General features: G+C 48.1%; 4 protein-coding genes and 1 long non-coding RNA gene across 5 annotated transcripts in view; 2 read left to right on the top strand and 3 right to left on the bottom strand.

The window, feature by feature from the left end:
• LOC140366851 (homeobox protein CHOX-CAD-like) overlaps positions 1–19,044 on the top strand; it is a gene marked incomplete at its 5' end in the record, with an annotated part of 21,556 nt that extends 2,512 nt beyond the window's left edge. The window contains 2 exons of the mRNA XM_072453038.1: positions 8,109–8,257; positions 18,835–19,044. Coding sequence (XP_072309139.1) covers positions 8,109–8,257; positions 18,835–19,020 — 335 coding nt within the window. The remainder of the gene's footprint in view (positions 1–8,108; positions 8,258–18,834) is intronic.
• Positions 19,045–34,504: 15,460 nt separating this feature from the next.
• Positions 34,505–49,460, bottom strand: LOC140366852 (uncharacterized). Its single transcript, XR_011928086.1, has 4 exons — positions 49,401–49,460; positions 42,157–42,222; positions 38,047–38,131; positions 34,505–34,586 (listed from the first exon to the last, which is right to left on the bottom strand). It is a non-coding gene; the product is annotated as an uncharacterized lncRNA (long non-coding RNA).
• Positions 49,461–62,635: 13,175 nt separating this feature from the next.
• Positions 62,636–101,970, bottom strand: apbb3 (amyloid beta (A4) precursor protein-binding, family B, member 3). Its single transcript, XM_072453036.1, has 12 exons — positions 100,810–101,970; positions 90,686–90,852; positions 90,347–90,372; positions 85,263–85,326; positions 79,919–80,125; positions 79,715–79,842; positions 71,809–71,923; positions 71,517–71,595; positions 67,774–67,857; positions 66,472–66,587; positions 66,213–66,395; positions 62,636–63,004 (listed from the first exon to the last, which is right to left on the bottom strand). The coding sequence occupies exons 1-12, from the start codon at positions 100,856–100,858 to the stop codon at positions 62,765–62,767; spliced, it is 1,458 nt and encodes a 485-aa protein (XP_072309137.1). The 5' UTR covers positions 100,859–101,970; the 3' UTR covers positions 62,636–62,764.
• A 2,271-nt stretch (positions 101,971–104,241) lies between these two features.
• Positions 104,242–111,349, top strand: sra1 (steroid receptor RNA activator 1). Its single transcript, XM_072453037.1, has 6 exons — positions 104,242–104,453; positions 107,120–107,224; positions 108,109–108,192; positions 108,336–108,427; positions 109,211–109,319; positions 110,117–111,349. Exons 1-6 carry the CDS (start codon positions 104,417–104,419, stop codon positions 110,308–110,310), a joined length of 621 nt encoding a protein of 206 aa, XP_072309138.1. The 5' UTR covers positions 104,242–104,416; the 3' UTR covers positions 110,311–111,349.
• A 130-nt stretch (positions 111,350–111,479) lies between these two features.
• Positions 111,480–115,507, bottom strand: rps14 (ribosomal protein S14). Its single transcript, XM_072453035.1, has 5 exons — positions 115,416–115,507; positions 114,057–114,207; positions 113,826–113,987; positions 112,210–112,286; positions 111,480–111,582 (listed from the first exon to the last, which is right to left on the bottom strand). Exons 2-5 carry the CDS (start codon positions 114,203–114,205, stop codon positions 111,515–111,517), a joined length of 456 nt encoding a protein of 151 aa, XP_072309136.1. The 5' UTR covers positions 114,206–114,207; positions 115,416–115,507; the 3' UTR covers positions 111,480–111,514.
• Positions 115,508–142,135: the final 26,628 nt, after the last annotated feature.

Raw genomic sequence — 142,135 nt, 5'->3', positions numbered from 1 at the left:
GAGCATGTTTAGAGCATGTTTAGAGCGTTCAGAGCGTGTTCAGAGCGTGTTCAGAGCGTGTTTAGAGCGTGTTTAGAGCGTTCAGAGCGTGTTTAGAGCGACCAGAGCGTGTTTAGAGTGAGTCTAGAGCGTGTTTAGAAAGTGTTTAGAGCATGTTTTAAGCGTGTTTAGAGTGTTCAGAGCGTGTTTAGAGCGCGTTTAGAGTGTGTTTAGAGCGTTCAGAGCGTGTTTAGAGCGTTCACAGCGAGTTTAGAGCGTTCAGAGCAGTTTAAAGCGTGTTCAGAGCGTGTTTAGAGCGTGTTTAGAGCGTTCAGAGCGTGTTTAGAGCGTGTTTAGAGCGTGTTTAGAGCGTTCAGAGCGTGTTTAGAAAGTGTTTAGAGTGTGTTTAGAGCGTTCAGAGCGTGTTTAGAGCGTTCAGAGCGAGTTTAGAGCGTTCAGAGTAGTTTAGAGCGTGTTTAGAGCGTGTTTAGAGCGTTCAGAGCGTGTTTAGAGCGACCAGAGCGTGTTTAGAGTGAGTCTAGAGCGTGTTTAGAAAGTGTTTAGAGCATGTTTAAAGCGTGTTTAGAGCGTTCAGAGCGTGTTTAGAGCGCGTTTAGAGTGTGTTTAGAGCGTTCAGAGCGTGTTTAGAGCGTTCAGAGCGAGTTTAGAGCGTTCAGAGTAGTTTAGAGCGTGTTTAGAGCGTGTTTAGAGCGTTCAGAGCGTGTTTAGAGCGACCAGAGCGTGTTTAGAGTGAGTCTAGAGCGTGTTTAGAAAGTGTTTAGAGCATGTTTAAAGCGTGTTTAGAGCGTTTAGAGCGTGTTTAGAGCGCGTTTAGAGTGTGTTTAGAGCGTTCAGAGCGTGTTTAGAGCGTTCACAGCGAGTTTAGAGCGTTCAGAGCAGTTTTAAGCGTGTTCAAAGCGTGTTTAGAGCGTGTTTAGAGCGTTCAGAGCGTGTTTAGAGCATGTTTAGAGCATGTTTAGAGCGTTCAGAGCGTGTTTAGAGCGTGTTTAGAGCGTGTTTAGAGCTTTCAGAGCGTGTTTAGAGCGTGTTTAGAGCATGTTTAGAGCGTGTTTAGAGCGTGTTTAGAGCGTGTTTAGAGCGTGTTTAGAGCATGTTTAGAGCATGTTTAGAGCGTTCAGAGCGTGTTCAGAGCGTGTTTAGAGCGTGTTTAGAGCGTTCAGAGCGTGTTTAGAGCGTGTTTAGAGCATGTTTAGAGCGTGTTTAGAGCGTGTTTAGAGCGTGTTTAGAGCGTGTTTAGAGCATGTTTAGAGCATGTTTAGAGCGTTCAGAGCGTGTTCAGAGCGTGTTTAGAGCGTGTTTAGAGCGTGTTTAGAGCGTGTTTAGAGCGTGTTTAGAGCGTGTTTAGAGCGTTCAGAGCGTGTTTAGAGCGTGTTTAGAGCGTGTTTAGAGCGTTCAGAGCGTGTTTAGAGCGTGTTTAGAGCGTGTTTATAGCGTTCAGAGCGTGTTTAGAGCGTGTTTAGAGCGTGTTTAGAGCGTTCAGAGCGTGTTTAGAGCGTTCAGAGCGTGTTTAGAGCGTGTTTAGAGCGTGTTTATAGCGTGTTTAGAGCGTGTTTAGAGCATGTTTAGAGCGTGTTTAGAGCGTGTTTAGAGCATGTTTAGAGCGTGTTTAGAGCTTGTTTAGAGCATGTTTAGAGCGTGTTTAGAGCATGTTTAGAGCGTGTTTAGAGCGTGTTTAGAGCTTGTTTAGAGCGTGTTTAGAGCGTGCGCAGCTGGAGTCAGTGGCATGTGAGTGTCTTAAGTGTTCGCGGGTCATTAAAGCCTGAGTTCAGTTCAAACTAAATCACAGCCTTAAAACTGAAGAACTTTAACCTCAAGTTTATGTCAAGCTCTAGTTTAGAGCTGAACACGAAGCTCTAGTTTAGAGCTGAACACGAAGCTCTAGTTTAGAGCTGAACATGAAGCTCTAGTTTAGAGCTGAACATGAAGCTCTAGTTTAGAGCTGAACACGAAGCTCTAGTTTAGAGCTGAACACGAAGCTCTAGTTTAGAGCTGAACACAAAGCTCTAGTTTAGAGCTGAACATGAAGCTCTAGTTTAGAGCTGAACACAAAGCTCTAGTTTAGAGCTGAACATGAAGCTCTAGTTTAGAGCTGAACATGAAGCTCTAGTTTAGAGCTGAACATGAAGCTCTAGTTTAGAGCTGAACATGAAGCTCTAGTTTAGAGCTGAACACGAAGCTCTAGTTTAGAGCTGAACACGAAGCTCTAGTTTAACCTTTTTATTTGTAAAAACTTTCCCCCGGCACCACATGACTCTCAGTATAAGACCTGTACAGGAACCACAGGCACCACATGACTCTCAGTATAAGAACTGTACAGGAACTACAGGCACCACATGACTCTCAGTATAAGAACTGTACAGGAACTACAGGCACCACATGACTCTCAGTATAAGAACTGTACAGGAACTACAGGCACCACATGACTCTCAGTATAAGAACTGTACAGGAACTACAGGCACCACATGACTCTCACTATAAGAACTGTACAGGAACTACAGGCACCACATGACTCTCAGTATAAGAACTGTACAGGAACTACAGGCACCACATGACTCTCAGTATAAGAACTGTACAGGAACTACAGGCACCACATGACTCTCAGTATAAGAACTGTACAGGAACTACAGGCACCACATGACTCTCAGTATAAGAACTGTACAGGAACTACAGGCACCACATGACTCTCAGTATAAGAACTGTACAGGAACTACAGGCACCACATGACTCTCAGTATAAGAACTGTACAGGAACTACAGGCACCACATGACTCTCAGTATAAGAACTGTACAGGAACTACAGGCACCACATGACTCTCAGTATAAGAACTGTACAGGAACTACAGGCACCACATGACTCTCACTATAAGAACTGTACAGGAACTACAGGCACCACATGACTCTCAGTATAAGAACTGTACAGGAACTACAGGCACCACATGACTCTCAGTATAAGAACTGTACAGGAACTACAGGCACCACATGACTCTCACTATAAGAACTGTACAGGAACTACAGGCACCACATGACTCTCAGTATAAGAACTGTACAGGAACTACAGGCACCACATGACTCTCACTATAAGAACTGTACAGGAACTACAGGCACCACATGACTCTCACTATAATAACTGTACAGGAACTACAGGCACCACATGACTCTCAGTATAAGACCTGTACAGGAACTACAGGCACCACATGACTCTCACTATAAGAACTGTACAGGAACTACAGGCACCACATGACTCTCAGTATAAGAACTGTACAGGAACTACAGGCACCACATGACTCTCACTATAAGAACTGTACAGGAGCTACAGGCACCACATGACTCTCAGTATAAGAACTGTACAGGAACTACAGGCACCACATGACTCTCACTATAAGAACTGTACAGGAACTACAGGCACCACATGACTCTCAGTATAAGAACTGTACAGGAACTACAGGCACCACATGACTCTCAGTATAAGACCTGTACAGGAACCTCCGGCACAACATTACTCTCAGTATAAGAACTGTACAGGAACCCCCGGCACCACATGACTCTCAGTATAAGAACTGTACAGGAACTACAGGCACCACATGACTCTCACTATAAGAACTGTACAGGAACTACAGGCACCACATGACTCTCACTATAAGAACTGTACAGGAACTACAGGCACCACATGACTCTCACTATAAGAACTGTACAGGAACTACAGGCACCACATGACTCTCAGTATAAGAACTGTACAGGAACTACAGGCACCACATGACTCTCAGTATAAGAACTGTACAGGAACTACAGGCACCACATGACTCTCACTATAAGAACTGTACAGGAACTACAGGCACCACATGACTCTCACTATAAGAACTGTACAGGAACTACAGGCACCACATGACTCTCACTATAATAACTGTACAGGAACTACAGGCACCACATGACTCTCACTATAAGAACTGTACAGGAACTACAGGCACCACATGACTCTCACTATAAGAACTGTACAGGAACTAAAGGCACCACATGACTCTCAGTATAAGAACTGTACAGGAACTACAGGCACCACATGACTCTCAGTATAAGAACTGTACAGGAACTACAGGCACCACATGACTCTCAGTATAAGAACTGTACAGGAACTACAGGCACCACATGACTCTCACTATAAGAACTGTACAGGAGCTACAGGCACCACATGACTCTCAGTATAAGAACTGTACAGGAACTACAGGCACCACATGACTCTCACTATAAGAACTGTACAGGAACTACAGGCACCACATGACTCTCACTATAAGAACTGTACAGGAACTACAGGCACCACATGACTCTCACTATAAGAACTGTACAGGAACTACAGGCACCACATGACTCTCACTATAAGAACTGTACAGGAACTACAGGCACCACATGACTCTCACTATAAGAACTGTACAGGAACTACAGGCACCACATGACTCTCACTATAAGAACTGTACAGGAACTACAGGCACCACATGACTCTCACTATAAGAACTGTACAGGAACTACAGGCACCACATGACTCTCAGTATAAGAACTGTACAGGAACTACAGGCACCACATGACTCTCAGTATAAGAACTGTACAGGAACTACAGGCACCACATGACTCTCACTATAAGAACTGTACAGGAACTACAGGCACCACATGACTCTCACTATAAGAACTGTACAGGAACTACAGGCACCACATGACTCTCACTATAAGAACTGTACAGGAACTACAGGCACCACATGACTCTCACTATAAGAACTGTACAGGAACTACAGGCACCACATGACTCTCACTATAAGAACTGTACAGGAACTACAGGCACCACATGACTCTCACTATAAGAACTGTACAGGAACTACAGACACCACATGACTCTCACTATAAGAACTGTACAGGAACTACAGGCACCACATGACTCTCACTATAAGAACTGTACAGGAACTACAGGCACCACATGACTCTCACTATAAGAACTGTACAGGAACTACAGGCACCACATGACTCTCACTATAAGAACTGTACAGGAACTACAGGCACCACATGACTCTCACTATAAGAACTGTACAGGAACTACAGGCACCACATGACTCTCACTATAAGAACTGTACAGGAACTACAGGCACCACATGACTCTCACTATAAGAACTGTACAGGAACTACAGGCACCACATGACTCTCAGTATAAGAACTGTACAGGAACTACAGGCACCACATGACTCTCACTATAAGAACTGTACAGGAACTACAGGCACCACATGACTCTCACTATAAGAACTGTACAGGAACTACAGGCACCACATGACTCTCACTATAAGAACTGTACAGGAACCTGAGGCACCACATGACTCTCAGTATAAGACCTGTACAGGAACTACAGGCACCACATGACTCTCAGTATAAGAACTGTACAGGAACTACAGGCACCACATGACTCTCAGAATAAGAACTGTACAGGAACCCCCGGCACCACATGACTCTCACTATAAGAACTGTACAGGAACCTCAGGCACCACATGACTCTCAGTATAAGAACTGTACAGGAACCTCAGGCACCACATGACTCTCAGTATAAGAACTGTACAGGAACCTCAGGCACCACATGACTCTCACTATAAGAACTGTACAGGGACTATAGGCACCACATGACTCTCACTATAAGAACTGTACAGGAACCTCAGGCACCACATGACTCTCACTATAAGAACTGTACAGGAACCTCAGGCACCACATGACTCTCAGTATAAGAACTGTACAGGAACCCCCGGCACCACATGACTCTCAGTATAAGACCTGTACAGGAACCACAGGCACCACATGACTCTCAGTATAAGAACTGTACAGGAACTACAGCCACCACATGACTCTCAGTATAAGAACTGTACAGGAACTACAGGCACCACATGACTCTCAGTATAAGAACTGTACAGGAACTACAGGCACCACATGACTCTCAGTATAAGAACTGTACAGGAACTACAGGCACCACATGACTCTCAGTATAAGAACTGTACAGGAACTACAGGCACCACATGACTCTCAGTATAAGAACTGTACAGGAACTACAGGCACCACATGACTCTCAGTATAAGACCTGTACAGGAACCTCCGGCACAACATTACTCTCAGTATAAGAACTGTACAGGAACCCCCGGCACCACATGACTCTCAGTATAAGAACTGTTCAGGAACCCCCGGCACCACATGACTCTCAGTATAAGAACTGTACAGGAACCTCAGGCACCACATGACTCTCAGTATAAGAACTGTACAGGAACTACAGGCACCACATGACTCTCAGTATAAGAACTGTACAGGAACCTCAGGCACCACATGACACTCAGTATAAGAACTGTACAGGAACCTCAGGCACCACATGACTCTCACTATAAGAACTGTACAGGAACCTGAGGCACCACATGACTCTCAGTATAAGAACTGTACAGGAACTACAGGCACCACATGACTCTCACTATAAGAACTGTACAGGAACTACAGGCACCACATGACTCTCAGTATAAGAACTGTACAGGAACCTCAGGCACCACATGACTCTCACTATAAGAACTGTACAGGAACCTCAGGCACCACATGACTCTCACTATAAGAACTGTTCAGGAACCCCCGGCACCACATGACTCTCAGTATAAGACCTGTACAGGAACCTCCGGCACCACATTACTCTCAGTATAAGAACTGTACAGGAACCCCCGGCACCAAATGACTCTCAGTATAAGAACTGTTCAGGAACCCCCGGCACCACATGACTCTCAGTATAAGAACTGTACAGGAACTACAGGCACCACATGACTCTCAGTATAAGAACTGTACAGGAACTACAGGCACCACATGACTCTCAGTATAAGAACTGTTCAGGAACCCCCGGCACCACATGACTCTCAGTATAAGAACTGTACAGGAACCCCCGGCACCACATGACCCTCCGTATAAGAACTGTACAGGAACCTCAGGCACCACATGACTCTCAGTATAAGAACTGTACAGGAACTACAGGCACCACATGACTCTCAGTATAAGAACTGTACAGGAACCTCAGGCACCACATGACTCTCAGTATAAGAACTGTACAGGAACCTCAGGCACCACATGACTCTCACTATACGAACTGTACAGGAACCTGAGGCACCACATGACTCTCACTATAAGAACTGTACAGGAACCTGAGGCACCACATGACTCTCAGTATAAGAACTGTACAGGAACCCCCGGCACCACATGACCCTCAGTATAAGACCTGTACAGGAACCTCAGGCACCACATGACTCTCAGTATAAGACCTGTACAGGAACCTCAGGCACCACATGACTCTCAGTATAAGACCTGTACAGGAACCCCCGGCACCACATGACTCTCAGTATAAGACCTGTACAGGAACCTCAGGCCCCACATGACTCTCAGTATAAGACCTGTACAGGAACCTCAGGCACCACATGACTCTCAGTATAAGACCTGTACAGGAACCTCAGGCACCACATGACTCTCAGTATAAGACCTGTACAGGAACCTCAGGCACCACATGACTCTCAGTATAAGACCTGTACAGGAACCTCAGGAACCACATGACTCTCACTATAAGAACTGTACAGGAATTACAGGCACCACATGACTCTCAGTATAAGACCTGTACAGGAACCTCAGGCACCACATGACTCTCAGTATGAGACCTGTACAGGAACCTCAGGCATCACATGACTCTCAGTATAAGACCTGTACAGGAACCTCAGGAACCACATGACTCTCAGTATAAGACCTGTACAGGAACCTCAGGCACCACATGACTCTCAGTATAAGACCTGTACAGGAACCTCAGGCACCACATGACTCTCAGTATAAGACCTGTACAGGAACCTCAGGCACCACATGACTCTCAGTATAAGACCTGTACAGGAACCTCAGGCACCACATGACTCTCAGTATAAGACCTGTACAGGAACCCCCGGCACCACATGACTCTCAGTATAAGACCTGTACAGGAACCTCAGGCACCACATGACTCTCAGTATAAGACCTGTACAGGAACCTCAGGCACCACATGACTCTCAGAATAAAGAACTTTGAAGCTGAACTCGACATGTTTGTGTTTGTCAGACGGTAAAACCAGGACCAAAGACAAGTACCGTGTGGTCTACACGGACCATCAGCGCCTGGAGCTGGAGAAGGAGTTTCACTACAGCAAATACATCACCATCAGGAGGAAGGCGGAGCTAGCATCTGCACTCAGCCTATCAGAGAGACAGGTGAGCACGCAGCCAATCACAGCGCAGACACACAGGAAGCTTTTTGTCCCCTTTTTGTCCCTTTCATGTTCGTTTGACTCATGTTTTTGTCTCAGTTTTTTACATGTTCATTGTTTTTTTGTCCAATTGTTTTTTTTGTGTTGTTTCCATATTTTTTCACATGTTTTAACACGATTTAAAGCGTTCGTCCAGGAGAAAACGTGTTTTTAAAGCGTTCGTCCAGGAGAAAACGTGTTTTTAAACCGTTCGTCCAGTGGAAAACGTGTTTTTAAAGCGTTCGTCCAGGAGAAAACGTGTTTTTAAACCGTTCGTCCAGGAGAAAACGTGTTTTCAAAGCGTTCGTCCAGTGGAAAACGTGTTTTTAAAGCGTTCGTCCAGGAGAAAACGTGTTTTTAAAGCGTTCGTCCAGGAGAAAACGTGTTTTTAAAGCGTTCGTCCAGGAGAAAACGTGTTTTTAAAGCGTTCGTCCAGGAGAAAACGTGTTTTTAAAGCGTTCGTCCAGGAGAAAACGTGTTTTTAAAGCGTTCGTCCAGGAGAAAACGTGTTTTTAAACCGTTCGTCCAGTGGAAAACGTGTTTTTAAAGCGTTCGTCCAGGAGAAAACGTGTTTTTAAACCGTTCGTCCAGGAGAAAACGTGTTTTCAAAGCGTTCGTCCAGTGGAAAACGTGTTTTTAAAGCGTTCGTCCAGGAGAAAACGTGTTTTTAAAGCGTTCGTCCAGGAGAAAACGTGTTTTTAAAGCGTTCGTCCAGGAGAAAACGTGTTTTTAAAGCGTTCGTCCAGGAGAAAACGTGTTTTTAAAGCGTTCGTCCAGGAGAAAACGTGTTTTTAAAGCGTTCGTCCAGGAGAAAACGTGTTTTTAAAGCGTTCGTCCAGGAGAAAATGTGTTTTTAAAGCGTTCGTCCAGTGGAAAACGTGTTTTTAAAGCGTTCGTCCAGTGGAAAACGTGTTTTCAAAGCGTTCGTCCAGGAGAAAACGTGTTTTTAAAGCGTTCGTCCAGGAGAAAACGTGTTTTTAAAGCGTTCGTCCAGGAGAAAACGTGTTTTTAAAGCGTTCGTCAAGGAGAAAACGTGTTTTTAAAGCGTTCGTCCAGGAGAAAACGTGTTTTTAAAGCGTTCGCCCAGTGGAAAACGTGTTTTTAAAGCGTTCGTCAAGGAGAAAACGTGTTTTTAAAGCGTTCGTCAAGGAGAAAACGTGTTTTTAAAGAGTTCGTCAAGGAGAAAACGTGTTTTTAAAGAGTTCGTCAAGGAGAAAACGTGTTTTTAAAGCGTTCGTCCAGGAGAAAACGTGTTTTTAAAGAGTTCGTCAAGGAGAAAACGTGTTTTTAAAGCGTTCGTCAAGGAGAAAACGTGTTTTTAAAGCGTTCGTCCAGGAGAAAACGTGTTTTTAAAGCGTTCGTCCAGGAGAAAACGTGTTTTTAAACCGTTCGTCCAGTGGAAAACGTGTTTTTAAAGCGTTCGTCCAGGAGAAAACGTGTTTTTAAAGCGTTCGTCAAGGAGAAAACGTGTTTTTAAAGCGTTCGCCCAGGAGAAAACGTGTTTTTAAACCGTTCGTCCAGGAGAAAACGTGTTTTTAAAGCGTTCGTCCAGGAGAAAACGTGTTTTTAAAGCGTTCGCCCAGGAGAAAACGTGTTTTTAAACCGTTCGTCCAGTGGAAAACGTGTTTTTAAAGCGTTCGTCCAGGAGAAAACGTGTTTTTAAAGCGTTTGTCCAGGAAAAAATGTGTTTTTAAAGCGTTCGTCCAGGAGAAAATGTTTTTTTAAAGCGTTCGTCCAGTGGAAAACGTGTTTTTAAACCGTTCCTCCAGTGGAAAACGTGTTTTTAAAGCGTTCGTCCAGGAGAAAACGTGTTTTTAAAGCGTTCGTCCAGGAGAAAACGTGTTTTTAAAGCGTTCGTCCAGGAGAAAACGTGTTTTTAAAGCGTTCGTCCAGGTGAAAACGTGTTTTTAAAGAGTTCGTCAAGGAGAAAACGTGTTTTTAAAGCGTTCGTCAAGGAGAAAACGTGTTTTTAAAGCGTTCGTCCAGGAGAAAACGTGTTTTAAAACCGTTCGTCCAGTGGAAAACGTGTTTTTAAAGCGTTCGTCCAAGAGAAAACGTGTTTTTAAAGCGTTCGTCCAGGAGAAAACGTGTTTTTAAAGCGTTCGTCAAGGAGAAAACGTGTTTTTAAAGCGTTCGCCCAGGAGAAAACGTGTTTTTAAACCGTTCGTCCAGGAGAAAACGTGTTTTTAAAGCGTTCGTCCAGGAGAAAACGTGTTTTTAAAGCGTTCGCCCAGTGGAAAACGTGTTTTTAAAGCGTTCGTCCAGGAGAAAACGTGTTTTTAAAGCGTTCGTCCAGGAGAAAACTTGTTTTTAAAGCGTTTGTCCAGGAGAAAACGTGTTTTTAAAGCGTTCGTCCAGGAGAAAACTTGTTTTTAAACCGTTCGTCCAGTGGAAAACGTGTTTTTAAAGAGTTCGTCCGGTGGAAAACGTTTTTTTAAAGCGTTCGTCCAGGAGAAAACGTATTTTCAAAGCGTTCGTCCAGGAGAAAACGTGTTTTTAAACCGTTCGTCCAGTGGAAAACGTGTTTTTAAAGCGTTCGTCCAGGAGAAAACGTGTTTTTAAAGCGTTTGTCCAGGAGAAAACGTGTTTTTAAAGCGTTCGTCCAGGAGAAAACTTGTTTTTAAAGCGTTCGTCCAGTGGAAAACGTGTTTTTAAAGCGTTCGTCAAGGGGAAAACGTGTTTTTAAAGCGTTCGTCCAGTGGAAAACGTGTTTTTAAAGAGTTCGTCCGGTGGAAAACGTTTTTTTAAACCGTTCGTCCAGTGGAAAACGTGTTTTTAAAGAGTTCGTCCGGTGGAAAACGTTTTTTTAAAGCGTTCGTCCAGGAGAAAACGTGTTTTCAAAGCGTTCGTCCAGGAGAAAACGTGTTTTTAAACCGTTCGTCCAGGAGAAAACGTGTTTTTAAAGCGTTCGTCCAGGAGAAAACGTGTTTTTAAAGCGTTCGTCCAGGAGAAAACGTGTTTTTAAAGCTTTCGTCCAGGAGAAAACGTGTTTTTAAAGCGTTCGTCCAGTGGAAAACGTGTTTTTAAAGCGTTCGTCCAGTGGAAAACGTGTTTTTAAACCGTTCGTCCAGTGGAAAACGTGTTTTTAAAGCGTTCGTCCAGGAGAAAACGTGTTTTTAAACCGTTCGTCAAGTGGAAAATGTGTTTTTAAACCGTTCGTCCAGGAGAAAACGTGTTTTTAAAGCGTTCGTCCAGGAGAAAATGGTTTTTAAAGCGTTTGTCCAGGAGAAAACGTGTTTTCAAAGCGTTCGTCCAGGAGAAAACGTCTTTTCAAACCGTTCGTCCAGTGGAAAACGTGTTTTTAAAGCGTTCATCCAGGAGAAAACGTGTTTTTAAAGCGTTCGTCCAGTGGAAAACGTGTTTTTAAAGCGTTCGTCCAGGAGAAAACGTGTTTTTAAAGCGTTTGTCCAGGAGAAAACGTGTTTTTAAAGCGTTCGTCCAGTAGAAAACGTGTTTTTAAAGCGTTCGTCCAGTGGAAAACGTGTTTTTAAAGCGTTCGTCCAGGAGAAAACGTGTTTTTAAAGCGTTCGTCAAGGAGAAAACGTGTTTTTAAAGCTTTCGTCCAGGAGAAAACGTGTTTTTAAAGCGTTCGTCAAGGGGAAAACGTGTTTTTAAACCGTTCGTCCAGTGGAAAACGTGTTTTTAAAGCGTTCGTCCAGTGGAAAACGTGTTTTTAAAGCGTTCGTCCAGGAGAAAACGTGTTTTCAAAGCGTTCGTCCAGGAGAAAACGTGTTTTTATAGCGTTCGTCAAGGGGAAAACGTGTTTTTAAACCGTTCGTCCAGTGGAAAACGTGTTTTTAAAGCGTTCGTCCAGTGGAAAACGTGTTTTTAAAGCGTTCGTCCAGGAGAAAACGTGTTTTCAAAGCGTTCGTCCAGGAGAAAACGTGTTTTTAAACCGTTCGTCCAGTGGAAAACGTGTTTTTAAAGCGTTCGTCCAGGAGAAAACGTGTTTTTAAAGCGTTCGTCCAGGAGAAAACGTGTTTTTAAAGCGTTCGTCCAGGAGACAACGTGTTTTTAAAGCGTTCGTCCAGGAGAAAACGTGTTTTTAAAGCGTTCGTCCAGTGGAAAACGTGTTTTTAAAGCGTTCGTCCAGGAGAAAACGTGTTTTTAAAGCGTTCGTCAAGGAGAAAACGTGTTTTTAAAGCTTTCGTCCAGTGGAAAACGTGTTTTTATAGCGTTCGTCCAGGAGAAAACGTGTTTTTAAAGCGTTCGTCAAGGGGAAAACGTGTTTTTAAAGCGTTCGTCCAGTGGAAAACGTGTTTTTAAAGCGTTCGCCCAGGAGAAAACGTGTTTTTAAAGCGTTCGTCCAGTGGAAAACGTCTTTTTAAAGCGTTCGTCCAGGAGAAAACGTGTTTTTAAAGCGTTCGTCCAGTGGAAAACGTGTTTTTAAAGCATTCGTCCAGGAGAAAACGTGTTTTTAAACCGTTCGTCCAGTGGAAAACGTGTTTTTAAAGCGTTCGTCCAGGAGAAAACGTGTTTTTAAAGCGTTCGTCCAGTAGAAAACGTGTTTTTAAAGCGTTCGTCCAGTGGAAAACGTGTTTTTAAAGCGTTCGTCCAGGAGAAAACGTGTTTTTAAAGCGTTCGTCAAGGAGAAAACGTGTTTTTAAAGCTTTCGTCCAGTGGAAAACGTGTTTTTATAGCGTTCGTCCAGGAGAAAACGTGTTTTTAAAGCGTTCGTCAAGGGGAAAACGTGTTTTTAAAGCGTTCGTCCAGTGGAAAACGTGTTTTTATAGCGTTCGTCCAGGAGAAAACGTGTTTTTAAAGCGTTCGTCAAGGGGAAAACGTGTTTTTAAAGCGTTCGTCCAGTGGAAAACGTGTTTTTAAAGCGTTCGTCCAGGAGAAAACGTGTTTTCAAAGCGTTCGTCCAGGAGAAAACGTGTTTTTAAAGCGTTCGTCCAGTGGAAAACGTGTTTTTAAAGCGTTCGTCCAGGAGAAAACGTGTTTTTAAAGCGTTCGTCCAGGAGAAAACGTGTTTTTAAAGCGTTCGTCCAGGAGAAAACGTGTTTTTAAAGCGTTCGTCCAGGAGAAAACGTGTTTTTAAAGCGTTTGTCCAGGAGAAAACGTGTTTTTAAAGCGTTCGTCCAGGAGAAAACTTGTTTTTAAAGCGTTCGTCCAGTGGAAAACGTGTTTTTAAAGAGTTCGTCCGGTGGAAAACGTTTTTTTAAAGCGTTCGTCCAGGAGAAAACGTGTTTTTAAAGCGTTCGTCCAGGAGAAAACGTGTTTTTAAAGCGTTCGTCCAGGAGAAAACGTGTTTTTAAAGCGTTCGTCCAGGAGAAAACGTGTTTTTAAAGCGTTCGTCCAGGAGAAAACGTGTTTTTAAACCGTTCCTCCAGTGGAAAACGTGTTTTTAAAGCGTTCGTCCAGGAGAAAACGTGTTTTTAAAGCGTTCGTCCAGGAGAAAACGTGTTTTTAAAGCGTTCGTCCAGGAGAAAACGTGTTTTTAAAGCGTTCGTCCAGGAGACAACGTGTTTTTAAAGCTTTCGTCCAGTGGAAAACGTGTTTTTAAAGCGTTCGTCCAGGAGAAAACGTGTTTTTAAAGCGTTCGTCAAGGAGAAAACGTGTTTTTAAAGCTTTCGTCCAGTGGAAAACGTGTTTTTATAGCGTTCGTCCAGGAGAAAACGTGTTTTTAAAGCGTTCGTCAAGGGGAAAACGTGTTTTTAAAGCGTTCGTCCAGTGGAAAACGTGTTTTTAAAGCGTTCGCCCAGGAGAAAACGTGTTTTTAAAGCGTTCGTCCAGTGGAAAACGTCTTTTTAAAGCGTTCGTCCAGGAGAAAACGTGTTTTTAAAGCGTTCGTCCAGTGGAAAACGTGTTTTTAAAGCATTCGTCCAGGAGAAAACGTGTTTTTAAACCGTTCGTCCAGTGGAAAACGTGTTTTTAAAGCGTTCGTCCAGGAGAAAACGTGTTTTTAAAGCGTTCGTCCAGTAGAAAACGTGTTTTTAAAGCGTTCGTCCAGTGGAAAACGTGTTTTTAAAGCGTTCGTCCAGGAGAAAACGTGTTTTTAAAGCGTTCGTCAAGGAGAAAACGTGTTTTTAAAGCTTTCGTCCAGTGGAAAACGTGTTTTTATAGCGTTCGTCCAGGAGAAAACGTGTTTTTAAAGCGTTCGTCAAGGGGAAAACGTGTTTTTAAAGCGTTCGTCCAGTGGAAAACGTGTTTTTAAAGCGTTCGTCCAGGAGAAAACGTGTTTTCAAAGCGTTCGTCCAGGAGAAAACGTGTTTTTAAAGCGTTCGTCCAGTGGAAAACGTGTTTTTAAAGCGTTCGTCCAGGAGAAAACGTGTTTTTAAAGCGTTCGTCCAGGAGAAAACGTGTTTTTAAAGCGTTCGTCCAGGAGAAAACGTGTTTTTAAAGCGTTCGTCCAGGAGAAAACGTGTTTTTAAAGCGTTTGTCCAGGAGAAAACGTGTTTTTAAAGCGTTCGTCCAGGAGAAAACTTGTTTTTAAAGCGTTCGTCCAGTGGAAAACGTGTTTTTAAAGAGTTCGTCCGGTGGAAAACGTTTTTTTAAAGCGTTCGTCCAGGAGAAAACGTGTTTTTAAAGCGTTCGTCCAGGAGAAAACGTGTTTTTAAAGCGTTCGTCCAGGAGAAAACGTGTTTTTAAAGCGTTCGTCCAGGAGAAAACGTGTTTTTAAAGCGTTCGTCCAGGAGAAAACGTGTTTTTAAAGCGTTCGTCCAGGAGAAAACGTGTTTTTAAACCGTTCCTCCAGTGGAAAACGTGTTTTTAAAGCGTTCGTCCAGGAGAAAACGTGTTTTTAAAGCGTTCGTCCAGGAGAAAACGTGTTTTTAAAGCGTTCGTCCAGGAGAAAACGTGTTTTTAAAGCGTTCGTCCAGGAGACAACGTGTTTTTAAAGCTTTCGTCCAGTGGAAAACGTGTTTTTAAAGCGTTCGTCAAGGAGAAAACGTGTTTTTAAAGCTTTCGTCCAGGAGAAAACGTGTTTTTAAACCGTTCGTCAAGTGGAAAATGTGTTTTTAAAGCGTTCGTCCAGGAGAAAACGTGTTTTTAAACCGTTCGTCAAGTGGAAAATGTGTTTTTAAACCGTTCGTCCAGGAGAAAACGTGTTTTTAAAGCGTTCGTCCAGGAGAAAACGTGTTTTTAAAGCGTTCGTCCAGGAGAAAATGGTTTTTAAAGCGTTTGTCAAGGGGAAAACGTGTTTTTAAAGAGTTCGTCCGGTGGAAAACGTGTTTTTAAAGCGTTCGTCCAGGAGAAAACGTGTTTTTAAAGCGTTCATCCAGGAGAAAACGTGTTTTTAAAGCGTTCGTCCAGTGGAAAACGTGTTTTTAAAGCGTTCGTCCAGGAGAAAACGTGTTTTTAAAGCGTTTGTCCAGGAGAAAACGTGTTTTTAAAGCGTTCGTCCAGTAGAAAACGTGTTTTTAAAGCGTTCGTCCAGTGGAAAACGTGTTTTTAAAGCGTTCGTCCAGGAGAAAACGTGTTTTTAAAGCGTTCGTCAAGGGGAAAACGTGTTTTTAAAGCGTTCGTCAAGGGGAAAACGTGTTTTTAAAGCGTTCGTCCAGCGTTCGTCCAGGGGAAAACGTGTTTTTAAAGCGTTCGTCAAGGGGAAAACGTGTTTTTAAAGCGTTCGTCCAGTGGAAAACGTGTTTTTATAGCGTTCGTCCAGGAGAAAACGTGTTTTTAAAGCGTTCGTCAAGGGGAAAACGTGTTTTTAAACCGTTCGTCCAGTGGAAAACGTGTTTTTAAAGCGTTCGTCCAGTGGAAAACGTGTTTTTAAAGCGTTCGTCCAGGAGAAAACGTGTTTTCAAAGCGTTCGTCCAGGAGAAAACGTGTTTTTAAACCGTTCGTCCAGTGGAAAACGTGTTTTTAAAGCGTTCGTCCAGGAGAAAACGTGTTTTTAAAGCGTTCGTCCAGGAGAAAACGTGTTTTTAAAGCGTTCGTCCAGGAGAAAACGTGTTTTTAAAGCGTTCGTCCAGGAGACAACGTGTTTTTAAAGCGTTCGTCCAGGAGACAACGTGTTTTTAAAGCGTTCGCCCAGGAGAAAACGTGTTTTTAAAGCGTTCGTCCAGTGGAAAACGTCTTTTTAAAGCGTTCGTCCAGGAGAAAACGTGTTTTTAAAGCGTTCGTCCAGTGGAAAACGTGTTTTTAAAGCATTCGTCCAGGAGAAAACGTGTTTTTAAACCGTTCGTCCAGTGGAAAACGTGTTTTTAAAGCGTTCGTCCAGGAGAAAACGTGTTTTTAAAGCGTTCGTCCAGTAGAAAACGTGTTTTTAAAGCGTTCGTCCAGTGGAAAACGTGTTTTTAAAGCGTTCGTCAAGGAGAAAACGTGTTTTTAAAGCTTTCGTCCAGTGGAAAACGTGTTTTTATAGCGTTCGTCCAGGAGAAAACGTGTTTTTAAAGCGTTCGTCAAGGGGAAAACGTGTTTTTAAACCGTTCGTCCAGTGGAAAACGTGTTTTTAAAGCGTTCGTCCAGTGGAAAACGTGTTTTTAAAGCGTTCGTCCAGGAGAAAACGTGTTTTCAAAGCGTTCGTCCAGGAGAAAACGTGTTTTTAAACCGTTCGTCCAGTGGAAAACGTGTTTTTAAAGCGTTCGTCCAGGAGAAAACGTGTTTTTAAAGCGTTCGTCCAGGAGAAAACGTGTTTTTAAAGCGTTCGTCCAGGAGAAAACGTGTTTTTAAAGCGTTCGTCCAGGAGACAACGTGTTTTTAAAGCGTTCGCCCAGGAGAAAACGTGTTTTTAAAGCGTTCGTCCAGGAGACAACGTGTTTTTAAAGCGTTCGCCCAGGAGAAAACGTGTTTTTAAAGCATTCGTCCAGGAGAAAACGTGTTTTTAAACCGTTCGTCCAGTGGAAAACGTGTTTTTAAAGCGTTCGTCCAGGAGAAAACGTGTTTTTAAAGCGTTCGTCCAGGAGAAAACGTGTTTTTAAACCGTTCGTCCAGTGGAAAACGTCTTTTTAAAGAGTTCGTCCAGTGGAATATGTGTCTTTAAAGAGTTCGTCCAGTGGAAAACGTGTTTTTAAAGCGTTCGTCCAGGAGAAAACGTGTTTTTAAAGCGTTCGTCCAGTGGAAAACGTGTTTTTAAAGCGTTCGTCCAGGAGAAAACGTGTTTTTAAAGCGAGAAAACGTGTTTTTAAAGCGTTCGTCCAGTGGAAAACGTGTTTTTAAAGCGTTCGTCCAGGAGAAAACGTGTTTTCAAAGCGTTCGTCCAGGAGAAAACGTGTTTTTAAACCGTTCGTCCAGTGGAAAACGTGTTTTTAAAGCGTTCGTCCAGGAGAAAACGTGTTTTTAAAGCGTTCGTCCAGGAGAAAACGTGTTTTTAAAGCGTTCGTCCAGGAGAAAACGTGTTTTTAAAGCGTTCGTCCAGGAGACAACGTGTTTTTAAAGCGTTCGCCCAGGAGAAAACGTGTTTTTAAAGCGTTCGTCCAGGAGACAACGTGTTTTTAAAGCGTTCGCCCAGGAGAAAACGTGTTTTTAAAGCATTCGTCCAGGAGAAAACGTGTTTTTAAACCGTTCGTCCAGTGGAAAACGTGTTTTTAAAGCGTTCGTCCAGGAGAAAACGTGTTTTTAAAGCGTTCGTCCAGGAGAAAACGTGTTTTTAAACCGTTCGTCCAGTGGAAAACGTCTTTTTAAAGAGTTCGTCAAGGAGAAAACGTGTTTTTAAAGCGTTCGTCCAGGAGAAAACGTGTTTTTAAAGCGTTCGTCCAGGAGAAAACGTGTTTTTAAAGCGTTCGTCCAGTGGAATATGTGTCTTTAAAGAGTTCGTCCAGTGGAAAACGTGTTTTTAAAGCGTTCGTCCAGGAGAAAACGTGTTTTTAAAGCGTTCGTCCAGTGGAAAACGTGTTTTTAAAGCGTTCGTCCAGGAGAAAACGTGTTTTTAAAGCGAGAAAACGTGTTTTTAAAGCGTTCGTCCAGTGGAAAACGTGTTTTTAAAGCGTTCGTCCAGGAGAAAATGGTTTTTAAAGCGTTTGTCAAGGGGAAAACGTGTTTTTAAAGCTTTCGTCCAGTGGAAAACGTGTTTTTAAAGCGTTCGTCCAGGAGAAAACGTGTTTTTAAAGCGTTCGTCCAGGAGAAAACGTGTTTTTAAAGCGTTCGTCCAGGATAAAACGTATTTTTAAAGCGTTCGTTAAGGAGAAAACGTGTTTTTAAAGCGTTCGTCAGGGAGAAAACGTATTTTTAAAGCGTTCGTTAAGGAGAAAACGTGTTTTTAAAGCGTTCGTCCAGTGGAAAACGTGTTTTTAAAGCGTTCGTCCAGGAGAAAACGTGTTTTTAAAGCGTTCGTCAAGGGGAAAACGTGTTTTTAAAGCGTTCATCCAGGAGAAAACGTGTTTTTAAAGCGTTTGTCCAGTGGAAAACGTGTTTTTGAAGCGTTCGTCCAGGAGAAAACGTGTTTTTGAAGCGTTTGTCCAGGAGAAAACGTGTTTTTGAAGCGTTCGTCCAGGAGAAAACGTGTTTTTAAAGCGTTCGTCAAGGGGAAAACGTGTTTTTAAAGCGTTCATCCAGGAGAAAACGTGTTTTTAAAGCGTTCATCCAGGAGAAAACGTGTTTTTAAAGCGTTCGTCCAGTGGAAAACGTGTCGCTTGTAGCTTTACACTTCTTGTGCTTCAGGTGAAGATCTGGTTCCAGAATCGTCGCGCCAAAGAGCGGAAGATCAACAAGAAGAAGCAGCAGCAGCCGGCGTCGTCCACCACCACGGCCACGCCCCCCGGCAACGCCTCCCACACCCCCGGCAACAGCAGCAGCAGCAGCAGCGCCATGGTAACCAGCAGCATCAGCATCAAGGAGGAGTTCTGAGCCAATTTGACTTCTGAGCAGGGGGGCGGGGCCTCACGCTCCACTCGTCCTCAGAGGTCAGAGGTCAGAACAATCATCTGACCCGAACACTGTTGTTCATGTTAGCTTCTGCAGATGTTAGCTACATTAGCTTAGCGGTTTGTAAGTGCAGCAGAGAGGGACTGTTTCTGCGATGGACCTCTGCTGGACGGACGAGGGATTACACCCACTCGTGCTTCTCAAACTGTGGCCCCGGGGCCTCTGCAGCTGCTTTGACTCTTGAATGTAACTGATCAGAAACATTTGAGGCTGTTTTGGTTGATTTGATTTCCGTGCCATTTGAAACGCAGTTAAAAATGTAAATTTGGACTGGGGGCGGAGCTTAAAATGTTATTGTTTTTAACTCTTTTTATCATCAAATGTTTATGTCGGGGTAAAGTTCAGCTGAGGATTTAGTTTATGTTCGTTTGGTTTGATTAGAGCATTAGCATTAGCATTAGCACTAGCACTAGCACTAGCACTAGCATTAGCATTAGCATTAGCATTAGCATTAGCAATAGCAATAGCAATAGCACTAGCATTAGCACTAGCATCCTTCGTTCTCCTGAGTTCTCTCGTCCTTGCGCCCTCTGCTGGCCAAACCTTAAAGTTTAAAGTCGTTTTTTCTGTGTATGATCGAGTTTGTTTCGTCCAATCAGAGCGCGCCTCAGCGTCATGTGACCAAATGAATGTAAAACGTGATTTTATAAATGTACATTTACTGTGATTTTTTCAAAGATTTATTTAAATTGAAATGATCTGAGTTTGAACGTCATTTTTGTTTCTACATAAAAAACATCTAAATATAAAGAATTCATTTATGAAACGTCTCGAATTATTTCTCACACATTTGATGAATAAAACAAGCCCAGACCCTCAAGAACAGGAGGAGAACCGGTTCTTCTCCTGAAGAACCGGTTCTCCTCCTGAAGAACAGGTTCTTCTCCTGAAGAACCGGTTCTCCTCCTGAAGAACCGGTTCTTCTCCTGAAGAACCGGTTCTCCTCCTGAAGAACCGGTTCTTCTCCTGAGTGTCTCTCTCTCCTTCATGTGCAGCTCCTCCAGGTTTATACTTTTTCCTAAAAAGATTTTGTAGTTTTTCCTGCAGAAGGAGGATTTAAGGACACGGGACGCTGGGACATGTGTCTTAAGGACACGGGACGCTGGGACATGTGTCTTAAGGACACGGGACGCTGGGACATGTGTCTTAAGGACACGGGACGCTGGGACATGTGTCTTAAGGACACGGGACGCTGGGACATGTGTCTTAAGGACACGGGACGCTGGGACATGTGTCTTAAGGACACGGGACGCTGGGACATCTGTCTAAGGGGACACTGGGACATGTGTCCAAGGACACGGGATGCTGGGACATGTGTCTAAGGACACGGGACGCTGGGACATGTGTCTTAAGGACACGGGACGCTGAAACATGTGTCTTAAGGACACGGGACGCTGGGACATTTGTCTAAGGGGACGCTGGGACATGTGTCTTAAGGACACGGGACGCTGGGACATGTGTCTTAAGGACACGGGACGCTGAGACATGTGTCTTAAGGACACGGGACGCTGGGACATTTGTCTAAGGGGACACTGGGACATGTGTCTAAGGACACGGGACGCTGGGACATGGACAGGGGACTCATGTTCTGTCGTCTCTGGATCCGGACGTCTTCAGTTTGTTTCAGGGTCAAATCAGATTCAAGTCAGACTCAGATCTATGTGAGGTCGTCACGGCGACAGCGTTAGCAACATTAGCATCATTAGCACCAGCTTCAGACAGCAGGGGGTGGAGTACAAGAACCATCCCACTGAGGGGAGGGGCCTATTCTATATATTTTTAGTGGGAGGGGCCTCTTGCACGTGTTTTAGTGGGAGGGGCCTCTTGCACATGATATTAGTGGGAGGGGCCTCTGCAAATGATATTAGTGGGAGGGGCCTCTTGCACATGTTATTAGAGGGAGGGGCCTCTTGCACATGATATTAGTGGGAGGGGCCTCTGCACATGATATTAGTGGGAGGGGCCTCTTGCACATGTTTTAGTGGGAGGGGCCTCTTGCACATGATATTAGAGGGAGGGGCCTCTGCACATGTTATTAGTGGGAGGGGCCTCTTGCACATGCTATTAGTGGGAGGGGCCTCTGCACATGATATTAGTGGGAGGGGCCTCTGCTCATGATATTAGTGGGAGGGGCCTCTTGCACATGTTTTAGTGGGAGGGGCCTCTTGCACATGATATTAGTGGGAGGGGCCTCTTGCACATGTTATTAGTGGGAGGGGCCTCTTGCACATGTTATTAGTGGGAGGGGCCTCTTGCACATGATATTAGTGGGAGGGGCCTCTTGCACATGATATTAGTGGGAGGGGCCTCTCTCACATGTTATTAGTGGGAGGGGCCTCTTGCACATGATATTAGTGGGAGGGGCCTCTTGCACATGATATTAGTGGGAGGGGCCTCTCTCACATGTTATTAGTGGGAGGGGCCTCTTGCACATGATATTAGTGGGAGGGGCCTCTTGCACATGATATTAGTGGGAGGGGCCTCTCTCACATGTTATTAGTGGGAGGGGCCTCCTGCATATGATATTTGTGGGAGGGGCCTCTGCACATGATATCAGTGGGAGGGGCCTATTCTACATGTTTTTAGTGGGAGGGGCCTCTGCAAATGATATTAGAGGGAGGGGCCTCTGCACATGATATTAGTGGGAGGGGCCTCTTGCACATGGTATTAGTGGGAGGGGCCTCTTGCACATGTTATTAGAGGGAGGGGCCTCTTGCACATGATATTAGAGGGAGGGGCCTCTGCACATGATATTAGTGGGAGGGGCCTCTGCAAATGATATTAGAGGGAGGGGCCTCTGCACATGATATTAGTGGGAGGGGCCTCTTGCACATGGTATTAGTGGGAGGGGCCTCTTGCACATGTTATTAGAGGGAGGGGCCTCTTGCACATGTTATTAGTGGGAGGGGCCTCTGCACATGATATCAGTGGGAGGGGCCTCTCTCACATGTTATTAGTGGGAGGGGCCTCTTGCACATGTTATTAGTGGGAGGGGCCTATTCTACATGTTTTTAGTGGGAGGGGCCTCTGCAAATGATATTAGAGGGAGGGGCCTCTGCACATGATATTAGTGGGAGGGGCCTCTTGCACATGGTATTAGTGGGAGGGGCCTCTTGCACATGATATTAGTGGGAGGGGCCTCTCTCACATGTTATTAGTGGGAGGGGCCTCCTGCATATGATATTTTTGGGAGGGGCCTCTGCACATGTTATTAGTGGGAGGGGCCTATTCTACATGTTTTTAGTGGGAGGGGCCTCTGCAAATGATATTAGAGGGAGGGGCCTCTGCACATGATATTAGTGGGAGGGGCCTCTTGCACATGTTATTAGTGGGAGGGGCCTCTGCACATGATATTAGTGGGAGGGGCCTCTTGCACATGTTTTATTGGGAGGGGCCTCTGCACATGTTATTAGTGGGAGGGGCCTATTCTACATGTTTTTAGTGGGAGGGGCCTCTGCAAATGATATTAGAGGGAGGGGCCTCTGCACATGATATTAGTGGGAGGGGCCTCTTGCACATGATATTAGAGGGAGGGGCCTCTGCACATGATATTAGTGGGAGGGGCCTCTTGCACATGGTATTAGTGGGAGGGGCCTCTTGCACATGTTATCAGTGGGAGGGGCCTCTGCACATGATATTAGTGGGAGGGGCCTCTGCACATGATATTAGTGGGAGGGGCCTCTTGCACATGTTATTAGTGGGAGGGGCCTCTTGCACATGATATTAGTGGGAGGGGCCTCTCTCACATGTTATTAGTGGGAGGGGCCTCTTGCACATGGTATTAGTGGGAGGGGCCTCTGCACATGATATTAGTGGGAGGGGCCTCTCTCACATGTTATTAGTGGGAGGGTCCTCTGCACATGATATTAGTGGGAGGGGCCTCTGCACATGATATTAGTGGGAGGGGCCTCTGCACATGATATTAGTGGGAGGGGCCTCTCTCACATGTTATTAGTGGGAGGGGCCTCTTGCACATGGTATTAGTGGGAGGGTCCTCTGCACATGATATTAGTGGGAGGGGCCTCTGCACATGATATTAGTGGGAGGGGCCTCTGCACATGATATTAGTGGGAGGGGCCTCTCTCACATGTTATTAGTGGGAGGGGCCTCTCTCACATGTTATTAGTGGGAGGGTCCTCTGCACATGATATTAGTGGGAGGGGCCTCTGCACATGATATTAGTGGGAGGGGCCTCTCTCACATGTTATTAGTGGGAGGGGCCTCTTGCACATGTTATTAGTGGGAGGGGCCTCTTGTACATGATATTAGTGGGAGGGGCCTCTCTCACATGTTATTAGTGGGAGGGTCCTCTGCACATGATATTAGTGGGAGGGGCCTCTGCACATGATATTAGTGGGAGGGGCCTCTCTCACATGTTATTAGTGGGAGGGTCCTCTGCACATGATATTAGTGGGAGGGGCCTCTGCACATGATATTAGTGGGAGGGGCCTCTGCACATGATATTAGTGGGAGGGGCCTCTCTCACATGTTATTAGTGGGAGGGGCCTCTTGCACATGGTATTAGTGGGAGGGTCCTCTGCACATGATATTAGTGGGAGGGGCCTCTGCACATGATATTAGTGGGAGGGGCCTCTGCACATGATATTAGTGGGAGGGGCCTCTCTCACATGTTATTAGTGGGAGGGGCCTCTCTCACATGTTATTAGTGGGAGGGTCCTCTGCACATGATATTAGTGGGAGGGGCCTCTGCACATGTTATTAGTGGGAGGGGCCTCTTGTACATGATATTAGTGGGAGGGGCCTCTCTCACATGTTATTAGTGGGAGGGTCCTCTGCACATGATATTAGTGGGAGGGGCCTCTGCACATGATATTAGTGGGAGGGGCCTCTCTCACATGTTATTAGTGGGAGGGGCCTCTTGCACATGATATTAGTGGGAGGGGCCTCTCTCACATGTTATTAGTGGGAGGGGCCTCTTGCACATGGTATTAGTGGGAGGGGCCTCTTGCACATGGTATTAGTGGGAGGGGCCTCTTGCACATGATATTAGTGGGAGGGGCCTCTCTCACATGTTATTAGTGGGAGGGGCCTCTTGCACATGATATTAGTGGGAGGGGCCTCTCTCACATGTTATTAGTGGGAGGGGCCTCTTGCACATGTTATTAGTCCTGGTCCTGGTGTTGAGTTGTTGAGATTTTGGGCGTTACAAACATAAATCAAATAAAGCCGCGCCACAAGAGGAGGGGGCGGGGCTAATTGTCCTTTCATTCCATCCACTGCAGAATCTGTGATTCACATCTTCACTTTGTTTTACATCAAAAAGACATTTTATTTTGAATTCTTGGCAAAATGTGATTCCGGTCACACGTCAGGTTCATGTGAGAAGCGCCCGAGGAGGAGTTCATGAAAGTCTAAAGTGTGAACATGTGGTGGTTAGAGGAACCTACACAATCACGTGACAAGGAGCATGAGGAACTGAGTTCCCCAGAACTCACTATTGAACCTTCAAAACTCAATGTTTGAAGAAGATTATTAGGAATCTACCTCCAAAACAAAGACCAACTTTTGATGTCAAGTCAAGGCCCGAGAGCGTGAGAGACAATGAAGGTCCACCTGCTGCAGGAGACACCTGCTGCAGGAGACACCTGCTGCAGGAGACACCTGCTGCAGGAGACACCTGCTGCAGGAGACACCTGCTGCAGGAGACACCTGCTGCAGGAGACACCTGCTGCAGGAGACACCTGCTGCAGGAGACACCTGCTGCAGGAGACACACCTGCTGCAGGAGACACACCTGCTGCAGGAGACACCTGAGTAGAAGTAGTAGTAGTAGTAGTAGTAGTAGTAGTAGTAGTAGTAGTAGTAGAAGTAGTAGTAGTAGTAGTAGTAGTATTAGTAGTAGTAGTAGTAGTAGTAGTAGTAGTAGTAGTAGAAGTAGTAGTAGAAGTAGTAGTAGTAGTAGTAGTAGTAGTAGTAGTAGTAGTAGTAGTAGAAGTAGTAGTAGTAGTAGTAGTAGTATTAGTAGTAGTAGTAGTAGTAGTAGTAGTAGTAGTAGTAGAAGTAGTAGTAGTAGTAGTAGTAGTAGTATTAGTAGTAGTAGTAGTAGTAGTAGTAGTAGTAGTAGTAGTAGTAGTAGAAGTAGTAGTAGTAGTAGTAGTAGTAGTAGTAGTATTAGTAGTAGTAGTAGTAGTAGTAGTAGTAGTAGTAGTAGTAGTAGTAGTAGTAGTATTAGTAGTAGTAGTAGTAGTATTAGTAGTAGTAGTAGTAGTAGTAGTAGTAGTAGTAGTAGTAGGTAGTAGTAGTAGTAGTAGTAGTAGTAGTAGTAGTAGTAGTAGTAGTAGTAGTAGTAGTAGAAGTAGTAGTAGTAGGTAGTAGTAGTAGTAGTAGTAGTAGTAGTAGTAGTAGTAGAAGTAGTAGTAGTAGTAGTAGTAGTAGTAGTAGTATTAGTAGTAGTAGTAGTAGTAGTAGTAGTAGTAGTAGTAGTAGTAGAAGTAGTAGTAGTAGTAGTAGTAGTAGTATTAGTAGTAGTAGTAGTAGTAGTAGTAGTAGTAGTAGTAGTAGGTAGTAGTAGTAGTAGTAGTAGTAGTAGTAGTAGTAGTAGTAGTAGTAGTAGTAGTAGTAGAAGTAGTAGTAGTAGGTAGTAGTAGTAGTAGTAGTAGTAGTAGTAGTAGTAGTAGTAGTAGTAGGAGCATTAGTAGTAGTAGCATTAGTAGTAGTAGTAGTAGTAGTAGTAGTATTAGTAGTAGTAGTAGTAGTAGTAGTAGTAGTAGTAGTAGTAGTAGTAGTATTAGTAGTAGTAGTAGTAGTAGTAGTATTAGTAGTAGTAGTAGTAGTAGTAGTAGTAGTAGTAGTAGTAGTAGAAGTAGTAGTAGTAGTAGTAGTAGTAGTATTAGTAGTAGTAGTAGTAGTAGTAGTATTAGTAGTAGTAGTAGTAGAAGTAGTAGTAGTAGTAGTAGTAGTAGTATTAGTAGTAGTAGTAGTAGTAGTAGTAGTAGTAGTAGTAGTAGTAGAAGTAGTAGTAGTAGTAGTAGTAGTAGTATTAGTAGTAGTAGTAGTAGTAGTAGTAGTAGTAGTAGTAGTAGAAGTAGTAGTAGTAGTAGTAGTAGTAGTAGTAGTAGTAGTAGTAGTAGTAGTAGAAGTAGTAGTAGTAGTATTAGTAGTAGTAGTAGTAGTATTAGTAGTAGTAGTAGTATTAGTAGTAGTAGTAGTAGTAGCATTAGTAGTAGTAGCATTAGTAGTAGTAGTAGTAGTAGTAGTAGTAGTAGTAGTAGTAGTACAAGTAGTAGTAGAAGTAGTAGTAGTAGTAGTAGTAGTAGTAGTAGTAGTAGTAGTATTAGTAGTAGTAGTAGTAGTAGTAGTAGTAGTAGTAGTAGTAGTAGTAGTAGTAGTAGTAGTAGTAGTAGTAGTAGCAGTAGTAGTAGTAGTAGTAGTAGTAGTATTAGTAGTAGTAGTAGTAGTAGTAGTATTAGTAGTAGTAGTAGTAGTAGTAGTAGTAGTAGTAGTAGTAGAAGTAGTAGTAGTAGTAGTAGTAGTAGTATTAGTAGTAGTAGTAGTAGTAGTAGTATTAGTAGTAGTAGTAGTAGAAGTAGTAGTAGTAGTAGTAGTAGTAGTATTAGTAGTAGTAGTAGTAGTAGTAGTAGTAGTAGTAGTAGTAGTAGAAGTAGTAGTAGTAGTAGTAGTAGTAGTATTAGTAGTAGTAGTAGTAGTAGTAGTAGTAGTAGTAGTAGTAGAAGTAGTAGTAGTAGTAGTAGTAGTAGTAGTAGTAGTAGTAGTAGTAGTAGTAGAAGTAGTAGTAGTAGTATTAGTAGTAGTAGTAGTAGTATTAGTAGTAGTAGTAGTATTAGTAGTAGTAGTAGTAGTAGCATTAGTAGTAGTAGCATTAGTAGTAGTAGTAGTAGTAGTAGTAGTAGTAGTAGTAGTAGTAGTAGTACAAGTAGTAGTAGAAGTAGTAGTAGTAGTAGTAGTAGTAGTAGTAGTAGTAGTAGTATTAGTAGTAGTAGTAGTAGTAGTAGTAGTAGTAGTAGTAGTAGTAGTAGTAGTAGTAGTAGTAGTAGTAGTAGTAGCAGTAGTAGTAGTAGAAGTAGTAGTAGTAGTAGTAGTAGTATTAGTAGTAGTAGTAGTAGTAGTAGTAGTAGTAGTAGTAGTAGTAGTAGTAGTAGTAGTAGTAGGAGCAGGAAGGGGAGGGGCTGGTGAAGGTGTTCACTTTTCATTTAATTTATTTTTTTTATTTTTTTTCTAATTTTGTGTTTACTCTCCTCCTTGAACCGACACCTTAACGTGGTGGAGGGGTTTGAGTGCCCGAATGATCCCGGGAGCCATGTTGTCGGGGGCTTCAAGCCCCTGGTCGGGTCTCCAGAGCCAAACAGGTCCTAAGTGACGGGTCAGACAAAGATCGGTTCAGAAGCCCCCTATGATGACAATACGAACAAGGCAGTTTACGTCGCCCGGATCGGCGTCACCGGGGCCCCATCCTGGAGCCAGGCCTGGGATGGGTGCTCCATGGCGAGCGCCTGGTGGCCGGGTCTTACCCCACGGGGCCCGGCCGGGCACAGCCCGAAAGAGCGACGTGGGGCCGCCCTCCCGTGGGCCCACCACCCGCAGGAGGATCCATAAGGGGCCGGTGCAGAGAGATCTGGGCGGCAGTCGACGGCAGGGGCCTCGGCGACCAGATCTCCAGACACAGAGACTAACTCTGGGGACATGGAATGTCACCTCGCTGGGGGGGAAAGAGCCTGAGCTTGTGCGGGAGGTTGAGCGATACCGACTAGATATAGTCGGCCTCACCTCCAGCACAGTTTGGGCTCTGGAACCATCTCCTCGAGAGGGGCTGGACGTTCCACTTCTCTGGTGCTGCCCGCGGGGAGAGGCGGGGCTGGTGTGGGCGGGGCTGGTGTGGGCTTATAGCCCCTCAGCTCAGCCGCCACGTGTTGGAGTTTACCCCGGTGAACGAGAGGGTCGCGTCCCTCCGCCTTCGGGTGGGGGACAGGTCTCTCACTGTTGTGGCCTACGGGCCGAGCAGCAGTGCAGAGTACCCGGCCTTCTTGGAGTCCTTAGGAGGGGAACTGGACAGTGCACCGACCGGGGACTCCGTTGTTCTACTGGGGGACTTCAACGCCCACGCGGGCAATGACAGTGACACCTGGAGAGGGGTGATCGGGAAGAACGGCTTCCCCGACCTGAACCCGAGCGGTGTTCAGTTATTGAACTTCAGTGCCACGGTTTGTCCAGAACGAACACCATGTTCAAGCACAAGGTCCATCAGGTCACATGACACCAGGACACAGGAGGTCAATGATCGACTTTGTTGTCGTGTCATCTGACCTCTGACCTCCGGCCGCGTGTCTTGGACACTCGGGTGACGAGAGGGGCGGAGCTGTAGAGCACCACCTGGTGGTGAGTTGGATCCACTGGCGGAGGAGGAAGCCGGACAGACTTGGCAGACCCAAGTGCATTGTGGGAGTCTATTGGGAACGTCTAGTGGAGCCCTCTGTCAGGAGGGTCTTCACCTCGCACCTCCGGGAGAGCTTCTCCCATGTCCCGGGGGACGCTGGGGACATTGAGTCCGAGTGGACCATGTTCTCCGCCTCCATTGTTGATGCGGCTGCTCGGAGCTGTGGTCACATGGTCCGGTGCCTGTCGTGGCGGCCCCCGAACCCGGTGGTGGACACCGGAAGTAAGGGATGACGTCAGACTGAAGAAGGAGGTGAAGTATCTTAAAAGTGCATAGGAATGTGTAGGATAAACAGGAGAGGCTTCCTGGTCGAAAAACAGGAAATGTTGTTGAGTGACTGGGCGATGAAGAATGTGTAGGTTAAGTTTCCAACCTCTCCTGGTATAAGACCATCGCCGTCAAATTGCATCCAGCTGGACCCGTGTGGGGCCCAGGCTCACGAGGGACTTTTCTTTGTCTTTGAAATGCATATAAAACCCTCCTGTTCGAAGGAACGAGCTCCTTTCTCAATTCGGCTACGAGGGACCCAGATCGTCCACATCTGTATTTCACTGCTGTTTATTCATGATTAAAACCATTTTCTAAATCACGAAGCAGTGTCAAGCGAGCTGTCTTTTGTCGACCCAACGCACCTTCCAAACACCACCTCTGGAGAGGCACCACAGAGGCCTATCAGGCCACTCTGGCTTGTAGGTCTCCGGAGGTCATCGACGGGTATCGGCAGGCCAAGCGAGCCGCGGCTCGTGCTGTCGCAGAGGCAAAAACCCGGGCCTGGGAGGAGTTCGGGGAGGCCATGGAGGAGGACTATCGGTCGGCACCAAAGAAATTCTGGCAAACAGTCCGGTGCCTCAGGAAGGGGAAGCAGTGCCTCACCAACACCGTTTACGGTGCGGGTGGAGACCTGCTGACCTCGACTGGGGATGTCGTCGGACGGTGGAAGGAATACTTTGAGGATCTCCTCAATCCCTCAGTCACGTCTTCCGAAAAGAGGAAGTAGAGACCGGGGACTCGGAGGCTGGCTCATCCATCACCCAAGCTGAAGTCACTGAGGTTGTTCGCAAACTCCTCGGTGGCTCCGGGGGTGGATGAGATCCGCCCTGAGGACCTAAAGTATCTGGATGTTGTAGGACTGTCTTGGCTGACACGTCTCTGCAACATCGCGTGGCGGTCGGGGACCGTGCCTCTGGACCGGCAGACCGGGGTGGTGGTCCCTCTGTTCAAGAAGGGGGACCGGAGGGTGTGTTCCAACTACAGAGGGATCACACTCCTCAGCCTCCCATAAGGTCTATTCCAAGGTCCTGGAGAGGAGAATCTGACCGATAGAACCTCGGATTCAGGAGGAGCAGAGTGGTTTTCGTCCCGGTCGTGGAACACTGGACCAGCTCTGTACCCTCCATCGGGTGCTCGAGGGTTCATGGGAGTTTGCCCAACCAGTCCACATGTGCTTTGTGGATCTGGAGAAGGCTTTCGACCGTGTCCCTCTGGGTGTCCTTTGGGGGGTGCTCCAGGAGTACGGGGTCCGGGGCCCTTTGCTCAGGGCTGTCCGGTCCCTGTATGACCGGAGCAGGAACTGTGTTCACTGCAGTAAGTCAGACCTGTTCCCAGTGCATGTTGGACTCGGCCAGGGCTGTGCTTTGTCACAGGTTCTGTTCATAATTTTTATGGACAGAATTTCTAGGCGCAGTCAGGGGTCGGAGGGTGTGGTCAGCTCTAAATCCGAGGCCATGGTTCTCGACCGGAAAAAGGTGGCTTGCCCTCTCCAGGTGGGTGGGGTGTCCTTGCCCCAAGTGGAGGAGTTCAAGTATCTCGGGGTCTTGTTCACGAGTGAGGGAAGGATGGAGCGTGAGATCGACAGGCGGATCGGTGCAGCGGCTGCAGTGATGCAGTCGCTGCATCGGACCGTTGTGGTAAAGAGGGAGCTGAGCCGAAAGGCAAAGCTCTGGATTTACCGGTCGGTCTACGTTCTGACCTCACCTCTGGTCATGAGCTTTGGGTAGTGACCGAAAGAACAAGATCGCGGATACAAGCGGTCGAAATGAGTTTCCTCCGCCGTGTGGCTGGGCGCTCCCTTAGAGATAAGGTGAGGAGCTCGGCCACACGGGGGGAGCTCGGAGTAGAGCCGCTGCTCCTCCAGCTGAGGTGGCTCGGGCATCTGTTCTGGAGCCTCCTGGGCCCCTCCCTCGGGAGGTGTTTCAGGCATGTCCCACCGGGAAGAGGCCCCGGGGAAGACCCAGGACACGCTGGAGAGACTTTGTCTCTCGGCTGGCCTGGGAACGCCTCGGGATCCCCCCGGAGGAGTTAGAGGAAGTGTCTGGGGAGAAGGAAGTCTGGGAGTCCCTGCTCAGACTGCTGCCCCCGCGACCCGGCCCCGGATAAAGCGGCAGAAGATGGATGGATGGATGTGTTTACTCTTTTTTTTAAATATATTTGAATTATTTTAACCTTCTTTATTATTAAAGCAGCGTCCAATGATCGACTGAGCAATTTGTGGAACAAGCTCAGATGTTTTAGAATAACTTCATGGTAAATGTCAAAACAGTCATTACATGTTCTTGGAATATTAAAGGGAGCAATAACTCGACAAAAAGGAATAAAACATGAACATTTATGAAAAAGGAAAGGGAAGACATTGGACTGCTACAAGAGGGACATTTGACAACATGGGAGCATTTCAAACTGACCATCCTGAAGGTCTCATTATGAGGCCAAACTGACCATCCTGAAGGTCTCATTATGAGGACAAACTGACCATCCTGAACGTCTCATTATGAGGACAAACTGACCATCCTGAAGGTCTCATTATGAGGACAAACTGACCATCCTGAAGGTCTCATTATGAGGACAAACTGACCATCCTGAAGGTCTCATTATTAATTGTTAGGGTGTAAGGGTGTAAGGGTGTAAGGGTGTAGGGTGTAAGGGTGTAGGGGTGTAAGGGTGTAAGAGTGTAGGGGTCTAAGGGTGTAAGGGTGTAAGGGTGTAGGGGTGTAAGGGTGTAAGGGTGTAGGGGTGTAAGGGTGTAAGGGTGTAAGGGTGTAAGGGTGTAGGGGTGTAGGGGTGTAGGGGTGTAAGGGTGTAGGGTGTAAGGGTGTAGGGGTGTAAGGGTGTAAGGGTGTAGGGGTCTAAGGGTGTAAGTGTGTAAGGGTGTAAGTGTGTAGGGGTATAGGGGTGTAGGGGTGTAGGGGTGTAAGGGTGTAAGGGTGTAAGTGTGTAAGGGTGTAAGTGTGTAGGGGTATAGGGGTGTAGGGGTGTAGGGGTGTAAGGGTGTAAGGGTGTAAGTGTGTAGGGGTATAGGGGTGTAGGGGTGTAAGGGTGTAAGTGTGTAGGGGTATAGGGGTGTAGGGGTGTAAGGGTGTAGGGGTGTAGGGGTGTAGGGGTGTAAGGGTGTAGGGTGTAAGGGTGTAGGGGTGTAAGGGTGTAAGGGTGTAGGGGTCTAAGGGTGTAAGTGTGTAGGGGTATAGGGGTGTAGGGGTGTAAGGGTATAGGGGTGTAGGGGTGTAGGGGTGTAAGGGTGTAAGTGTGTAAGGGTATAGGGGTGTAAGGGTGTAAGGGTGTAAGTGTGTAGGGGTGTAGGGGTGTAAGGGTGTAGGGGTGTAGGGGTGTAGGGGTGTAGGGTGTAAGGGTGTAGGGGTGTAAGGGTGTAAGGGTGTAGGGGTCTAAGGGTGTAAGGGTGTAAGGGTGTAGGGGTGTAAGGGTGTAAGGGTGTAAGGGTGTAAGGGTGTAAGGGTGTAGGGGTGTAGGGGTGTAAGGGTGTAGGGTGTAAGGGTGTAGGGGTGTAAGGGTGTAAGGGTGCAAGGGTGTAAGGGTGTAAGGGTGTAAGGGTGCAAGGGTGTAGGGGTGTAGGGGTATAGGGGTGTAGGGGTGTAAGGGTGTAAGGGTGTAAGTGTGTAGGGGTATAGGGGTGTAGGGGTGTAAGGGTGTAGGGGTGTAGGGGTGTAGGGGTGTAAGGGTGTAGGGTGTAAGGGTGTAGGGGTGTAAGGGTGTAAGGGTGTAGCGGTCTAAGGGTGTAAGTGTGTAGGGGTATAGGGGTGTAGGGGTGTAAGGGTATAGGGGTGTAGGGGTGTAGGGGTGTAAGGGTGTAAGTGTGTAAGGGTATAGGGGTGTAAGGGTGTAAGGGTGTAAGGGTGTAAGTGTGTAGGGGTATAGGGGTGTAGGGGTGTAAGGGTGTAGGGGTGTAGGGGTGTAGGGGTGTAGGGTGTAAGGGTGTAGGGGTGTAAGGGTGTAAGGGTGTAGGGGTCTAAGGGTGTAAGGGTGTAAGGGTGTAGGGGTGTAAGGGTGTAAGGGTGTAAGGGTGTAAGGGTGTAAGGGTGTAGGGGTGTAGGGGTGTAAGGGTGTAGGGTGTAAGGGTGTAGGGGTGTAAGGGTGTAAGGGTGCAAGGGTGTAAGGGTGTAAGGGTGTAAGGGTGCAAGGGTGTAAGGGTGTAGGGGTGTAGGGGTATAGGGGTGTAAGGGTGTAAGTGTGTAGGGGTATAGGGGTGTAAGGGTGTAAGGGTGTAGGGGTGTAGGGGTGTAAGGGTGTAGGGGTGTAGGGGTGTAAGGGTGTAGGGGTGTAAGGGTTTCCCTGCTTAGACTGCTGCCCCCGCGACACGCCCCCCGCGACCCGGCCCCCGCGACCCGGCCCCCGCGACCCGGCCCCCGCGACCCGGCCCCCGCGACCCGGCCCCCGCGACCTAGCGTAAGTCGCCTTGCGTTTGCCGATCCACAGGACAATTAACACAAACAAACAAACAAACAAACAAACAAACAAACAAACAGAGGCGTATCTGTGTGTAGATGAGCCTTTAAAGGTGACAGGACGTCCCAGAGGTCAGAGAGGTCAGCGCTGTGTAATCTTGACCTTTGACCTCGTTGCCTGTTGTTTCGTTTCATAAAGACTCATGATTCAAGTCTCAACTGAAGGTTCAGAAAGTCATAAAGACATAAAAGGTCAAAGGTCACGGCGGCAGATAAATCCCTGCGCTCTGATTGGATCGTGGAGCGACAGGTGTTTGACAGGTGAGAATCAGGTGGGGGAGGGGCCAGCTCAGATCTGAACGCGGTGCATTCTGGGAAGGTTTGGACCAACAGCTGGAGTCCGGTGTGTCCACCTGACCTTTGACCTCGTGACTTTTAGCTCCGCCTCCATCGATCCATCGGACAAGGCGGAGCTAAACACCACCGTGCCTCATGTCTCTTAAAGCTCCATGGAGATAAACCAGGTCTAAACCAGGTCTAAACCAGGTCTAAACCAGGTCTAAACCAGGACTAAACCAGGTCTAAACCAGGTCTAAACCAGGACTAAACCAGGTCTAAACCAGGTCTAAACCAGGTCAAAACCAGGACTAAACCAGGTCTAAACCAGGTCTAAACCAGGACTAAACCAGGACTAAACCAGGTCTAAACCAGGTCTAAACCAGGTCTAAACCAGGACTAAACCAGGACTAAACCAGGACTAAACCAGGTCTAAACCAGGACTAAACCAGGACTAAACCAGGACTAAACCAGGTCTAAACCAGGACTAAACCAGGACTAAACCAGGTCTAAACTAAACCAGGTCTAAACCAGGTCAAAACCAGGTCTAAACCAGGACTAAACCAGGACTAAACCAGGTCTAAACCAGGTCTAAACCAGGACTAGACCAGGTCTAAACCAGGTCTAAACCAGGACTAAACCAGGTCTAAACCGGGACTAAACCAGGTCAAAACCAGGACTAAACCAGGACTAAACCAGGACTAAAGTTAAAGTCCCTAACCAGTTTAATAGTGTCATATTGTAGCGCCCTCCAGTGGTTGCATGTAATAAACACACTGTCCATGATCATAAACACCACAATGTTTTAATGATTAGAGTTTGAATAAAAAGTGAAGTTTCATCTGTGGAGCAGGTCCCAGAGGCAGCAGCAGCACAGAGCGGCAGAACAGGCCCCCAACAAGGACTTCAGACCCCCGTGACCCCCGTGACCCCCGTGACCCCCGTGACCCCCGTGACCCCCGAGACCCCCGAGACCCCCGAGACCCCCGAGACCAGAGCCCAGACCAGGACTAAAGCCAGAGCCGAACCCAGGGCCAGAAGAACGCTGCTGCTCCTTCATCAGATAAACTGAGGAGACAAGACAGAAAGAACATGAGAAAACCAGGTCTAAACCAGGACTAAATCAGGACTAAACCAGGACTAAACCAGGTCTAAACCAGGACTAAATCAGGACTAAACCAGGTCTAAACCAGGACTAAACCAGGACTAAATCAGGACTTAACCAGGTCTAAACCAGGACTAAACCAGGACTAAACCAGGACTAAATCAGGACTTAACCAGGTCTAAACCAGGTCTAAACCAGGACTAAACCAGGACTAAATCAGGACTTAACCAGGTCTAAACCAGGACTAAACCAGGACTAAACCAGGACTAAATCAGGACTAAACCAGGACTAAACCAGGTCTAAACCAGGACTAAACCAGGACTAAATCAGGACTTAACCAGGTCTAAACCAGGACTAAATCAGGACTAAACCAGGACTAAACCAGGTCTAAACCAGGACTAAACCAGGACTAAATCAGGACTTAACCAGGTCTAAACCAGGTCTAAACCAGGACTAAACCAGGACTAAACCAGGACTAAACCAGGACTAAACCAGGACTAAACCAGGACTAAACCAGGTCTAAACCAGGACTAAACCAGGTCTAAACCAGGACTAAAGCAGGACTAAACCAGGACTAAAGCAGGACTAAAGCAGGTCTAAAGCAGGTCTAAACCAGGTCTAAACCAGGACTAAAGCAGGACTAAACCAGGACTAAACCAGGTCCAAACCAGGACTAAATCAGGACTAAACCAGGACTAAACCAGGACTAAACCAAGACTAAACCAGGTCTAAACCAGGACTAAACCAGGTCTAAACCAGGACTAAACCAGGTCTAAACCAGGACTAAACCAGGACTAAATCAGGACTTAACCAGGTCTAAACCAGGTCTAAACCAGGACTAAACCAGGACTAAACCAGGACTAAACCAGGACTAAACCAGGACTAAATTAGGACTAAACCAGGTCTAAACCAGGACTAAACCAGGTCTAAACCAGGACTAAAGCAGGACTAAACCAGGACTAAAGCAGGACTAAAGCAGGTCTAAAGCAGGTCTAAACCAGGTCTAAACCAGGACTAAACCAGGACTAAACCAGGACTAAAGCAGGACTAAACCAGGACTAAACCAGGTCTAAACCAGGACTAAACCAGGACTAAACCAGGTCTAAACCAGGTCTAAACCAGGACTAAACCAGGACTAAACCAGGACTAAACCAGGACTAAACCAGGTCAAAACCAGGTCTAAACCAGGACTAAACCAGGACTAAACCAGGACTAAACCAGGACTAAACCAGGTCTAAACCAGGTCAAAACCAGGACTAAACCAGGACTAAACCAGGTCTAAACCAGGACTAAACCAGGACTAAACCAGGACTAAACCAGGTCTAAACCAGGACTAAACCAGGACTAAACCAGGTCTAAACCAGGACTAAACCAGGTCTAAACCAGGACTAAACCAGGTCTAAACCAGGACTAAACCAGGACTAAACCAGGTCTAAACCAGGACTAAACCAGGACTAAACCAGGTCTAAACCAGGACTAAACCAGGACTAAACCAGGACTAAACCAGGTCTAAACCAGGACTAAACCAGGACTAAACCAGGTCTAAACCAGGACTAAACCAGGTCTAAACCAGGACTAAACCAGGACTAAACCAGGTCTAAACCAGGACTAAACCAGGACTAAACCAGGACTAAACCAAGACTAAACCAGGACTAAACCAGGACTAAACCAGGATTAAACCAGGTCTAAACCAGGACTAAACCAAGACTAAACCAGGACTAAACCAAGACTAAACCAGGACTAAACCAGGGTTAAACCAGGACTAAACCAGGACTAAACCAGGACTAAACCAGGTCTAAACCAGGACTAAACCAGGACTAAACCAGGACTAAAGCAGGTCTAAAGCAGGTCTAAACCAGGTCTAAACCAGGACTAAAGCAGGACTAAACCAGGACTAAACCAAGACTAAACCAGGACTAAACCAGGACTAAACCAGGATTAAACCAGGTCTAAACCAGGACTAAACCAAGACTAAACCAGGACTAAACCAAGACTAAACCAGGACTAAACCAGGGTTAAACCAGGACTAAACCAGGACTAAACCAGGACTAAACCAGGTCTAAACCAGGACTAAACCAGGTCTAAACCAAGACTAAACCAGGACTAAAGCAGGACTAAACCAGGACTAAACCAGGACTAAACCAGGACTAAACCAGGACTAAACCAGGTCTAAACCAGGACTAAACCAGGACTAAACCAGGACTAAAGCAGGTCTAAAGCAGGTCTAAACCAGGTCTAAACCAGGACTAAAGCAGGACTAAACCAGGACTAAACCAGGTCTAAACCAGGACTAAACCAGGACTAAACCAGGTCTAAACCAGGTCTAAACCAGGACTAAACCAGGATTAAACCAGGTCTAAACCAGGACTAAACCAGGACTAAACCAGGTCAAAACCAGGTCTAAACCAGGACTAAACCAGGACTAAACCAGGACTAAACCAGGACTAAACCAGGTCTAAACCAGGACTAAACCAGGATTTAACCAGGTCTAAACCAGGACTAAACCAGGACTAAACCAGGACTAAAGCAGGACTAAAGCAGGTCTAAAGCAGGTCTAAACCAGGTCTAAACCAGGACTAAACCAGGTCCAAACCAGGTGAGTGTTACTTGTGTTTGCGGGCGTGTCCCAGGCGAGTGTTACCTGTGTTTGCGGGCGTGTCCCAGGTGAGTGTTAACTGTGTTAGTGGGCGTGTCCCAGGTGAGTGTTACCTGTGTTAGTGGGCGTGTCCCAGGTGAGTGTTACCTGTGTTTGCGGGCGTGTCCCAGGCGAGTGTTACTTGTGTTTGCGGGCGTGTCCCAGGCGAGTGTTACCTGTGTTTGCGGGCGTGTCCCAGGTGAGTGTTAACTGTGTTAGTGGGCGTGTCCCAGGTGAGTGTTACCTGTGTTAGTGGGCGTGTCCCAGGTGAGTGTTACCTGTGTTTGCGGGCGTGTCCCAGGTGAGTGTTACCTGTGTTTGCGGGCGTTTCCCAGGTGAGTGTTACCTGTGTTTGCGGGCGTGTCCCAGGTGAGTGTTACCTGTGTTTGCGGACGTGTCCCAGGTGAGTGTTACCTGTGTTAGTGGGCGTGTCCCAGGTGAGTGTTACCTGTGTTTGTGGGCGTGTCCCAGCTGAGTGTTACCTGTGTTTGCGGGCGTGTCCCAGGTGAGTGTTACCTGTGTTAGTGGGCGTGTCCCAGGTGAGTGTTACCTGTGTTTGCGGGCGTGTCCCAGGTGAGTGTTACCTGTGTTAGTGGGCGTGTCCCAGGTGAGTGTTACCTGTGTTTGCGGGCGTGTCCCAGGTGAGTGTTACCTGTGTTTGCGGGCGTGTCCCAGGTGAGTATTACCTGTGTTAGTGGGCGTGTCCCAGGTGAGTGTTACCTGTTTTTGCGGGCGTGTCCCAGGTGAGTGTTACCTGTGTTTGCGGGCGTGTCCCAGGTGAGTGTTACCTGTGTTAGTGGGAGTGTCCCAGGAGCCTGCAGCAGCAGCAGGAGGAGGAGGGGCCTGGTAATAAAAGGGCTGAGGAGGGTAAGGCTGAGAGAGACGGAGAGAGAGAGAGAGAGAGGTAAGAGGGAGAGAACAGGGTTAATATGTGGGGGGGTGTCTTATCCGTGAGTATGTCAATGCAGCTAACAGGGAGCTAACAGGGAGCTAACACTGAGCTAACACGGACCTAACACGGAGCTAACAGGGAGCTAACACTGAGCTAACAGGGAGCTAACACTGAGCTAACACTGAGCTAACAGGGAGCTAACAGGAAGCTAACGGGGTGCTAACAGGGAGCTAACACGGAGATATCAGGGAGCTAACAGGGAGCTAACACTGAGCTAACAGGGAGCTAACACTGAGCTAACATTGAGCTAACAGGGAGCTAACAGGGTGCTAACAAGGAGCTAACACTGAGCTAACACTGAGCTAACACTGAGCTAACAGGGAGCTAAAATTGAGCTAACAGGGAGCTAACAGGGAGCTAACACTGAGCTAACAGGGAGCCAACAGGGAGCTAACACTGAGCTAACAGGGAGATAACAGGGAGCTAACAAGAATCTAACGGGGTGCTAACAGGGAGCTAACACGGACCTAACACGGAACTAACAGGGAGCAAACACTGAGCTAACAGGGAGCTAACACTGAGCTAACACTGAGCTAACAGGGAGCTAACAGGAAGCTAACGGGGCGCTAACAGGGAGCTAACACGGAGCTATCAGGGAGCTAACAGGGAGCTTACACTGAGCTAACAGGGAGCTAACACTGAGCTAACACTGAGCTAACAGGGAGCTAACAGGGTGCTAACAAGGAGCTAACACTGAGCTAACACTGAGCTAACACTGAGCTAACAGGGAGCTAACATTGAGCTAACAGGGAGCTAACAGGGAGCTAACACTGAGCTAACAGGGAGCCAACAGGTAGCTAACACTGAGCTAACAGGGAGATAACAGGGAGCTAACACTGAGCTAACACTGAGCTAACAGGGAGCTAACACTGAGCTAAAAGGGAGCTAACAGGGAGCTAAAAAGGGAGCTAACAGGGAGCTAACGGGGTGCTAACAGGGAGCTAACACGGAGCTATCATGGAGCTAACAGGGAGCTAACACTGAGCTAACACTGAGCTAACAGGGAGCTAACAGGGAGCTAACAGGAAGCTAACAAGGAGCTAACAGGGAGCTAACAGGGAGCTAACAAGGAGCTAACAGGGAGCTAACACTGAGCTAACAGGGAGCTAACACTGAGCTAACAGGGAGATAACACTGAGCTAACACTGAGATAACAGGGAGCTAACAGGGAGCTAACAGGGAGCTAACACTGAGCTAACAGGGAGATAACAGGGAGCTAACACTAAGCTAACACTGAGCTAACAGGGAACTAACACTGAGCTAACAGGGAGCTAACAGGGAGCTAACAGGGAGCTAACAGGGAGCTAACAGGAAGCTAATAAGGAGCTAACAGGGAGCTAACAGGGAGCTAACAAGGAGCTAACAGGGAGCTAACACTGAGCTAACAGGGAGCTAACACTGAGCTAACAGGGAGATAACACTGAGCTAACACTGAGATAACACTGAGCTAACAGGGAGATAACAGGGAGCTAACACTGAGCTAACACTGAGCTAACAGGGAGCTAACACTGAGCTAACAGGGAGCTAAAAAGGAGCTAAAAAGGGAGCTAACAGGGAGCTAACGGGGTGCTAACAGGGAGCTAACACGGAGCTAACACGGAGCTAACAGGGAGCTAACACTGAGCTAACAGGGAGCTAACACTGAGCTTACACTGAGCTAACAGGGAGCAAACAGGAAGCTAACAGGGTGTTAACAGGGAGCTAACACGGAGCTATCAGGGAGCTAACAGGGAGCTAACACTGAGCTAACAGGGAGCTAACACTGAGCTAACACTGAGCAAACAGGAAGCTAACGGGGTGCTAACAGGGAGCTAACACGGAGCTATCATGGAGCTAACAGGGAGCTAACACTGAGCTAACTTTGAGCAAACAGGAAGCTAACGGGGTGCTAACAGGGAGCTAACACGGAGCTATCATGGAGCTAACAGGGAGCTAACACTGAGCTAACACTGAGCTAACACTGAGCTAACAGGGAGCTAACAGGGAGCTAACAGGAAGCTAACAAGGAGCTAACAGGGAGCTAACAGGGAGCTAACATTGAGCTAACAGGGAGCTAACAGGGAGCTAACACTGAGCTAACAGGGAGCCAACAGGTAGCTAACACTGAGCTAACAGGGAGATAACAGGGAGCTAACACTGAGCTAACACTGAGCAAACAGGAAGCTAACGGGGTGCTAACAGGGAGATAACACGGAGCTATCATGGAGCTAACAGGGAGCTAACACTGAGCTAACACTGAGCTAACACTGAGCTAACAGGGAGCTAACAGGGAGCTAACAGGAAGCTAACACTGAGCTAACACTGAGCTATCAGGGAGCTAACATTGAGCTAACAGGGAGCTAACAGGGAGCTAACACTGAGCTAACAGGGAGCCAACAGGTAGCTAACACTGAGCTAACAGGGAGATAACAGGGAGCTAACACTGAGCTAACACTGAGCTAACAGGGAGCTAACACTGAGCTAACAGGGAGCTAACAGGGAGCTAAAAAGGGAGCTAACAGGGAGCTAACGGGGTGCTAACAGGGAGCTAACACGGAGCTAACACGGAGCTAACAGGGAGCTAACACTGAGCTAACAGGGAGCTAACACTGAGCTTACACTGAGCTAACAGGGAGCAAACAGGAAGCTAACAGGGTGCTAACAGGGAGCTAACACGGAGCTATCAGGGAGCTAACAGGGAGCTAACACTGAGCTAACAGGGAGCTAACACTGAGCTAACACTGAGCAAACAGGAAGCTAACGGGGTGCTAACAGGGAGCTAACACGGAGCTATCATGGAGCTAACAGGGAGCTAACACTGAGCTAACACTGAGCTAACACTGAGCTAACAGGGAGCTAACAGGGAGCTAACAGGAAGCTTACAAGGAGCTAACAGGGAGCTAACAGGGAGCTTACAAGGAGCTAACAGGGAGCTAACACTGAGCTAACAGGGAGCTAACACTGAGCTAACAGGGAGATAACACTGAGCTAACACTGAGATAACAGGGAGCTAACAGGGAGCTAACAGGGAGCTAACAGGGATCTAACAGGGATCTAACAGGGAGCTAAAAGGGAGCCAACACTGAGCTAACAGGGAGCTAACACTGAGCTAACAGGGAGCTAACAGGGAGCTAACATTGAGCTAACAGGGAGCTAACAGGAAGCTAACATTGAGCTAACAGGGAGCTAACAGGGAGCTAACACTGAGCTAACATTGAGCTAACAGGGAGCTAACAGGGTGCTAACAGGGAGCTAACACTGAGCTAACACTGAGCTAACAGGGAACTAACAGGGAGCTAACAGGGAGCTAACATTGAGCTAACAGGGAGCTAACAGGGTGCTAAAAGGGAGCTAATACTGTACTAACACTGAGCTAACAGGGAGCTAACAGGGAGCTAACATTGAGCTAACAGGGAGCTAACAGGGAGCTAACAGTGAGCTAACATTGAGCTAACAGGGAGCTAACAGGGAGCTAACAGGGAGCTAACATTGAGCTAACAGGGAGCTAACAGGGAGCTAACAGGGAGCTAACAGGGAGCTAAAAGGGAGCTAACATTGAGCTAACAGGGAGCTAACAGGGAGCTAACAGGGAGCTAACAGGGAGCTAACATTGAGCTAACAGGGAGCTAACATTGAGCTAACAGGGTGCTAACATTGAGCTAACAGGGAGCTAACAGGGAGCTAACAGGGAGCTAACAGGGAGCTAACAGGGAGCTAACAGGGAGCTAACAGCACACACGTGACACAAACTGGTCCATGTACCTGAACATTCTGATTTAGCTCATATTTTAGCTCTGAGACTTTCCTCCTGTTTCAGATTGAAATGATTAAAACCACAAGAGAAGGTCAGGTAAGTCAAAGTGGGCGTGTCAGTAACAGTCGGGTCAAAGTGGGCGTGTCAGTAACAGTCGGGTCAAAGTGGGCGTGTCAGTAACAGTCGGGTCAAAGTGGGCGGGGCCTCCTGTACCTGGAATCCTGGGAAACTCGGAGCAGATCCAAATCCAGGAGCCGGAGCGTATGGAGGCGGATCCATCTGAGAGAGAAGAGGCGGGGCTCAAACAAGGATGAACTCTGACTAATCCCCTCGTCTAAAGGGACCACCCACAACAGAGCCCCAGGACCACCCACAAGAGAGCCCCAGGACCACCCACAAGAGAGCCCCGGGACCACCCACAACAGAGCCCCGGGACCACCCACAACAGAGCCCCGGGACCACCCACAACAGAGCCCCGGGACCACCCACAACAGAGCCCCAGGACCACCCACAAGAGAGCCCCGGGACCACCCACAACAGAGCCCCAGGACCACCCACAAGAGAGCCCCGGGACCACCCACAACAGAGCCCCGGGACCACCCACAAGAGAGCCCCGGGACCACCCACAACAGAGCCCCGGGACCACCCACAAGAGAGCCCCGGGACCACCCACAACAGAGCCCCAGGACCACCCACAAGAGAGCCCCGGGACCACCCACAAGAGAGCCCCGGGACCACCCACAACAGAGCCCCAGGACCACCCACAAGAGAGCCCCGGGACCACCCACAAGAGAGCCCCGGGACCACCCACAAGAGAGCCCCGGGACCACCCACAACAGAGCCCCGGGACCACCCACAAGAGAGCCCCGGGACCACCCACAACAGAGCCCCGGGACCACCCACAAGAGAGCCCCGGGACCACCCACAACAGAGCCCCAGGACCACCCACAAGAGAGCCCCGGGACCACCCACAAGAGAGCCCCGGGACCACCCACAACAGAGCCCCAGGACCACCCACAAGAGAGCCCCGGGACCACCCACAAGAGAGCCCCGGGACCACCCACAAGAGAGCCCCGGGACCACCCACAACAGAGCCCCGGGACCACCCACAACAGAGCCCCGGGACCACCCACAAGAGAGCCCCGGGACCACCCACAAGAGAGCCCCGGGACCACCCACAACAGAGCCCCGGGACCACCCACAACAGAGCCCCGGGACCACCCACAAGAGAGCCCCGGGACCACCCACAACAGAGCCCCAGGACCACCCACAAGAGAGCCCCGGGACCACCCACAACAGAGCCCCGGGACCACCCACAAGAGAGCCCCGGGACCACCCACAACAAAGCCCCGGGACCACCCACAAGAGAGCCCCGGGACCACCCACAACAGAGCCCCGGGACCACCCACAAGAGAGCCCCGGGACCACCCACAACAGAGCCCCGGGACCACCCACAACAGAGCCCCGGGACCACCCACAACAGAGCCCCGGGACCACCCACAACAGAGCCCCGGGACCACCCACAACAGATAGAGACTGTGTCCCTCGTGCAAATAAAGCCAAAAAGTTACAAAAACTAAAACAAATAGGTGTTTAAATATATTAAATGTATTAAATGTATTAAATATATTAAATGTATTAAATGTATTAAATGTATTAAATATATTAAATGTATTAAATGTATTAAATGTATTAAAATGTATTAAATATATTAAATGTATTGAATGTATTAAATGTATTAAATGTATTAAAATGTATTAAATGTATTAAAATGTATTAAATATATTAAAATGTATTAAATGTATTAAATATATTAAATGTATTAAATGTATTAAAATGTATTAAATGTATTTAAATATATTTGAATATATTAAATGAATTAAATATATTAAATGAATTAAATGTATTAAATATATTAAATGTATTAAATGTATTAAATGTATTAAATCTATTAAATGAATTAAATGTATTAAAATGTATTAAATGTATTAAAATGTATTAAATGTATTAAATGTATTAAATGTATTTAAATATATTTGAATATATTAAATGTATTAAATATATTAAATTAATTAAATGTATTAAATGTATTAAATGTATTAAATATATTAAATGTATTAAATGTATTAAAATGTATTGAATGTATTAAATGTATTAAAATGTATTAAATGTATTAAATGTATTTAAATATATTTGAATATATTAAATGTATTAAATATATTAAATGAATTAAATGTATTAAATGTATTTAAATATATTTGAATTAAATGTATTAAATATATTAAATGTATTAAATGTATTAAATATATTAAATGTATTAAATGTATTAAATGTATTAAAATGTATTAAATATATTAAAATGTATTAAATGTATTAAATATATTAAATGTATTAAATGTATTTAAATATATTTGAATTAAATGTATTAAATATATTAAATGTAATAAATGTATTAAAATGTATTCAATGTATTAAATGTATTAAATGTATTAAAATATATTAAATGTATTAAATCTATTAAATGAATTAAATGTATTAAATATATTAAATGTATTAAATGTATTAAAATGTATTAAATATATTAAATGTATTGAATGTATTAAATATATTAAATGTATTAAATGTATTAAAATGTATTAAATGTATTAAATGTATTAAAATGTATTAAATGTATTTAAATATATTTGAATATATTAAATGAATTAAATGTATTAAATATATTAAATGAATTAAATGTATTAAATGTATTAAATGTATTAAATATATTAAATGTATTAAATGTATTAAAATGTATTAAATGTATTAAAATATATTAAATATATTAAAATGTATTAAATGTATTAAATATATTAAATGTATTAAATGTATTAAATCTATTAAATGAATTAAATGTATTAAATGTATTAAAGGTATTAAATGTATTTAAATATATTTGAATATATTAAATGTATTAAATGTATTAAAATGTATTAAATGTATTAAAATGTATTAAATATATTAAAATGTATTAAATGTATTAAATATATTAAATGTATTAAATGTATTAAATGTATTTAAATATATTAAATTAATTAAATGTATTAAATATATTAAATGTATTAAATATATTGAATGTATTAAATGTATTAAATATATTAAATGTATTAAATGTATTAAAATGTATTAAATGTATTAAATGTATTAAATATATTAAATGTATTAAATATATTAAATGTATTGAATGTATTAAATATATTAAATGTATTAAATGTATTAAAATGTATTAAATGTATTAAAATGTATTAAATATATTAAAATGTATTAAATGTATTAAATATATTAAATGTATTAAATGTATTAAATGTATTAAATGTATTTAAATATATTTGAATATATTAAATGTATTAAATATATTAAATGTATTAAATATATTAAAATGTATTAAATGTATTAAATATATTAAATGTATTAAATGTCACTTTTAGTTAATATATTAATTAGTGAAAATAACATAGATCTTCAGCTCCAACTGAAACTTGGCTTTAACAAGAGTTTAGAGTTAAAGTAGTTACTGCTGGAGACTTTAGTATCCACATGTCTAAACCAGGTCTAAACCAGGTCTAAACCAGGTCTAAACCAGGTCTAAACCAGGTCTAAACCAGGTCTAAACCAGGTCTAAACCAGGACTAAACCAGGTCTAAACCAGGACTAAACCAGGACTAAACCAGGACTAAACCAGGACTAAACCAGGACTAAACCAGGTCTAAACCAGGTCTAAACCAGGTCTAAACCAGGTCTAAACCAGGTCTAAACCAGGACTAAACCAGGACTAAACCAGGACTAAACCAGGTCTAAACCAGGACAAAAACCAGGACTAAACCAGGTCTAAACCAGGACTAAACCAGGTCTAAACCAGGTCTAAACCAGGACTAAACCAGGACTAAACCAGGTCTAAACCAGGTCTAAACCAGGTCTAAACCAGGACTAAACCAGGACTAAACCAGGACTAAACCAGGTCTAAACCAGGACTAAACCAGGACTAAACCAGGTCTAAACCAGGACTAAACCAGGACTAAACCAGGTCTAAACCAGGTCTAAACCAGGTCTAAACCAGGTCTAAACCAGGACTAAACCAGGTCTAAACCAGGTCTAAACCAGGACTAAACCAGGTCTAAACCAGGAATAAACCAGGAATAAACCAGGTCTAAACCAGGTCTAAACCAGGACTAAACCAGGACTAAACCAGGACTAAACCAGGTCTAAACCAGGTCTAAACCAGGTCTAAACCAGGACTAAACCAGGACTAAACCAGGACTAAACCAGGACTAAACCAGGGCTAAACCAGGTCTAAACCAGGACTAAACCAGGACTAAACCAGGTCTAAACCAGGTCTAAACCAGGTCTAAACCAGGACTAAACCAGGACTAAACCAGGACTAAACCAGGACTAAACCAGGTCTAAACCAGGTCTAAACCAGGTCTAAACCAGGACTAAACCAGGACTAAACCAGGACTAAACCAGGACTAAACCAGGACTAAACCAGGACTAAACCAGGTCCAAACCAGGTCTAAACCAGGTCTAAACCAGGACTAAACCAGGACTAAACCAGGACTAAACCAGGACTAAACCAGGACTAAACCAGGTCTAAACCAGGACTAAACCAGGACTAAACCAGGTCTAAACCAGGTCTAAACCAGGTCTAAACCAGGACTAAACCAGGACTAAACCAGGACTAAACCAGGACTAAACCAGGTCTAAACCAGGTCTAAACCAGGACTAAACCAGGACTAAACCAGGACTAAACCAGGACTAAACCAGGACTAAACCAGGACTAAACCAGGACTAAACCAGGTCTAAACCAGGACTAAACCAGGTCTAAACCAGGTCTAAACCAGGACTAAACCAGGACTAAACCAGGTCTAAACCAGGTCTAAACCAGGTCTAAACCAGGACTAAACCAGGACTAAACCAGGACTAAACCAGGTCTAAACCAGGACTAAACCAGGACTAAACCAGGTCTAAACCAGGACTAAACCAGGACTAAACCAGGACTAAACCAGGTCTAAACCAGGTCTAAACCAGGACTAAACCAGGTCTAAACCAGGTCTAAACCAGGACTAAACCAGGTCTAAACCAGGAATAAACCAGGAATAAACCAGGTCTAAACCAGGTCTAAACCAGGACTAAACCAGGTCTAAACCAGGAATAAACCAGGAATAAACCAGGTCTAAACCAGGTCTAAACCAGGACTAAACCAGGTCCAAACCAGGACTAAACCAGGTCTAAACCAGGACTAAACCAGGTCTAAACCAGGTCTAAACCAGGACTAAACCAGGACTAAACCAGGACTAAACCAGGTCTAAACCAGGACTAAACCAGGACTAAACCAGGTCTAAACCAGGTCTAAACCAGGTCTAAACCAGGTCTAAACCAGGTCTAAACCAGGACTAAACCAGGACTAAACCAGGTCTAAACCAGGTCTAAACCAGGACTAAACCAGGTCTAAACCAGGACTAAACCAGGACTAAACCAGGACTAAACCAGGTCTAAACCAGGACTAAACCAGGACTAAACCAGGACTAAACCAGGTCTAAACCAGGACTAAACCAGGACTAAACCAGGTCTAAACCAGGACTAAACCAGGACTAAACCAGGTCTAAACCAGGTCTAAACCAGGACTAAACCAGGACTAAACCAGGACTAAACCAGGACTAAACCAGGACTAAAGTAAGTCTAACAAAGGTTCGTTCAGTTCTGCAGTCACACTTTAATTATCCAATCAAAGAGGAATGTGGTGACATCATCAGATGTTGGGTCAGATGCCCTCCCATTCTGCCTACGACGCTTTTTATTCAAATTAACCGTTTCCATGGTAACGTCACAGAAAAACCTTTTGACGACTGGAACAGAGAAACTTTTAAATGAAATTAAAACGTGAAACATGTGACAATGAAACGCCAAAGATGAACGGACCGTGTCCCCTGGAGGACAGTGTCCCCTGGAGGACAGCGTCCCCTGGAGGACAGCGTCCCCTGGAGGACGCTCTCATGTGTCTGAGGACAGCGTCCCCTGGAGGATGCTCACGTGTGTCTGAGGACAGCGTCCCCTGGAGGACAGTGTCCCCAGGAGGACAGTGTCCCCTGGAGGACAGCGTCCCCTGGAGGACGCTCTCATGTGTCTGAGGACAGCGTCCCCTGGAGGACAGCGTCCCCTGGAGGACGCTCTCATGTGTCTGAGGACAGCGTCCCCTGGAGGACAGCGTCCCCTGGAGGACAGCGTCCCCTGGAGGACGCTCACGTGTGTCTGAGGACAGCGCCCCCTGGAGGACGCTCACGTGTGTCTGAGGACAGCGCCCCCTGGAGGACGCTCACGTGTGTCTGAGGACAGTGTCCCCTGGAGGACGCTCACGTGTGTCTGAGGACAGTGTCCCCTGGAGGACGCTCACGTGTGTCTGAGGACAGCGCCCCCTGGAGGATGCTCACGTGTGTCTGAGGACAGCGTCCCCTGGAGGACAGCGTCCCCTGGAGGACAGCGTCCCCTGGAGGACGCTCTCATGTGTCTGAGGACAGCGTCCCCTGGAGGACAGCGCCCCCTGGAGGGCGCTCTCATGTGTCTGAGGACAGCTTCCCCCGGAGGACAGCGCCCCCTGGAGGACAGCGTCCCCTGGAGGACGCTCACGTGTGTCTGAGGACAGCGTCCCCTGGAGGACAGCGTCCCCTGGAGGACAGTGTCCCCTGGAGGACAGCGTCCCCTGGAGGACGCTCACGTGTGTCTGAGGTCAGCGTCCCCTGGAGGACAGCGTCCCCTGGAGGACAGCGCCCCCTGGAGGGCGCTCTCATGTGTCTGAGGACAGCGTCCCCTGGAGGACAGCGTCCCCTGGAGGACAGCGTCCCCTGGAGGACGCTCACGTGTGTCTGAGGACAGCGTCCCCTGGAGGACAGCGTCCCCTGGAAGACAGCGTCCCCTGGAGGACGCTCACGTGTGTCTGAGGACAGCGTCCCCTGGAGGACAGCGTCCCCTGGAGGACAGTGTCCCCTGGAGGACAGCGTCCCCTGGAGGACGCTCACGTGTGTCTGAGGACAGCGTCCCCTGGAGGACAGCGTCCCCTGGAGGACGCTCACGTGTGTCTGAGGACAGCGTCCCCTGGAGGACAGCGTCCCCTGGAGGACAGTGTCCCCTGGAGGACAGCGTCCCCTGGAGGACGCTCACGTGTGTCTGAGGACAGCGTCCCCTGGAGGACAGCGTCCCCTGGAGGACGCTCACGTGTGTCTGAGGACAGCGTCCTCTGGAGGACAGCGTCCCCTGGAGGACGCTCACATGTGTCTGAGGTTCTCACAGTTTCTACATCACATTATGAGACTTTAGAAACACGGAGGAGCCCGACATGTTTCTTTGAGAAACACTTTTCAAACGTGTCAAATAAAAATAAACAACATGTTTATATTGAACATAAAGAGAGAAACTCAAAGTGAACTCACCTCTGTGTCTGAGGAAGAAGAGGATCAGGAGAGAGTGACGAGGAGGACGAGGAGGACGAGGAGGACGAGGAGGACGAGGAGGACGAGGAGGACGAGAGGAGAGAGAGACACAGTCACAGTGTGAGTCACGAGTCTCTGAGCTCAGGCCATTGTCTCCTCTCGTTCCTCGACAGAGTGTCCTGCAGGAGACAGAGTGTCCTGCAGGAGACAGAGTGTCCTGCAGGAGACAGAGTGTCCTGCAGGGGACAGAGTGTCCTGCAGGGGGCGACACTCATGGTCCAGCATAGATGTGAGTTTAGCCAGGACCCTTCTGTCCCCCACCTCCTGCACCGAGTCCAGAGGACAGCCCAGGACGGAGCTTTGTCCAGCTTCTTTCTCTCTGTGATGACCACACCTACAGGAGCTGATGCACCACAGAGGAGGAGAAGGTCTTCAGGAGTGGCCCTGTCAGGAGTGGCCCTGTCAGGAGCGACCCTGTCAGGAGCGACCCTGTCAGGAGCGGCCCTGTCAGGAGTGGCCTTGTCAGGAGTGGTCCTGTCAGGAGCGACCCTGTCACTCTGGCTCTTCCTGTACAGTCTGTGTTATGAGTCCAGTTTGTGGTTCAGATGAACACCCAGGTCCTTGTATGAGTCACTCTCTCAATGTCCCGTCCCTGGATGTCACTGGTGAGGGGGGCGTGGCCTGTCCCGTCCCTGGATGTCACTGGTGAGGGGGGCGTGGCCTGTCCCGTCCCTGGATGTCACTGGTGAGGGGGGCGTGGCCTGTCCCGTCCCTGGATGTCACTGGTGAGGGGGGCGTGGCCTGTCCCGTCCCTGGATGTCACTGGTGAGGGGGGCGTGGCCTGTCCCGTCCCTGGATGTCACTGGTGAGGGGGGCGTGGCCTGTCCCGTCCCTGGATGTCACTGGTGAGGGGGGCGTGGCCTGTCCCGTCCCTGGATGTCACTGGTGAGGGGGGCGTGGCCTGTCCCGTCCCTGGATGTCACTGGTGAGGGGGGCGTGGCCTGTCCCGTCCCTGGATGTTCACTGGTGAGGGGGGCGTGGCCTGTCCCGTCCCTGGATGTCACTGGTGAGGGGGGCGTGGCCTGTCCCGTCCCTGGATGTCACTGGTGAGGGGGGCGTGGCCTGTCCCGTCCCTGGATGTCACTGGTGAGGGGGGCGTGGCCTGTCCCGTCCCTGGATGTCACTGGTGAGGGGGGCGTGGCCTGTCCCGTCCCTGGATGTCACTGGTGAGGGGGGCGTGGCCTGTCCCGTCCCTGGATGTCACTGGTGAGGGGGGCGTGGCCTGTCCCGTCCCTGGATGTCACTGGTGAGGGGGGCGTGGCCTGTCCCGTCCCTGGATGTCACTGGTGAGGGGGGCGTGGCCTGTCCCGTCCCTGGATGTTCACTGGTGAGGGGGGCGTGGCCTGTCCCGTCCCTGGATGTTCACTGGTGAGGGGGCGTGGCCTGTCCCGTCCCTGGATGTTCACTGGTGAGGGGGGCGTGGCCTGTCCCGTCCCTGGATGTCACTGGTGAGGGGGGCGTGGCCTGTCCCGTCCCTGGATGTCACTGGTGAGGGGGGCGTGGCCTGTCCCGTCCCTGGATGTCACTGGTGAGGGGGGCGTGGCCTGTCCCGTCCCTGGATGTCAGGTGAGGGGGGCGTGGCCTGTCCCGTCCCTGGATGTTCACTGGTGAGGGGGGCGTGGCCTGTCCTTGGTCTTCTGCGTTGATGAGGAGGAGGTTCCACAAAGTCCTGCTCCAGTCCTCTGTCCTCTGTCCTCTGTCCTCCGTCCTCTGTCCTCCACATCATCGTCTGTGATGAGTCCCATGATGGCAGAGTGGTCAGAGAACTTTTGCAGGACACAGCTGTCCATGTCTGAGGTCTGCAGTGTAGAGGGTGAAGAGAAAGGGCGCGAGGACAGTGCCCTGGGGCCCCCACACTGCAGGTCCCCCACACTGCAGGTCCCCCACACTGCAGGTCCCCCACACTGCAGGTCCCCCACACTGCAGGGCCCCCTGCAGTGCTGTGTCTGCAACCTGCGGGTGCAGCAGAGCAGTGTTTCACAAGTATTGTCAGCATGAGCAGAGGGGGCCACATACACTAGCAGAGGGGGCCACATAGCAGAGGGGGCCACATACACTAGCAGAGGGGGCCACATACACTAGCAGAGGGGGCCATATAGCAGAGGGGGCCACATACACTAGCAGAGGGGGCCATATAGCAGAGGGGGCCACATAGCAGAGGGGGCCACATACCCTAGCAGAGGGGGCCACATACACTAGCAGAGGGGGCCACATACACTAGCAGAGGGGGCCATATAGCAGAGGGGGCCACATAGCAGAGGGGGCCACATACCCTAGCAGAGGGGGCCACATACACTAGCAGAGGGGGCCACATAGCAGAGGGGGCCACATACACTAGCAGAGGGGGCCACATAGCAGAGGGGGCCACATACACTAACAGAGGGGGCCACATACACCAGCAGAGGGGGCCACATACACTAGCAGAGGGAGCCACATACACTAGCAGAGGGGGCCACATACACTAACAGAGGGGGCCACATAAACTAGCAGAGGGGGCCACATACACTAGCAGAGGGGGCCACATACACTAGCAGAGGGGGCCACATACACTAGCAGAGGGGCCACATAGCATAGGGGGCCACATACACTAACAGAGGGGGCCACATACACTAGCAGAGGGGGCCACATACACTAACAGAGGGGGCCACATACACCAGCAGAGGGGGCCACATACACTGGCAGAGGGAGCCACATACACTAGCAGAGGGGGCCACATACACTAGCAGAGGGGGCCACATACACTAACAGAGGGGGCCACATACACTAGCAGAGGGGGCCATATAGCAGAGGGGGCCACATAGCAGAGGGGGCCACATACCCTAGCAGAGGGGGCCACATAGCAGAGGGGGCCACATACACTAGCAGAGGGGGCCACATAGCAGAGGGGGCCACATACACTAACAGAGGGGGCCACATACACTAGCAGAGGGGGCCACATACACTAACAGAGGGGGCCACATACACTAGCAGAGGGGGCCACATACACTAGCAGAGGGGGCCACATACACTAGCAGAGGGGGCCACATACACTAGCAGAGGGGGCCATATAGCAGAGGGGGCCACATAGCAGAGGGGGCCACATACCCTAGCAGAGGGGGCCACATACACTAGCAGAGGGGGCCACATACACTAGCAGAGGGGGCCATATAGCAGAGGGGGCCACATAGCAGAGGGGGCCACATACCCTAGCAGAGGGGGCCACATACACTAGCAGAGGGGGCCACATAGCAGAGGGGGCCACATACACTAGCAGAGGGGGCCACATAGCAGAGGGGGCCACATACACTAACAGAGGGGGCCACATACACCAGCAGAGGGGGCCACATACACTAGCAGAGGGAGCCACATACACTAGCAGAGGGGGCCACATACACTAGCAGAGGGGGCCACATACACTAGCAGAGGGGGCCACATACACTAGCAGAGGGGGCCACATACACTAGCAGAGGGGGCCATATAGCAGAGGGGGCCACATAGCAGAGGGGGCCACATACCCTAGCAGAGGGGGCCACATACACTAGCAGAGGGGGCCACATACACTAGCAGAGGGGGCCATATAGCAGAGGGGGCCACATAGCAGAGGGGGCCACATACCCTAGCAGAGGGGGCCACATACACTAGCAGAGGGGGCCACATAGCAGAGGGGGCCACATACACTAGCAGAGGGGGCCACATAGCAGAGGGGGCCACATACACTAACAGAGGGGGCCACATACACCAGCAGAGGGGGCCACATACACTAGCAGAGGGAGCCACATACACTAGCAGAGGGGGCCACATACACTAGCAGAGGGGGCCACATACACTAACAGAGGGGGCCACATAAACTAGCAGAGGGGGCCACATACACTAGCAGAGGGGGCCACATACACTAGCAGAGGGGGCCACATACACTAGCAGAGGGGCCACATAGCATAGGGGGCCACATACACTAACAGAGGGGGCCACATACACTAGCAGAGGGGGCCACATACACTAACAGAGGGGGCCACATACACCAGCAGAGGGGGCCACATACACTGGCAGAGGGAGCCACATACACTAGCAGAGGGGGCCACATACACTAGCAGAGGGGGCCACATACACTAACAGAGGGGGCCACATACACTAGCAGAGGGGGCCACATACACTAGCAGAGGGGGCCATATAGCAGAGGGGGCCACATAGCAGAGGGGGCCACATACCCTAGCAGAGGGGGCCACATAGCAGAGGGGGCCACATACACTAGCAGAGGGGGCCACATAGCAGAGGGGGCCACATACACTAACAGAGGGGGCCACATACACTAGCAGAGGGGGCCACATACACTAGCAGAGGGGGCCACATACACTAGCAGAGGGGGCCACATACACTAGCAGAGGGGGCCATATAGCAGAGGGGGCCACATAGCAGAGGGGGCCACATACCCTAGCAGAGGGGGCCACATACACTAGCAGAGGGGGCCACATACACTAGCAGAGGGGGCCACATACACTAGCAGAGGGGGCCACATAGCAGAGGGGGCCACATACACTAGCAGAGGGGGCCACATAGCAGAGGGGGCCACATACACTAACAGAGGGGGCCACATACACCAGCAGAGGGGGCCACATACACTAGCAGAGGGAGCCACATACACTAGCAGAGGGGGCCACATACACTAGCAGAGGGGGCCACATACACTAGCAGAGGGGGCCACATACACTAGCAGAGGGGGCCATATAGCAGAGGGGGCCACATAGCAGAGGGGGCCACATACCCTAGCAGAGGGGGCCACATACACTAGCAGAGGGGGCCACATACACTAGCAGAGGGGGCCATATAGCAGAGGGGGCCACATAGCAGAGGGGGCCACATACCCTAGCAGAGGGGGCCACATACACTAGCAGAGGGGGCCACATAGCAGAGGGGGCCACATACACTAGCAGAGGGGGCCACATAGCAGAGGGGGCCACATACACTAACAGAGGGGGCCACATACACCAGCAGAGGGGGCCACATACACTAGCAGAGGGAGCCACATACACTAGCAGAGGGGGCCACATACACTAGCAGAGGGGGCCACATACACTAACAGAGGGGGCCACATAAACTAGCAGAGGGGGCCACATACACTAGCAGAGGGGGCCACATACACTAGCAGAGGGGGCCACATACACTAGCAGAGGGGCCACATAGCATAGGGGGCCACATACACTAACAGAGGGGGCCACATACACTAGCAGAGGGAGCCACATACACTAGCAGAGGGGGCCACATACACTGGCAGAGGGAGCCACATACACTAGCAGAGGGAGCCACATACACTAGCAGAGGGGGCCACATACACTAGCAGAGGGGGCCATATAGCAGAGGGGGCCACATAGCAGAGGGGGCCACATACACTAGCAGAGGGGGCCACATAGCAGAGGGGGCCACATACACTAACAGAGGGGGCCACATACACTAGCAGAGGGGGCCACATACACTAGCAGAGGGGGCCACATACACTAACAGAGGGGGCCACATACACCAGCAGAGGGGGCCACATACACTAGCAGAGGGGGCCACATACACTAACAGAGGGGGCCACATACACTAGCAGAGGGGGCCACATACACTAGCAGAGGGGGCCATATAGCAGAGGGGGCCACATAGCAGAGGGGGCCACATACCCTAGCAGAGGGGGCCACATACACTAGCAGAGGGGGCCATATAGCAGAGGGGGCCACATAGCAGAGGGGGCCACATACACTAGCAGAGGGGGCCACATAGCAGAGGGGGCCACATACACTAGCAGAGGGGGCCACATAGCAGAGGGGGCCACATACACTAACAGAGGGGGCCACATACACCAGCAGAGGGGGCCACATACACTAGCAGAGGGAGCCACATACACTAGCAGAGGGGGCCACATACACTAGCAGAGGGGGCCACATACACTAACAGAGGGGGCCACATACACTAGCAGAGGGGGCCACATACACTAGCAGAGGGGGCCACATACACTAGCAGAGGGGGCCACATACACTAGCAGAGGGGCCACATAGCAGAGGGGGCCACATACACTAGCAGAGGGAGCCACATACACTAACAGAGGGGGCCACATACACTAGCAGAGGGGGCCACATACACTAGCAGAGGGGACCACATACACTAACAGAGGGGGCCACATACACTAGCAGAGGGGGCCACATACACTAGCAGAGGGGGCCACATACACTAGCAGAGGGGGGCCACATACACTAGCAGAGGGGGCCACATACACTAGCAGAGGGGGCCACATACACTAGCAGAGGGGACCACATACACTAGCAGAGGGGGCCACATACACTAGCAGAGGGGGCCACATACACTAACAGAGGGGGCCACATACACTAGCAGAGGGGGCCACATACACTAGCAGAGGGGCCACATAGCAGAGGGGGCCACATACACTAACAGAGGGGGCCACATACACTAGCAGAGGGAGCCACATACACTAACAGAGGGGGCCACATACACTAGCAGAGGGGGCCACATACACTAGCAGAGGGGACCACATACACTAACAGAGGGGGCCACATACACTAGCAGAGGGGGCCACATACACTAGCAGAGGGGGCCACATACACTAGCAGAGGGGGGCCACATACACTAGCAGAGGGGGCCACATACACTAGCAGAGGGGGCCACATACACTAGCAGAGGGGACCACATACACTAGCAGAGGGGGCCACATACACTAGCAGAGGGGGCCACATACACTAACAGAGGGGGCCACATACACTAGCAGAGGGGGCCACATACACTAGCAGAGGGGGCCACCTACACTAACAGAGGGGGCCACATACACTAGCAGAGGGGGCCACATACACTAACAGAGGGGGCCACATACACTACACTAGCAGAGGGGGCCACATACACTAGCAGAGGGGGCCACATACACTAGCAGAGGGGGCCATATACACTAGCAGAGGGAGCCACATACACTAGCAGAGGGGGCCACATACACTAGCAGAGGGGGCCACATACACTAGCAGAGGGGGGCCACATACACTAGCAGAGGGGGCCATATACACTAGCAGAGGGAGCCACATACACTAGCAGAGGGGGCCACATACACTAGCAGAGGGAGCCACATACACTAGCAGAGGGGGCCACATACACTAACAGAGGGGGCCACATACACTAGCAGAGGGGGCCACATACACTAACAGAGGGGGCCACATACACTAGCAGAGGGGGCCACATACACCAACAGAGGGGGCCACATACACTACACTAGCAGAGGGGGCCACATACACTAGCAGAGGGGGCCATATACACTAGCAGAGGGAGCCACATACACTAGCAGAGGGGGCCACATACACTAGCAGAGGGGGCCACATACACTAGCAGAGGGGGCCACATACACTAGCAAAGGAGGTCTTTGTTGCACAGCTGCTCCTTCACCGGACAATGGTCAGATTTGCACCACTTCTCATTCACAAACACAGCCAGGCCACGCCTCCTCTCTTCTTCCCGCTCTCCCTCGTCCTATCAGCACGCAGCAGATGAAAGTGATCAAAGCGATAATAGAATCCGGTATTTCTGGGGTTAAGCACGTCTCCGTGAAGAGACACGTGCTGTCCCTGTGCTTCCTCTGGGACCGCCTGAGACTCGCCAGCTCCGTCGTCTTGTTCTGGAGCGACCTTACGTTGCCCGTGACGATGGCGAGGAGGGAGAACAGGTCTGAAGGGAGAACAGGTCTGAAGGGAGAACAGGTCTTAAGGGAGAACAGGTCTGAAGGGAGAACAGGTCTTAAGGGAGAACAGGTCTGAAGGGAGAACAGGTCTGAAGGGAGAACAGGTCTGAAGGGAGAACAGGTCTGAAGGGAGAACAGGTCTGAAGGGAGAACAGGTCTGAAGGGAGAACAGGTCTGAAGGGAGAACAGGTCTTAAGGGAGAACAGGTCTGAAGGGAGAACAGGTCTGAAGGGAGAACAGGTCTTAAGGGAGAACAGGTCTGCGTCCTGCTTGCCGGCTTCTCCGCGTCTTGTGTAGAATATTGTCCTGATGTCTCCATCATGCACTGGGACATTTTCCTGTAGCCCCTCCCCTTGCATTATAGCCACTCCTCTTTCCCCATAGTCACACCCCTTTCCCCGTAGCTCCTCCCCTTTCTTTCACATACAATGACACGTCACACATTTGTTTTCTCATTTATTTGTTTTATTTTTGGTTATTTCTGAACATGACATCATAAACACAGCCTGGCCCAAAGCATTCTGGGATATGCAGTTTTCTCAGCGACATTCACAAAAGCCTTTTCTGCCGTAAATACATCTTAGTTTCATTACGTACGTCAGGTTTGTGCGTTTGTGGATCTTTACATTCAAAAGGATTTTAGAGACGTTTGAAAAGAAACGATTCAGGGCCAAAACCTACTTACATTCATCTAAAGTCAAACATAATCATCGCTTTAGTCCTGCTTTAGACCTGGTTTAGACCTGGTTTAGTCCTGGTTTAGACCTGGTTTTGTCCTGGTTTAGTCCTGGTTTAGACCTGGTTTTGTCCTGGTTTAGTCCTGGTTTAGACCTGGTTTAGACCTGGTTTAGACCTGGTTTTGTCCTGGTTTAGTCCTGGTTTAGTCCTGGTTTAGACCTGGTTTAGACCTGGTTTAGTCCTGGTTTAGTCCTGGTTTAGACCTGGTTTTGTCCTGGTTTAGTCCTGGTTTAGACCTGGTTTAGACCTGGTTTAGACCTGGTTTTGTCCTGGTTTAGTCCTGGTTTAGTCCTGGTTTAGTCCTGGTTTAGACCTGGTTTAAACCTGGTTTAGTCCTGGTTTAAACCTGGTTTAGTCCTGGTTTAGACCTGGTTTAGTCCTGGTTTGAACCTGGTTTAGTCCTGGTTTAGACCTGGGTTAGTCCTGGTTTAGTCCTGGTTTAGTCCTGGTTTAGACCTGGTTTAGTCCTGGTTTAGACCTGGTTTAGTCCTGGTTTAGTCCTGGTTTAGTCCTGGTTCAAACCTGGTTTAGTCCTGGTTTAGACCCGGTTTAGTCCTGGTTTAGTCCTGGTTTAGTCCTGGTTTAGTCCTGGTTTAAACCTGGTTTAGTCCTGGTTTAGACCTGGTTTAGTCCTGGTTTAGACCTGGTTTAGTCCTGGTTTAGTCCTGGTTTAGTCCTGGTTTAGTCCTGGTTTAGACCTGCTTTAGTCCTGGTTTAGTCCTGGTTTAGTCCTGGTTTAGTCCTGGTTTAGTCCTGGTTTAGACCTGCTTTAGTCCTGGTTTAGTCCTGGTTTAGTCCTGGTTTAGTCCTGGTTTAGACCTGGTTTAGTCCTGGTTTAGACCTGGTTTAGTCCTGGTTTAGACCTGGTTTAGTCCTGGTTTAGTCCTGGTTTAGTCCTGGTTTAGTCCTGGTTTAGACCTGGTTTAGTCCTGGTTTAGTCCTGGTTTAGTCCTGGTTTAGACCTGGTTTAGTCCTGGTTTAGTCCTGGTTTAGTCCTGGTTTAGTCCTGGTTTAGTCCTGGTTTAGACCTGGTTTAGACCTGGTTTAGACCTGGTTTAGTCCTGGTTTAGTCCTGGTTTAGTCCTGGTTTAGACCTGGTTTAGACCTGGTTTAGACCTGGTTTAGTCCTGGTTTAGACCTGGTTTAGTCCTGGTTTAGTCCTGGTTTAGTCCTGGTTTAGTCCTGGTTTAGTCCTGGTTTAGACCTGCTTTAGTCCTGGTTTAGTCCTGGTTTAGTCCTGGTTTAGTCCTGGTTTAGTCCTGGTTTAGACCTGCTTTAGTCCTGGTTTAGTCCTGGTTTAGTCCTGGTTTAGTCCTGGTTTAGTCCTGGTTTAGTCCTGGTTTAGACCTGCTTTAGTCCTGGTTTAGTCCTGGTTTAGTCCTGGTTTAGACCTGGTTTAGACCTGGTTTAGTCCTGGTTTAGACCTGGTTTAGTCCTGGTTTAGTCCTGGTTTAGTCCTGGTTTAGACCTGGTTTAGTCCTGGTTTAGTCCTGGTTTAGTCCTGGTTTAGTCCTGGTTTAGACCTGGTTTAGACCTGGTTTAGTCCTGGTTTAGACCTGGTTTAGTCCTGGTTTAGTCCTGGTTTAGTCCTGGTTTAGTCCTGGTTTAGTCCTGGTTTAGTCCTGGTTTAGTCCTGGTTTAGACCTGGTTTAGACCTGGTTTAGTCCTGGTTTAGACCTGGTTTAGTCCTGGTTTAGACCTGGTTTAGTCCTGGTTTAGTCCTGGTTTAGTCCTGGTTTAGTCCTGGTTTAGTCCTGGTTTAGTCCTGGTTTAGACCTGCTTTAGTCCTGGTTTAGTCCTGGTTTAGTCCTGGTTTAGACCTGGTTTAGTCCTGGTTTAGTCCTGGTTTAGACCTGGTTTAGTCCTGGTTTAGACCTGGTTTAGTCCTGGTTTAGACCTGGTTTAGTCCTGGTTTAGTCCTGGTTTAGTCCTGGTTTAGTCCTGGTTTAGACCTGGTTTAGTCCTGGTTTAGTCCTGGTTTAGACCTGGTTTAGTCCTGGTTTAGTCCTGGTTTAGACCTGGTTTAGTCCTGGTTTAGACCTGGTTTAGTCCTGGTTTAGTCCTGGTTTAGTGCTGGTTTAGTCCTGGTTTAGTCCTGGTTTAGTCCTGGTTTAGACCTGGTTTAGTCCTGGTTTAGACCTGGTTTAGTCCTGGTTTAGTCCTGGTTTAGTCCTGGTTTAGTCCTGGTTTAGTCCTGGTTTAGTCCTGGTTTAGACCTGGTTTAGTCCTGGTTTAGTCCTGGTTTAGACCTGGTTTAGTCCTGGTTTAGTCCTGGTTTAGACCTGGTTTAGTCCTGGTTTAGTCCTGGTTTAGTCCTGGTTTAGTCCTGGTTTAGACCTGGTTTAGACCTGGTTTAGTCCTGGTTTAGTCCTGGTTTAGACCTGGTTTAGTCCTGGTTTAGTCCTGGTTTAGACCTGGTTTAGTCCTGGTTTAGACCTGGTTTAGTCCTGGTTTAGTCCTGGTTTAGACCTGGTTTAGACCTGGTTTAGTCCTGGTTTAGTCCTGGTTTAGACCTGGTTTAGTCCTGGTTTAGTCCTGGTTTAGTCCTGGTTTAGACCTGGTTTAGTCCTGGTTTAGTCCTGGTTTAGACCTGGTTTAGTCCTGGTTTAGTCCTGGTTTAGTCCTGGTTTAGTCCTGGTTTAGACCTGGTTTAGACCTGGTTTAGTCCTGGTTTAGTCCTGGTTTAGACCTGGTTTAGTCCTGGTTTAGTCCTGGTTTAGACCTGGTTTAGTCCTGGTTTAGACCTGGTTTAGTCCTGGTTTAGTCCTGGTTTAGACCTGGTTTAGACCTGGTTTAGTCCTGGTTTAGTCCTGGTTTAGACCTGGTTTAGTCCTGGTTTAGTCCTGGTTTAGTCCTGGTTCAAGCAGACTTCTTGAAACATTCTAAAAGTCGTTAAAAACATGAAAATAATTGACAGAAAGATGAAAAGTGTGTCAAACGCTTCAGTTTCATAAGAATAATTCAGAATCTGAATCAACCAAAACTGTGAGTTTTGTCTCGTGTTGCAGCAGCTCATGTGTGACACATCAGAGACGCGTTAGCGACACAAAGCTAGCAAAGCACGTTAGCAACACAAAGCTAGCAAAGCACGTTAGCAACACAAAGCTAGCAAAGCACGTTAGCAACACAAAGCTAGCAAAGGAAGTTAGCAACAGCTGTTTCCTGTTTATGGCACTCGCTTTGTCAAGAGCCACAATCTGATGTTTCCAGGTCATAAAGCGTCTGACATTAGCATTAGCATTAGCATTAGCATTAGCGTGACATAAAGAGAGGTTCAAACGCGGCCTAGAGGCTTTGCACAGACCTTTTTGTTGCTTTTGTCCAGGTTTTGTTGCTTTTTGTTATGTTTTTGTTGCTTTAAATAATGTTTTTGCTGTTGCTTTTTGTTGCATCTTTGCTATTTTTTGTTTTGTTTTTGTTGCGTTTTTGTTGTGTTTTTGTTGTGTTTTGTTGCATTTTGTTGTTTTGTTGTGTTTTGTTGTGTTTTTGTTGTGTTTTTGTTGCGTTTTTGTTGCGTTTTGTTGCGTTTTTGTTGTGTTTTGTTGCATTTTGTTGTTTTGTTGTGTTTTTGTTGTGTTTTTGTTGCGTTTTTGTTGCGTTTTGTTGCGTTTTGTTGCGTTTGGTGCATTTTGTTGCGTTTTTGTGAAAACAAAATTGCGTTTTTTTGCGTTTGGTGCATTTTGTTGCGTTTTTGTTACGTTTTGTTGCGTTTTATTGCATTTGTTGCGTTTTTGTTGCGTTTTGTTGCATTTTTGTTGCGTTTTTGTTGCGTTTTGTTGCATTTTTGTTGCGTTTTTGTTGCATTTTGTTGCGTTTTGTTGCGTTTTGTTGTTTTTTGTTGCGTTTTATTGCGTTTTGTTGCGTTTTGTTGTGTTTTGTTGCGTTTTGTTGCGTTTTGTTGCGTTTTGTTGTGTTTTGTTGCGTTCAGCCTTTGGCCTCGTCGCACACAAACCGTTCTGTTTGTGAGGTCACCATGAGAAGAGGGTTAAAGTTCCACTACGGAACATTTATCACATTGAACAGGGTTAAAGAGAGGAAAGCCACCGCCTGCTGGTCACTGGTGAGTATTGCCGCTGTAAATGTGGTCATGAGCAGGTCAAAGGTCATGAGCAGGTCAAAGGTCATGAGCAGGTCAAAGGTCAGGAGAAGTTCAAAGGATCAAGAGCAGGTCAAATGTCATGAGCAGGTCAAAGGTCAGGAGAAGTTCAAAGGATCAGGTTAAAGGTCATGATCAGTTCAAAGGTCATGAGCAGGTCAAAGGTCAGGAGAAGTTCAAAGGATCAGGAGCAGGTCAAAGGATTAGGAGCAGTTCAAAGGTCAGGAGCAGCTCAAAGGTCAGTCTTTTTCCAGGTCAGGTCCACACAGTACAGCTGAAGTTGCCATAGTGACCAGAAGGAGTCGTTGGGTCAGGTTTACGTTGGGTGAACTCTGACCCCGGGTGCGGTTGGGGTCAATTCGCCCTGTTAACCTGACCCTGGTGACCCACAACCCTGACCTGCCCCAGCTCTGAGGTCAGTGAACTCTCTGAATATGACAAATACTCCAAGTCAGTCAAAAGAACCAAAATGAGCTAAAAACATCTCTTTTGTTTCTTCTTCTCACATTTAACTCGTTTTGATCAAACTTTCCTTAAAATGACTCAAACAAGTTCAATAAGAATCAGGTAAAGACACTGTAGTTCTTGTAGTTCTTGTAGTTCTTGTAGTTCTTGTAGTTCTTGTAGTTCTTTAGCAGGTCACTTCCTGTAGTCCTTTGTAGTTTTTCTGTGTACTTCCTGTAGTCCTCGTGGTCCTTTGGAGGAGAAACACGTTTTTAGGAAGAGCATCTTGGGGGCGTGGCCTTAGGATAAGTGGGCGTGGCCTTAGGAGAAGTGGGCGTGGCCTTAGGAGGTAGTGACGGTGGGTTTGTTTCGGAGCGTGTCCAAAAAGGCCATGACTCTCCTGACGCCGCTAACGCTAACGCCGGCGCCACTGATGTTACTGACACTGCTGCTGAGGGCGGAGCCTGAGCCGTTACCATGGAAATGATGCAGAGATGTTGCCGTGGCGTCGACTGAAGCCGCACGCTTCACTTTGGGCCTGAGGCGGGGCGTCTGTGCCACCAGGCAGCGCTGGTACTGCACCTACAGGGGGCGCAACACAACATAATATAAAGTATAATGGTCACTTCTTAAAGGAGTCGTGTAATCCTATTGTCCCCTACCCCCTATCCCCGCCCACATCCTGCACTTACTGTGTTTATTTGAAAACTCGACATTATATTTAAATGTTTTATTTTAATAAGTCATTTCCTGGTTGAGCAGCAAATATGATGCAATAAAGGTCATGTAGGAGGAGCCTTGTCCTAGAGCAGCAGCATGTAGAGAACACAAGAGGTCCCAGGACTGACCCTTGGGGCTCACCACAGGTCAGGGGGGTGTGGTCTGAGACACAGCTGCTACTAACTAACTACTTTGTAGTTCCTTTCTTCCAAATAGGACCGTAACCAATTTAGGGCAGTGCCAGTGATGCCCACTAGTACAATAGTACACTAGTACACTAGTACACTAGTACAATAGTACACTAGTAAAATAGTACACAAGTACAATAGTACACTAGTACACTAGTGCAATAGTACAATAGTACACTAGTACACTAGTACACTAGTACACTAGTACAATAGTACAATAGTACGCTAGTACACTAGTACAATAGTACACTAGTACACTAGTACACTAGTACACTAGTACAATAGTACACTAGTACAATAGTAAACTAGTACACTAGTACACTAGTACAATAGTACAATAGTACGCTAGTACACAAGTACAATAGTACACTAGTACACTAGTACAATAGTACGCTAGTACAATAGTACACTAGTACAATAGTACACTAGTACAATAGTACACTAGTACACTAGTACACTAGTACAATAGTACAATAGTACGCTAGTACACAAGTACAATAGTACACTAGTACAATAGTACACTAGTACACTAGTACACTAGTACAATAGTACACTAGTACAATAGTACAATAGTACGCTAGTACACTAGTACAATAGTACAATAGTACAATAGTACACAAGTACAGTAGTACAATAGTACAATAGTACACTAGTACATTAGTACACTAGTACAATAGTACGCTAGTACACTAGTACACTAGTACAATAGTACAATAGTACACTAGTACAATAGTACACTAGTACACTAGTACACTAGTACAATAGTACACTAGTACAATAGTACACTAGTACACTAGTACAATAGTACAATAGTACGCTAGTACACTAGTACAATAGTACAATAGTACAATAGTACAATAGTACAATAGTACGCTAGTACACTAGTACACTAGTACACTAGTACACTAGTACAATAGTACAATAGTACAATAGTACACTAGTACAATAGTAGAATAGTACACTAGTACACTAGTACAATAGTACAATAGTACAATAGTACACTAGTACAATAGTAGAATAGTACACTAGTACACTAGTACAATAGTACACTAGTACAATAGTACAATAGTACAATAGTACACTAGTACAATAGTAGAATAGTACACTAGTACACTAGTACAATAGTACACTAGTACACTAGTACAATAGTACACTAGTACACTAGTACAATAGTACACTAGTACAATAGTACAATAGTACACTAGTAAACTAGTACAATAGTACGCTAGTACACTGGTAAAATAGTACACTAGTATAATAGTACACTAGTACACTAGTACAATAGTACACTAGTACACTAGTACAATAGTACACTAGTGCACTAGTACACTAGTACACTAGTACAATAGTACACTAGTACACTAGTACAATAGTACAATAGTACACTAGTAAACTAGTACAATAGTACAATAGTACACTAGTACAATAGTACACTAGTACACTAGTACATTAGTACACTAGTACACTAGTACACTAGTACAATAGTACAATAGTACACTAGTACACTAGTACACTAGTACAATAGTATAATAGTACACTAGTACACTAGTACACTAGTACAATAGTACACTAGTACACTAGTACACTAGTACAATAGTACACTAGTACACTAGTACACTAGTACACTAGTACAATAGTACAATAGTACAATAGTACACAAGTACACTAGTACACTAGTACAATAGTACAATAGTACAATAGGTACAATAGTACAATAGTACAATAGTACAATAGTACAATTGTACACTAGTACGCTAGTACAATAGTACAATAGTACGCTAGTACAATAGTACATTAGTACACTAGTACACTAGTACAATAGTACACTAGTACACTAGTACACTAGTACAATAGTACACTAGTACACTAGTACAATAGTACACTAGTACACTAGTACACTAGTACAATAGTACAATAGTACAATAGTACAATAGTACACTAGTACAATAGTACGCTAGTACACTAGTACAATAGCACACTAGTACACTAGAACAATACTACGCTAGTACGCTAGTACAATAGTACAATAGTACACTAGTACAATAATACAATAGTACGCTAGTACAATAGTACGCTAGTACAATAGTAAAATAGTACACTAGTACAATAGTACAATAGTACACTAGTACGCTAGTACAATAGTACACTAGTACGCCAGTACAATAGTACACTAGTACAATAGTACGCGAGTACAATAGTACAATAGTACGCTAGTAAGTTTGTACGCTAGTACGCTTGTACGCTAGTACGCAAGTACACTAGTACACTTGTAGCAGTAGTAGTATTACTCGTAGTACTGGTAGTACTGGTAGTACTGGTAGTACTGGTAGTACTAGTTGTACTGGCAGTACTGGCAGTACTGGTAGTACTGATATTACTGGTAGTACTGGTAGTACTCGTAGTACTCGTAGTACTCGTAGTACTCATAGTACTCGTAGTACTCATAGTACTTGTAGTAATGGCAGTACTGGCAGTACTGGTAGTACTGGTATTACTGGTAGTGCTCGTAGTACTGGTAGTACTGGCAGTACTACTGGTAGTACCGGTAGTACCGGTAGTACTGGCAGCACTGGTAGGACTGGTAGTACTCGTAGTACTGGTAGTACTGGCAGTACTGGTAGTACTGGTAGTACCGGTAGTACCGGTAGTACCGGTAGTACCGGTAGTACTGGTAGTACTGCCAGTACTGGTAGTACCGGTAGTACCGGTAGTACTGGTAGTACTCGTAGTACTGGTAGTACTCGTAGTACTGGTAGTACCAGTAGTACTGGTAGTACTCGTAGTACTCGTAGTACTCGTAGTACTCGTAGTACTGGTAGTACCGGTAGTACTGGTAGTACCGGTAGTACTGGTAGTACTCGTAGTACTCGTAGTACTCGTACCATGCACGCCGCCTGCACGGCTTCGCTCACGTCGCCTGCGTGAGGACGACAGTAGAAGACGTGACATTGGAATTGTTGGTCTCTGTCGACGATCACAGCGAAAGTGTGTGAGTCCTGCCCCACCCCCAGGAAGGTGAGCGAGCGGACCGGCCACGCCCACAGCTCAGCCAGGTGCCCCTCCTCCTGCAACACACACAGAGTCAGATGCCCTGCCTCCTGCCACACAGAGTCAGATGCCCTCCCTCGACAGGTGCAGTACCTCTCCTCTCCACAGGGACAGGCTGCTGTGGGTCACATGGATCTGGGCGTTGTCCCACTCATCAGGGTCAGAGGTCGTCATGAGGCTCTCGATGGCACGATTCAGAACCTCCATCCCTGAACCAAACAGGAGAGGCTGTTATCAGGAGGCTCCACCCCGCTTACTCTGAGTTCTCAGACTAGGTCCACAGATTGAGAATGACCCTTGAGTCTAAAACATTGTCCAGATAACACGGCGATGACCCCTCCTGGACCAATGACCCCTCCTGTACCAATGACCCCTCCTGGACCAGTGACCCCTCCTGGACCAGTGACCCCTCCTGGACCAATGACCCCTCCTGTACCAATGACCCCTCCTGGACCAGTGACCCCTCCTGGACCAGTGACCCCTCCTGGACCAATGACCCCTCCTGTACCAATGACCCCTCCTGGACCAGTGACCCCTCCTGGACCAGTGACCCCTCCTGGACCAATGACCCCTCCTGTACCAATGACCCCTCCTGGACCAGTGACCCCTCCTGGACCAGTGACCCCTCCTGGACCAGTGACCCCTCCTGGACCAATGACCCCTCCTGGACCAGTGACCCCTCCTGGACCAGTGACCCCTCCTGGACCAGTGACCCCTCCTGGACCAATGACCCCTCCTGGACCAGTGACCCCTTCTGGACCAATGACCCCTCCTGTACCAATGACCCCTCCTGGACCAGTGACCCCTTCTGGACCAATGACCCCTCCTGTACCAATGACCCCTCCTGGACCAGTGACCCCTCCTGGGCCAATGAGGGAGCGGGTTATGTTACTAATGTTTAAGAATTACATTCATGTCACTCAGACTCTGATTCACTGTGTGTGAGAATAATTGTCATATTCTTGATATAATAAATATATAATCCATCCATCCATTTTCTGCCGCTTATCCGGTGACTTCAGCTTGGGTGATGGATGAGCCAGCCTCCGAGTCCCCGGTCTCTACTTCCTCTTCGGAAAACGTGACTGATGGATTAAGGAGGTCCTCAAAGTCCTTCCACCGTCCGACGACATCCCCAGTCGAGGTCAGCAGGCCTCCACCCGCACCGTAAACGGTGTTGGTGAGACACTGCTTCCCCCTCCTGAGGCACCGGACTGTTTGCCAGAATTTCTTTGGTGCCGACCGATAGTCCTCCTCCATGGCCTCCCCGAACTCCTCCCAGGCCCGGGTTTTTGCCTCTGCGACAGCACGAGCCGCAGCTCGCTTGGCCTGCCGATACCCGTCGATGACCTCCGGAGAAATATATAATATATAATATATATATATAAATCTGACCCATGGCTCTGGACACTGGCAGGTTCCCCACGTATTTGACAGGAAACTTCTGCACCTGCTGCTGCACCTGCTCCACACGCTGGACTGTGGAAACAAGCACACAGTATTTTTACACATTATTTGTACACAGTATCTGCACACAGTATTTTTACACAGTATTTGTACACAGTATCTGCAAACAGTATTTGTACATAGTATCTGCACACAGTATTTGTACACAGTATTTGTACATAGTATCTGCACACAGTATTTGTACACAGTATTTGTACATAGTATCTGCACACAGTATTTGTACACAGTATCTGCAGACAGTCTCTCCTTGAACCGACACCTTAACGTGGTGGAGGGGTTTGAGTGCCCGAATGATCCCGGGAGCCATGTTGTCGGGGGCTTCAAGCCCCTGGTCGGGTCTCCAGAGGCAAACAGGTCCTAAGTGACGGGTCAGACAAAGATCGGTTCAGAAGCCCCCTATGATGACAATACGAACAAGGCAGTTTACGTCGCCCGGATCGGCGTCACCGGGGCCCCATCCTGGAGCCAGGCCTGGGATGGGGGCTCCATGGCGAGCGCCTGGTGGCCGGGTCTTACCCCACGGGGCCCGGCCAGGCACAGCCCGAAAGAGCGACGTGGGGCCGCCCTCCCGTGGTCCCACCACCCGCAGGAGGATCCATAAGGGGCCGGTGCAGAGAGTTCTGGGCGGCAGTCGACGGCAGGGGCCTCGGCGACTAGATCTCCAGACACAGAGACTAACTCTGGGGACATGGAATGTCACCTCGCTGGGGGGGAAAGAGCCTGAGCTTGTGCGGGAGGTTGAGCGATACCGACTAGATATAGTCGGCCTCACCTCCACGCACAGTTTGGGCTCTGGAACCATCTCCTCGAGAGGGGCTGGACGCTCCACTTCTCTGGTGTTGCCCGCGGGGAGAGGCGGCGGGCTGGTGTGGGCTTGCTGATAGCCCCTCAGCTCAGCCGCCACGTGTTGGAGTTTACCCCGGTGAACGAGAGGGTCGCGTCCCTCCGCCTTCGGGTGGAGGACAGGTCTCTCACTGTTGTGGCGGCCTACGGGCCGAACAGCAGTGCAGAGTACCCGGCCTTCTTGGAGTCCTTGGGAGGGGTACTGGACAGTGCACCGACCGGGGACTCCGTTGTTCTACTGGGGGACTTCAACGCCCACGTGGGCAATGACAGTGACACCTGGAGAGGGGTGATCGGGAAGAACGGCTTCCCCGATCTGAACCCGAGCGGTGTTCAGTTATTGGACTTCTGTGCTAGCCACGGATTGTCCATAACGAACACCATGTTCAAGCACAAGAGTGTCCATCAGTGCACGTGGCACCAGGACACCCTAGGCCGGAGGTCAATGATCGACTTTGTTGTCGTGTCATCAGACCTCCGGCCGCGTGTCTTGGACACTCGGGTGAAGAGAGGGGCAGAGTTGTCAACCGATCACCACCTGGTGGTGAGTTGGATCCGCTGGTGGAGGAGGAAGCCGGACAGACTTGGCAGACCCAAGCGCATTGTGAGGGTCTGTTGGGAACGTCTAGTGGAGCCCTCTGTCAGTAGGGTATTCAACTCGCACCTCCGGGAGAGCTTCTCCCATGTCCCGGGGGAGGCTGGGGACATTGAGTCCGAGTGGACCATGTTCTCCGCCTCCATTGTTGATGCGGCTGCTCGGAGTTGTGGTCGCAAGGTCTCCGGTGCCTGTCGTGGCGGCAACCCCCGAACCCGGTGGTGGACACCGGAAGTAAGGGATGCCGTCAGACTGAAGAAGGAGGCCTATCAGGCCACTCTGGCTTGTAGGTCTCCGGAGGTCATCGACGGGTATCGGCAGGCCAAGCGAGCCGCAGCTCGTGCTGTCGCAGAGGCAAAAACCCGGGCCTGGGAGGAGTTCGGGGAGGCCATGGAGGAGGACTATCGGTCGGCACCAAAGAAATTCTGGCAAACCGTCCGGCGCCTCAGGAGGGGGAAGCAGTGTCTCACCAACACCGTTTACGGTGCGGGTGGAGACCTGCTGACCTCGACTGGGGATGTCGTCGGACGGTGGAAGGAATACTTTGAGGATCTCCTCAATCCCTCAGTCACGTCTTCCGAAGAGGAAGTAGAGACCGGGGACTCGGAGGCTGGCTCATCCATCACCCAAGCTGAAGTCACTGAGGTTGTTCGCAAACTCCTCGGTGGCAGGGCTCCGGGGGTGGATGAAATCCGCCCTGAGTACCTAAAGTATCTGGATGTTGTAGGACTGTCTTGGTTGACACGTCTCTGCAACATCGCGTGGCGGGACCGTGCCTCTGGACTGGCAGACCGGGGTGGTGGTCCCTCTGTTCAAGAAGGGGGACCGGAGGGTGTGTTCCAACTACAGAGGGATCACACTCCTCAGCCTCCCATAAGGTCTATTCCAAGGTCCTGGAGAGGAGAATCTGACCGATAGTCGAACCTCGGATTCAGGAGGAGCAGAGTGGTTTTCGTCCCGGTCGTGGAACACTGGACCAGCTCTATACCCTCCATCGGGTGCTCGAGGGTTCATGGGAGTTTGCCCAACCAGTCCACATGTGCTTTGTGGATCTGGAGAAGGCTTTCGACCGTGTCCCTCGGGGTGTCCTTTGGGGGGTGCTCCGGGGCCCTTTGCTCAGGGCTGTCCGGTCCCTGTATGACCGGAGCAGGAGCTGTGTTCGCATTGCCGGCAGTAAGTCAGACCTGTTCCCAGTGCATGTAGGACTCCGCCAGGGCTGCCCTTTGTCACCGGTTCTGTTCATAATTTTTATGGACAGAATTTCTAGGCGCAGTCAGGGGTCGGAGGGTGTGGTCAGGGGTCGGAGGGTGTCCGGTTTGGGGACCACAGGATCTCATCTCTGCTGTTTGCAGACGATGTTGTCCTGATGGCTCCATCAAACCTGGACCTGCAACATGCACTGGGACGGTTTGCAGCCGAGTGTGAAGCGGCTGGGATGAGAATCAGCACCTCTAAATCCGAGGCCATGGTTCTCGACCGGAAAAAGGTGGCTTGTCCTCTTCAGGTGGGTGGGGTGTCCTTGTCCCAAGTGGAGGAGTTCAAGTATCTCGGGGTCTTGTTCACGAGTGAGGGAAGGATGGAGCGTGAGATTGACAGGCGGATCGGTGCAGCGGCTGCAGTGATGCAGTCGCTGCATCGGACCATTGTGGTAAAGAGGGAGCTGAGCCGAAAGGCAAAGCTCTCTATTTACCGGTCGGTCTACGTTCTGACCTCACCTATGGTCATGAGCTTTGGGTAGTGACCGAAAGAACAAGATCGCGGATACAAGCGGTCGAAATGAGTTTCCTCCGCCGTGTGGCTGGGCGCTCCCTTAGAGATAAGGTGAGGAGCTCGGCCACACGGGGGGAGCTTGGAGTAGAGCCGCTGCTCCTCCACGTCGAGAGGAGCCAGCTGAGGTGGCTCGGGCATCTGTTCCGGATGCCTCCTGGGCGCCTCCCTCGGGAGGTGTTTCAGGCATGTCCCACCGGGAAGAGGCCCCGGGGAAGACCCAGGACACGCTGGAGAGACTATGTCTCTCGGCTGGCCTGGGAACGCCTCGGGATCCCCCCGGAGGAGTTAGAGGAAGTGTCTGGGGAGAAGGAAGTCTGGGAGTCCCTGCTCAGACTGCTGCCCCCGCGACCCGGCCCCGGATAAAGCGGTAGAAGATGGATGGATGGATGGATGGATGGATCTGCACACAGTATTTGTACACAGTATCTGCACAAAGTATTTGTACACAGTATGTAGTACTTGCCGTGGCGGGGGAAGTCCTCTGCAGAGATGGACTCCATGGTGAGCGAGTGAGAAGGACGACAGCGTTTCTCCGACATCATCTGAAACAATAAAGTATTTGTAGTAGAGCTGGCATGGAGAGTAGTAGTAGTAGTAGTAGTAGTAGTAGTAGTAGTAGTAGTAGTAGTAGTATTAGCACAACTACTACTACTACTGTAGTAGTAGTAGTAGTAGTAGCACTACTACTATAACTACTGTAGTAGTAGTAGTAGTTGTAGTAGTAGTAGTAGTAGTAGTAGGTGCAGTATTTGTACCTTGGAGCAGAGCTGGTGCAGTGCAGTGGCGATACTTTTTGCCGGAACGTCGCATCTGAAAACGTGACACTTCAGGACACACGAGTCTTTGTCTCCAGCAACGAACGCAAAGTCTCTGCAACACACATTTAAACACACACATTTAAACACACACATTTAAACACACACATTTAATCACACACATTTAAACACACACATTTAAACACACACATTTAAACACACACATTCAAACACACACATTTGTGTATATGTGTATGTGTGTGAGTGTGTGTGTGTGAGTGTGTGTGTGTGTGTGTGTGAGTGTGTGTGTGAGTGTGTGTGTGTGTGTGTGTGTGTGTGTGTGTGAGTGTGTGTGTGTGAGTGTGTGTGTGTGTGTGTGGGTGTGGGTGTGGGTGTGTGTGAGTGTGTGTGTGTGTGAGTGTGTGTGTGTGTGTGTGTGTGTGTGTGAGTGTGTGTGTGTGAGTGTGTGTGTGTGTGTGTGTGTGAGTGTGTGTGTGAGTGTGTGTGTGTGTGTGTGTGTGTGTGTGAGTGTGTGTGTGTGTGAGTGTGTGTGTGTGTGTGTGTGTGTGTGTGTGAGTGTGTGTGTGTGTGTGTGTGTGTGTGTGTGTGTGTGAGTGTGTGTGTGTGTGTGTGTGTGTGTGAGTGTGTGTGTGTGTGTGTGTGTGTGTGTGTGTGTGTGTGTGAGTGTGTGAGTGTGTGTGTGTGTGTGTGTGTGTGTGAGTGTGTGTGTGTGTGTGTGTGAGTGTGAGTGTGTGTGTGTGTGTGTGTGTGTGTGAGTGTGTGAGTGTGTGTGTGTGTGTGAGTGTGTGTGTGTGTCTGTGTGTGAGTGTGTGTGAGTGTGTGTGTGTGTGTGTGTGTGTGTGTGTGAGTGTGAGTGTGTGTGTGTGTGTGTGTGTGTGTGTGTGTGAGTGTGTGTGTGTGTGTGTGTGTGAGTGTGTGTGTGTGTGTGTGTGTGAGTGTGTGTGTGTGTGTGTGTGAGTGTGAGTGTGTGTGTGTGTGTGTGTGTGTGTGTGTGTGTGTGAGTGTGAGTGTGTGTGTGTGAGTGTGTGTGTGTGTGTGTGTGTGTGTGTAAACTCATCACAGATAAACATTGTGTTTGTTTATCTGTGATGAGTTTACACACACACACACACACACACACACACTCACACACACTCACACACACACACTCACACTCACACACTCACACACACTCACACACACACACACACACACACACACACACTCACACACACACACACACACAGTCCTTGACCACAGAGGAAACTGGGAGGAGCTACAGAGGAGACACAGGCAGAACATGCAAACAGCCAGGACCCTGTCGCTGTGAGGTGTTTGTTCACATGGACATGCAGCAGATGGTCACTATGGTCACTGTGATCACTGTGGTCACTATGGTTACTATGGTCACTATGGTCACTATGGTTACTATGGTCACTATGGTCACTATGGTCACTATGGTCACTATGGTCACTGTGGTCACTATGGTTACTATGGTCACTGTGATCACTGTGGTCACTATGGTTACTATGGTCACTATGGTCACTATGGTCACTATGGTCACTGTGATCACTGTGGTCACTATGGTTACTATGGTCACTATGGTCACTATGGTCACTATGGTCACTGTGATCACTGTGGTCACTATGGTTACTATGGTCACTATGGTTACTATGGTCACTATGGTCACTATGGTCACTATGGTCACTATGGTCACTGTGGTCACTATGGTTACTATGGTCACTATGGTCACTATGGTCACTATGGTCACTATGGTCACTGTGATCACTGTGGTCACTATGGTTACTATGGTCACTATGGTTACTATGGTCACTATGGTCACTATGGTCACTATGGTCACTATGGTCACTGTGATCACTGTGGTCACTATGGTCACTATGGTCACTATGGTTACTATGGTTACTATGGTCACTATGGTTACTATGGTCACTATGGTCACTATGGTTACTATGGTCACTGTGATCACTGTGGTCACTATGGTTACTATGGTCACTATGGTCACTATGGTTACTATGGTCACTATGGTCACTATGGTCACTATGGTCACTATGGTCACTGTGGTCACTATGGTTACTATGGTCACTGTGATCACTGTGGTCACTATGGTTACTATGGTCACTATGGTCACTATGGTTACTATGGTCACTATGGTCACTATGGTCACTATGGTCACTATGGTCACTGTGGTCACTATGGTTACTATGGTCACTGTGATCACTGTGGTCACTATGGTTACTATGGTCACTATGGTCACTATGGTCACTATGGTCACTGTGATCACTGTGGTCACTATGGTTACTATGGTCACTATGGTCACTATGGTCACTATGGTCACTGTGATCACTGTGGTCACTATGGTTACTATGGTCACTATGGTTACTATGGTCACTATGGTCACTATGGTCACTATGGTCACTATGGTCACTGTGGTCACTATGGTTACTATGGTCACTATGGTCACTATGGTCACTATGGTCACTATGGTCACTGTGATCACTGTGGTCACTATGGTTACTATGGTCACTATGGTTACTATGGTCACTATGGTCACTATGGTCACTATGGTCACTATGGTCACTGTGGTCACTATGGTCACTATGGTCACTATGGTCACTATGGTCACTATGGTCACTATGGTCACTGTGATCACTGTGGTCACTATGGTCACTATGGTCACTATGGTTACTATGGTTACTATGGTCACTATGGTTACTATGGTCACTATGGTCACTATGGTCACTGTGATCACTGTGATCACTGTGGTCACTATGGTTACTATGGTCACTATGGTCACTGTGATCACTGTGATCACTGTGGTCACTATGGTTACTATGGTCACTATGGTCACTATGGTCACTATGGTCACTATGATCACTATGATCACTGTGGTCACTATGGTTACTATGGTCACTATGGTCACTATGGTCACTATGGTCACTATGGTCACTGTGATCACTGTGGTCACTATGGTTACTATGGTCACTATGGTTACTATGGTCACTATGGTCACTATGGTCACTATGGTCACTATGGTCACTGTGGTCACTATGGTTACTATGGTCACTGTGATCACTGTGGTCACTATGGTTACTATGGTCACTATGGTCACTATGGTCACTATGGTCACTGTGATCACTGTGGTCACTATGGTTACTATGGTCACTATGGTCACTATGGTCACTATGGTCACTGTGATCACTGTGGTCACTATGGTTACTATGGTCACTATGGTTACTATGGTCACTATGGTCACTATGGTCACTATGGTCACTATGGTTACTATGGTCACTATGGTCACTATGGTCACTATGGTCACTATGGTCACTATGGTCACTGTGATCACTGTGGTCACTATGGTTACTATGGTCACTATGGTTACTATGGTCACTATGGTCACTATGGTCACTATGGTCACTATGGTCACTGTGGTCACTATGGTTACTATGGTCACTATGGTCACTATGGTCACTATGGTCACTATGGTCACTATGGTCACTGTGATCACTGTGGTCACTATGGTCACTATGGTCACTATGGTTACTATGGTTACTATGGTCACTATGGTTACTATGGTCACTATGGTCACTATGGTCACTGTGATCACTGTGATCACTGTGGTCACTATGGTTACTATGGTCACTATGGTCACTGTGATCACTGTGATCACTGTGGTCACTATGGTTACTATGGTCACTATGGTCACTATGGTCACTATGGTCACTATGATCACTATGATCACTGTGGTCACTATGGTTACTATGGTCACTATGGTCACTATGGTCACTATGGTCACTATGGTCACTGTGATCACTGTGGTCACTATGGTTACTATGGTCACTATGGTTACTATGGTCACTATGGTCACTATGGTCACTATGGTCACTATGGTCACTGTGGTCACTATGGTTACTATGGTCACTATGGTCACTATGGTCACTATGGTCACTATGGTCACTATGGTCACTGTGATCACTGTGGTCACTATGGTCACTATGGTCACTATGGTTACTATGGTTACTATGGTCACTATGGTTACTATGGTCACTATGGTCACTATGGTCACTGTGATCACTGTGATCACTGTGGTCACTATGGTTACTATGGTCACTATGGTCACTGTGATCACTGTGATCACTGTGGTCACTATGGTCACTATGGTCACTATGGTCACTGTGATCACTGTGGTCACTATGGTTACTATGGTCACTATGGTCACTATGGTCACTATGGTTACTATGGTCACTATGGTCACTATGGTCACTGCGATCACTGTGGTCACTGTGGTCACTGTGGTCACTATGGTCACTATGGTCACTATGGTCACTATGATCACTATGATCACTGTGGTCACTATGGTTACTATGGTCACTATGGTCACTGTGGTCACTATGGTCACTATGGTCACTATGATCACTGTGGTCACTATGGTTACTATGGTCACTATGGTCACTATGGTCACTGTGGTCAGTATGGTCACTATGGTCACTATGGTCACTATGGTCACTATGATCACTGTGGTCACTATGGTCACTATGGTCACTGTGGTCACTATGGTCACTATGATCACTGTGGTCACTATGGTTACTATGGTCACTTTGGTCACTATGGTCACTATGGTCACTATGGTTACTATGGTCACTATGGTCACTGTGGGCACTGTGGTCACTATGGTCACTATGGTCACTATGGTCACTGTGGTCACTATGGTCACTATGGTCACTATGGTCACTGTGGTCACTATGGTCACTATGGTCACTGTGGTCACTATGGTCACTATGATCACTGTGGTCACTATGGTTACTATGGTCACTTTGGTCACTATGGTCACTATGGTTACTATGGTTACTATGATCACTGTGGTCACTATGGTTACAATGGTCACTATGGTCACTATGGTCACTATGGTTACTATGGTCACTATGGTCACTATGGTCACTGTGATCACTGTGGTCACTGTGGTCACTATGGTTACTATGGTCACTATGGATACTATGGTCACTCTGATCACTGTGGTCACTGTGGTCACTGTGGTCACTATGGTTACTATGGTCACTATGGTCACTATGGAAACATGCAAATAGAGGTGTGTCTCAGACTTTACCTGTCCCTGGAGACGTGAGGGCAGCGTGCAGCAACAGACAGTGTTAGACTCAAATGACCCCCAAAACCTGACCTCAAATGACCTCAAACACCTGACCGCAAATGACCTCAAACACCTGAGCTCAAATGACCTCAAACACCTGACCTCAAATGACCTCAAACACCTGACCTCAAATGACCTCAAACACCTGAGCTCAAATGACCTCAAACACCTGACCTCAAATGACCTCAAACACCTGGCCTCAAATGACCTCAAACACCTGACCTTAAATGACCTCAAATATCTGACCTTAAATGACCTCAAATATCTGACCTTAAATGACCTCAAATATCTGACCTTAAATGACCTCAAACACCTGAGCTCAAATGACCTCAAATATCTGACCTCAAATGACCTCAAACACCTGACCTCAAATGACCTCAAACACCTGACCTTAAATGACCTCAAATATCTGACCTCAAATGACCTCAAACACCTGACCTTAAATTACCTCAAATATCTGACCTCAAATGACCTCAAACACCTGACCTTAAATGACCTCAAATATCTGACCTCAAATGACCTCAATCACCTGACCTTAAATGACCTCAAACACCTGACCTCAAACACCTGACCTCAAATGACCTCAAAAACCTGACCTTAAATTACCTCAAATATCTGACCTCAAATGACCTCAAACACCTGACCTTAAATTACCTCAAATATCTGACCTCAAATGACCTCAAACACCTGACCTTAAATGACCTCAAACACCTGAGCTCAAATGACCTCAAATATCTGACCTCAAATGACCTCAAACACCTGACCTCAAATGACCTCAAACACCTGACCTTAAATGACCTCAAATATCTGACCTTAAATGACCTCAAACACCTGAGCTCAAATGACCTCAAATATCTGACCTCAAATGACCTCAAACACCTGACCTCAAATGACCTCAAACACCTGACCTTAAATGACCTCAAATATCTGACCTCAAATGACCTCAAACACCTGACCTTAAATTACCTCAAATATCTGACCTCAAATGACCTCAAACACCTGACCTTAAATGACCTCAAATATCTGACCTCAAATGACCTCAATCACCTGACCTTAAATGACCTCAAACACCTGACCTCAAACACCTGACCTCAAATGACCTCAAAAACCTGACCTTAAATTACCTCAAATATCTGACCTCAAATGACCTCAAACACCTGACCTTAAATTACCTCAAATATCTGACCTCAAATGACCTCAAACACCTGACCTTAAATGACCTCAAACACCTGACCTCAAATGACCTCAAACACCTGAGCTCAAATGACCTCAAACACCTGACCTTAAATGGCCTCAAACACCTGACCTCTGATGACCTCAAACACCTGACCTCAAATGACCTCAAACACCTGACCTCAAATTACCTCAAACACCTGAGCTCGAATGACCTCAAATATCTGACCTCAAATGACCTCAAACACCTGACCTCAAATGACCTCAACACCTGACCTTAAATGACCTCAAATATCTGACCTCAAATGACCTCAAACACCTGACCTTAAATTACATCAAATATCTGACCTCAAATGACCTCAAACACCTGACCTCAAATGACCTCAACACCTGACCTTAAATGACCTCAAATATCTGACCTTAAATGACCTCAAACACCTGACCTTAAATGACCTCAAACACCTGACCTTAAATGACCTCAAACACCTGACCTCAAATGACCTCAAACACCTGACCTCAAATGACCTCAAACACCTGACCTCAAATGACCTCAAACACCTGACCTTAAATGACCTCAAACACCTGACCTTAAATGACCTCAAACACCTGACCTTAAATGACCTCAAACACCTGACCTTAAATGACCTCAAACACCTGACCTCAAATGACCTCAAACACCTGACCTCAAATGACCTCAAACACCTGACCTTAAATTACCTCAAATATCTGACCTCAAATGACCTCAAACACCTGACCTCAAATGACCTCAAACACCTGACCTCAAATGACCTCAAACACCTGACCTCAAATGACCTCAAACACCTGACCTTAAATGACCTCAAACACCTGACCTCAAATGACCTCAAACACCTGACCTCAAATGACCTCAAACACCTGACCTCAAATGACCTCAAACACCTGACCTTAAATGACCTCAAACACCTGACAAATGTCGGCAAGTTTAACGAGAATCAACAGCCAAATAAACTGCTCTGGTTGGTTAAACCTCTCTGTATCTGTGCTCCAGTTGGTTAAACGTCTCTCTGTATCTGTGCTCTGGTTGGTTAAACCTCTCTGTATCTGTGCTATGATTGGTTAAACGTCTCTCTGTATCTGTGCTCTGGTTGGTTAAACCTCTCTGTATCTGTGCTATGATTGGTTAAACCTCTCTGTATCTGTGCTATGATTGGTTAAACCTCTCTGTATCTGTGCTATGATTGGTTAAACCTCTCTGTATCTGTGCTATGATTGGTTAAACCTCTCTGTATCTGTGCTATGATTGGTTAAACCTCTCTGTATCTGTGCTCTGGTTGGTTAAACCTCTCTGTATCTGTGCTCTGGTTGGTTAAACCTCTCTGTATCTGTGCTATGATTGGTTAAACCTCTCTGTATCTGTGCTATGATTGGTTAAACCTCTCTGTATCTGTGCTATGATTGGTTAAACCTCTCTGTATCTGTGCTATGATTGGTTAAACCTCTCTGTATCTGTGCTCTGGTTGGTTAAACCTCTCTGTATCTGTGCTATGATTGGCTAAACGTCTCTCTGTATCTGTGCTCTGATTGGCCAACCTGCCATTGTTGCAGCCCACGCCCCACACTCGGATGTTGCTGATTGGCTGACAGTGCAGAGGGGTGTGGTCTAAGGGGTCCAATAGGATCAGCGAGTCCTTCTTCAAAACCAACTTCATGTCCCGCCCCTAAGGAAAGGAGACAAGGAGACGGGACAGGAGGTGAGGAGACTTCAGCTGTAGGACGGGAGGGCATCAGGCTCACCTCTCCACAGGCCTCCAGAGGTTCCCCCGGGTCCTGGTCCTGCTGTGGGCTCCTGGCCAGGGCCCGGGTCCGGTCCGGCTGGTTCCGGGTCCGGTCCGGCTGGTTCGAGAGTTGTTGGATCACATGACTCACTGTGAGACTGCTCCGCCCCGGTCCCAAGTCCTCGTCCAGGACCTGCATCCAGCCCAGTGACCGGACCGAGAACACCTGAGCGAGGAGCAGGGAGAGGTCAAAGGTCAAACAGGACCTGCATCCAGCCCAGTGACCGGACCGAGAACACCTGAGCGAGGAGCAGGGAGAGGTCAAAGGTCAAACAGGACCTGCATCCAGCCCAGTGACCGGACCGAGAACACCTGAGCGAGGAGCAGGGAGAGGTCAAAGGTCAAACAGGACCTGCATCCAGCCCAGTGACCGGACCGAGAACACCTGAGCGAGGAGCAGGGAGAGGTCAAAGGTCAAACAGGACCTGCATCCAGCCCAGTGACCGGACCGAGAACACCTGAGCGAGGAGCAGGGAGAGGTCAAAGGTCAAACAGGACCTGCATCCAGCCCAGTGACCGGACCGAGAACACCTGAGCGAGGAGCAGGGAGAGGTCAAAGGTCAAACAGGACCTGCATCCAGCCCAGTGACCGGACCGAGAACACCTGAGCGAGGAGCAGGGAGAGGTCAAAGGTCAAACAGGACCTGCATCCAGCCCAGTGACCGGACCGAGAACACCTGAGCGAGGAGCAGGGAGAGGTCAAAGGTCAAACAGGACCTGCATCCAGCCCAGTGACCGGACCGAGAACACCTGAGCGAGGAGCAGGGAGAGGTCAAAGGTCAAACAGGACCTGCATCCAGCCCAGTGACCGGACCGAGAACACCTGAGCGAGGAGCAGGGAGAGGTCAAAGGTCAAACAGGACCTGCATCCAGCCCAGTGACCGGACCGAGAACACCTGAGCGAGGAGCAGGGAGAGGTCAAAGGTCAAACAGGACCTGCATCCAGCCCAGTGACCGGACCGAGAACACCTGAGCGAGGAGCAGGGAGAGGTCAAAGGTCAAACCCTCCTCTAAATGACCCTGGTCCAAGCGCTAACGTTAGCAACTTTACTGGTAACGGTTACCGTGCAGGTTACCATGGTTAATCCAGGTTACCATGGTGACTACAGGTTACCATGGTGACTACAGGTTACCGTGGTTACTACAGGTTACCACGGTTACAACAGGTTACCACGGTGACTGCAGGTTACCATGGTGACTACAGGTTACCACGGTGACTCCAGGTTACCACGGTGACTGCAGGTTACCACGGTGACTGCAGGTTACCGTGGTTACTACAGGTTACCACGGTTACAACAGGTTACCACGGTGACTGCAGGTTACCATGGTGACTACAGGTTACCATGGTGACAACAGGTTACCATGGTGACAACAGGTTACCGTGGTTACTACAGGTTACCACGGTGACTCCAGGTTACCACGGTGACTGCAGGTTACCGTGGTGACTACAGGTTATCATGGTGACGACAGGTTATCATGGTGACGACAGGTTACCAGGGTGACAACAGGTTACCGTGGTGACTGCAGGTTACCGTGGTGACTACAGGTTACCACGGTGACAACAGGTTACCACGGTGACTACAGGTTACCATGGTTACTCCAGGTTACCGCGGTGACTGCATGTTACCACGGTGACTGCATGTTACCATGGTTACTCCAGGTTACCACGGTGACTGCATGTTACCACGGTGACTGCATGTTACCACGGTGACTGCATGTTACCACGGTGACTGCATGTTACCATGGTTACTCCAGGTTACCACGGTGACTGCATGTTACCACGGTGACTGCATGTTACCATGGTTACTCCAGGTTACCACGGTGACTGCATGTTACCATGGTTACTCCAGGTTACCACGGTGACTGCATGTTACCATGGTTACTCCAGGTTACCACGGTGACTGCATGTTACCATCGTTACTCCAGGTTACCACGGTGACTGCATGTTACCATCGTTACTCCAGGTTACCACGGTGACTGCATGTTACCATCGTTACTCCAGGTTACCACGGTGACTGCATGTTACCACGGTGACTATTATAACTGCTTGTGAGTGGCCAGCGCTGGATGTAGGACAGATGGGGATGAGACTGGGGAAGGACATGCAGCAAACTCAGGCACATGTGCTACACTCTGACCCAGCCTGTTCCACATTGTGACATCATCAGGAGGTGCTCCTCTGTGTTTTTAAAGACTCATGACAGTCGACTACGATAAACTAAAGTGGAATATTTATTTCACATCTTTATTTTACTTTTAATATTTCATATTTGGACAAAGATCGAAACAAATTAAAATTCAGAGAAAGATTCTGACAAAAGCAGAAAAACCAGGACTAAAAAAAGACTAAACCAGGACTAAAGCAGGACTAAAGCAGGTCTAAAGCAGGACTAAAGCAGGACTAAACCAGGACTAAAGCAGGACTAAAGCAGGACTAAAGCAGGACTAAAGCAGGACTAAAGCAGGACTAAAGCAGGACTAAAGCAGGACTAAAGCAGGTCTAAAGCAGGACTAAAGCAGGACTAAAGCAGGACTAAAGCAGGACTAAACCAGGACTAAACCAGAACTAAAGCAGGACTAAAGCAGGTCTAAAGCAGGACTAAAGCAGGACTAAAGCAGGACTAAAGCAGGACTAAAGCAGGACTAAAGCAGGACTAAAGCAGGTCTAAAGCAGGACTAAAGCAGGACTAAACCAGGACTAAACCAGGACTAAACCAGGACTAAAGCAGGACCAAACCAGGACTAAACCAGGACTAAAGCAGGACCAAACCAGGACTAAACCAGGACTAAAGCAGGACTAAAGCAGGACTAAAGCAGGTCTAAAGCAGGACTAAAGCAGGACTAAAGCAGGACTAAAGCAGGTCTAAAGCAGGACTAAAGTAGGACCAAAGCAGGACTAAAGCAGGACTAAAGCAGGACTAAACCAGGACTAAACCAGGACTAAACCAGGACTAAAGCAGGACCAAACCAGGACTAAACCAGGACTAAAGCAGGACTAAAGCAGGACTAAAGCAGGTCTAAAGCAGGACTAAAGCAGGACTAAAGCAGGACTAAAGCAGGACTAAACCAGGACTAAACCAGAACTAAAGCAGGACTAAAGCAGGACTAAAGCAGGACTAAAGCAGGTCTAAAGCAGGACTAAAGCAGGACTAAAGCAGGACTAAACCAGGACTAAACCAGAACTAAAGCAGGACTAAAGCAGGTCTAAAGCAGGACTAAAGCAGGACTAAAGCAGGACTAAAGCAGGACTAAAGCAGGTCTAAACCAGAACTAAAGCAGGACTAAAGCAGGACTAAAGCAGGACTAAAGCAGGACTAAAGCAGGTCTAAAGCAGGACTAAAGCAGGACTAAACCAGAACTAAAGCAGGACTAAAGCAGGTCTAAAGCAGGACTAAAGCAGGACTAAAGCAGGACTAAAGCAGGACTAAAGCAGGTCTAAACCAGAACTAAAGCAGGACTAAAGCAGGACTAAAGCAGGACTAAAGCAGGACTAAAGCAGGACTAAACCAGGACTAAACCAGAACTAAAGCAGGACTAAAGCAGGTCTAAAGCAGGACTAAAGCAGGACTAAAGCAGGACTAAAGCAGGTCTAAAGCAGGACTAAAGCAGGACTAAAGCAGGTCTAAAGCAGGACTAAAGCAGGACCAAAGCAGGACTAAAGCAGGACTAAAGCAGGACTAAAGCAGGACTAAAGCAGGACTAAAGCAGGACTAAACCAGAACTAAGGCAGGACTAAAGCAGGTCTAAAGCAGGACTAAAGCAGGACTAAAACAGGTCTAAAGCAGGACTAAAGCAGGTCTAAAGCAGGACTAAAGTAGGACCAAAGCAGGACTAAAGCAGGACTAAAGCAGGACTAAACCAGGACTAAACCAGGACTAAACCAGGACTAAAGCAGGACCAAACCAGGACTAAACCAGGACTAAAGCAGGACTAAAGCAGGACTAAAGCAGGTCTAAAGCAGGACTAAAGCAGGACTAAAGCAGGACTAAAGCAGGACTAAACCAGGACTAAACCAGAACTAAAGCAGGACTAAAGCAGGTCTAAAGCAGGACTAAAGCAGGACTAAAGCAGGACTAAAGCAGGACTAAAGCAGGTCTAAACCAGAACTAAAGCAGGACTAAAGCAGGTCTAAAGCAGGACTAAAGCAGGACTAAAGCAGGACTAAACCAGGACTAAACCAGAACTAAAGCAGGACTAAAGCAGGTCTAAAGCAGGACTAAAGCAGGACTAAAGCAGGACTAAAGCAGGACTAAAGCAGGTCTAAAGCAGGACTAAAGCAGGACTAAAGCAGGTCTAAAGCAGGACTAAAGCAGGACCAAAGCAGGTCTAAAGCAGGACTAAAGCAGGACTAAAGCAGGTCTAAAGCAGGTCTAAAGCAGGACTAAAGCAGGTCTAAAGCAGGACTAAAGCAGGACCAAAGCAGGACTAAAGCAGGACTAAACAAGGACTAAAGCAGGACTAAAGCAGGACTAAAGCAGGACTAAACCAGGACTAAAGCAGGTCTAAAGCAGGACTAAAGCAGGACTAAAGCAGGTCTAAAGCAGGACTAAAGCAGGACTAAAGCAGGTCTAAAGCAGGACTAAAGCAGGACTAAAGCAGGACTAAAGCAGGACTAAACCAGGACTAAAGCAGGACTAAAGCAGGACTAAAGCAGAACTAAAGCAGGACTAAAGCAGGTCTAAAGCAGGACTAAAGCAGGACTAAAGCAGGTCTAAAGCAGGACTAAAGCAGGACTAAAGCAGGTCTAAAGCAGGACTAAAGCAGGACCAAAGCAGGACTAAAGCAGGACTAAAGCAGGACTAAAGCAGGTCTAAAGCAGGACTAAAGCAGGACTAAACCAGGACTAAACCAGGACTAAAGCAGGACTAAAGCAGGTCTAAAGCAGGACTAAAGCAGGACTAAAGCAGGACTAAAGCAGGACTAAAGCAGGACTAAAGCAGGTCTAAAGCAGGACTAAAGCAGGACTAAAGCAGGACTAAAGCAGGTCTAAAGCAGGACTAAACCAGGACTAAAGCAGGACTAAAGCAGGACTAAAGCAGGACTAAAGCAGGACTAAAGCAGGATTAAAGCAGGTCTAAAGCAGGACTAAACCAGGACTAAAGCAGGTCTAAAGCAGGACTAAAGCAGGACTAAAGCAGGACTAAACCAGGACTAAAGCAGGACTAAACCAGGACTAAAGCAGGACTAAAGCAGGACTAAAGCAGGACCAAAGCAGGTCTAAAGCAGGTCTAAAGCAGGACTAAAGCAGGACTAAACCAGGACTAAAGCAGGACTAAAACAGGAGTAAATAAAAGAAGTCTCACCTTGGAGTCAGAGTCGTGTTGAGGTTGATCTTTGTTCCATGAGGATCTAGAATAAATAATGTTGCTGGATCGATACAGAAACGATCAGGGAAAATGTGACTTCCTCTGAGGGAGTTATTTTTATTGTTGATTTCATATTTCATTCACCTCTGCAGCTCCGCCTCTGTTTTCAGCTCCGCCTCTGTTTTCAGCTCCGCCTCTGTCTGTAGCTCCGCCTCTGTCTGTAGCTCCGCCTCTGTCTGTAGCTCCTCCTGGAACCACAGCTCACGTCAGTCTTTACTTTAGTCACATGTTTGGACAATGCCCTGCATCTGTTCCTCTTCGCTTCTCTGCCCCGGACCATCAGCTCCCCACTTCACCTGGACCCACCCGTCCCCAGCACATAGTCCCCCTGGACCCACCCGTCCCCCCAGCACACAGTCCCCCTGGACTCACCTGTCCCCCCAGCACACAGTCCCCCTGGACTCACCCGTCCCCCCAGCACACAGTCCCCCTGGACTCACCCGTCCCCCCAGCACACGGTCCCCCTGGACTCACCCGTCCCCCCAGCACACAGTCCCCCTGGACCCACCCGTCCCCCCAGCACACAGTCCCCCTGGACTCACCCGTCCCCCCAGCACACGGTCCCCCTGGACTCACCCGTCCCCCCAGAACACGGTCCCCCTGGACCCACCCGTCCCCCCAGCACATAGTCCCCCTGGACCCACCCGTCCCCCCAGCACATAGTCCCCCTGGACCCACCCGTCCCCCCAGCACACAGTCCCCCTGGACCCACCCGTCCCCCCAGCACATAGTCCCCCTGGACCCACCCGTCCCCCCAGCACACAGTCCCCCTGGACTCACCTGTCCCCCCAGCACATAGTCCCCCTGGACCCACCCGTCCCCCCAGCACACAGTCCCCCTGGACTCACCCGTCCCCCCAGCACACAGTCCCCCTGGACTCACCCGTCCCCCCAGCACACAGTCCCCCTGGACTCACCCGTCCCCCCAGCACACAGTCCCCCTGGACCCACCCGTCCCCCCAGCACATAGTCCCCCTGGACCCACCCGTCCCCCCAGCACACAGTCCCCCTGGACTCACCTGTCCCCCCAGCACACAGTCCCCCTGGACTCACCCGTCCCCCCAGCACATAGTCCCCCTGGACCCACCCGTCCCCCCAGCACACAGTCCCCCTGGACTCACCCGTCCCCCCAGCACACAGTCCCCCTGGACTCACCCGTCCCCCCAGCACACAGTCCCCCTGGACTCACCCGTCCCCCCAGCACACAGTCCCCCTGGACTCACCCGTCCCCCCAGCACACAGTCCCGCTGGACTCACCCGTCCCCCCAGCACACAGTCCCCCTGGACTCACCCGTCCCCCCAGCACACAGTCCCCCTGGACTCACCCGTCCCCCCAGCACACGGTCCCCCTGGACCCACCTGTCCCCCCAGCACACAGTCCCCCTGGACCCACCCGTCCCCCCAGCACATAGTCCCCCTGGACCCACCCGTCCCCCCAGCACACAGTCCCCCTGGACCCACCCGTCCCCCCAGCACATAGTCCCCCTGGACCCACCCGTCCCCCCAGCACACAGTCCCCCTGGACTCACCTGTCCCCCCAGCACACAGTCCCCCTGGACTCACCCGTCCCCCCAGCACATAGTCCCCCTGGACCCACCCGTCCCCCCAGCACACAGTCCCCCTGGACTCACCCGTCCCCCCAGCACACAGTCCCCCTGGACTCACCCGTCCCCCCAGCACACAGTCCCCCTGGACTCACCCGTCCCCCCAGCACACAGTCCCCCTGGACCCACCCGTCCCCCCAGCACATAGTCCCCCTGGACCCACCCGTCCCCCCAGCACACAGTCCCCCTGGACTCACCTGTCCCCCCAGCACACAGTCCCCCTGGACTCACCCGTCCCCCCAGCACATAGTCCCCCTGGACCCACCCGTCCCCCCAGCACACAGTCCCCCTGGACTCACCCGTCCCCCCAGCACACAGTCCCCCTGGACTCACCCGTCCCCCCAGCACACAGTCCCCCTGGACCCACCCGTCCCCCCAGCACATAGTCCCCATGGACCCACCCGTCCCCCCAGCACACAGTCCCCCTGGACTCACCTGTCCCCCCAGCACACAGTCCCCCTGGACTCACCCGTCCCCCCAGCACATAGTCCCCCTGGACCCACCCGTCCCCCCAGCACACAGTCCCGCTGGACTCACCCGTCCCCCCAGCACACAGTCCCCCTGGACTCACCCGTCCCCCCAGCACACAGTCCCCCTGGACTCACCCGTCCCCCCAGCACACGGTCCCCCTGGACCCACCTGTCCCCCCAGCACACAGTCCCCCTGGACCCACCCGTCCCCCCAGCACATAGTCCCCCTGGACCCACCCGTCCCCCCAGCACACAGTCCCCCTGGACCCACCCGTCCCCCCAGCACATAGTCCCCCTGGACCCACCCGTCCCCCCAGCACACAGTCCCCCTGGACTCACCTGTCCCCCCAGCACACAGTCCCCCTGGACTCACCCGTCCCCCCAGCACATAGTCCCCCTGGACCCACCCGTCCCCCCAGCACACAGTCCCCCTGGACTCACCCGTCCCCCCAGCACACAGTCCCCCTGGACTCACCCGTCCCCCCAGCACACAGTCCCCCTGGACTCACCCGTCCCCCCAGCACACAGTCCCCCTGGACCCACCCGTCCCCCCAGCACATAGTCCCCCTGGACCCACCCGTCCCCCCAGCACACAGTCCCCCTGGACTCACCTGTCCCCCCAGCACACAGTCCCCCTGGACTCACCCGTCCCCCCAGCACATAGTCCCCCTGGACCCACCCGTCCCCCCAGCACACAGTCCCCCTGGACTCACCCGTCCCCCCAGCACACAGTCCCCCTGGACTCACCCGTCCCCCCAGCACACAGTCCCCCTGGACTCACCCGTCCCCCCAGCACACGGTCCCCCTGCCAACCACTGACTGTCACAGCAGCACAGGTGAGGAGAGAGCTGAAGAGGATTAAAGTGAGGAAGGCAGCAGGACCTGACGGCATCAGCCCCAGGCTCCTTAAGTCCTGCAGATGAACTGTGTGGAGTTGTGGAGCATGTCTTCAACATGAGCCTGAAGCTGAGGGTGGTACCACAGGTCTGAAGACCTCCTGTCTGGTACCTGTGCCTAAGACACCGCGCCCCAAAGACCTCAACAGCTTCAGGCCAGTGTCTCTCACGTCCTGATGAAGACACTGGAGCTGGTCCTGGACCACCTCCGCTCCACCGTGAGCTCAGCCATGGACCCGCTGCAGTTTGCATACCGTCCTGACATCGGAGTGGAGGACGCCGTCATCTCCTGCTGCACCGCTCTCTCTCTCACCTGGAGAAGCCTGGCAGCTCTGTGAGGATCCTGTTCTTCGATCTTTCCAGCGCCTTCAACACCATCAGCTCCTGAGGGACAAGCTGGAGACGGCTCCTGAGGGACAAGCTGGAGACGGCTCCTGAGGGACAAGCTGGAGACGGCTGGTGTGGAGTATGACCTGCAGAGTGGATCCTGGACCACCTCACAGACCGACCCCAGTTTGTGAGAGCCCGGGACTGTGTGTCTGACACTCGGACCTGCAGTGTGAGGGACCTGCAGTGTGAGGGACCTGCAGTGTGGGGGACCTGCAGTGTGAGGGACCTGCAGTGTGGGGGACCTGCAGTGTGAGGGACCTGCAGTGTGGGGGACCTGCAGTGTGGGGGACCTGCAGTGTGGGGGACCTGCAGTGTGGGGGACCTGCAGTGTGAGGGACCTGCAGTGTGGGGGACCTGCAGTGTGGGGGACCTGCAGTGTGAGGGACCTGCAGTGTGGGGGCCCCAGGGCACCGTCCTTTCTCTTCACCCTCTACACTGCAGACCTCAGACATGGACAGCTGTGTCCTGCAAAAGTTCTCTGACCACTCTGCCATCATGGGACTCATCACAGACGATGATGTGGAGGACAGAGGACGGAGGACAGAGGACAGAGGACAGAGGACTGGAGCAGGACTTTGTGGAACCTCCTCCTCATCAACGCAGAAGACCAAGGACAGGCCACGCCCCCCTCACCAGTGAACATCCAGGGACGGGACAGGCCACGCCCCCCTCACCAGTGAACATCCAGGGACGGGACAGGCCACGCCCCCCTCACCAGTGAACATCCAGGGACGGGACAGGCCACGCCCCCCTCACCAGTGAACATCCAGGGACGGGACAGGCCACGCCCCCCTCACCAGTGAACATCCAGGGACGGGACAGGCCACGCCCCCCTCACCAGTGACATCCAGGGACGGGACAGGCCACGCCCCCCTCACCAGTGAACATCCAGGGACGGGACAGGCCACGCCCCCCTCACCAGTGAACATCCAGGGACGGGACAGGCCACGCCCCCCTCACCAGTGACATCCAGGGACGGGACAGGCCACGCCCCCCTCACCAGTGACATCCAGGGACGGGACAGGCCACGCCCCCCTCACCAGTGAACATCCAGGGACGGGACAGGCCACGCCCCCCTCACCAGTGAACATCCAGGGACGGGACAGGCCACTCCCCCCTCACCAGTGAACATCCAGGGACGGGACAGGCCACGCCCCCCTCACCAGTGAACATCCAGGGACGGGACAGGCCACGCCCCCCTCACCAGTGACATCCAGGGACGGGACATTGAGAGAGTGACTCATACAAGGACCTGGTGTTTCATCTGAACCACAAACTGGACTCATAACACAGACTGAACAGGAAGAGCCAGAGTGACAGGGTCGCTCCTGACAGGACCACTCCTGACAAGGCCACTCCTGACAGGGCCGCTCCTGACAGGGTCGCTCCTGACAGGGTCGCTCCTGACAGGGCCACTCCTGAAGACCTTCTCCTCCTCTGTGGTGCATCAGCTCCTGTAGGTGTGGTCATCACAGAGAGAAAGAAGCTGGACAAAGCTCCGTCCTGGGCTGTCCTCTGGACTCGGTGCAGGAGGTGGGGGACAGAAGGGTCCTGGCTAAACTCACATCTATGCTGGACCATGAGTCTCACCCCCTGCAGGACACTCTGTCCCCTGCAGGACACTCTGTCCGCTCTGGAGAGACGCTTCAGTGACTGATCCACCCTCTGTGTGAAGGAGACGTTTCACACTCTGTCCTTCTGCTGCTGTCAGACTTTATGTCAGACTAACCATGGGCAATTACTGTCGTGATTCATCTGCAATGGTATTTATTTATTTATTTATTTATTTATTTATTTATTTATTTATTTATTTATTTATTTATTTATGTGAAAATGGGTTTTTTCATCAAATCCTTAAGTCAAAACGTCTGTGAAACGTTACAATTACAACGTTTCAATATTCAATATAAATAATAATAACTCAAATAAGGTTCAATTGCAGCTGCTTCTCTTGCAGCCGTGTTTGCCCCGGGGCAGACTGGCAGAGCTGTGGCGTCTCACCTGCAGTACCTGTCCTGTACTGCGGGTGGCACTCTCCCTCGGGTGCTCCCACTGTGTGGCTCCTGTCGGCAGGTGCCAGTAGTAAGTCCCTGTCGAGTCAGTGATGGTTCTCCAGCCCGACGGGAGCTCCGGGTCCAACTGGAGGTTCTGGTCCATCCACACGTTATCTAAACACACACAACACTGTGAGGACACAATGTGTCTGCGCTCCTGCTTTGGTCTGGCTAAAGCTAGTGTGTGTGAGGGGCGTGGCCAAAGCTAGTGTGTGTGAGGGGCGTGGCTAAAGCTAGTGTGTGTGAGGGGCGTGGCCAAAGCTAGTGTGTGTGAGGGGCGTGGCTAAAGCTAGTGTGTGTGAGGGGCGTGGCTAAAGCTAGTGTGTGTGAGGGGCGTGGCTAAAGCTAGTGTGTGTGAGGGGCGTGGCCAAAGCTAGTGTGTGTGAGGGGCGTGGCTAAAGCTAGTGTGTGTGAGGGGCGTGGCTAAAGCTAGTGTGTGTGAGGGGCGTGGCTAAAGCTAGTGTGTGCGAGGGGCGTGGCTAAAGCTAGTGTGTGTGAGGGGCGTGGCTAAAGCTAGTGTGTGTGAGGGGCGTGGCTAAAGCTAGTGTGTGTGAGGGGCGTGGCTAAAGCTAGTGTGTGCGAGGGGCGTGGCTAAAGCTAGTGTGTGTGAGGGGCGTGGCTAAAGCTAGTGTGTGCGAGGGGCGTGGCTAAAGCTAGTGTGTGCGAGGGGCGTGGCTAAAGCTAGTGTGTGTGAGGGGCGTGGCTAGAGCTAGTGTGTGCGAGGGGCGTGGCTAAAGCTAGTGTGTGCGAGGGGCGTGGCTAAAGCTAGTGTGTGTGAGGGGCGTGGCTAGAGCTAGTGTGTGCGAGGGGCGTGGCTAAAGCTAGTGTGTGCGAGGGGCGTGGCTAAAGCTAGTGTGTGTGAGGGGCGTGGCCAAAGCTAGTGTGTGTGAGGGGCGTGGCCAAAGCTAGTGTGTTTGAGGGGCGTGGCTAAAGCTAGTGTGTGTGAGGGGCGTGGCTAAAGCTAGTGTGTGTGAGGGGCGTGGCCAAAGCTAGTGTGTGTGAGGGGCGTGGCCAAAGCTAGTGTGTGTGAGGGGCGTGGCTAAAGCTAGTGTGTGCGAGGGGCGTGGCTAAAGCTAGTGTGTGTGAGGGGCGTGGCCAAAGCTAGTGTGTGTGAGGGGCGTGGCCAAAGCTAGTGTGTGTGAGGGGTGTGGCTAAAGCTAGTGTGTGTGAGGGGCGTGGCCAAAGCTAGTGTGTGCGAGGGGTGTGGCTAAAGCTAGTGTGTGCGAGGAGCGTGGCTAAAGCTAGTGTGTGTGAGGGGTGTGGCCAAAGCTAGTGTGTTTGAGGGGCGTGGCTAAAGCTAGTGTGTGTGAGGGGCGTGGCTAAAGCTAGTGTGTGTGAGGGGCGTGGCCAAAGCTAGTGTGTTTGAGGGGCGTGGCTAAAGCTAGTGTGTGTGAGGGGCGTGGCTAAAGCTAGTGTGTGTGAGGGGCGTGGCTAAAGCTAGTGTGTTTGAGGGGCGTGGCTAAAGCTAGTGTGTGCGAGGGGCGTGGCTAAAGCTAGTGTGTGTGAGGGGCGTGGCCAAAGCTAGTGTGTGTGAGGGGCGTGGCTAAAGCTAGTGTGTTTGAGGGGCGTGGCTAAAGCTAGTGTGTGCGAGGGGCGTGGCTAAAGCTAGTGTGTGTGAGGGGCGTGGCCAAAGCTAGTGTGTGTGAGGGGCGTGGCCAAAGCTAGTGTGTGTGAGGGGCGTGGCTAAAGCTAGTGTGTGTGAGGGGCGTGGCTAAAGCTAGTGTGTGTGAGGGGCGTTGCTAAAGCTAGTGTGTGCGAGGGGTGTGGCTAAAGCTAGTGTGTGTGAGGGGCGTGGCTAGAGCTAGTGTGTGCGAGGAGCGTGGCTAAAGCTAGTGTGTGTGAGGGGCGTGGCTAAAGCTAGTGTGTGCGAGTGGCGTGGCTAAAGCTAGTGTGTGTGAGGGGCGTGGCCAAAGCTAGTGTGTGTGAGGGGCGTGGCCAAAGCTAGTGTGTTTGAGGGGCGTGGCTAAAGCTAGTGTGTGTGAGGGGCGTGGCCAAAGCTAGTGTGTTTGAGGGGTGTGGCCAAAGCTAGTGTGTTTGAGGGGCGTGGCTAAAGCTAGTGTGTGTGAGGGGCGTGGCTAAAGCTAGTGTGTGTGTGAGGGGCGTGGCCAAAGCTAGTGTGTTTGAGGGGCGTGGCTAAAGCTAGTGTGTGTGAGGGGCGTGGCTAAAGCTAGTGTGTGTGAGGGGCGTGGCTAAAGCTAGTGTGTTTGAGGGGCGTGGCTAAAGCTAGTGTGTGCGAGGGGCGTGGCTAAAGCTAGTGTGTGTGAGGGGCGTGGCCAAAGCTAGTGTGTGTGAGGGGCGTGGCTAAAGCTAGTGTGTTTGAGGGGCGTGGCTAAAGCTAGTGTGTGCGAGGGGCGTGGCTAAAGCTAGTGTGTGTGAGGGGCGTGGCCAAAGCTAGTGTGTGTGAGGGGCGTGGCCAAAGCTAGTGTGTGTGAGGGGCGTGGCTAAAGCTAGTGTGTGTGAGGGGCGTGGCTAAAGCTAGTGTGTGTGAGGGGCGTGGCTAAAGCTAGTGTGTGCGAGGAGCGTGGCTAAAGCTAGTGTGTGTGAGGGGCGTGGCTAAAGCTAGTGTGTGCGAGTGGCGTGGCTAAAGCTAGTGTGTGTGAGGGGCGTGGCCAAAGCTAGTGTGTGTGAGGGGCGTGGCCAAAGCTAGTGTGTTTGAGGGGCGTGGCTAAAGCTAGTGTGTGTGAGGGGCGTGGCCAAAGCTAGTGTGTGTGAGGGGCGTGGCCAAAGCTAGTGTGTGTGAGGGGCGTGGCTAAAGCTAGTGTGTGTGAGGGGCGTGGCTAAAGCTAGTGTATGCGAGGGGCGTGGCTAAAGCTAGTGTGTGCGAGGGGCGTGGCTAAAGCTAGTGTGTGTGAGGGGCGTGGTTAAAGCTAGTGTGTGCGAGGGGCGTGGCGTTTGAACCTCTCTTTATGTCATGCTAATGCTAATGCTAATGCTAATGTCAGACGCTTTATGACCTGGAGACATCAGATTGTGGCTCTTGACAAAGCGAGTGTATCTACCTCTGTATCTACCTGCGTTGCACCAATGAAATTTCCCCATGTGGGACAATAAAGGAATATCTTATCTTAAACAGGAAACAGCTGTTGCTAACGTGCTACGCTAGCTTTGTGTTGCTCATTTTGGATCTGTTCCACTGACCTCTTCTGACCTCCTCTGACATCCTCTGACATCCTCTGACATCCTCTGACATCCTCTGACCTCCACTGACCTCCTCTGACCTCCTCTGACCTCCTCTGACCTCTGACCTCCTCTGACCTCCACTGACCTCCTCTGACCTCCTCTGACCTCCTCTGACCTCTGACCTCCTCTGACCTCCATTGACCTCCTCTGACATCCTCTGACCTCCTCTGACATCGTCTGACATCCTCTGACCTCCACTGACCTCCTCTGACCTCCTCTGACCTCCTCTGACCTCTGACCTCCTCTGACCTCCATTGACCTCCTCTGACCTCCTCTGACCTCCTCGGACCTCCTCTGACCTCTGACCTCCTCTGACCTCCATTGACCTCCTCTGACCTCCTCTGACCTCCTCTGACCTCCTCTGACCTCCTCGGACCTCCACTGACCTCTGACCTCCTCTGACCTCTGACATCCTCTGACCTGTGACCTCCATTGACCTCCTCTGACCTCCTCTGACCTCCTCTGACCTTCACTGACCTCTGACCTCTTCTGACTCACATGGGGACACTGTCTCACATGGGGACATTGTCTCACATGGGGACACTGTCTCACATGGGGACATTGTCTCACATGGGGACATTGTCTCACATGGGGACACTGTCTCACATGGGGACATTGTCTCACATGGGGACATTGTCTCACATGGGGACACTGTCTCACATGGGGACACTGTCTCACATGGGGACATTGCAACGTAAGTAAATCTAGTCACGTTTTAGAAAGAAAATGTACAAAACAAACACAACTGAACCAGGAGGAGGAGCCTCGCGGGGGCCCCAGAGGGCAGAGCTCACGGGGGCCCCAGAGGGCAGAGCTCACGGGGGCCCCAGAGGGCAGAGCTCACGGGGGCCCCAGAGGACAGAGCCTCGTGGGGGCCCCAGAGGGCAGAGCTCACGGGGGCCCCAGAGGGCAGAGCCCCAGAGAGCACAGCTCGCGGGGGCCCCAGAGGGCAGAGCCCCAGAGAGCACAGCTCGCGGGGGCCCCAGAGGACAGAGCCTCGTGGGGGCCCCAGAGGACAGAGCCTCGTGGGGGCCCCAGAGAGCACAGCTCGCGGGGGCCCCAGAGGGCAGAGCCCCAGAGAGCACAGCTCGCGGGGGCCCCAGAGGGTAGAGCCCCAGAGAGCACAGCTCGCGGGGGCCCCAGAGGGCAGAGCCCCAGAGAGCACAGCTCGCGGGGGCCCCAGAGGGCAGAGCCCCAGAGGGCAGAGGAGACGTCCAGGAAAAAGACAAGAAGGTTTTGAACTGAACAAGACGTAACGTTTAGCCACGAGATGAGGGAGAGAGAGAGGAGAGACATCCAGCAGTTCTTCTGGTAAAAGACATCAGCACAGGCAGAACACAGACCTGAGCAGCCACAGGAGATGGACCCACATGGAGTCATGAACATGGACACATGCACGTGAGTGGTGAACATGGACACATGCACGTGAGTGGTGAACATGGACACATGCACGTGAGTGGTGAACATGGACACATGCACGTGAGTGGTGAACATGGACACATGCACGTGGTGAACATGGACACATGCACGTGAGTGGTGAACATGGACACATGCACGTGAGTGGTGAACATGGACACATGCACGTGACGAACATGGACACATGCACGTGATGAACATGGACACATGCACGTGATGAACATGGACACATGCACGTGATGAACATGGACACATGCACGTGGTGAACATGGACACATGCACGTGGTGAACATGGACACATGCACGTGGTGAACATGGACACATGCACCTGAGTGGTGAACATGGACACATGCACGTGGTGAACATGGACACATGCACATGATGAACATGGACACATGCACGTGATGAACATGGACACATGCACGTGATGAACATGGACACATGCACGTGACGAACATGGACACATGCACGTGATGAACATGGACACATGCACGTGATGAACATGGACACATGCACGTGATGAACATGGACACATGCACGTGGTGAACATGGACACATGCACGTGGTGAACATGGACACATGCACCTGAGTGGTGAACATGGACACATGCACCTGAGTGGTGAACATGGACACATGCACGTGGTGAACATGGACACATGCACATGATGAACATGGACACATGCACGTGATGAACATGGACACATGCACGTGATGAACATGGACACATGCACGTGATGAACATGGACACATGCACGTGATGAACATGGACACATGCACGTGAGTGGTGAACATGGACACATGCACGTGACGAACATGGACACATGCACGTGGTGAACATGGACACATGCACGTGGTGAACATGGACACATGCACCTGAGTGGTGAACATGGACACATGCACCTGAGTGGTGAACATGGACACATGCACCTGAGTGGTGAACATGGACACATGCACCTGAGTGGTGAACATGGACACATGCACCTGAGTGGTGAACATGGACACATGCACCTGAGTGGTGAACATGGACACATGCACCTGAGTGGTGAACATGGACACATGCACGTGATGAACATGGACACATGCACGTGATGAACATGGACACATGCACGTGACGAACATGGACACATGCATGTGATGAACATGGACACATGCACGTGATGAACATGGACACATGCACGTGATGAACATGGACACATGCACGTGATGCACGTGATGAACATGGACACATGCACGTGATGAACATGGACACATGCACGTGATGAACATGGACACATGCACGTGATGAACATGGACACATGCACGTGATGAACATGGACACATGCACGTGATAAACATGGACACATGCACGTGAGTGGTGAACATGGACACATGCACGTGATGAACATGGACACATGCACGTGATGAACATGGACACATGCACGTGATGAACATGGACACATGCACGTGATGAACATGGACACATGCACGTGATGAACATGGACACATGCACGTGAGTGGTGAACATGGACACATGCACGTGATGAACATGGACACATGCACGTGATGAACATGGACACATGCACGTGATGAACATGGACACATGCACGTGATGAACATGGACACATGCACGTGAGTGGTGAACATGGACACATGCACGTGATGAACATGGACACATGCACGTGATGAACATGGACACATGCACGTGGTGAACATGGACACATGCACGTGATGAACATGGACACATGCACGTGAGTGGTGAACATGGACACATGCACGTGATGAACATGGACACATGCACGTGATGAACATGGACACATGCACGTGATGAACATGGACACATGCACGTGAGTGGTGAACATGGACACATGCACGTGATGAACATGGACACATGCACGTGATGAACATGGACACATGCACGTGGTGAACATGGACACATGCACGTGATGAACATGGACACATGCACGTGAGTGGTGAACATGGACACATGCACGTGATGAACATGGACACATGCACGTGATGAACATGGACACATGCACGTGATGAACATGGACACATGCACGTGATGAACATGGACACATGCACGTGACGAACATGGACACATGCACGTGATGAACATGGACACATGCACGTGAGTGGTGAACATGGACACATGCACGTGATGAACATGGACACATGCACGTGATGAACACGCTGATGATGGAATAAAACCTCAATGTGATTTAAACTCTACAATTATCAAATGATAAAGAGGGCGGGGTTTAGCTTGTCTGAAAAAGGGGGCGGGGTTTAGCTTGTCTGAAAAAGGGGGCGGGGTTTAGCTTGTCTGAAAAAGGGGGCGGGGTTTAGCTTGTCTGAAAAAGGGGGCGGGGTTTAGCTTGTGTGAAAATGACTTTATTTCAGGTGAAACAAAGTCGGAGGAAGTGAAGAATCTCTGGCTCAAATCAGTTCTTACGACATGGAAGGAGCTGATCAGAACAAACTAAACACAGACGTTACAAACTTAAACTGGTGAAACTTTATGACCAAAGGTTTTGTACGAATAGAACTGAGCTGAGACTCAAGGTCTGGAGGACAAAAGGTCTGGAGGACAAAAGGTCTGGAGGACAAAAGGTCTGGAGGACAAAAGGTCTGGAGGACAAAAGGTCTGGAGGACAAAAGGTCTGAGTCTGAGCTTCTGTTTCCGCTCAGCGACGTCAGCGTTTTCTCAAACATCATTAATAATTCAGCAGTGTCAAGTTTATCTGTGTCAGATGCCCCTCCCCCTGTGTCAGATGCCCCTCCCCCTGTGTCAGATGCCCCTCCCCCTGTGTCAGATGCCCCTCCCCCTGTGTCAGATGCCCCTCCCCCCAGGTCTCTCCTCATGTTTGCTCTGGACAGAGGGGTCAGACAGGGCTGTGTCTGGTCTCTCCTCATGTTTGCTCTGGACAGAGGGGTCAGACAGGGCTGTGTCTGGTCTCTCCTCATGTTTGCTCTGGACAGAGGGGTCAGACAGGGCTGTGCCTGGTCTCTCCTCATGTTTGCTCTGGACAGAGGGGTCAGACAGGGCTGTGCCTGGTCTCTCCTCATGTTTGCTCTGGACAGAGGGGTCAGACAGGGCTGTGCCTGGTCTCTCCTCATGTTTGCTCTGGACAGAGGGGTCAGACAGGGCTGTGTCTGGTCTCTCCTCATGTTTGCTCTGGACAGAGGGGTCAGACAGGGCTGTGTCTGGTCTCTCCTCATGTTTGCTCTGGACAGAGGGGTCAGACAGGGCTGTGTCTGGTCTCTCCTCATGTTTGCTCTGGACAGAAGGGTCAGACAGGGCTGTGTCTGGTCTCTCCTCATGTTTGCTCTGGACAGAGGGGTCAGACAGGGCTGTGTCTGGTCTCTCCTCATGTTCGCTCTGGACAGAGGGGTCAGACAGGGCTGTGTCTGGTCTCTCCTCATGTTTGCTCTGGACAGAGGGGTCAGACAGGGCTGTGCCTGGTCTCTCCTCATGTTTGCTCTGGACAGAGGGGTCAGACAGGGCTGTGCCTGGTCTCTCCTCATGTTTGCTCTGGACAGAGGGGTCAGACAGGGCTGTGCCTGGTCTCTCCTCATGTTTGCTCTGGACAGAGGGGTCAGACAGGGCTGTGTCTGGTCTCTCCTCATGTTTGCTCTGGACAGAGGGGTCAGACAGGGCTGTGTCTGGTCTCTCCTCATGTTTGCTCTGGACAGAGGGGTCAGACAGGGCTGTGTCTGGTCTCTCCTCATGTTTGCTCTGGACAGAAGGGTCAGACAGGGCTGTGTCTGGTCTCTCCTCATGTTTGCTCTGGACAGAGGGGTCAGACAGGGCTGTGTCTGGTCTCTCCTCATGTTCGCTCTGGACAGAGGGGTCAGACAGGGCTGTGTCTGGTCTCTCCTCATGTTTGCTCTGGACAGAGGGGTCAGACAGGGCTGTGTCTGGTCTCTCCTCATGTTTGCTCTGGACAGAGGAGTCAGACAGGGCTGTGCCTGGTCTCTCCTCATGTTCGCTCTGGACAGAGGGGTCAGACAGGGCTGTGTCTGGTCTCTCCTCATGTTTGCTCTGGACAGAGGAGTCAGACAGGGCTGTGTCTGGTCTCTCCTCATGTTTGCTCTGGACAGAGGGGTCAGACAGGGCTGTGTCTGGTCTCTCCTCATGTTTGCTCTGGACAGAGGAGTCAGACAGGGCTGTGTCTGGTCTCTCCTCATGTTTGCTCTGGACAGAAGGGTCAGACAGGGCTGTGTCTGGTCTCTCCTCATGTTCGCTCTGGACAGAGGGGTCAGACAGGGCTGTGCCTGGTCTCTCCTCATGTTTGCTCTGGACAGAGGGGTCAGACAGGGCTCTGCCTGGTCTCTCCTCATGTTTGCTCTGGACAGAAGGGTCAGACAGGGCTGTGCCTGGTCTCTCCTCATGTTTGCTCTGGACAGAGGGGTCAGACAGGGCTGTGTCTGGTCTCTCCTCATGTTTGCTCTGGACAGAGGGGTCAGACAGGGCTGTGTCTGGTCTCTCCTCATGTTTGCTCTGGACAGAGGGGTCAGACAGGGCTGTGTCTGGTCTCTCCTCATGTTTGCTCTGGACAGAGGGGTCAGACAGGGCTGTGTCTGGTCTCTCCTCATGTTTGCTCTGGACAGAGGGGTCAGACAGGGCTGTGCCTGGTCTCTCCTCATGTTTGCTCTGGACAGAGGGGTCAGACAGGGCTGTGTCTGGTCTCTCCTCATGTTCGCTCTGGACAGAGGGGTCAGACAGGGCTGTGTCTGGTCTCTCCTCATGTTTGCTCTGGACAGAGGGGTCAGACAGGGCTGTGTCTGGTCTCTCCTCATGTTCGCTCTGGACAGAGGGGTCAGACAGGGCTGTGTCTGGTCTCTCCTCATGTTTGCTCTGGACAGAGGAGTCAGACAGGGCTGTGTCTGGTCTCTCCTCATGTTTGCTCTGGACAGAGGGGTCAGACAGGGCTGTGTCTGGTCTCTCCTCATGTTTGCTCTGGACAGAGGAGTCAGACAGGGCTGTGTCTGGTCTCTCCTCATGTTTGCTCTGGACAGAAGGGTCAGACAGGGCTGTGTCTGGTCTCTCCTCATGTTCGCTCTGGACAGAGGAGTCAGACAGGGCTGTGTCTGGTCTCTCCTCATGTTTGCTCTGGACAGAGGGGTCAGACAGGGCTGTGTCTGGTCTCTCCTCATGTTTGCTCTGGACAGAGGAGTCAGACAGGGCTGTGTCTGGTCTCTCCTCATGTTCGCTTGTTAAATATGTGGAACACAAAATGATGTTCTGTCACGTTTGACCAAAGCTTTGATGTGATTGGTCCAATGTCTCGATACAAAGTGAAAGCCTCACGTTTAAAGGGGACAAGGGCGGGGCAGATCTCTTAATGGATTTGTCTACATTTTATATAAGAAAAGACCTGGGACATGGACCCTTGTCCCACACTTAGCTCCAATGATCTAAACTCTCATCTGAAGGTCCCAGAGGTTTTAGTGCGACACATTTACACTTTAGCTCGTTCTGATCAAATGTTTTACCGTCATAATTCACGATGATTATGGCCAAAGTGTAGTCCTTCCCCAGCATGGCACCGACCAATCAGCTGCTCCTGGAGTCTCCAGCGGCCAATCAGAAGCTTTTAAACTTCAGGCAGACCAATCCCAAACTCACGAACCGTCCTTGAACCAATCAGACGCTTCCAAACTCTCCACCAGCCAATGAGAACACTGAACCCAGGGAAGTCTCCTAGTTTGTCCTCTGATGTGTCCTTCGCTGCTTCTGTCCTAGGATCCTCCTCTTCTCCTCTTTCCTTTTATCTTTGTCTCCTGACTCCTAACTCTTCTGTCCTCTTCCCCTTGTTTCTGTCTCCTCCTCTGTCCACTCCTTTGTCCTTATGTCTCTTTTCTCATCTCCTCTTTCTTTGTCCTTACTCCTCTGTCCTCTTGTGTCCTCACCTCTTCTCTGTCCTTATGTCTCCTCTCTCGTCTCCTCTGTTGTCTCCTCACTCGTCTCCTCTCTTGTCTCCTCTCGTCTCCTCTCTTGTCTCCTCTCTTGTCTCCTCACTCGTCTCCTCTCTTGTCTCCTCTCTCGTCTCCTCTCGTCTCCTCTCTCGTCTCCTCTCGTCTCCTCTCTCGTCTCCTCTCTCGTCCCCTTTCTTGTCTCCTCTCTTGTCCCCTCTCTTGTCTCCTCTCTTGTCTCCTCTCTCGTCTCCTCTCGTCTCCTCTCTCGTCTCCTCTCGTCTCCTCTCTCGTCTCCTCTCTCGTCCCCTTTCTTGTCTCCTCTCTTGTCTCCTCTCTTGTCTCCTCACTCGTCTCCTCTCTTGTCTCCTCTCTCGTCTCCTCTCGTCTCCTCTCTCGTCTCCTCTCGTCTCCTCTCTCGTCTCCTCTCTCGTCCCCTTTCTTGTCTCCTCTCTTGTCCCCTCTCTTGTCTCCTCTCTTGTCTCCTCTCTCGTCTCCTCTCGTCTCCTCTCTCGTCTCCTCTCGTCTCCTCTCTTGTCTCCTCTCTTGTCCCCTCTCTCGTCTCCTCTCTTGTCCCCTCTCTTGTCTCCTCTCTTGTCCCCTCTCTCGTCTCCTCTCTTGTCCCCTCTCCCGTCTCCTCTTTCGTTTCCAGATGTAAATCCCAGATAATCCGCTGATGCAGACTCAGAGTGATGATGGAGGCTGTTTATGTCTGCTCTCGCTCTGATGCACCTCCCTCTCTCCCTCCCCGATGAGGTCACATGCACAAACCCCGCCCCTTGCACTCTAAAACACCAACAACTGCGCTGTAAAAAAACTGGACTAATCCACCGGCTGTTCTCACTCACTTTGTCTGATTTTCCCTTGAACTTAGTCCGACTAAAATAATTCAGACTTTTCTCTGAAATTCTTTCTCTTTTTGAAGCTGAAACGCTCTTTTCTTTACAGGAGGGACCAGAGGGCGTGTCCGGTGCAGAGGGCGTGTCCGGTGCAGAGGGCGTGTCCGGTGCAGAGGGCGTGTGTCCGGTGCAGAGGGCGTGTGTCCGGTGCAGAGGGCGTGTCCGGTGCAGAGGGCGTGTGTCCGGTGCAGAGGGCGTGTCCGGTGCAGAGGGCGTGTGTCCGGTGCAGAGGGCGTGTGTCCGGTGCAGAGGGCGTGTCCTGTGCAGAGGGCGTGTCCGGTGCAGAGGGCGTGTCCGGTGCAGAGGGCGTGTCCTGTGCAGAGGGCGTGTCCGGTGCAGAGGGCGTGTGTCCGGTGCAGAGGGCGTGTCCGGTGCAGAGGGCGTGTGTCCGGTGCAGAGGGCGTGTCCTGTGCAGAGGGCGTGTCCTGTGCAGAGGGCGTGTTTGGTGCAGAGGGCGTGTCCGGTGCAGAGGGCGTGTGTCCGGTGCAGAGGGCGTGTCCGGTGCAGAGGGCGTGTGTCCGGTGCAGAGGGCGTGTGTCTGGTGCAGAGGGCGTGTCCGGTGCAGAGGGCGTGTGTCCGGTGCAGAGGGCGTGTCCTGTGCAGAGGGCGTGTCCGGTGCAGAGGGCGTGTCCGGTGCAGAGGGCGTGTCCTGTGCAGAGGGCGTGTCCGGTGCAGAGGGCGTGTGTCCGGTGCAGAGGGCGTGTGTCCGGTGCAGAGGGCGTGTGTCCGGTGCAGAGGGCGTGTCCGGTGCAGAGGGCGTGTGTCCGGTGCAGAGGGCGTGTCCTGTGCAGAGGGCGTGTCCGGTGCAGAGGGCGTGTCCGGTGCAGAGGGCGTGTCCTGTGCAGAGGGCGTGTCCTGTGCAGAGGGCGTGTGTCCGGTGCAGAGGGCGTGTCCGGTGCAGAGGGCGTGTCCTGTGCAGAGGGCGTGTGTCCGGTGCAGAGGGCGTGTCCTGTGCAGAGGGCGTGTCCTGTGCAGAGGGCGTGTTCGGTGCAGAGGGCGTGTCCGGTGCAGAGGGCGTGTCCGGTGCAGAGGGCGTGTGTCCGGTGCAGAGGGCGTGTCCGGTGCAGAGGGCGTGTCCGGTGCAGAGGGCGTGTCCTGTGCAGAGGGCGTGTCCTGTGCAGAGGGCGTGTCCTGTGCAGAGGGCGTGTCCGGTGCAGAGGGCGTGTGTCCGGTGCAGAGGGCGTGTCCGGTGCAAAGGGCGTGTCCGGTGCAGAGGGCGTGTCCTGTGCAGAGGGCGTGTCCTGTGCAGAGGGCGTGTCCTGTGCAGAGGGCGTGTCCGGTGCAGAGGGCGTGTCCAGTGCAGAGGGCGTGTCCTGTGTAGAGGGCGTGTCCGGTGCAGAGGGCGTGTCCGGTGCAGAGGGCGTGTCCTGTGCAGAGGGCGTGTCCTGCGCCCTCTGCACCGGAGGAAGGGGACCCAAGGGTCAGTCTTGGGTCCCCTTCTCTTCAACCTCTACATGCTGCCATTAGGTCACATGACACGCAGTGAAAATGTGTCCAATCACAATGATGCAGACGAGTCAGATCTATGTTTTACTGTCACAGGTGAATAGAATAGTCACTGAATGGAAAAGCTGCTACTGCAGCTTGGGCTCTGCGTAAGACCCGAACCAGAGACTATTCACATCTAAGAGAAGTCAACTAAAGTAAGAATAGATTTATTTTCAGCTTTTCTATTGGTGAACTACAGACCTGTTTCAAATCTTCCCTTTGTCTCTAAAATAAATGATATTATTGTTGACGAGTCCCTCTAAAATGCAGCTTATTTTCCTCTTCTCTTTTAGATAAACTGTTTCTTTAACGTGTTTTGTTTGTATTATTGTCTTGTCACGTGACCTGCGATGCTCCACGTGTCCCGGAAGTGCTGAATCAGGCCGGTGAAAGGAAGTGAAACCAATGCACTGTCACAATAACATCACAATGTGAGAAATGTGTGTATTTTATTAAAATGTCACGTAATACATTGAAACATATAAGACTGTTTGTATATTTTTGTGAATAGTTTTTCATTATGAATCCTAATTTGATTAAAAATTAAAACAGAATCTTGACAAATGAGCTTCAGTGTTTTATTGTGAAACTCCTCCCGGATGTATTCAGTTGTGGTGTTTTGACTGGACTTTACTGGAACTATCAGTGTTTCCTGCTTAACGTGAGACTCCAGTTCTTTATGATTATGAGATTTACTCAAAGCCAAAGCGCGCGTTTCATCTGATCGAGTTTGTGTTCCGTGTCCGTGCGGTAATCCGGTTTCTGTGCGGTAATCCGGTTACTTCAGTCTCGTCTCTGTGATGGAGCCGAACTCTGAGGATTTGTTCGTTAAACCCGGTGAGTTTGGACCAAAATCAACTCCACATAAACATAATTCACGAGGTTATGATCGTCCGACCCGTTTAAAGCGCGTGTTTGACTTGAAATGTGTGTTAAAGATGCGTCAAAGTGAAAGAAACTAGCGTTAAACGGAGTCCGTGCACAAGTCATTCAACTCAAAGTTTACGTTCATTTTCTGACACAATTTAAACACGTTTTAAATCTGAATTTGAAACTATAACACGTAAAAAGATCTTGTCTTTCATTCGGCTTGAAGCAAAAGATGTAAGAACTTTATTTTTTTAACTTTTATGGATCATTATTGAGTTATAAAGTGTCTGACAAACACGGCTGAGGTTCCTCCAGGGGGCGCTGTGACGTCAGAGCGGCTTTAAACACATTTAAAACACTTTGAGCCACATGGTGAGCCTAAAGAGCCACATGGTGAGCCTAAAGAGCCACATGGTGAGCCTAAAGAGCCACATGGTGAGCCTAAAGAGCCACATAGTGAGCCTAAAGAGCCACATGGTGAGCCTAAAGAGCCACATGGTGAGCCTAAAGAGCCACATGGTGAGACTAAAGAGCCACATAGTGAGACTAAAGAGCCACATGGTGAGCCTAAAGAGCCACATAGTGAGCCTAAAGAGCCACATGGTGAGCCTAAAGAGCCACATGGTGAGACTAAAGAGCCACATGGTGAGACTAAAGAGCCACATGGTGAGACTAAAGAGCCACATGGTGAGCCTAAAGAGCCACATGGTGAGCCTAAAGAGCCACATGGTGAGCCTAAAGAGCCACATGGTGAGCCTAAAGAGCCACATGGTGAGACTAAAGAGCCACATGGTGAGACTAAAGAGCCACATGGTGAGACTAAAGAGCCACATGGTGAGACTAAAGAGCCACATGGTGAGCCTAAAGAGCCACATGGTGAGCCTAAAGAGCCACATGGTGAGACTAAAGAGCCACATGGTGAGACTAAAGAGCCACATGGTGAGCCTAAAGAGCCACATGGTGAGCCTAAAGAGCCACATAGTTAGACTAAAGAGCCACATGGTGAGCCTAAAGAGCCACATGGTGAGCCTAAAGAGCCACATGGTGAGCCTAAAGAGCCACATGGTGAGACTAAAGAGCCACTAAAGAGCCAAATGGTGAGACTAAAGAGCCACTAAAGAGCCAAATGGTGAGCCTAAAGAGCCACATGGTGAGCCTAAAGAGCCACATGGTGAGCCTAAAGAGCCACATGGTGAGCCTAAAGAGCCACATGGTGAGACTAAAGAGCCAGATAGTGAGACTAAAGAGCCACATGGTGAGCCTAAAGAGCCACATGGTGAGCCTAAAGAGCCACATGGTGAGACTAAAGAGCCACATGGTGAGACTAAAGAGCCATATGGTGAGACTAAAGAGCCACATGGTGAGACTAAAGAGCCAGATAGTGAGACTAAAGAGCCACATGGTGAGACTAAAGAGCCACATGGTGAGACTAAAGAGCCACATGGTGAGACTAAAGAGCCACATGGTGAGACTAAAGAGCCAGATAGTGAGACTAAAGAGCCACATGGTGAGACTAAAGAGCCACATAGTGAGACTAAAGAGCCACATAGTGAGACTAAAGAGCCACATGGTGAGACTAAAGAGCCACATGGTGAGACTAAAGAGCCACATGGTGAGACTAAAGAGCCACATGGTGAGACTAAAGAGCCACATGGTGAGACTAAAGAGCCACATGGTGAGCCTAAAGAGCCACATGGTGAGACTAAAGAGCCACATAGTGAGACTAAAGAGAGCCACATAGTGAGACTAAAGAGAGCCACATAGTGAGACTAAAGAGAGCCACATAGTGAGACTAAAGAGAGCCACATAGTGAGACTAAAGAGCCACATAGTGAGACTAAAGAGCCACATGGTGAGACTAAAGAGCCACATGGTGAGACTAAAGAGCCACATAGTGAGACTAAAGAGAGCCACATAGTGAGACTAAAGAGAGCCACATAGTGAGACTAAAGAGCCACATAGTGAGACTAAAGAGCCACATAGTGAGACTAAAGAGCCACATAGTGAGACTAAAGAGCCACATAGTGAGACTAAAGAGCCACATAGTGAGACTAAAGAGCCACATAGTGAGACTAAAGAGCCACATGGTGAGACTAAAGAGCCACATAGTGAGACTAAAGAGAGCCACATAGTGAGACTAAAGAGAGCCACATAGTGAGACAAAAGAGCCACAGAGTGAGACTAAAGAGCCACTGCAGCAGAGGCTCTCACACGTCAGACACTAGAGTTCAGGACCACAGAGCGTCGTTCAGCTTCATCTTAAAGACACAAAACACTGGATCAAAGACAAAGGAGAAGATTCTGAGCAGGACAAAAGATGAAGAGAAAGAGTTCCAGAGATGATCTTTGTTCAAAGAGAAAGACCATCATTAAATAAGAACAAGATTCAACCTTCCTGTTGTTTATAATGGAATGTTGAATCCCTGGAGAGGTCGACGCCCAGAGCATTGTGATGTCATCAGGTCCTCAGGGAAGAGAGAGAGAGTGAGACGGGGACAATAGGAGGCTGATGGCCCGGTGGGCGGGGCTTACTCTGAATAGGATAAATATCTGAGTTGGCGGTCTTGATTCTCAGATTGAGAATGACTCTTGGATGAGTCCAGATGAAACGACTGTTTATTCTTGTGTCTTCAGGAAACCAGGAGCGCGGCTGGAACGACCCGCCCCACTTTTCATACGGGCTCCAAACATCACGAGGAGCTCAACGGAACGTCCTGGGCCGCAGAGCGCCCCCTGCAGGTAAGAGCGCCCCCTGCAGGTCAGAGCGCCCCCTGCAGGTCAGAGCGCCCCCTGCAGGTCAGCGGGGCCCCTGCAGGTAAGAGCGCCCCCTGCAGGTAAGAGCGCCCCCTGCAGGTAAGAGCGCCCCCTGCAGGTCAGAGCGCCCCCTGCAGGTCAGAGAGACCCCTGCAGGTCAGCGGGGCCCCTGCAGGTAAGAGCGCCCCCTGCAGGTAAGAGCGCCCCCTGCAGGTCAGAGCGCCCCCTGCAGGTAAGAGCGCCCCCTGCAGGTAAGAGCGCCCCCTGCAGGTCAGAGGGGCCCCTGCAGGTAAGAGCGCCCCCTGCAGGTAAGAGCGCCCCCTGCAGGTAAGAGCGCCCCCTGCAGGTCAGAGGGACCCCTGCAGGTCAGAGGGACCCCTGCAGGTAAGAGCGCCCCCTGCAGGTAAGAGCGCCCCCTGCAGGTAAGAGCGCCCCCTGCAGGTCAGAGCGCCCCCTGCAGGTCAGCGGGGCCCCTGCAGGTAAGAGCGCCCCCTGCAGGTCAGAGCGCCCCCTGCAGGTAAGAGCGCCCCCTGCAGGTCAGAGAGACCCCTGCAGGTCAGAGGGGCCCCTGCAGGTAAGAGCGCCCCCTGCAGGTAAGAGCGCCCCCTGCAGGTAAGAGCGCCCCCTGCAGGTCAGAGGGGCCCCTGCAGGTAAGAGGCGCCCCCTGCAGGTCAGAGGGGCCCCTGCAGGTCAGAGGGACCCCTGCAGGTCAGAGGGGCCCCTGCAGGTCAGAGGGGCCCCTGCAGGTCAGAGGGGCCCCTGCAGGTCAGAGGGGCCCCTGCAGGTCAGAGGGGCCCCTGCAGGTCAGAGGGGCCCCTGCAGGTCAGAGGGGCCTCTGCTCACACCTCTACTCTGTGATTCGTCCACAGGTTCAGGAACCCCACCCATGACACCGCCCACCTCCACTCTGCCTCCGCCCAGGTCTGCTGTAGCTCCGCCCCCCTTCAGTCCAGGTAAAACCCTGTTACCTTTGACCTTTGACGCCCTGAACTTTGGACTGAAGTACAAATGTTCCACACATGTTTTTGTTTCTTTTCGGTTGCTCCTCCCATTGGCTCCTGCGTGGCCCCGCCTCCTGCCTCTGGTCCAATCACAGCTCAGAGTGACCAAACTGAGTGCGAGCCTGATGTGGAGGAAGTGATGTCAGTGTTAAACTCTGCTCTGGAGGCGTGTCACGCAAACGCCAGTGTAAGACACACACACACACACACACACACACACACACACACACACACACTCACACTCACACTCACACTCACACTCACACTCACACTCACACTCACACTCACACTCACACTCACACTCACACTCACACTCACACTCACACTCACACTCACACTCACACTCACACTCACACACTCATGTCTCTCCCTCTCTCTTTGCCTCATGTCTCTCCCTCTCTCTTTGCCTCATGTCTCTCCCTCTCTCTGCCTCATGTCTCTCCCTCTCTCAGCCTCATGTCTCTCTCTCAGCATCATGTCTCTCTCTTTGCCTCATGTCTCTCCCTCTCTCTGCCTCATGTCTCTCCCTCTCTCTGCCTCATGTCTCTCCCTCTCTCAGCCTCATGTCTCTCCCTCTCTCTTTGCCTCATGTCTCTCCCTCTCTTTGCCTCATGTCTCTCCCTCTCTTTGCCTCATGTCTCTCCCTCTCTCAGCCTCATGTCTCTCTCTTTGCCTCATGTCTCTCCCTCTCTCTGCCTCATGTCTCTCCCTCTCTTTGCCTCATGTCTCTCTCTTTGCCTCATGTCTCTCCCTCTCTCAGCCTCATGTCTCTCTCTTTGCCTCATGTCTCTCCCTCTCTCAGCCTCATGTCTCTCTCTTTGCCTCATGTCTCTCCCTCTCTCAGCCTCATGTCTCTCTCTTTGCCTCATGTCTCTCCCTCTCTCAGCCTCATGTCTCTCTCTTTGCCTCATGTCTCTCCCTCTCTCAGCCTCATGTCTCTCTCTTTGCCTCATGTCTCTCCCTCTCTCAGCCTCAGGTTTGCTCAGAGATGCAGAAACGTCTTCAGATCCTTGAGATGTTCTGGAGAAACAAGCGCCTGAGTTCAGCCGTGAAGAGGAGGATGAAGAAGCTCTGCACAGGTACACAATATATACTACACTACACAATATATACTACACACTACACACAATATATACTACACAATATATACTACACAATATATACTACACAATATATACTACACTACACAATATATACTACACAATATATACTACACTACACAATATATACTACACAATATATACTACACAATATATACTACACTACACAATATATACTACACAATATATACTACACTACACAATATATACTACACAATATATACTACACAATATATACTACACTACACAATATATACTACACAATATATACTACACAATATATACTACACAATATATACTACACAATATATACTACACTACACAATATATACTACACAATATATACTACACACTACACAATATATACTACACACTACACACAATATATACTACACAATATATACTACACAATATATACTACACAATATATACTACACTACACAATATATACTACACAATATATACTACACACTACACAATATATACTACACACTACACACAATATATACTACACACTACACACAATATATACTACACACTACACACTACACAATATATACTACACACTACACAATATATACTACACACTACACTACACACACTACACAATATATACTACACACTACACACTACATACTATACTACACAATATATACTACACTATATATACTACACTACACAATATATACTACACTATATATACTACACTACACAATATATACTACACAATATATACTACACACACTACACTCAGTGTTTAAAGCTGGTGTTGTCAGGTCTCAGGTTCAGACTCTGGGACGAGGCAGACGAGGCCCATCGCTCTCTGATGGTGGATCATGTGACCGAGGTCAGCCAATGGATGGTCGGCGTCAAACGGCTCATCGCAGAGACCAGGAAGCTGAGTCCGGACCAGCTCAGGCCTCTGACCGGACCGGCTCAGGCGTCTGACCGGACCAGCTCAGGCGTCTGACCGGACCGGCTCAGGCCTCTGACCGGACCTGCTCAGGTCTCTGACCGGACCGGCTCAGGCTCAGGCCTCTGACCGGACCTGCTCAGGCCTCTGACCGGACCGGCTCAGGCTCAGGGCTCTGACCGGACCAGCTCAGGCCTCTGACCGGACCAGCTCAGGCCTCTGACCGGACCAGCTCAGGCCTCTGACCGGACCAGCTCAGGTCTCTGACCGGACCAGCTCAGGCCTCTGACCGGACCTGCTCAGGCCTCTGACCGGACCGGCTCAGGCTCAGGGCTCTGACCGGACCAGCTCAGGCCTCTGACCGGACCAGGCTCAGGGCTCTGACCGGACCAGCTCAGGCCTCTGACCGGACCAGCTCAGGCCTCTGACCGGACCAGCTCAGGCCTCTGACCGGACCAGCTCAGGCCTCTGACCGGACCAGCTCAGGTCTCTGACCGGACCAGCTCAGGCGTCTGACCGGAACGGCTCAGGTCTCTGACCGGAACGGCTCAGGTCTCTGACCGGACCGGCTCAGGTCTCTGACCGGACCGGCTCAGGCCTCTGACCGGACCGGCTCAGGCCTCTGACCGGACCTGGATTCTCATTTATAAACTTCAGGACAAACACAAAATGACCTTTTCTCTGAAGCTCAGTTTGGACCAGACACGTCAGGTTTTTTTACACAAGGTGAACGTCTCACTCCTGAAGACCAGGACCAGGACCAGGACCAGGACCAGGACCGTGTTCCCCTTTGTGCTCTTTATCAAAGTCTTTTTTTTTATCACGTTTTGAATTCAGCCGAGTGGCTGTAATGGGCCATCGTCCTCCTCTTGTGACCTGCCTCTGGCTCCTCCTCCTCCCCGAGGACCTGATCATCTCTGAAGACACATTCAACCCGTTTCTTTTTGAACAAAGATCTCTAACACTGTCCCATCTTTTGTCCTGCTCAATCTTCTCGTCGTGTTTAAGCTGCACCACGCTCTGTGGTCCTGAACTGTAGTGTCTCTTTGGACACAATAAAGGTCATTGTTCTGTTTGTGCTGAACGTGTTTTACTGCTGACGCCTTCAGAGGATGAACCCGTTTGTCTTTAAGTGTTTCCTGCTTTCAAATAAACAGATTTAGTAAAGAACCGGGGGTCAGGACTAAAGGGCGGGGCAGGGGCCCTTTAAAGAGACTCAGAAACAGTTTGTTGTGAACAGTTTTATTGAAGTCATGGACAGTTACAGACGTCGTCCTCTGCGTCCTCCCTTCCTCCGGGTCGAGTCTGACGGGATCGGAGTCACGTCCTCTGAAACACACAGCTCAGGTCAGCAACTCACCATGAACCCTTGGCAGCTCCAGCATCCCCCTCTCCCGCCCCCTGGCGAGGGCGGCGTCCCTCTCACCCGCCCCCTGGCGAGGGCGGCGTCCCCCTCTCCCGCCCCCTGGCGAGGGCGGCGTCCCCCTCTCCCGCCCCCTGGCGAGGGCGGCGTCCCCCTCTCCCGCCCCCTGGCGAGGGCGGCGTCCCCCTCTCCCGCCCCCTGGCGAGGGCGGCGTCCCCCTCTCCCGCCCCCTGGCGAGGGCGGCGTCCCCCTCTCCCGCCCCCTGGCGAGGGCGGCGTCCCCCTCTCCCGCCCCCTGGCGAGGGCGGCGTCCCCCTCTCCAGTCCCCTGGCGAGGGCGGCGTCCCCCTCTCCAGTCCCCTGGCGAGGGCGGCGTCCCCCTCTCCAGTCCCCTGGCGAGGGGGGCGTCCCCCTCACCCGCCCCCTGGCGAGGGCGGCGTCCCCCTCTCCAGTCCCCTGGCGAGGGGGGCGTCCCCCTCACCCGCCCCCTGGCGAGGGCGGCGTCCCCCTCTCCAGTCCCATGGCGAGGGCGGCGTCCCCTGGCGAGGGCGGCGTCCCCCTCACCCACCCCCTGGCCCGGCGATTTAAGTCTCACCGATGCGTCCGATCTTCATCCCTGAGCGGGCCAGAGCTCTGAGGGCCGATTGGGCTCCGGGGCCCGGGGTCTTTGTCCTGAAAGAGAAAACACTTTGAACACTGCACTCCAGGCGCCTTTGAGACATGTGACCTTTGACCTGTGCCGGTCACACTGACCACGACACCAGTGGCTTTAGTCTGAGGTTCATGTGGTTTGTAATGACACTGAGACAAGTGTCTGCAGCCCAGCCCTTTAAGAGAGAGGGGCATTGTGGGTAACATGAAGTGTGCTGCTCATGGGTCTGACACCTCTAGACGCCCTGCATTCTTTTTCCTGACACGTCCAAACAATCGTGTTGCAACGAGTATTACGCCCCGCCGACCTACGCCCCGCCGCAGCACTTTATCCACTGTTGTTCACATTAGTCTGAAACGAGGCACATCGCCCCCTAGTGTCAGGAGGACCAGCAGTGTTCTGGTGTCTCATGGGGCTTTTGTCTTTACCCTCGGGTTCTGACCCCGACCAGCGGCCCTCACCTGTTGCCCCCGGCGGCCCTCACCTGTTGCCCCCGGCGGCCCTCACCCCAGCGGCCCTCACCCCAGCGGCCCTCACCTGTTGCCCCCGGCGGCCCTCACCCCGGCGGCCCTCACCTGTTGCCCCCGGCGGCCCTGCCCCCGGCGGCCCTCACCTGTTGCCCCCGGCGGCCCTCACCTGTTGCCCCCGGCGGCCCTGCCCCCGGCGGCCCTCACCTGTTGCCCCCGGCGGCCCTGCCCCCGGCGGCCCTCACCTGTTGCCCCCGGCGGCCCTGCCCCCGGCGGCCCTCACCTGTTGCCCCCGGCGGCCCTGCCCCCGGCGGCCCTCACCTGTTGCCCCCGGCGGCCCTCACCTGTTGCCCCCGGCGGCCCTCACCTGTTGCCCCCGGCGGCCCTCACCTGTTGCCCCCGGCGGCCCTCACCTGTTGCCCCCGGCGGCCCTCACCTGTTGCCCCCGGCGTTCCTCGCCCCAGCGGCCCTCACCTGTTGCCCCCGGCGGCCCTCGCCCCCGGGGCCCTCACCTGTTGCCCCCGGCGGCCCTCGCCCCAGCGGCCCTCACCTGTTGCCCCCGGCGTTCCTCGCCCCAGCGGCCCTCACCTGTTGCCCCCGGCGGCCCTCGCCCCCGGCGGCCCTCGCCCCAGCGGCCCTCACCTGTTGCCCCCGGCGGCCCTCGCCCCAGCGGCCCTCACCTGTTGCCCCCGGCGGCCCTCGCCCCAGCGGCCCTCACCTGTTGCCCCCGGCGGCCCTCGCCCCAGCGGCCCTCACCTGTTGCCCCCGGCGGCCCTCGCCCCAGCGGCCCTCACCTGTTGCCCCCGGCGGCCCTCGCCCCGGCGGCCCTCACCTGTTGCCCCCGGCGGCCCTCGCCCCGGCGGCCCTCACCTGTTGCCCCCGGCGGCCCTCGCCCCGGCGGCCCTCACCTGTTGCATCCGGCGGCCCTCACCTGTTGCCCCCGGCGGCCCTCACCTGTTGCCCCCGGCGGCCCTCACCTGTTGCCCCCGGCGGCCCTCACCTGTTGCCCCCGGTGGCCCTCACCTGTTGCCCCCGGTGGCCCTCACCTGTTGCCCCCGGTGGCCCTCACCTGTTGCCCCCGGTGGCCCTCACCTGTTGCCCCCGGTGGCCCTCAGCTTGATGTGCAGGGCCGTGATGCCGAGCTCTTTGCAGCGCTGGGCCACGTCCTGAGCGGCCAACATGGCGGCGTACGGAGAAGACTCGTCCCTGTCGGCCTTGACCTTCATCCCACCGGTCACACGGCAGATGGTCTCCCTGAAACACACAGCAGGGTTAGAGCCACGCCCTGGACACACCCCCCGGCCACGCCCTGGACACACGTACTTCCCGGACAGGTCTGTGACGTGGACAAACGTGTCGTTGAAGGAGGCGAAGATGTGACACACTCCAAAGACGTTCTCTCCCTCGGCGACCTGAGGGCCCAGGCTGATCACCTGCTCCTCCTTCTTTTCCTTCCCTTTACGAGGAGCCATGTCTGAGGTCAAAGGGCACACAAGGGCATTAAGACACTTTCAATCTGAGGAGCCATGTCTGAGGTCAAAGGGCACACAAGGGCATTAAGACACTTTCAATCTGAGGAGCCATGTCTGAGGTCAAAGGGCACACAAGGGCATTAAGACACTTTCAATCTGAGGAGCCATGTCTGAGGTCAAAGGGCACACAAGGGCATTAAGACACTTTCAATCTGAAGACACTCTTCACAGCAGAAAGGTTCAGTGAGTTCCACGTCTCGTTCAGAGCGATGCGTCGTTACTGAACGACATTAAAGGTTGAAATGACACGTTTGAGTCACTTTTATTCCAATGATTCACTAAAGTCACTTTATGCAGTAGAATCTTCATGAAGCACAATTGTGCAAGAAACAAAAAACAGGTTAAACTATATAAGCTTTAGGTTTGAGTCCGCGCAGTGCGGCCGAATCAAGCGGTCACATCAAACACGCGGACTGAAACATCACGTTAGAGAAGCGGCCGCATCAAACACGCGGACTGAAACATCACGTTAGAGAAGCGGCAGCGCGGACTGAAACATCACGTTAGAGAAGCGGCAGCGCGGACTGAAACATCACGTTAGAGAAGCGGCAGCGCGGACTGAAACATCACGTTAGAGAAGCGGCAGCGCGGACTGAAACATCACGTTAGAGAAGCGGCAGCGCGGACTGAAACATCACGTTAGAGAAGCGGCAGCGCGGACTGAAACATCACGTTAGAGAAGCGGCAGCGCGGACTGAAACATCACGTTAGAGAAGCGGCAGCGCGGACTGAAACATCACGTTAGAGAAGCGGCCGCGCGGACTGAAACATCACGTTAGAGAAGCGGCAGCGCGGAATGAAACATCACGGTCCAGGTCCCGCGTGCTTTTGACTGTTTTCTGAAGTGTTTCTGCAGGTTTCAGAAAACATTAAAAGCTCCATCTTTATCGCTTTTGTGCTTTATAAAAAGGCAGAATGTTGATTAAAAACACGGTTTTCGTGTGACGCGTGCGGGTAAAATGGCGGCCCCGGAGACGCGGTCTAAACCGAGACAAATCCGACTCAAACTCGACATGAAGAAAGTAATTTTGGACAATATAAGGTGGGTCAAAGGCGTTAGAAGTGTCAGATTCATCTAAAATACCTGCGCGACGCGGATGGACAGAAAAAGTGAAGATTTGAGGTGGATTTGAGCCTGAGCTGGACGTACCTCTGAGCGTCTCTTTGCGAAGCAGAAACAGAAAAGGACTGACTTCCGCTTCCGGGTCAAAGAAGAGCGCTGCTGCCGCGTGCGGTGGCGGGAGAAAGGACCGCGCTTTTAAACCTTTCATTACATTTAATCTTCTACTGTCTTTTTGTGCAAACGAAATCATTGTTTTATCATTCGGTCTTAAACTATTTATAATTGAACTTTAAAAAAAAACATTTATTCTACTAAACACAGAAATGTAAGAAAGAACGTGGTTTATAGTTTTAAACAATAAATGTTCACTTGTTTTGGTCACAACGACAGAACCATTATTATTATTATTACTATTATTATTATTATTATATTATCTCTACTTTCTATGAACCTTTATTTAACCAGAGAACGAGAGCTCTTTTTCACAAATCATAAAACAAGAGACAAGTGGGACCAGGACCAGGACCAGGACCAGGGCCAGGACCAGGACCAGGACCAGGACCAGGACCAGGACCAGGACCTGGACCTGGACCTGGACCTGGACCAGGACCAGGACCAGGACCAGGACCAGAGCCAGAGCCAGAGCCAGAGCCAGGACCTGGACCTGGACCTGGACCTGGACCAGGACCTGGGCCAGAGCCAGAGCCAGAGCCAGAGCCAGGACCTGGACCTGGACCTGGACCTGGACCTGGACCAGGACCAGGACCAAAGACCAGGACCAGGACCAGGACCAGGACCTCACACAGGGAGCAGCTGTGTGTTTCCTGTACTGACCAGGAGGTGGCGCAGTGGTTTGGTACAAACACTTTTTACATTTCATTGAACACATGATGTTATTTAAGACCGGAGCTCAGGGAGGTTCATGTTCAGAGTCACATTCACACAAACATGTCACACACATTATTTTATTTAAAGTTAAAAAATAATTCCAATTCAGCCTATTTCATGTTTATGCTCTTAACTTTACATTTTGACGAGTCGGATTTAGTCCCTGTTTAGTCCTGTTTAGTCCTGGTTTACTTCCTGTTTAGTCCTTGTTTAGTCCCTGTTTAGTCCTGGTTTAGTTCCTGTTTAGTCCTTGTTTAGTCCTGTTTAGTCCTGGTTTAGTTCCTGTTTAGTCCTGGTTTAGTTTCTGTTTAGTCCTGGTTTAGTCCTGGTTAAGTTCCTGTTTAGTCCTGGTTTTGTCCTGGTTTAGTTCCTGTTTAGTCCTGGTTTAGTTCCTGTTTATTCCTGTTTAGTCCTGGTTTTGTCCTGGTTTAGTTCCTGTTTAGTCCTGGTTTAGACCTGGTTTAGTTCCTGTTTGGTCCTGGTTTAGTTCCTGTTTAGTCCTGGTTAAGTCCTGGTTTAGTTCCTGTTTAGTCCTGGTTTATTCCTGGTTTAAGTCCTGTTTAGTCCTGGTTTAGTTCCTGTTTAGTCCTGGTTTAGTTCCTGTTTAGTCCTGGTTTAGACCTGTTTAGTTCCTGTTTAGTCCTGGTTTAGTCCTGGTTTAGTTCCTGTTTTGTCCTGGTTTAGTTCCTGTTTAGTCCTGGTTTAGACCTGTTTAGTTCCTGTTTAGTCCTGGTTTAGTTCCTGTTTAGTCCTGGTTTAGACCTGTTTAGTCCTGGTTTAGTTCCTGTTTAGTCCTGGTTTAGTCCTGGTTTAGTTCCTGTTTAGTCCTGGTTTAGTTCCTGTTTATTCCTGGTTTAGACTTGTTTAGTTCCTGTTTAGTCCTGGTTTAGTTCCTGTTTAGTCCTGGTTTAGTTCCTGTTTAGTCCTGGTTTAGACCTGTTTAGTTCCTGTTTAGTCCTGGTTTAGTTCCTGTTTAGTCCTGGTTTAGTTCCTGTTTAGTCCTGGTTTAGTCCTGGTTTAGTTCCTGTTTAGTCCTGGTTTAGTTCCTTTTTAGTCCTGGTTTAGACCTGTTTAGTTCCTGTTTAGTCCTGGTTTAGTTCCTGTTTAGTCCTGGTTTAGTTCCTGTTTAGTCCTGGTTTAGACCTGTTTAGTTCCTGTTTAGTCCTGGTTTAGTCCTGGTTAAGTCCTGGTTTAGTTCCTGTTTAGTCCTGGTTTAGTTCCTGTTTAGTCCTGGTTTAGACCTGTTTAGTTCCTGTTTAGTCCTGGTTTAGTCCTGGTTAAGTCCTGGTTTAGTTCCTGTTTAGTCCTGGTTTAGTTCCTGTTTAGTCCTGGTTTAGTTCCTGTTTAGACCTGGTTTAGTCCTGGTTTAGACCTGTTTAGTTCCTGTTTAGTCCTGGTTTAGTCCTGGTTAAGTCCTGGTTTAGTTCCTGTTTAGTCCTGGTTCAGTTTTTGGCTGATGCGCTGTTCTGAGCAGCAGTTGCCATGACGACGTTGCCTTCTGCGTCTTCCTCAGTGCGATTGGCCTTTTGTCCCGCCCGTCTGTGGATCTCTGCGCTGTGATTGGTGGTGTGGGGGCGGAGAGGGCGGGGCCTGGGTTGGTTCCTCTTGGACTCGTTCACTCTTCACACAGTGTCTCCTCGACAGAACGAGCCGCCACAGTCGCCCCGAGACGAGCCCGAGCCCACACCGGAACAACCCCCCGACCACCCCCGACGACCCCTGACCCCAGCCGCCAGCGCCATGGCAACGGTCATCTGCACACGCTTCACCGAGGAGTACCAGCTCTATGAGGAGCTCGGAAAGTGAGTACACGGAATTCCACCACAGACAACTCTCAGGACAGAGGGAACGAGGGAGGAGAGGAGAGAGGGAGGAGAGGAGAGAGGGAAGGAGAGGAGAGAGGGAAGGAGGGAGGAGAGAGGGAAGGAGGGAGGAGAGGAGAGAGGTAGGAGAGGAGAGAGGGAAGGAGAGGAGAGAGGGAAGGAGGGAGGAGAGAGGGAAGGAGGGAGGAGAGAGGGAAGGAGGAGAGGAGAGAGGGAAGGAGAGGAGAGAGGGAAGGAGGGAGGAGAGAGGGAAGGAGGGAGGAGAGGAGAGAGGTAGGAGAGGAGAGAGGGAGGAGAGGAGAGAGGGAAGGAGAGGAGAGAGGGAAGGAGAGGAGAGAGGGAAGGAGGGAGGAGAGAGGGAAGGAGGGAGGAGAGGAGAGAGGGAAGGAGAGGAGAGAGGGAAGGAGAGGAGATAGGGAAGGAGGGAGGAGAGAGGGAAGGAGGGAGGAGAGGAGAGAGGTAGGAGAGGAGAGAGGGAAGGAGAGGAGAGAGGGAAGGAGGGAGGAGAGAGGGAAGGAGGGAGGAGAGAGGGAAGGAGGAGAGGAGAGAGGGAAGGAGAGGAGAGAGGGAAGGAGGGAGGAGAGAGGGAAGGAGGGAGGAGAGGAGAGAGGTAGGAGAGGAGAGAGGGAGGAGAGGAGAGAGGGAGGAGAGGAGAGAGGGAAGGAGAGGAGAGAGGGAAGGAGGGAGGAGAGAGGGAAGGAGGGAGGAGAGGAGAGAGGGAGGAGAGGAGAGAGGGAAGGAGAGGAGAGAGGGAAGGAGGGAGGAGAGAGGGAAGGAGGGAGGAGAGGAGAGAGGTAGGAGAGGAGAGAGGGAAGGAGAGGAGAGAGGGAAGGAGGGAGGAGAGAGGGAAGGAGGGAGGAGAGAGGTAGGAGAGGAGAGAGGGAAGGAGGGAGGAGAGAGGGAAGGAGGGAGGAGAGAGGTAGGAGAGGAGAGGGGGAAGGAGGGAGGAGAGGAGAGAGGGAGGAGAGGGGAGAGGGAGGAGAGGAGAGAGGGAGGAGAGAGGGAAGGAGAGGAGAGAGGGAAGGAGGGAGGAGAGAGGGAAGGAGGGAGGAGAGGAGAGAGGTAGGAGAGGAGAGAGGGAAGGAGGGAGGAGAGAGGAAAGGAGGGAGGAGAGGAGAGAGGGAGGAGAGGAGGAGAGGAGAGAGGGAGGAGAGGAGAGAGGGAGGAGAGGAGAGAGGGAAGGAGGGAGGAGAGAGGGAAGGAGGGAGGAGAGGAGAGAGGTAGGAGAGGAGAGAGGGAAGGAGAGGAGAGAGGGAAGGAGGGAGGAGAGAGGGAAGGAGGGAGGAGAGAGGTAGGAGAGGAGAGAGGGAAGGAGGGAGGAGAGAGGGAAGGAGGGAGGAGAGAGGTAGGAGAGGAGAGAGGGAAGGAGGGAGGAGAGGAGAGAGGGAGGAGAGAGGGAAGGAGAGGAGAGAGGGAAGGAGGGAGGAGAGAGGGAAGGAGGGAGGAGAGGAGAGAGGTAGGAGAGGAGAGAGGGAGGAGAGGAGAGAGGGAAGGAGAGGAGAGAGGGAAGGAGGGAGGAGAGAGGGAAGGAGGGAGGAGAGAGGTAGGAGAGGAGAGAGGGAAGGAGGGAGGAGAGGAGAGAGGGAGGAGAGGAGAGAGGGAAGGAGAGGAGAGAGGGAAGGAGGGAGGAGAGAGGGAAGGAGGGAGGAGAGGAGAGAGGTAGGAGAGGAGAGAGGGAAGGAGGGAGGAGAGAGGGAAGGAGGGAGGAGAGGAGAGAGGTAGGAGAGGAGAGAGGGAAGGAGGGAAGAGAGAGGGAAGGAGGGAGGAGAGGAGAGAGGGAGGAGAGGAGGAGAGAGGGAAGGAGGGAGGAGAGAGGGAAGGAGGGAGGAGAGGAGAGAGGGAGGAGAGGAGAGAGGGAAGGAGGGAGGAGAGAGGGAAGGAGGGAGGAGAGGAGAGAGGGAGGAGAGGAGGAGAGAGGGAAGGAGGGAGGAGAGGAGAGAGGGAGGAGAGGAGAGGAGAGAGGGAGGAGAGGAGAGAGGGAAGGAGGGAGGAGAGGAGAGAGGGAAGGAGGGAGGAGAGAGGGAAGGAGGGAGGAGAGAGGGAAGGAGGGAGGAGAGGAGAGAGGGAACGAGGGAGGAGAGAAGGAGGAGAGGAGAGAGGGAAAAGGAGGAGGAGGAGAGGAGAGAGGGAGGGAAGGAGGCAGGAGAGGAGAGGGAGAAGGAGGAGAGGGAGATGGAGGAGAGAGGGAGAGGAGAGGAGAAAGAGGGGAGAAAACAGGAGCAGAGAGAGGAAAAGTGTGATGGATGGAAGTGGAAGAGGAAATGAAAGAGGAAATGAGTGAGTGAGAGAGCAGAGACTCGGAGGAAAGAGAACGAGAGAGAGAAGGAAGACGAGGAGGAGGAGAGAGAGGGGGAGAGAGAGAGGGGAAGTCAGGGAGGGAGGAAGGGATGAAACAGTGAAGAAGAAGAAGAAGAAGAAGAAGAAGAAGAAGAAGAAGAAGAAGAAGAAGAAGAAGAAGAAGAAGAAGAAGAAGAAGAAGAAGAAGAAGAAGAAGAAGAAGAAGAAGAAGAAGAAGAAGAAGAAGAAGAAGAAGAAGAAGAAGAAGAGAGGAGGAAAGGTGTTTGGATAAAGAGGTGGAGGAGGAAACAAGGTAGGAGGGAAACTAAAGTGTGTGGGAGGATGGAGAGAATTCTGTCAAACACAGTGGAAGGAGAGAGGGAGGGGGCGAGTGAGGACAGGGGAGAGAGAGAGAGGAGGAGGAGAGAGAGAGAGGAGAGAAGAGAAGAGAGGAAGAGAGGGAGAGAGGAGAAAAGAGGAGAGAGGGAGAGAGGTGAGAAGAGAGGGAGAGAGGAGAGAAGAGGAGAGAGGAGAGAGAGGGAGAGGATAGAAGAGAGGGAGAGAGGAGAGAAGAGGAGAGAGGGAGAGAGGAGAGAAGAGGAGAGAGGGAGAGAGGAGAGAGAGAGAAGAGGAGAGGAGAGAGGGAGAGAGGAGAGAGAGAGAAGAGGAGAGAGGGAGAGAGAGAGAGGAGAGAAGAGGAGAGACGGAGAGAGGAGAGAGAGAGACAAGAGGACAGGAGAGAGGGAGAGAGGAGAGAGGGAGAGAGGAGAGAGGGAGGAGAGGAGAGAGGAGAGAGAGAGAAGAGGAGAGAGAGAGGAGAGAGAGAGAGGAGAGGAGAGAGGGAGAGAGGAGAGAGGGAGGAGAGGAGAGAGGAGAGAGAGAGAAGAGGAGAGAGAGAGGAGAGGGAGAGAGGAGAGAGGGAGAGAGGAGAGAGGGAGGAGAGGAGAGAGGAGAGAGAGAGAAGAGGAGAGAGAGAGGAGAGAGGAGAGAGGAGAGAGAGAGAGAAGAGGAGAGGAGAGAGGGAGAGAGGAGAGAGAGAGAAGAGGAGAGAGGGAGAGGAGAGAAGAGGAGAGACGGAGAGAGGAGAGAGAGAGAGAAGAGGAGAGAGAGAGAGAAGAGGAGAGAGGGAGGGAGGAGAGAGAGAGAAGAGGAGAGGAGAGCGGGAGAGAGGAGAGAAGAGGAGAGAGGGAGAGAGGAGAGAGAGAGAGAGGAGGGAAGAGAAGAGAGGAGAGAGGGAGAGAGGAGAGAAGAGAGAGAGGAGAGAATAGAGGGAGAGAGGAGAGAAGAGGTGAGAGGGAGAGAGGAGAGAGAGAGAGGAGAGAAGAGGATAGAGGGAGAGAGGAGAGGAGAGAGGGAGAGAGGGAGAGAGGAGAGAGAGAGAAGAAGAGAGAGGGAGAGAGGAGAGAGAGAGAGGAGAGAAGAGGATAGAGGGAGAGAGGAGAGAGAGAGAGAGGAGGGAAGAGAAGAGAGGAAGAGAGGAGAGAAGAGGAAAGAGGGAGAGAGGAGAGAGAGAGGAGGAGAGAGAAAAGAGGAGAGAGAGAGGTCCAGTGCTGTCTGTCAAAATGTTTTTGTGGAACACCATCACAGCAACGTGCTCGACAGTTTAAAGCCTCTGAGGAGACAAGGAGGCAAGGAAGGAAACGAGGAGACCCACAAGGAAAGAAGGAGACTAGAAAGGAAACAATGAGACAAGGAAGGAAACGAGGAGACCCACAAGGAAACAAGGAGGCCAGGAAGGAAAGAAGGATCCCAGGAAGGAAAGAAGGAGACTAGGAAGGGAAGAAGGAGACTAGGAAGGGAAGAAGGAGACTAGGAAGGGGTCTCCAGGTCTGGGGGTTAAAGCTTCACTGTGGAACATTTCTTGCTGATCTCGTCGTCTAAAATGTCATTTTGACTAAAAATGTGATTTAAACTCTTTTTATTTGTCAAATAAAAATAATAATTTTAACTCTTAATTTAAACACTAGATCATATACTCCTAAGTCACGGAAGTCTTTTAGTTTCAGCCTGAGTTAGTTTCAGGTTGAGTTTGTTTCAGGTTGAGTTTGTTTCAGCCTGAGTTTGTTTCAGGTTGAGTTTGTTTCAGGTTGAGTTTGTTTCAGCCTGAGTTTGTTTCAGGTTGAGTTTGTTTCAGGTTGAGTTTGTTTCAGGTTGAGTTTGTTTCAGGTTGAGTTTGTTTCAGGTTGAGTTTGTTTCAGGTTGAGTTTGTTTCAGCCTGAGATTGTTTCAGGTTGAGTTTGTTTCAGGTTGAGTTTGTTTCAGCCTGAGTTTGTTTCAGGTTGAGTTTGTTTCAGGTTGAGATTGTTTCAGGTTGAGTTTGTTTCAGCCTGAGTTTGTTTCAGGTTGAGTTTGTTTCAGGTTGAGTTTGTTTCAGGTTGAGTTTGTTTCAGGTTGAGTTTGTTTCAGGTTCAGTTTGTTTCAGGTAGAGTTTGTTTCATGTTGAGTTTGTTTCAGCCTGAGATTGTTTCAGGTTGAGTTTGTTTCAGGTTGAGTTTGTTTCAGCCTGAGTTTGTTTCAGGTTGAGTTTGTTTCAGGTTGAGTTTGTTTCAGGTTGAGTTTGTTTCAGGTTGAGTTTGTTTCAGGTTGAGTTTGTTTCAGCCTGAGATTGTTTCAGGTTGAGTTTGTTTCAGGTTGAGTTTGTTTCAGCCTGAGTTTGTTTCAGGTTGAGTTTGTTTCAGGTTGAGATTGTTTCAGGTTGAGTTTGTTTCAGCCTGAGTTTGTTTCAGGTTGAGTTTGTTTCAGGTTGAGTTTGTTTCAGGTTGAGTTTGTTTCAGGTTGAGTTTGTTTCAGCCTGAGTTTGTTTCAGGTTGAGTTTGTTTCAGCCTGAGTTTGTTTCAGGTTGAGTTTGTTTCAGGTTGAGATTGTTTCAGGTTGAGTTTGTTTCAGCCTGAGTTTGTTTCAGGTTGAGTTTGTTTCAGGTTGAGTTTGTTTCAGGTTGAGTTTGTTTCAGGTTGAGTTTGTTTCAGGTTGAGTTTGTTTCAGCCTGAGTTTGTTTCAGGTTGAGTTTGTTTCAGGTTGAGTTTGTTTCAGCCTGAGTTTGTTTCAGGTTGAGTTTGTTTCAGGTTGAGTTTGTTTCAGGTTGAGTTTGTTTCAGGTTGAGTTTGTTTCAGGTTGAGTTTGTTTCAGCCTGAGATTGTTTCAGGTTGAGTTTGTTTCAGCCTGAGTTTGTTTCAGGTTGAGTTTGTTTCAGGTTGAGTTTGTTTCAGGTTGAGTTTGTTTCAGGTTGAGTTTGTTTCAGGTTGAGTTTGTTTCAGCCTGAGATTGTTTCAGGTTGAGTTTGTTTCAGGTTGAGTTTGTTTCAGCCTGAGTTTGTTTCAGGTTGAGTTTGTTTCAGGTTGAGTTTGTTTCAGGTTGAGTTTGTTTCAGGTTGAGTTTGTTTCAGGTTGAGTTTGTTTCAGGTTGAGTTTGTTTCAGCCTGAGATTGTTTCAGGTTGAGTTTGTTTCAGGTTGAGTTTGTTTCAGCCTGAGTTTGTTTCAGGTTGAGTTTGTTTCAGGTTGAGATTGTTTCAGGTTGAGTTTGTTTCAGCCTGAGTTTGTTTCAGGTTGAGTTTGTTTCAGGTTGAGTTTGTTTCAGGTTGAGTTTGTTTCAGGTTGAGTTTGTTTCAGGTTGAGTTTGTTTCAGGTTCAGTTTGTTTCAGGTAGAGTTTGTTTCATGTTGAGTTTGTTTCAGGTTGAGTTTGTTTCAGGTTGAGTTTGTTTCAGGTTGAGTTTGTTTCAGGTTGAGTTTGTTTCAGCCTGAGATTGTTTCAGGTTGAGTTTGTTTCAGGTTGAGTTTGTTTCAGCCTGAGTTTGTTTCAGGTTGAGTTTGTTTCAGGTTGAGTTTGTTTCAGGTTGAGTTTGTTTCAGGTTGAGTTTGTTTCAGGTTGAGTTTGTTTCAGGTTGAGTTTGTTTCAGCCTGAGATTGTTTCAGGTTGAGTTTGTTTCAGGTTGAGTTTGTTTCAGCCTGAGTTTGTTTCAGGTTGAGTTTGTTTCAGGTTGAGATTGTTTCAGGTTGAGTTTGTTTCAGCCTGAGTTTGTTTCAGGTTGAGTTTGTTTCAGGTTGAGTTTGTTTCAGGTTGAGTTTGTTTCAGGTTGAGTTTGTTTCAGGTTCAGTTTGTTTCAGGTAGAGTTTGTTTCATGTTGAGTTTGTTTCAGGTTGAGTTTGTTTCAGGTTGAGTTTGTTTCATGTTGAGTTTGTTTCAGGTTGAGTTTGTTTCAGGTTGAGTTTGTTTCAGGTTGAGTTTGTTTCAGGTTCAGTTTGTTTCAGGTAGAGTTTGTTTCATGTTGAGTTTGTTTCAGCCTGAGTTTGTTTCAGGTTGAGTTTGTTTCAGGTTGAGTTTGTTTCAGGTTGAGTTTGTTTCAGGTTGAGTTTGTTTCAGGTTGAGTTTGTTTCAGGTTGAGTTTGTTTCAGCCTGAGTTTGTTTCAGGTTGAGTTTGTTTCAGGTTGAGTTTGTTTCAGGTTGAGTTTGTTTCAGGTTGAGTTTGTTTCAGGTTGAGTTTGTTTCAGGTTGAGTTTGTTTCAGGTTGAGTTTGTTTCAGGTTGAGTTTGTTTCAGCCTGAGATTGTTTCAGGTTGAGTTTGTTTCAGGTTGAGTTTGTTTCAGCCTGAGTTTGTTTCAGGTTGAGTTTGTTTCAGGTTGAGTTTGTTTCAGGTTGAGTTTGTTTCAGGTTGAGTTTGTTTCAGGTTGAGTTTGTTTCAGGTTGAGTTTGTTTCAGGTTGAGTTTGTTTCAGGTTGAGTTTGTTTCAGGTTGAGTTTGTTTCAGGTTGAGTTTGTTTCAGCCTGAGATTGTTTCAGGTTGAGTTTGTTTCAGGTTGAGTTTGTTTCAGCCTGAGTTTGTTTCAGGTTGAGTTTGTTTCAGGTTGAGTTTGTTTCAGGTTGAGTTTGTTTCAGGTTGAGTTTGTTTCAGGTTGAGTTTGTTTCAGGTTGAGTTTGTTTCAGCCTGAGATTGTTTCAGGTTGAGTTTGTTTCAGGTTGAGTTTGTTTCAGCCTGAGTTTGTTTCAGGTTGAGTTTGTTTCAGGTTGAGATTGTTTCAGGTTGAGTTTGTTTCAGCCTGAGTTTGTTTCAGGTTGAGTTTGTTTCAGGTTGAGTTTGTTTCAGGTTGAGTTTGTTTCAGGTTGAGTTTGTTTCAGGTAGAGTTTGTTTCATGTTGAGTTTGTTTCAGGTTGAGTTTGTTTCAGGTTGAGTTTGTTTCAGGTTCAGTTTGTTTCAGCCTGAGTTTGTTTCAGGTTGAGTTTGTTTCAGGTTGAGTTTGTTTCAGGTTGAGTTTGTTTCAGGTTGAGTTTGTTTCAGGTTGAGTTTGTTTCAGGTTGAGTTTGTTTCAGGTTGAGTTTGTTTCAGGTTAAGTTTGTTTCAGGTTGAGTTTGTTTCAGGTTGAGTTTATTTCAGCCTGAGTTTGTTTCAGGTTGAGTTTGTTTCAGGTTGAGTTTATTTCAGCCTGAGTTTGTTTCAGGTTGAGATTGTTTCAGGTTGAGATTGTTTCAGGTTGAGTTTATTTCAGCCTGAGTTTGTTTCAGGTTGAGTTTGTTTCAGGTTGAGTTTATTTCAGCCTGAGTTTGTTTCAGGTTGAGTTTGTTTCAGGTTGAGTTTGTTTCGGATTGAGTTTGTTTCAGGTTGAGTTTGTTTCGGATTGAGTTTGTTTCAGGTTGAGTTTGTTTCAGGTTGAGCTTGTTTCAGGTTGAGTTTGTTTCAGCCTGAAATTGTTTCATATTGAGTTTGTTTCAGCCTGAATTTGTTTCAGGTTGAGTTTGTTTCAGCCTGAGTTTGTTTCAGGTTGAGTTTGTTTCAGGTTGAGTTTGTTTCAGGTTGAGTTTGTTTCAGCCTGAGTTTGTTTCAGGTTGAGTGTGTTTCAGGTTGAGTTTGTTTCAGGTTGAGTTTGTTTCAGGTTGAGTTTGTTTCAGCCTGAATTTGTTTCAGGTAGAGTTTGTTTCAGCCTGAATTTGTTTCAGGTTGAGTTTGTTTCAGCCTGAGTTTGTTTCAGATTGAGTTTGTTTCAGGTTGAGATTGTTTCAGCCTGAATTTGTTTCAGGTTGAGTTTGTTTCAGCCTGAGTTTGTTTCAGATTGAGTTTGTTTCAGGTTGAGATTGTTTCAGGTTGAGTTTGTTTCAGCCTGAGTTTGTTTCAGGTTGAGTGTGTTTCAGGTTGAGTTTGTTTCAGGTTGAGTTTGTTTCAGGTTGAGTTTGTTTCAGGTTGAATTTGTTTCAGCCTGAGTTTGTTTCAGGTTGAGTTTGTTTCAGCCTGAGTTTGTTTCAGGTTGAGTTTGTTTCAGCCTGAGTTTGTTTCAGGTTGAGTTTGTTTTTAAGGTTGAGTTTGTTTCATTACTTTCATTCATTGATGTTCATTTAGTTGTTGTACTATTTGTACTTTTAGTCACAGTTTCAGTCATTTTGATCCTTTTTATTGAGTTTCACAGAAATGTTTCAGTGTAAAATGTTCTCATCAGGCTTTGGTTCAGAGAACTGTGGGTTTGTGTCAGAGAACTGTGAGTTTGGGTCAGAGAACTGTGGGTTTGGGTCAGAGAACTGAGTTTGGGTCAAAGAACTGTGAGTTTGGGTCAGAGAACTGTGGGTTTGTGTCAGAGAACTGTGAGTTTGGGTCAGAGAACTGTGGGTTTGGGTCAGAGAACTGTGGGTTTGGGTCAGAGAACTGAGTTTGGGTCAAAGAACTGTGAGTTTGGGTCAGAGAACTGAGTTTGGGTCAAAGAACTGTGAGTTTGGGTCAGAGAACTGTGGGTTTGGGTCAGAGAACTGTGAGTTTGGGTCGGAGAACTGAGTTTGGGTCAAAGAACTGTGAGTTTGGGTCAAAGAACTGTGAGTTTGGGTCAGAGAACTGTGGGTTTGGGTCAGAGAACTGTGAGTTTGGGTCAAAGAACTGTGAGTTTGGGTCAGAGAACTGTGGGTTTGGGTCAGAGAACTGTGGGTTTGGGTCAGAGAACTGTGAGTTTGGGTCAGAGAACTGTGGGTTTGGGTCAGAGAACTGTGAGTTTGTGTCAGAGAACTGTGAGTTTGGGTCAGAGAACTGTGGGTTTGGGTCAGAGAACTGTGAGTTTGGGTCAGAGAACTGAGTTTGGGTCAAAAAACTGTGAGTTTGGGTCAGAGAACTGTGGGTTTGGGTCAGAGAACTGTGAGTTCAGTTCAATTCAGAAAGTGAATAAAGAGCAGGGCCAGAGTGCCATTTGCATGTTCTGCCCTGAAGGAAGCTCCGAGCTAATGAGCTAACGAGCTATGGAGCTAACGAGCTAATGAGCTAACGAGCTATGGAGCTAACGAGCTAATGAGCTAACGAGCTATGGAGCTAACGAGCTAATGAGCTAACGAGCTATGGAGCTAACGAGCTAATGAGCTAACGAGCTATGGAGCGATAATCACATAATAATGTGATAAAAGTTCCACAGATGAGTGTTAACTGGATTCTAGTCATGTTTTATCCTGGATTTTAGTCCTGTTTTACACTGGATTTTTGTCCTGTTTTACACTGGATTTTAGTCATGTTTTACACTGGATTTTAGTCCTGTTTTACACTGGATTTTAGTCATGTTTTAAACTGGATTTTAGTTCTGTTTTATACTGGATTTTTGTCCTGTTTTACACTGGATTTTAGTCATGTTTTACACTGGATTTTAGTCCTGTTTTACACTGGATTTTAGTCCTGTTTTACACTGGATTTTAGTCATGTTTTAAACTAGATTTTAGTCCTGTTTTATACTGAATTTTTGTCCTGTTTTACACTGGATTTTAGTCATGTTTTACACTGGATTCATATTGAGTTTGTTTCAGCCTGAATTTGTTTCAGGTTGAGTTTGTTTCAGGTTGAGTTTGTTTCAGGTTGAGTTTGTTTCAGCCTGAGTTTGTTTCAGGTTGAGTTTGTTTCAGCCTGAGTTTGTTTCAGATTGAGTTTGTTTCAGGTTGAGTTTGTTTCAGGTTGAGTGTGTTTCAGGTTGAGTTTGTTTCAGGTTGAGTTTGTTTCAGGTTGAGTTTGTTTCAGCCTGAGATTGTTTCAGGTTGAGTTTGTTTCAGCCTGAGTTTGTTTCAGATTGAGTTTGTTTCAGGTTGAGTTTGTTTCAGGTTGAGTTTGTTTCAGGTTGAGTTTGTTTCAGCCTGAATTTGTTTCAGGTTGAGTTTGTTTCAGCCTGAGTTTGTTTCAGATTGAGTTTGTTTCAGGTTGAGATTGTTTCAGGTTGAGTTTGTTTCAGCCTGAGTTTGTTTCAGGTTGAGTGTGTTTCAGGTTGAGTTTGTTTCAGGTTGAGTTTGTTTCAGGTTGAGTTTGTTTCAGGTTGAATTTGTTTCAGCCTGAGTTTGTTTCAGGTTGAGTTTGTTTCAGCCTGAGTTTGTTTCAGGTTGAGTTTGTTTCAGCCTGAGTTTGTTTCAGGTTGAGTTTGTTTTTAAGGTTGAGTTTGTTTCATTACTTTCATTCATTGATGTTCATTTAGTTGTTGTACTATTTGTACTTTTAGTCACAGTTTCAGTCATTTTGATCCTTTTTATTGAGTTTCACAGAAATGTTTCAGTGTAAAATGTTCTCATCAGGCTTTGGTTCAGAGAACTGTGGGTTTGGGTCAAAGAACTGTGAGTTTGGGTCAGAGAACTGTGGGTTTGGGTCAAAGAACTGTGGGTTTGGGTCAAAGAACTGTGAGTTTGGGTCAGAGAACTGTGAGTTTGTGTCAGAGAACTGTGAGTTTGTGTCAGAGAACTGTGAGTTTGGGTCAGAGAACTGTGGGTTTGGGTCAGAGAACTGTGGGTTTGGGTCAGAGAACTGAGTTTGGGTCAAAGAACTGTGAGTTTGGGTCAGAGAACTGTGGGTTTGGGTCAGAGAACTGTGAGTTTGGGTCGGAGAACTGAGTTTGGGTCAAAGAACTGTGAGTTTGGGTCAAAGAACTGTGAGTTTGGGTCAGAGAACTGTGGGTTTGGGTCAGAGAACTGTGAGTTTGGGTCAAAGAACTGTGAGTTTGGGTCAGAGAACTGTGGGTTTGGGTCAGAGAACTGTGGGTTTGGGTCAGAGAACTGTGAGTTTGGGTCAGAGAACTGTGGGTTTGGGTCAAAGAACTGTGAGTTTGGGTCAGAGAACTGTGGGTTTGGGTCAAAGAACTGTGAGTTTGGGTCAGAGAACTGTGAGTTTGTGTCAGAGAACTGTGAGTTTGTGTCAGAGAACTGTGAGTTTGGGTCAGAGAACTGTGGGTTTGGGTCAGAGAACTGTGAGTTTGGGTCAGAGAACTGAGTTTGGGTCAAAAAACTGTGAGTTTGGGTCAGAGAACTGTGGGTTTGGGTCAGAGAACTGTGAGTTTGGGTCAGAGAACTGTGAGTTTGGGTCAGAGAACTGTGAGTTCAGTTCAATTCAGAAAGTGAATAAAGAGCAGGGCCAGAGTGCCATTTGCATGTTCTGCCCTGAAGGAAGCTCCGAGCTAATGAGCTAACGAGCTATGGAGCTAACGAGCTAATGAGCTAACGAGCTATGGAGCTAACGAGCTAATGAGCTAACGAGCTATGGAGCTAACGAGCTAATGAGCTAACGAGCTATGGAGCGATAATCACATAATAATGTGATAAAAGTTCCACAGATGAGTGTTAACTGGATTTTAGTCATGTTTTATACTGGATTTTAGTCCTGTTTTACACTGGATTCTAGTCATGTTTTACACTGGATTTTAGTCATGTTTTATCCTGGATTTTAGTCATGTTTTACACTGGATTTTTGTCCTGTTTTACACTGGATTTTAGTCATGTTTTACACTGGATTTTAGTCCTGTTATACACTGGATTTTAGTCATGTTTTAAACTGGATTTTAGTTCTGTTTTATACTGGATTTTTGTCCTGTTTTACACTGGATTTTAGTCATGTTTTACACTGGATTTTAGTCCTGTTTTACACTGGATTTTAGTCCTGTTTTACACTGGATTTTAGTCATGTTTTAAACTAGATTTTAGTCCTGTTTTATACTGGATTTTTGTCCTGTTTTACACTGGATTTTAGTCATGTTTTATACTGGATTTTTGTCCTGTTTTACACTGGATTTTAGTCATGTTTTATACTGGATTTTTGTCCTGTTTTACACTGGATTTTAGTCCTGTTTTATACTGAATTTTTGTCCTGTTTTACACTGGATTTTAGTCGTGTTTTACACTGGATTTTAGTCATGTTTTACACTGGATATAAATCCTGTTTTACACTGGATTTTAGTCCTGTGGATTTTAGTCATGTTTTACACTGGATTTTAGTCATGTTTTACACTGGATTTTAGTCATGTTTTAAACTGGATTTTAGTCCTGTTTTACACTGGATTTTAGTCCTGTTTTACACTGGATTTTAGTCCTGTGGATTTTAGTCCTGTTTTACACTGGATTTTAGTCATGTTTTACACTGGATTTTAGTCCTTTTTACACTGAATTTTAGTCGTGTGGATTTTAGTCCTGTTTTACACTGGATTTTAATCATGTTTTATACTGAATTTTAGTCCTGTTTTACTCTGGATTTTAGTCCTGTTTTACACTGGATTTGAGTCATTTTAGTCCTGTTTTACACTGGATTTTAATCATGTTTCATACTGGATTTTAGTCATGTTTTACACTGGATTTGAGTCATTTTTACACTGGATATAAATCCTGTTTTACACTGGATTTTAGTCCTGTTTTACACTGGATTTTAGTCATGTTTTACACTGGATTTGAGTCATTTTTACACTGGATATAAATCCTGTTTTACACTGGATTTTAGTCCTGTTTTACACTGGATTTTAGTCCTGTTTTACACTGGATTTTAGTCATGTTTTACACTGGATTTGAGTCATTTTTACACTGGATATAAATCCTGTTTTACACTGGATTTTAGTCCTGTTTTACACTGGATTTTAGTCTTGCTTTACACTGGATTTTAGTCATGTTTTACACTGGATTTTAGTCCTGTTTTACACTGGATTTTAATCATGTTTTATACTGAATTTTAGTCCTGTTTTACACTGGATTTTAGTCCTGTTTTACACTGGATTTGAGTCATTTTAGTCCTGTTTTACACTGGATTTTAGTCCTGTTTTACACAGGATTTGAGTCATTTTAGTCATGTTTTACACTGGATTTTAGTCATGTTTTACACTGGATTTTAATCATGTTTCATACTGGATTTTAGTCATGTTTTACACTGGATTTGAGTCATTTTTACACTGGATATAAATCCTGTTTTACACTGGATTTTAGTCCTGTTTTACACTGGATTTTAGTCCTGTTTTACACTGGATTTTAATCATGTTTTACACTGGATTTTAGTCCTGTTTTACACTGGATTTTAATCATGTTTTATACTGAATTTTAGTCCTGTTTTACACTGGATTTGAGTCATTTTAGTCCTGTTTTACACTGGATTTTAGTCCTGTTTTACACAGGATTTGAGTCATTTTAGTCATGTTTTACACTGGATTTTAGTCATGTTTTACACTGGATTTTAATCATGTTTCATACTGGATTTTAGTCATGTTTTACACTGGATTTTAGTCATGTTTTACACTGGATTTTAATCATGTTTCATACTGGATTTTAGTCATGTTTTACACTGGATTTGAGTCATTTTTACACTGGATTTTAGTCCTTTTTTACACTGGATTTTAGTCATTTTTACACTGGATATTAATCCTGTTTTACACTGGATTTTAGTCCTGTTTTACACTGGATTTTAGTCATGTTTTACACTGGATTTGAGTCATTTTTACACTGGATATAAATCCTGTTTTACAGTGGATTTTAGTCCTGTTTTACACTGGATTTTAGTCCTGTTTTACACTGGATTTTAGTCATGTTTTACACTGGATTTTAGTCATGTTTTAAACTGGATTTTTGTCCTGTTTTACACTGGATTTTAGTCGTGTTTTACACTGGATTTTAGTCATTTTTTACACTGGATATAAATCCTGTTTTACACTGGATTTTAGTCCTGTTTTACACTGGATTTTAGTCCTGTTTTACACTGGATTTTAATCATGTTTTACACTGGATATAAATCCTGTTTTACACTGGATTTTAGTCATGTTTTACACTGGATTTTAGTTGTGTTTTACACTGGATTTTAGTCATTTTTACACTGGATATAAATCCTGTTTTACACTGGATTTTAGTCCTGTTTTACACTGGATTTTAGTCCTGTTTTACACTGGATTTTAGTCATGTTTTACACTGGATTTTAGTCATGTTTTAAACTGGATTTTAGTCATGTTTTACACTGGAATTTAGTCCTGTTTTACACTGGATTTTAGTCATGTTTTATACTGGATTTTAGTCCTGTTTTACACTGGATTTTAGTCGTGTTTTACACTGGATTTTAGTCATGTTTTGCACTGAATTTTAGTCCTGTTTTACACTGGATTTGAGTCATTTTAGTCCTGTTTTACACTGGATTTTAGTCCTGTTTTACACTGGATTTTAGTCATGTTTTAAACTGGATTTTAGTCCTGTTTTACACTGGATTTGAGTCATGTTTTACACTGGATATAAATCCTGTTTTACACTGGATTTTTGTCCTGTTTTACACTGGATTTTTGTCCTGTTTTACACTGGATTTTAGTCGTGTTTTACACTGGATTTTAGTCATTTTTTACACTGGATATAAATCCTGTTTTACACTGGATTTTAGTCCTGTTTTACACTGGATTTTAGTCCTGTTTTACACTGGATTTTAATCATGTTTTACACTGGATATAAGTCCTGTTTTACACTGGATTTTAGTCATGTTTTACACTGGATTTTAGTTGGGTTTTACACTGGATTTTAGTCATTTTTACACTGGATATAAATCCTGTTTTACACTGGATTTTAGTCCTGTTTTACACTGGATTTTAGTCCTGTTTTACACTGGATTTTAGTCATGTTTTACACTGGATTTTAGTCATGTTTTAAACTGGATTTTAGTCATGTTTTACACTGGAATTTAGTCCTGTTTTACACTGGATTTTAGTCATGTTTTATACTGGATTTTAGTCCTGTTTTACACTGGATTTTAGTCGTGTTTTACACTGGATTTTAGTCATGTTTTGCACTGAATTTTAGTCCTGTTTTACACTGGATTTGAGTCATTTTAGTCCTGTTTTACACTGGATTTTAGTCCTGTTTTACACAAGATTTGAGTCATTTTAGTCATGTTTTACACTGGATTTTAGTCATGTTTTACACTGGATTTTAATCATGTTTCATACTGGATTTTAGTCATGTTTTACACTGGATTTGAGTCATTTTTACACTGGATATAAATCCTGTTTTACACTGGATTTTAGTCCTGTTTTACACTGGATTTTAGTCCTGTTTTACACTGGATTTTAGTCATGTTTTACACTGGATTTGAGTCATTTTTACACTGGATATAAATCCTGTTTTACACTGGATTTTAGTCCTGTTTTACACTGGATTTTAGTCCTGTTTTACACTGGATTTTAGTCCTTTTTTACACTGGATTTGAGTCATTTTTACACTGGATATAAATCCTGTTTTACACTGGATTTTAGTCCTGTTTTACACTGGATTTTAGTCCTGTTTTACACTGGATTATAGTCATGTTTTACACTGGATTTGAGTCATTTTTACACTGGATATAAATCCTGTTTTACAGTGGATTTTAGTCCTGTTTTACACTGGATTTTAGTCCTGTTTTACACTGGATTTTAGTCCTGTTTTACACTGGATTTGAGTCATTTTTACACTGGATATAAATCCTGTTTTACACTGGATTTTAGTCCTGTTTTACACTGGATTTAAGTCCTGTTTTACACTGGATTTTAGTCATGTTTACACTGGATATAAATCCTGTTTTACACTGGATTTTAGTCCTGTTTTACACTGGATTTTAGTCCTGTTTTACACTGGATTTTAGTCATGTTTTACACTGGATTTTAGTCATTTTAGTCCTGTTTTACACTGGATTTTAGTCATATTTTACACTGGATATAAATCCTGTTTTACACTGGATTTTAGTCCTGTTTTACACTGGATTTTAGTCATGTTTTAGACTGGATTTTAGTCATGTTTTATACTGGATTTTAGTCCTGTTTTACACAGGATTTGAGTCATGTTTTACACTGGATTTTAGTCCTGTTGTAGACCTTTGTTGTGATACTTTGTATCATAGGCATGGGCCCTGTTTTTAGGGTTAAGACCTGCTTTAGACCTGCTTTAGTCCTGCTTTAGTCCTGCTTTAGACCTGCTTTAGTCCTGCTTTAGTCCTGGTTTAGTCCTGCTTTAGTCCTGCTTTAGACCTGCTTTAGTCCTGCTTTTGACCTGCTTTAGTCCTGTTTTACACTGGATTTTAGTCATGTTTTACACTGGATTTGAGTCATTTTTACACTGGATATAAATCCTGTTTTACACTGGATTTTAGTCCTGTTTTACACTGGATTTTCGTCCTGTTTTACACTGGATTTTAGTCATGTTTTACACTGGATTTTAGTCATGTTTTAGACTGTATTTTAAGTCATGTTTTAAACTGGATTTTAGTCCTGTTTTACACTGGATTTTAGTCCTGTTTTACACTGGATTTTAGTCATGTTTTACACTGGATTTGAGTCATTTTTACACTGGATATAAATCCTGTTTTACACTGGATTTTAGTCCTGTTTTACACTGGATTTTAGTCCTGTTTTACACTGGATTTTAGTCATGTTTTACACTGGATTTGAGTCATTTTTACACTGGATATAAATCCTGTTTTACACTGGATTTTAGTCCTGTTTTACACTGGATTTTAGTCCTGTTTTACACTGGATTTTAGTCATGTTTTACACTGGATTTTAGTCCTGTTTTACACTGGATTTTAATCATGTTTTATACTGAATTTTAGTCCTGTTTTACACTGGATTTTAGTCCTGTTTTACACTGGATTTGAGTCATTTTAGTCCTGTTTTACACTGGATTTTAGTCCTGTTTTACACAGGATTTGAGTCATTTTAGTCATGTTTTACACTGGATTTTAGTCATGTTTTACACTGGATTTTAATCATGTTTCATACTGGATTTTAGTCATGTTTTACACTGGATTTGAGTCATTTTTACACTGGATATAAATCCTGTTTTACACTGGATTTTAGTCCTGTTTTACACTGGATTTTAATCATGTTTTACACTGGATTTTAGTCCTGTTTTACACTGGATTTTAATCATGTTTTATACTGAATTTTAGTCCTGTTTTACACTGGATTTGAGTCATTTTAGTCCTGTTTTACACTGGATTTTAGTCCTGTTTTACACAGGATTTGAGTCATTTTAGTCATGTTTTACACTGGATTTTAGTCATGTTTTACACTGGATTTTAATCATGTTTCATACTGGATTTTAGTCATGTTTTACACTGGATTTGAGTCATTTTTACACTGGATATAAATCCTGTTTTACACTGGATTTTAGTCCTGTTTTACACTGGATTTTAGTCCTGTTTTACACTGGATTTTAGTCCTTTTTTACACTGGATTTGAGTCATTTTTACACTGGATATAAATCCTGTTTTACACTGGATTTTAGTCCTGTTTTACACTGGATTTTAGTCCTGTTTTACACTGGATTTTAGTCATGTTTTACACTGGATTTGAGTCATTTTTACACTGGATATAAATCCTGTTTTACAGTGGATTTTAGTCCTGTTTTACACTGGATTTTAGTCCTGTTTTACACTGGATTTTAGTCATGTTTTACACTGGATTTTAGTCATGTTTTAAACTGGATTTTAGTCCTGTTTTACACTGGATTTTAGTCGTGTTTTACATTGGATTTTAGTCATGTTTTACACTGGATTTTAGTCCTGTTTTACACTGGATTTTAGTCCTGTTTTACACTGGATTTTAATCATGTTTTACACTGGATATAAATCCTGTTTTACACTGGATTTTAGTCCTGTTTTACACTGGATTTTTGTCCTGTTTTACACTGGATTTTAGTCATGTTTTACACTGGATTTTAGTCATGTTTTACACTGGATTTCAGTCATTTTTACACTGGATATAAATCCTGTTTTACACTGGATTTTAGTCCTGTTTTACACTGGATTTTAGTCCTGTTTTACACTGGATTTTAGTCATGTTTTACACTGGATTTTAGTCATGTTTTAAACTGGATTTTAGTCCTGTTTTACACTGGATTTTAGTCGTGTTTTACACTGGATTTTAGTCATATTTTACACTGGATTTTAGTCATGTTTTACACTGGATTTTAGTCCTGTTTTACACAGGATTTGAGTCATGTTTTACACTGGATATAAATCCTGTTTTACACTGGATTTTAGTCCTGTTTTACACTGGATTTTAGTCATGTTTTACACTGGATTTTAGTCCTGTTTTACACAGGATTTGAGTCATGTTTTACACTGGATTTTAGTCCTGTTGTAGACCTTTGTTGTGATACTTTGTATCATAGGCATGGGCCCTGTTTGTAGGGTTAAGACCTGCTTTAGACCTGCTTTAGTCCTGCTTTAGTCCTGCTTTAGTCCTGCTTTAGTCCTGCTTTAGACCTGCTTTAGTCCTGCTTTAGTCCTGCTTTAGTCCTGCTTTAGACCTGCTTTAATCCTGCTTTAGACCTGCTTTAGTCCTGCTTTAGTCCTGCTTTAGTCCTGGTTTAGTCCTGCTTTAGTCCTGCTTTAGTCCTGCTTTAGACCTGCTTTAGTCCTGCTTTAGTCCTGGTTTAGTCCTGCTTTAGTCCTGCTTTAGTCCTGCTTTAGACCTGCTTTAGTCCTGCTTTTGACCTGCTTTAGTCCTGTTTTACACTGGATTTTAGTCATGTTTTACACTGGATTTGAGTCATTTTTACACTGGATATAAATCCTGTTTTACACTGGATTTTAGTCATGTTTTACACTGGATTTTCGTCCTGTTTTACACTGGATTTTAGTCATGTTTTACACTGGATTTTAGTCATGTTTTAGACTGTATTTTAAGTCATGTTTTAAACTGGATTTTAGTCCTGTTTTACACTGGATTTTAGTCCTGTTTTACACTGGATTTTAGTCCTGTTTTACACTGGATTTTAGTCATGTTTTACACTGGATTTGAGTCATTTTTACACTGGATATAAATCCTGTTTTACACTGGATTTTAGTCCTGTTTTACACTGGATTTTAGTCCTGTTTTACACTGGATTTTAGTCATGTTTTACACTGGATTTGAGTCATTTTTACACTGGATATAAATCCTGTTTTACACTGGATTTTAGTCCTGTTTTACACTGGATTTTAGTCCTGTTTTACACTGGATTTTAGTCATGTTTTACACTGGATTTTAGTCATTTTAGTCCTGTTTTACACTGGATTTTAGTCATATTTTACACTGGATATAAATCCTGTTTTACACTGGATTTTAGTCCTGTTTTACACTGGATTTTAGTCATGTTTTAGACTGGATTTTAGTCATGTTTTATACTGGATTTTAGTCCTGTTTTACACTGGATTTTAGTCCTGTTTTACACTGGATTTTAATCATGTTTTACACTGGATATAAATCCTGTTTTACACTGGATTTTAGTCCTGTTTTACACTGGATTTTTGTCCTGTTTTACACTGGATTTTAGTCATGTTTTACACTGGATTTTAGTCATGTTTTACACTGGATTTCAGTCATTTTTACACTGGATATAAATCCTGTTTTACACTGGATTTTAGTCCTGTTTTACACTGGATTTTAGTCCTGTTTTACACTGGATTTTAGTCATGTTTTACACTGGATTTTAGTCATGTTTTAAACTGGATTTTAGTCCTGTTTTACACTGGATTTTAGTCGTGTTTTACACTGGATTTTAGTCATATTTTACACTGGATTTTAGTCATGTTTTACACTGGATTTTAGTCCTGTTTTACACAGGATTTGAGTCATGTTTTACACTGGATATAAATCCTGTTTTACACTGGATTTTAGTCCTGTTTTACACTGGATTTTAGTCATGTTTTACACTGGATTTTAGTCCTGTTTTACACAGGATTTGAGTCATGTTTTACACTGGATTTTAGTCCTGTTGTAGACCTTTGTTGTGATACTTTGTATCATAGGCATGGGCCCTGTTTGTAGGGTTAAGACCTGCTTTAGACCTGCTTTAGTCCTGCTTTAGTCCTGCTTTAGTCCTGCTTTAGTCCTGCTTTAGACCTGCTTTAGTCCTGCTTTAGTCCTGCTTTAGTCCTGCTTTAGACCTGCTTTAATCCTGCTTTAGACCTGCTTTAGTCCTGCTTTAGTCCTGCTTTAGTCCTGCTTTAGTCCTGGTTTAGTCCTGCTTTAGTCCTGCTTTAGTCCTGGTTTAGTCCTGCTTTAGTCCTGCTTTAGTCCTGCTTTAGACCTGCTTTAGTCCTGCTTTTGACCTGCTTTAGTCCTGTTTTACACTGGATTTTAGTCATGTTTTACACTGGATTTGAGTCATTTTTACACTGGATATAAATCCTGTTTTACACTGGATTTTAGTCATGTTTTACACTGGATTTTCGTCCTGTTTTACACTGGATTTTAGTCATGTTTTACACTGGATTTTAGTCATGTTTTAGACTGTATTTTAAGTCATGTTTTAAACTGGATTTTAGTCCTGTTTTACACTGGATTTTAGTCCTGTTTTACACTGGATTTTAGTCATGTTTTACACTGGATTTGAGTCATTTTTACACTGGATATAAATCCTGTTTTACACTGGATTTTAGTCCTGTTTTACACTGGATTTTAGTCATGTTTTACACTGGATTTGAGTCATTTTTACACTGGATATAAATCCTGTTTTACACTGGATTTTAGTCCTGTTTTACACTGGATTTTAGTCGTGTTTTACACTGGATTTTAGTCATGTTTTGCACTGAATTTTAGTCCTGTTTTACACTGGATTTGAGTCATTTTAGTCCTGTTTTACACTGGATTTTAGTCCTGTTTTACACAAGATTTGAGTCATTTTAGTCATGTTTTACACTGGATTTTAGTCATGTTTTACACTGGATTTTAATAATGTTTCATACTGGATTTTAGTCATGTTTTACACTGGATTTGAGTCATTTTTACACTGGATATAAATCCTGTTTTACACTGGATTTTAGTCCTGTTTTACACTGGATTTTAGTCCTGTTTTACACTGGATTTTAGTCATGTTTTACACTGGATTTGAGTCATTTTTACACCTGATATAAATCCTGTTTTACACTGGATTTTAGTCCTGTTTTACACTGGATTTTAGTCCTGTTTTACACTGGATTTTAGTCCTTTTTTACACTGGATTTGAGTCATTTTTACACTGGATATAAATCCTGTTTTACACTGGATTTTAGTCCTGTTTTACACTGGATTTTAGTCCTGTTTTACACTGGATTATAGTCATGTTTTACACTGGATTTGAGTCATTTTTACACTGGATATAAATCCTGTTTTACAGTGGATTTTAGTCCTGTTTTACACTGGATTTTAGTCCTGTTTTACACTGGATTTTAGTCCTGTTTTACACTGGATTTGAGTCATTTTTACACTGGATATAAATCCTGTTTTACACTGGATTTTAGTCCTGTTTTACACTGGATTTAAGTCCTGTTTTACACTGGATTTTAGTCATGTTTACACTGGATATAAATCCTGTTTTACACTGGATTTTAGTCCTGTTTTACACTGGATTTTAGTCCTGTTTTACACTGGATTTTAGTCATGTTTTACACTGGATTTTAGTCATTTTAGTCCTGTTTTACACTGGATTTTAGTCATATTTTACACTGGATATAAATCCTGTTTTACACTGGATTTTAGTCCTGTTTTACACTGGATTTTAGTCATGTTTTAGACTGGATTTTAGTCATGTTTTATACTGGATTTTAGTCCTGTTTTACACAGGATTTGAGTCATGTTTTACACTGGATTTTAGTCCTGTTGTAGACCTTTGTTGTGATACTTTGTATCATAGGCATGGGCCCTGTTTTTAGGGTTAAGACCTGCTTTAGACCTGCTTTAGTCCTGCTTTAGTCCTGCTTTAGACCTGCTTTAGTCCTGCTTTAGTCCTGGTTTAGTCCTGCTTTAGTCCTGCTTTAGACCTGCTTTAGTCCTGCTTTTGACCTGCTTTAGTCCTGTTTTACACTGGATTTTAGTCATGTTTTACACTGGATTTGAGTCATTTTTACACTGGATATAAATCCTGTTTTACACTGGATTTTAGTCCTGTTTTACACTGGATTTTCGTCCTGTTTTACACTGGATTTTAGTCATGTTTTACACTGGATTTTAGTCATGTTTTAGACTGTATTTTAAGTCATGTTTTAAACTGGATTTTAGTCCTGTTTTACACTGGATTTTAGTCCTGTTTTACACTGGATTTTAGTCATGTTTTACACTGGATTTGAGTCATTTTTACACTGGATATAAATCCTGTTTTACACTGGATTTTAGTCCTGTTTTACACTGGATTTTAGTCCTGTTTTACACTGGATTTTAGTCATGTTTTACACTGGATTTGAGTCATTTTTACACTGGATATAAATCCTGTTTTACACTGGATTTTAGTCCTGTTTTACACTGGATTTTAGTCCTGTTTTACACTGGATTTTAGTCATGTTTTACACTGGATTTTAGTCCTGTTTTACACTGGATTTTAATCATGTTTTATACTGAATTTTAGTCCTGTTTTACACTGGATTTTAGTCCTGTTTTACACTGGATTTGAGTCATTTTAGTCCTGTTTTACACTGGATTTTAGTCCTGTTTTACACAGGATTTGAGTCATTTTAGTCATGTTTTACACTGGATTTTAGTCATGTTTTACACTGGATTTTAATCATGTTTCATACTGGATTTTAGTCATGTTTTACACTGGATTTGAGTCATTTTTACACTGGATATAAATCCTGTTTTACACTGGATTTTAGTCCTGTTTTACACTGGATTTTAATCATGTTTTACACTGGATTTTAGTCCTGTTTTACACTGGATTTTAATCATGTTTTATACTGAATTTTAGTCCTGTTTTACACTGGATTTGAGTCATTTTAGTCCTGTTTTACACTGGATTTTAGTCCTGTTTTACACAGGATTTGAGTCATTTTAGTCATGTTTTACACTGGATTTTAGTCATGTTTTACACTGGATTTTAATCATGTTTCATACTGGATTTTAGTCATGTTTTACACTGGATTTGAGTCATTTTTACACTGGATATAAATCCTGTTTTACACTGGATTTTAGTCCTGTTTTACACTGGATTTTAGTCCTGTTTTACACTGGATTTTAGTCCTTTTTTACACTGGATTTGAGTCATTTTTACACTGGATATAAATCCTGTTTTACACTGGATTTTAGTCCTGTTTTACACTGGATTTTAGTCCTGTTTTACACTGGATTTTAGTCATGTTTTACACTGGATTTGAGTCATTTTTACACTGGATATAAATCCTGTTTTACAGTGGATTTTAGTCCTGTTTTACACTGGATTTTAGTCCTGTTTTACACTGGATTTTAGTCATGTTTTACACTGGATTTTAGTCATGTTTTAAACTGGATTTTAGTCCTGTTTTACACTGGATTTTAGTCGTGTTTTACATTGGATTTTAGTCATGTTTTACACTGGATTTTAGTCCTGTTTTACACTGGATTTTAGTCCTGTTTTACACTGGATTTTAATCATGTTTTACACTGGATATAAATCCTGTTTTACACTGGATTTTAGTCCTGTTTTACACTGGATTTTTGTCCTGTTTTACACTGGATTTTAGTCATGTTTTACACTGGATTTTAGTCATGTTTTACACTGGATTTCAGTCATTTTTACACTGGATATAAATCCTGTTTTACACTGGATTTTAGTCCTGTTTTACACTGGATTTTAGTCCTGTTTTACACTGGATTTTAGTCATGTTTTACACTGGATTTTAGTCATGTTTTAAACTGGATTTTAGTCCTGTT

The sequence above is a fragment of the Eucyclogobius newberryi genome, unplaced genomic scaffold (assembly GCF_026437365.1).
Source record: "Eucyclogobius newberryi isolate DKJ021-1_F unplaced genomic scaffold, fEucNew1.0.hap1 SCAF_192, whole genome shotgun sequence".
Taxonomy (NCBI): Eukaryota; Metazoa; Chordata; class Actinopteri; order Gobiiformes; family Gobiidae; genus Eucyclogobius; species Eucyclogobius newberryi.
Note: the sequence above shows the minus strand (reverse complement) of the source record. Positions and strands in the feature narration are given on the sequence as shown.

Bases quoted from the DNA above. Each gene is read 5' to 3' on its own strand.
- apbb3 (XM_072453036.1), bottom strand. From the start codon at position 100,858: ATGCTGGGGAAGGACTACACTTTGGCCATAATCATCGTGAATTATGAC. The intron at 80,126-85,262 runs GTGAGACTTCTT...CTCCTCGCTCAG, and splicing joins AACACGACTCTGACTCCAAG to GTGTTCTCGGTCCGGTCACT. The intron at 71,596-71,808 runs GTACAAATACTG...TTATTGTTTCAG, and splicing joins TGCACCAGCTCTGCTCCAAG to ATGATGTCGGAGAAACGCTG.
- sra1 (XM_072453037.1), top strand. From the start codon at position 104,417: ATGGAGCCGAACTCTGAGGATTTGTTCGTTAAACCCG. The intron at 108,193-108,335 runs GTAAAACCCTGT...GTCCAATCACAG, and splicing joins TCCGCCCCCCTTCAGTCCAG to CTCAGAGTGACCAAACTGAG. The intron at 108,428-109,210 runs GTAAGACACACA...TCCCTCTCTCAG, and splicing joins CGTGTCACGCAAACGCCAGT to CCTCAGGTTTGCTCAGAGAT.
- rps14 (XM_072453035.1), bottom strand. From the start codon at position 114,205: ATGGCTCCTCGTAAAGGGAAGGAAAAGAAGGAGGAGCAGGTGATCAGC. The intron at 113,988-114,056 runs GTACGTGTGTCC...TGTGTGTTTCAG, and splicing joins GTCACAGACCTGTCCGGGAA to GGAGACCATCTGCCGTGTGA. The intron at 111,583-112,209 runs GTGAGACTTAAA...TGTGTGTTTCAG, and splicing joins GATGAAGATCGGACGCATCG to AGGACGTGACTCCGATCCCG.